General features: G+C 45.7%; 2 protein-coding genes and 2 long non-coding RNA genes across 4 annotated transcripts; all 4 read right to left on the bottom strand.

Moving 5' to 3' along the window:
* Positions 1-54,740: 54,740 nt before the first annotated feature.
* On the bottom strand, positions 54,741-98,855 carry LOC115329814 (zinc carboxypeptidase-like). The gene is made up of 12 exons (XM_040212023.3): positions 98,851-98,855; positions 98,228-98,464; positions 87,807-87,882; positions 84,665-84,801; positions 83,611-83,698; positions 82,604-82,702; positions 81,010-81,108; positions 70,202-70,312; positions 63,363-63,459; positions 62,246-62,448; positions 58,866-58,950; positions 54,741-54,970 (listed from the first exon to the last, which is right to left on the bottom strand). Exons 1-12 carry the CDS (start codon positions 98,853-98,855, stop codon positions 54,780-54,782), a joined length of 1,428 nt encoding a protein of 475 aa, XP_040067957.1. The 3' UTR covers positions 54,741-54,779.
* A 17,271-nt stretch (positions 98,856-116,126) lies between these two features.
* On the bottom strand, positions 116,127-120,349 carry LOC115316872. The gene is made up of 8 exons (XM_040212024.1): positions 120,222-120,349; positions 118,524-118,896; positions 118,276-118,440; positions 117,285-117,471; positions 116,873-117,117; positions 116,624-116,841; positions 116,366-116,514; positions 116,127-116,302 (listed from the first exon to the last, which is right to left on the bottom strand). The coding sequence occupies exons 1-8, from the start codon at positions 120,347-120,349 to the stop codon at positions 116,127-116,129; spliced, it is 1,641 nt and encodes a 546-aa protein (XP_040067958.1).
* Positions 120,350-120,370: 21 nt separating this feature from the next.
* Positions 120,371-121,048, bottom strand: LOC120841181. The gene is made up of 4 exons (XR_005715705.1): positions 120,945-121,048; positions 120,785-120,883; positions 120,579-120,698; positions 120,371-120,510 (listed from the first exon to the last, which is right to left on the bottom strand). It is a non-coding gene; the product is annotated as an uncharacterized LOC120841181 (long non-coding RNA).
* A 231-nt stretch (positions 121,049-121,279) lies between these two features.
* On the bottom strand, positions 121,280-121,757 carry LOC121046854. The gene is made up of 3 exons (XR_005798341.1): positions 121,635-121,757; positions 121,390-121,557; positions 121,280-121,317 (listed from the first exon to the last, which is right to left on the bottom strand). It is a non-coding gene; the product is annotated as an uncharacterized LOC121046854 (long non-coding RNA).
* Positions 121,758-144,179: the final 22,422 nt, after the last annotated feature.

The following is a 144,179-nucleotide window of genomic DNA, read 5'->3' as shown; positions in this document are numbered from 1 at the left end:
GAGACACCTGGTACGCGGTGACTGCCCTGATGAGTTCGCTCGACATATAAACGCGATCTAGCCGGGCGTGGCAGCAGCCTTGCCAATGAGTGTAGCTAGGACGTGATCCCTGAGACGCGTCGATCGCATCCACGAGGTCAAAGTCTCGCAGTAGTTTATCAAGTTCTGACCGGCTGGAGTCTGATTGCAAGTTGCGTGAGCAATCCTGCGTGTTTAAAACACAGTTAAAATCTCCTGCGATAATCGTCTTTACAGGACTGTCAAGATACTTCCGGAGATTGGTAAAGAAAGCCTTGCGGTCGGCCGCGTCGCAGGGGGCGTGTACTGATATTATTTCTACCGACTCCTGATACCTAATCACTTCCACCGAGCAAACCCGGCCGTTCCTATCTGTTTCCCAGTCAGGGTAGATCACAAATCCTCTGTCTTTTCTTATCAAAATTCCGCTGCCGCCACTGTGCCCGACCGCCCTTGAGTGAAAAGAGTGATAATATTTTTCGAAAAAAAAATTCATGTCATTCACATGTGTTTCGGAAGAAAGTTTGGCTTCCTGAAGACAAATTATATCGACATTTTCTTTCAAAAGCAAATTTAGAAGCCACTGTTTTCTTATTCTAGAAATTAAACTGACCGAGTTAAACGTGGCGATCTTAAGTTGCTTAATTTTGAGGGGCGTGATGTGAGGAGATAAACTGCGGAAAAATGAATACAAAAAGATCACCGCTTTGCATACGCTTCTTGGCGTCTCGGATTTTCGGCGGCGTCACTGTCTACGCTGGGTCTTGTCGCCGGCGGTCTTCAGGTGGGATACGAGGCATTGGGTTGAAGCGTCCTTTCTTGGTCAAACTACTCTTCCACTTTTGTTCTACCTTGTGTGGCCTGTCCGGAGAAGGGCTGAGAGAGAACGGGTCGAGGGTTTGCAAGGCTGGGAAATCGTCAGTCAGAGGTGCGTCGTCGGTGTCGATCTCAGTTTCTTCTTGACGCTCCTTGCTCAGCGGAGTGTCGGAGGTCTCTGCGGCTTGTTCAGTCAATTCGACAGGTGTTCCAACTGGTTCACTGACGATACCTGTCCCTTGAGCTTTGGGTTCTGGCTCAGCGTTGGACTCGGGGGGACCGGTAGCAGAACTTGACGTTCCGGAATTCTCCTGTTTGTTCGTTGGTGGAGCGGGCGGTGGTCGCTGATATTCGCTCCGAGCCGCATCCTCTGCTTCCTCCTCGTCCATCTCGAGGTCTTGCACATCATCCGTTGAACGATCCCCGGTGACGGTGGCGTACGTACGCACGCAGTCTTCAGGTGCATGCCCAACGTTGCGGCACTGCTGACACCAGGGTGCCCTGCAATCTTTCCGGATGTGTCCTCTCGATTTGCACCGCAAACACAGGGGTGCGCGTCCGGGAACCCCGACCAGGACACCTCCGCCGCAGACTTTGAGCTGGTGAGGCAGGCTATCAATGGTGACGCCCTGCTTCAGGCTAAGGCGCACCATCCTCGTGGACGACTGTATGCCCTGAAAGCCTTCCGTCCTCCAGGTTTCGCGAGTGACCTCCTGAACCTTCCCGTACCGCTCAAAAGCTCGGAAGAGAGCCTCGTCCGGAACGTGGAATGGCACCCAGTGCACTTTTAACCGGACTTCGGAGTTGTCCGGGTTAAGCACTAAGCACTTCTTTTCTTTCACAGAGAGTTCTCGTGCTTCCACTAATCTCCGTTTGGCTCTTGCGGTGTGAAGTGTCAGCATCCACAGGTGGTTCATTTGGTAGGCACCAATCGCCGCTATCTCCTTCATCACGCCAAGGCGTTCCAGTTCGGCCCTGAAGTGGTCTACCCGGTAAGGGCGACCGGTCACGTCGCAATGAAGGAAGACGGTGTTCACAGCAAACATTCCTGCTGACAGGGGTGGGAGAACAACACGATAATCGTCCGTCGAAGAAAGAACAGATAAACCGCGGCCCGAGTTGGCCGTTATCACTGCTCCGTGGGAGCCAGCCACTCTGCGTCCGAGCGGTACGAACGCCAGATGCAGAATGCGGTAACCACTCAGCCACGCGCTCGCTTTTTTTTTTTCTTCTCTTTATTGATTGGTTACGCGCTCGCTGGGCAACGCACATGGCAATATCACTCATAGATGTTACAAAACATTTCTGGGACAACAAGAAAGAGGTCGCTTTAGCTATTGGGGAGGAGATGAGACCGTGGTGCGCCAAGCGGTTAACTTTAGAACTAGATGGATGGGGACAACAAATACATTGGCTCAGCGCTCGGCTGACTTAACCGAACGCGGCGTCAGCATTCGGCTTGAGTTCGTGTTCTCCGGTGAGGGGGAGGAGGGGCTCTTTTGTTACCACTCCGGCCTGCATGAACGATGGAGCATGCGCCCTGCCCAGCTCAGCACAAAAGCCCAAGTGGGTCAAGTTTGCACCTGCTGAGGACTGATTTTGGAAGGACCCGGCACTTAACGTCACTTCACTAATTGTTGGTATATTTTATTTTCATTACACTATGCCCCGCGCTATATAAAAAAAAAAGATGACACGAACATGCCCACAAGCCCTGTGGACATGTGCACATGCCTTGCGCTGTGTAAACGCCGAGGTGTGGGGGCGACAAACGGGTCAGAGCGCTTCGCCCATAGTGACATTGCGGAATATCGCATCATGCGGCGCACCTTAGATGCATCGTTCAACTGCAATCCATATTCACTATAAACGAACTTGGGACACGGATATGAGTGAATTTATAACAAAGAGAACCCACATAATAGCCACGACAGTGGTCGCACCTTCTTCAAGTAGGTTGCGCTCAGAAAAGCACACAACGTTGGGGGACACTTTGTTGGCATTTTGAGAGGTCATCCAGCTCCTAGTTCGTTTCTTGTACTGTTCTCTGCTTATCAATGTTCAATTACAGACAGTGTTTGCGAGAGCAATAAGTGCCGGACCGACAACACAAAAAAAAACCTTGACGTTTTGCTTTAGCAGGGTCAAATATACCAAGAGCAAAACAAAATGTATACTTTTTTGTGTGTGTCCGCTTCTCATTTTCTCCTATTTGTTATTTCTCGACACTTGAGTCTACATTGTTCTCGTAGGCTTGCGCCTCAGGGTGGCATCTTTTTTCCCGTAAAACCACACCTTTGGTTTGAAGATTTTTTAGGGGGAAACTCTATAGAAGCAAAAGGCGCCTTTGAGAAGGCGAGGGGAGAACTCTCATTGTACGAACTTTGGGCTGAAATATGAATCACAGTCGGCAAAAAATTGCGATGTTTTCACGAGCACAGTTAAAGTCACCGTAGCTAATCGGAGCTAGCAACAGGATTCGGTTGCTCGAAAGAATGTTCACGTTTGCTCGTTTCGTACCGAAAAACTCGTAAAATGGCGGAATGTCAAAAATGTATTTAAGATAATGAGTACAAGATACTTGGAATTATAATTAAAATAGAGTATTAAATACTCTCCATCAAAGGTATTTGCAAGATACCAAGATACTCCAAAAAGTATTTAACATACAGTATCTTGAGTAGAGTATTTGAGATAGGCAAAGTCTGGTTTTGGGGCACATGCAGAAGAAAGCTGCTTTTTTGCACAGATTCAAAGCAAATGAGCGAACGTGTCTATTCCATCCCCACACCCCGGGCCCGACCCTATCAGCGATTGCGGAAACCCGAAACATAGCCAAAAAGGCTTTTTGGAGATTATCTCAACAGAAATAATCTTCCAAGAAAGTCGAACTGCCTGCGTCGCGGGCTGCATGACGTTCGCTCTATTGGTTCGTTTCCTGCGAAGGCCAAGCAGGCTACGAGCCCGGGTATTTTCTATTTCTCAGGCGAACATATCACACCAAGGGTATCCAGGTATCACGCCAGAGGAATGCCGAACTTGGGCAAAGGTCTGGCAAACATAAGGGCCCAACTTTGGCGCAGTTAGGTTTTTGCACCCTGGCACTCATCAGTGCCAAAGTACGGTGACCAACTATAGCCTTAATTGGGCGATCCTAGGGCATGCCAAAGTTTGGCTCTTCTCTGGTACGCCGGAGGAGTGCCAAAGTTGGTGCCATACTTGAGCCATAACTGCCATAGTAAATCCTAATCTGGGAATTCGGGGCATGCCAAGGTTTGGCGTTTCTCTGGTCCGCCAGGGGAGCGTCAAAGTTGGTGCCATGCTTCAGCCATAACTGCCAGAGCAACGCCTAATTTCGGTATTTGGGACGTGCCGAAGTTTGGCTTGTGTCTGGTCCGCCACAGGAGTGCCAATGTAGTGCCATACTTGAGCCATAACTGCCGCAGTAAATCTTAATTTGGCGATTCGGGGCATGCCATGGTTTGGCGTTTCTCTGGTCCGCCAGAGGAGCGCCAAAGTTGGTGCCATACTTCATCCATAACTGCCAGAGCAACGCCTAATTTGGGTATTTAGGATGTTCCAAAGTTTGGCTTTTCTCTGGTCCGCCAGAGGAGCGCCAAAGTTGGTGCTACACTTCAGCCATAACTGCCAGAGCAACGCTTAATTTGGTTATTTTTGACATGCCAAAGTTTGGCTTTTCTCTGGTCTGCCAGAGGAGCGCCAAAGTTGGTGCCATACTTCATCCATAACTGCCAGAGCAACGCTTAATTTGGTTATTTTTGACATGCCAAAGTTTGGCTTTTCTCTGGTCTGCCAGAGGAGCGCCAAAGTTGGTGCCATACTTCAGCCATAACTGCCAGAGCAACGCCTAATTTAGATATTTAGGATGTTCCAAAGTTTGGCTTTTCTCTGGTCCGCCAGAGGAGCGCCAAAGTTGGTGCTACACTTCAGCCATAACTGCCAGAGCAACGCTTAATTTGGTTATTTTTGACATGCCAAAGTTTGGCTTTTCTCTGGTCTGCCAGAGGAGCGCCAAAGTTGGTGCCATACTTCATCCATAACTGCCAGAGCAACGCTTAATTTGGTTATTTTTGACATGCCAAAGTTTGGCTTTTCTCTGGTCTGCCAGAGGAGCGCCAAAGTTGGTGCCATACTTCATCCATAACTGCCAGAGCAACGCCTAATTTGGGTATTTAGGATGTTCCAAAGTTTGGCTTTTCTCTGGTCCGCCAGAGGAGCGCCAAAGTTGGTGCTACACTTCAGCCATAACTGCCAGAGCAACGCTTAATTTGGTTATTTTTGACATGCCAAAGTTTGGCTTTTCTCTGGTCCGCCAGAGGAGCGCCAAAGTTGGTGCTACACTTCAGCCATAACTGCCAGAGCAACGCTTAATTTGGTTATTTTTGACATGCCAAAGTTTGGCTTTTCTCTGGTCTGCCAGAGGAGCGCCAAAGTTGGTGCCATACTTCATCTATAACTGCCAGAGCAACGCTTAATTTGGTTATTTTTGACATGCCAAAGTTTGGCTTTTCTCTGGTCTGCCAGAGGAGCGCCAAAGTTGGTGCCATACTTCATCCATAACTGCCAGAGCAACGCCTAATTTGGGTATTTAGGATGTTCCAAAGTTTGGCTTTTCTCTGGTCCGCCAGAGGAGCGCCAAAGTTGGTGCCATACTTCATCTATAACTGCCAGAGCAACGCTTAATTTGGTTATTTTTGACATGCCAAAGTTTGGCTTTTCTCTGGTCTGCCAGAGGAGCGCCAAAGTTGGTGCCATACTTCAGCCATAACTGCCAGAGCAACGCCTAATTTAGGTATTTTAGACATGCCAAAGTTTGGCTTTTCTCTGGTCCGCCAGAGGAGCGCCAAAGTTAGTGCCACACTTCAGCCGTAACTGCCAGAGCAATGCCTAATTTCGGTATTTGGGACGTGCCAAAGTTTGGCTTTTCTCTGGTCCACCACAGAAGTGCCAATATACTGCCATACTTGAGCCATAACTGCCGCAGTAAATCTTAATTTGGCGATTCGGGGCATGCCGAAGTGTGACTCTTCTCTGGCGACCCACTGAAGTGCCAAATAAGTGCCAAAAGTAGCAAAGAAAGCCAAGAGGCCTGCCCAAGTTTGGAATATCTCTGGTGTGTCACAGAAGTGCTCTTTCACGCGCCCCAGAAGAGAATTAAATTAAATAAGCGTTGGAAGCATGATGGTCAGATGTCATCACCTCCGTTCACGAGCAGCACGGATATACTTTGCAGTATCGTGACAGTACCGGCCGAAACTCGGTTCCAATATCGCTCAACTGTCCAGTTTTGCACCACCGTTTGATACCCGGCAGGTATTGCCATACAGCTGTTTTGCCCCGGCCTAGCGTTCGCGCAATATTGTCCGAATACTCTACGATTCGTCTGCTCCGTATTGACCGAACGTCGTGCAAGTACGTGTACGTTGCATATCATTTGTTGCATATCCAATCACATATACGGACAGAAAATTTTTGCGATCGCTCCCAGAAGTTTATTAAACCACTATCATTACACACAGTGTATTCTCGACATATTTACAAAGGTCACACTTCTCTGTAAGACGAAAAGCAAATTATAAAACAGAATTAACACTGTCCTCATGCCTAGCCAAACTCATCACACTAAAAACCGCGGAGATTGAGAGGAAAGCAGGACTACTATCAGAAGCGTGCTTGCAGTGTACTTACTAATAAAATAGTGATACCATGTAGTCCTTGATAGATTCATAATCCAAATCAGGCACCCACAAACACACTCGAGAAAGAAGGTTGCGCACATTCAACTGACGTCTCGTCGTCGGCGAAGAGCAGTTTTTGTCGAAGCGTGTCCAACAAACACATCACAAAAATTCCACGAACTCCGGTGAAAAAAATGCCTGTTACCGAAAAATTGGCATGGACGTATTCCGGCCGTTTACGACGAAAAAACACGGCCGCGTCTGCAACGCACGAAAGCAACAGAACACTGAAGAGCGCATTTCGAAAACCGGACCTACGTGGCCCGCTTATTTGTATAAATAGGCAAACAGCGAACACAACAGCGACAGAGATCCCATCAGCGTGACAGAGAGAGTCACGTGACAAATGTTCGTCCAAACGTTTTTGTCCTACGCGTCCTACAGTGAGAGGTCACGCGTTTCGCTCCACGCTTATGATTTGCTTCAAGCGGGTGTCGCGCTCGCTGACAGCCAGACGAAGAGAAAAATGCAGGTGGGGAGGACTTTCAAAAGGCGAGGTCGAAGGGGCATCAACAACTCAGCTAAGCTCCTTCAGCATTTTCGACGCTTTAGAGTAAAAAAAAAAAAGAAGCGAAAACAACTTATTAAAAAAAAAAAAAAAAAAACTCTGCTGTACAGTCAAAGCTACAGGGGAGAGAGTGTATCCCGATCTGTTCAACAGTAGGGTAATAAGGGACGGGGGAATCCCAGCCCTTCTCTGGAATGAAATGGAACGGAATGAAAGGAAAGGCCGCTTCTGCCGACGACCTTGTCGCCTTGCCTAGTCTGTCAGCGTTCGGCTTCCATTGTGGGCCTCAGAAAGATAATCTCCTTTCTTGAAAGCGAAATGGAAAGGTGCTTATGTTTTGCGGGCTTGTCGCCATGCGATAGGCCTAAATTATTTCTCTCCCGACTCGCTCGCAGTGGACTCCCATGGCTTTTGCGCCGGTGAAATTAGGAGCGCAGCCGGGACATTTTCTCCAGTGAATGACGATCGGGTGCTGAGAAGCAGCTCTTTCGGCGTCCATTTGATGTTCTCGGAGTCGGTCATTGAGGCATCGCCCCGTTCGCTTGATGTACCTGGCCCCGCAGGACAGGGCGATCGCGTACACTTCCTCCGCCTTCTCTTCCCCCGAGAATTCACTTTCCCCTTCTCCCAGGGAGCGGGCGGGCTTTGAGCTTGAAGCCGAAAATAAATGTTGTTGAAGCTGAAAGATTCTCCTGTCTGTATCGTCCCTTATGTGTCTCCACTTTCTAAATGTTTAAAAAGTACCAACACGCTAAAATAGTACAAGTTCCGGGATTTCATTTTAATTCCCCAAGTGTGATGCGGGAGCGGCGCCACGGAGTCCCGGTCGTTTCCGCTCTTTGTTATCGCTAGGATTTGACAGTTCTCAATCACATTAAAAGACACTTACACGAGCCAGCTCGCTTTTGCAATGCGCCACCTAATAATAATATTTGTTGAGGAGACGTGCGCACATCAGTCTCGCGCAGCGCTAGCTCGATGGCAGCACTTTCTGTAAAGGGGCATTCACACCGGGAATGTAAGCAGTCGCGCGGTGCGACTAAATCGCATAGCAAAAAAAAAAAAAAAAAATTAGATGGTCAATCTGGCGTGCACGATGAGCGAGTCCAACGTCTTCGTTGGCAAGCGGCTTCTCAAAAACTCTCGCTCCGAACGCCGTTGATTGGCTCAGCCTCTCCGCGACTAGATCGCATCGCAAAAAGTCGGGTCAGCAAAATAAGATAAAGTGGCCAGCCAAATAAAACTTGATTTCTATTTAATTAAGATGATGACCACCCGCGTACATCGAATACCTCATCAGCCGAACTCCAAGGTAGTATGCCTAGTTTTGGCACTTGTTTGGTAACTTTGGCCCGTAGCTGTTAGATGACAGCCGAATTATCGGAAAGCGAAGCCTAACTTCGTCACTTGTTTGGCAACTTTGGCCCGTAGCTGCCAGATGACAGCCAAACTATCAAAAAGTGAAGCCTAACTTTGGCGTTAGTTTGGCGATTTCGGCCAAAAATGCCAAATATCTACCGAACTACCGGGCAGTAAGCCTAAGTCTGGCATTTGTTTGGTGATTGAGGCCTAAAGATGCCAAATAACAGCCGAACTACCAGGCAGTGAAGCCTAAGTTTGGCATTTCTTTGGCGAATTAGGGCCGAAATACCCAGACTGTTGCCAAGGGAGGTGAGGTTTGGCTCTATATACTTTGGCTTCTTCGGGCTTTTCAATGCCCTAAAATCCCAGAAAAAAGCCAAGTTTTGGCCCAGAACTCGGTGCTACCTGGGATTAAGCGTCCTAAACAGGCAAAAAAACTAAAACCTTCCAAGAAAAGTTGGCGAACTCTAAATGCACAATGCAGGTGAAGAGTCACGCTGACCGGGTTTCCACAGCTCAGTCGGGTGGCAGAAATTTCTGGCTGATAGGGGTCGCTCCTTTCGAGAGATGGAGGCGGCCAGAGAGCTCTTTTTGCAAAGGTCTATTGGAACCAGTTAGGTATGTGGCTTCTAATACAGCGATTTGACCGCCAGTTTTGTTGGCCACCGCTGGATGCATTTGTCGCGAATTCCGACGCATTTTTGTTTTGTTTGTCTTTTCTACTGCTGTTATAGTTGGTGGCGACCACGCTTATCCGTGTGGGGTCATCCGGAAGGTCAAGAAAGTTCATTTGCTAACTCTTTTTGGATTTCTTTTTTCTGCTTATTCTGTCAATCTTTTTTTGCGTTCGGAAGAGATGCGTGTGTCACAGGTTTACTTACGCTTCGAAGAGTTAAGTGAGGTTAGTTTTGGTTAGGAATTATGTTTGGTAATTGTGGTAATTGTTAAGTGAACCTTGGAGTCAGTTGACTTGTCGGCTTTAGTTTGACTGGTAGACGCTTTTGACGTGTCTGGTGTTCCTCATGAAGGTTTACGTGTTAGATGATCCCTCGCTGACCCTGGCCGTGCGTCAAGGATCTTCGCGAACCGCTTAAAGGGGCCCTGCAAGCAGGTTTTTATTAATTTTTAATTTTTACCAAACCTGAGCGCACTGAACGTAGTAACTTAGTGTAACTTTTATTTTCATGAAACTCGCTTTATTTTAAAAGTTATAGGCAAATCAAAATTACAAAAAAAGCAAAAAATAACCTCCCTCATGACGTCCTTGGTTGCTTGAGCGGCCGTGAACTAGAGGAGGGGTAGTGAGCTCATCGCGAGCGCTCACGGCTACCACACTCCGTGTCAACGGCGCAAGAGGGCGCCACTAAAGCATGTTCAGCACAGGCTGTATGCAGCGGGCAGCCAGAGCGGCTCTCATTGCATTTGCTGCGTGATTAAACACTAATTCGGCATGGCACTTCATTGGCCACAAACGACAGCAAACACGGGGTAAAGATCAGTTCAGATTGGGAGCCACTTCGCGCTGCCATACCGCGAAACGGCCAAACCGCAAGACAAGCATCTCGCCGAAGGCCTTCGGAAGGCTCGGAGCCGGTCGGATCCTCCTGCCCATACGACCGCAGCGCTCCCGCGTACATCCGGCATTTTTCCGTGTCGGCGCCTGACCCCACTACTTCTTTCTAGTATGCGCCGCCTTTTCCACCGCTTGGTGGCGGGTATGTCGACGGGTCATTTCTTGTTTCCGTACTTTATAAACTGCATTTGTTTCTTTTCTCATCTAAAATAGTGAACAAAAACTACTTTTATAAGTAATTGAAACGGTTCGCGCCACTTATATTTTGTATTTCAACTAAAAAGAAGCTTTTAGCGGCTCTGAGCAGTAGTAAGCCAAGGACCAAAAACGTCACATTTTGCGCGCTTTCGGTACCGCGGGTCGCCCTCGTCGGTGGAGGAGGTTTCCGCGTCGTCCGGTTAAAATATGGCGCACTGATATTTAGTTACTCTCTCCGTGCCCGCTGGCTTGGCCGAACTTCAAGAGACGTGGAAACCGCAAAAAAGGTAGACGCTTAAATGTGATTGCAGGGCCCCTTTAAATCCGGAAGACGAGGTTAGACTGGAGGTTATTTTTGTAGCGAAAGGTTAGATAAGAGTTTATCGAACAAAGGGAAGGCAGCGCGCTGCGAGGCCAGGTCTCAGATGTTCTTCTGCTTGCTGCCTCGTGAGTGATTCTTTTTGTCTATTTAGGTAAACGGTCAGCTAGAACGAGAGGGACAAACACAGACAGGGAGAAACAGAGACATACACACCGCTGACTATCAACTAAGACTTTAGATTTCTTCTTCATCACTTCGACCCACAGATTCACACCTAAAGTAAATGAATGATCCTAAATCCTTACAGTACTCTACTAACCGGTTTGCTCAGTTCACTACTGAGCAAACCGGCGACGACTGCGTGAGCATGCCCTCCATCACGGTCAGCAAGAAAGAAAGGCAGTTTTTGCAGTGTGGCACGGCGCCGTGAAAGGGACTAGGAGGGATATGTTTCGGCAGTGGTCTGTGGGTTGGACCAAAATTAATAATTAATAATTTAATGTAATTATTTAGTTTCAATTTTAATTTCATATTATTTAATCAGTATTTTGATTTAGTAGTGTACTGTAAGGATTTAGGATCATTCATTTACTTTAGGTGTGAATCTGTGGGTCGAAGTGATGAAGAAGAAATCTAAAGTCTTAGTTGATAGTCAGCGGTGTGTATGTCTCTGTTTCTCCCTGTCTGTGTTTGTCCCTCTCGTTCTAGCTGACCGTTTACCTAAATTATGCACCAACTAACTCAACTTCAGCCAGTTATTCTTTTTGTCTGTTGTTCAGTTCCGGCCCCGGTTAACGCATTCATTGCGAGTATGCCGTAGTGTTTTTTTTTTCCTTTGCGGCGTGTGTGTGCGTGTGTGTGGGAGCCTTCGCGATCGTCTTGCCCATCGACGTGGCCGGTCTTTATCTGGACGTCGACATCCTGACAAGCTTTGGTGGCGTCTCGGCGTCAGACAGATAGGACTTTTTGTTTCTTCGTTTTCTTCGCCCCGCCGAACCTTGTTTCGCGGGTGCGGTTTCGTCGAGTTTTCGGACGTTCTACTAACTGCCTGATAGTATTGTGTTGTTGATTTTTTTTCTGATAGTGTGTTTCTTCACGGCGTTCACGCCTGAAGTTTGGCTTTTGAAAGTGTCGTGTGTCCGCACAGGTTTTGCAGCGTCCCGTTTCGGGAGTGTTTTGAGCTAGGTTTCGTTCTTGCCGTGGGCGGATAAGATTTTCCGCTTTAAGTAAACTTTTGTTTTTGTTAGCCTTTATGTGTCACCTCTTCTTTCTTCGACCACCTACCGGGCGTGGACCTACACTTTGCAACCGGTCTGAACCTAAATCTCTATTCTCTTAAAGGGATGCTGAACCGAAATCTGGATTCTCCAGAACACGCGGCAAAAGCGTGCAATGGGATGCTACAAACACGAGAACATCGCTCATACAGCGATATCTCGAACGGATGACCGTATTTTTAAACAAAAAGAGGCGCATTTGGCAGGAGTGTTGACGTCATGTTTCTCCGAGAAGGTAAGGGAACGGCCTCGCGTCTTCTCCGCGTCGCGGCCTTGAGGGAACGAAGCGAAGAGAGGAGGAAATAGGTATCTTGACGTCACGCGCCTCGTCGGCCTTGTTCAATCTCGACTTTTTTTTCCAAAAATACGGCCGTCCATTTGAGATATCCCCTTACTAGTAGTGTTGTAGGGATTGTAGCGTCCCGCCTACATCTCCAGCATTGTTTTTTGAAATCCAAATTTCGGTTCACCATCCCTTAACGTAATATTCCGTTAAGATCGGAGTTGTGGGTCTTTGTTTTAGAGCGCAGCTCTTAGGCGCCCGCTTCCGGCTTGAGCGGCGTCGCCGTCGCGTCGGCGTCGGCGTAACCGCGCGACGCATGATGGGTAAATTTCCCCGCTAACTGTAGCGGAAAATTTTTCGCGCTAAATTAAGAGGGAAATTTTTCCCCGCTAAATCTGGCGAAATATGTTCCCCGCTAACTAAACTAAGCGGAAAAAATTCCCCGCTAAATCTAGCGGAAAATTTTCCCGGCTAAATATAGCGGAAAAAATTCCCCGCTAAATATAGCGGAAAAATAACCCGCTAAATCTTGCGTCAAGCTTACCCCGCTAAATCTAGCGGAAAATTTTCCCCGCTAAATTTACCGGAAAATTTTCCCCGCTATATCTAGCGGGTTACCCGCTAGACTTAGCGGGAAATTTTTTTAGCTAAATCTAGCGGAAATGTTTTCTTAAATGGGGGCGAGCAGGAGAAGAGGAGGGGCATAGCCCCCTCTCCCGTACCTTCCCTTCCTCATTCTCAAGAGCTGCGCTTTCATTCGGCGTTACAGGGAGTTGTAAACGGCTTTCACTTTTTTATTCATATTTTCTAACACCCGCCTTCTCGATGACAGCACTGCGGGAGCTGTAGTCTTTCTGCACGAGGTTCAACGCCGCTGTGAACTTGAGCATCTCGATCACCAACCATCTCGTTCACTGCGGCTACCTCCTCTGAACTACAACTATGACGGCGTCACGCATGCGCCAACCCATTGGTGAGATCGGTCTATTGGAACATCATGGATCTTCATTTAGAACAAATTGATATTCAATAAGAACCGGTTCAGTTTCAAATTGGAAAGTTATTACCAGTTGGAATCAATCTGAACAAATCAGCTCCCTTTAGTTCCAGTTAATATCATTTGGAATTCCAATGAGATTTTTAACGGCATTTTTTTTTTTTTTGACTGGGAGGCTGATAGCCGGAGTCACTGAAGAAAGTCGAGAGGGAGTAGGGGCCCTATGTTTCGTTCTGCAGTTGCCTTTTCCCAAAAATCACGGGAACGATGATGTCGTGAATGACGTGTATTATCGGTTAGAGTTGCGGCTCTAGCCAATCAGGCCCGTCATCCTCGTGATCGTCCCTTTCGTTACCTTTGGGAAAGGATAAAAGCCAAGCCAAGGCATATGACACAGAGCGTTAAACTGAGGCAGTCGAAAGTGAACCCCTCCCCCCCCCCCCCCCCCCCCCCTTCCGAATCGTGTTAACTGCAGTAGAATTCAGGGGACGGGACAGACGCTGAACTCGCAACTAATATTAATTGCACTAGTGCATCCACTACCACACACGCACGCACGAATGAACACACACGCACGCACGCACACATGTCGCTGCTAAACGCCAATTAACTGACCTGTACAAACAAGTGATTCTGCTGCTTCGCATTCCGCCTGCCAACATGCGTTCGCGCCTCGTCGAGGTGGTTGGTGACATCAAGTAGAGGTGTCTGATACCTAGGAGAAAAGAAAATATAAGATATCTAATGACAACCTAAAAATACGAAGTCGCACTAAATATATCATGCTTTACTTTAGTGCGCAAGATCTTAGGATGAAACACAAGGTGCTCACTTACCACTTTGCGACGCTTTTCGAGCTTGCCGCTGAGCTTGTCGTTTTTTTTCTTCTTGGAGAAAAAACAAGGCAGAACTCTCCGTTTTAGTCTATAACTCGTTTAATGCTCGAAATTCGAAATAAAGATTATTCGAACTGTCGTCCCCATTCTGTTGCTATGCTGGATGGTACACCGAACCTTGCCACCCATCCACTCACGAATACCTGTGCGATGGGAGCAGCTGTACTCTGGGCAATCGGGAAGGCCTCTGGTCAACGAGTAAATCTGTAAGTACAGGTAACTATGTAGGTGTTGCCTTCTGACGGATGTAATGGGCCCACGATGTCAAGATGAATGTGATCAAAACGGTTGGTCGGTTCCAGGAAGGATTGAAAAGGTGCTAAGGTATGGCGATGAATCTTTGATTCTTGACAGCCTACACATGTCCATGTCCATTCCCTGACGTATTTATTTATGCCGTGCCAAAAGAAACGTTTAGTGACCAAGCGTTGTGTCACGCGTATGCCGGGGTATGACAATCCATGAAGTGCATCGAAGACCTGGCGGCGGAATGCCACAGTGACAACTGGACGAGGCGCTCTAGTTGATATGTCACAAAGAAGGGGATAATCACCAAGCGGGATTGTGATATTCTCAAGCTTCAACTTGTTTGAAAACTGACTAAGCAAAGGAATGGCATCACCGCTCTGCTGTGCAGAGGCTATTGCATTAAAGTCAATGGAAGTTGGAAAGGTCTTGCAATTGAAAGTAGCTGAAATGCGCGAGAGATCGTCTGCTGCTGGATCGTGGGGTTCCTTAACGTGTCGAATGTATGTTGTGAATTCAGCAATGTATGTGAGGAGACGTATTTCTCGTGGAGAAAAGTGATCGCTGGCAGATTTTAACGCAGAAGGTCAATGGTTTGTGACCCGTGTGTATGAAAAAATCTCGGCCTTCCAAAAAAATGTTTGAAGCGCTTGTTTGTCAGGTTGATAGCGAGGAGCTCACGGCCCAAAGTGCTGTAGCGGCACTCTGCAGGTTCCAGCTTCTTTGAGAAGAATGAAATGGGGTGCCAATCTGTTCCGACATAGTGCTGCAAGATGGCCCAAACAGCAGTATTAGAAGCGTCAACCATAAGATTGAGAAGGGCATTCGGCCTCGGATGGAATAGGAGAGTGGACTAGGCTAGCGTTTGTCTAGCTTGATCAAATGCTTGCGCCGTTTCAGCAGACCATTGACGCGTTGCCGAAGGTGTATGGGTGCCTTTGAGGAGGTAAGTTAATGGTTTCAGTATCTCAACGCATTTAGGAATGAAACGTCGGTAAAAATTAATAAAAACCGTGAATTCCCGAAGTCCCCGAAAGGAGGTAGGACGGGGAAAATCTTGAACAGCCTTGACTTTCTCGTCGAGAGGTCGACGTCCATGCTGCTCGAGGTGGTGACCGAGAAAATTGATTTCGATGACACCAGTTCGCACTTGGCTTTGTTAATTATGAGGCCATATTCATCAAGCCTATGGAAAAGAAGTTCGAGATTTTCCAAGTGTTCTTTAGGATCGAGGCTGTAGATGAGGACGTCATCAAGACACGCATAACAAAAGGAAAGGTCTAGAGGTACGTGGTCGACAAAATGCTGAAACGTTTGAGCTGCATTTCTTAGGTCAAATGGCATTCTGACCTATTCAAAAAGACCGAATGGGGTAGTAACGGCGGTCTCGTTGATATCAGCAGGGTGTACAGGTATCTGATGGTACGCCTTGGAAAAGATTTTAGCGCCATGAAGGGATGCCGGGAAATCTTCGATATGTGGGAGAGGTTCCAGATGTTCATTCAGTGGGCTGCACCTCGGCCTATGTGATGATGCATCGAACACGATCCGGAGTCTCGTGGTGCTGGAGCAGCTGCGTACTACTGCCTGGTGCGGCATGTAGTAAACTTGTTGAGTGTCAGCTCGAGGTGCCCCCTCGGGCACCTTTCCCGCATGCCCTGCCGTCATGTAGCTCCTGATAAATCGGCCGTACCCATTAAAAAGTTGCTCGCTGCGGGATAGTCGTTTGAGAGGCCCCTCCAGCCGTTTGTAAGCAAGGCCTATATTGTCTTGGAGGTCTTGTCCAGTTTCCTCTCACGGCGATGCAACCTCATAACGTCCGTCCTCCTTCGTGATTGTGAGTTCAAACTGGCTTTTTACAGCCTCCAGTTCCTGGTCGCTTTTCGGCTCGTCCGTAATTCTGAGACTGACGAGCTCCCAAAAGCGACGGAGTATCACCTCATTCTCGTCTTGAGCCCGCGCTCTGATCATCAGGACGCAGACCATCGTGTTTGCACTACCTGACAGGATACTGTGCAAGGAAATTGGAACCTGGAAGGTTCAACCGAAAATTGTGTCAATGGCAACCATGCTCTAATTCTCTCTGAACCGACGAACCTCGTCTCGGGTGACCTTCCAAAGCTAGTCCGATCCAAGAAGAAAACTGATGCCGTGCCGGGGCTCCATACCTTGGGTCAGTGTCATGACCGCGATGACTCCTCCGTCAGCCTCAATGCTCCTCACGAAGTCGTGGTCCACCGGCACTTGCCGGATATCGTTGCAGATGAAAGGTACCTCGATAGCCTCGAGGACACCTTCATTTCCGTCATGTTGACTACGAAGGCCCACTTGAACTAGCCTACGTCGTTGGGCGCGTGTCGATGATTCCCCGAAGGTGTTCAACTGAAGGTTCGTAGTGCCGATAACTCGGAGATTTGGCTTTCTTGAGACGTCCGTGTGTATGAAGGTCCGCTGGCTTCCTTCGTCGATGACGCCCCGAAAGTAGCTGGTTGCACGATCTACGGCAGAAGCTCGGAAAGTCTCCAGAAGCACCATCGAGTCCATCGTAACGTTGGAGTTGACGACGCTTGCGGTGTTGACATTGGTGTTAACGCTTTTCGGTGGGGTCCAGTTGGGGCCACACATTGATCTTGAATGCCTTCCTCCACAGGACGCACACTTCACCTTCCGTCTGCAGTCTTTGGCGCGGTGTCCTCTGGTTGGGCATCGGAAGCACCTCATGTCTTCTGCCAACCGCCTTTTCTTGTTTTCAAGTACGTGGTCGCCAGAGCAGGACTCAGTTTGATGTTTTGCAGATCGGCAGAAAAAGCAGCCGACTGCGTTTGCGTTCAGTACCGCTGCGGTTCCCTTAGCGAAAAGTCGTTCAAAATCAGTATACTGAAAGTATACTAATAGTGAACTTAGGGTATGTACTGAAATCGTACTAGTTTCACACTTTTATGAAACAAAATAGTATGCCTTTAGTACACCCCAAGTACATATGTAGCATACCATAAGTGCACCTCGAGTGTACTTTTAGCATACTACAAGCGCACGTTTAGTACGCTTTGTGTATGCTTTTAGTGTACTAAATGTACACTACTAGTACATATATGCGGAGTGTCCCAGATAACTTGCACCAAACTTAAAAAAAACAAAAAATTTAACGTTCTGCGGGAGTGAAACCAACTCTACACTGTTAGAAAGTCTCTTGCGAAAGTGCACGAAATTGTTTTAGTGCGCCTAGTTATTTAATTAAGAGTAACAAGCTAACTTTTGAAATCTTCGTTTAAAAGCCGAGGTGTGAAATGGAAAGTTGTAGAGCGCATTAAGAAACCCCCAATTAAACCATTTTGAACAAGGTGCACTTTGCATGCTCCTTTTCCCTAGCCTTCAAAAAAACGCCCGCGAAATACAAAAAAAAAAAATACCCCGTGACAACTCGCTTCACCAATCACGGTGTGCGAGCGCGCCGCGAATGTGCGTTCTTTGAAGGCCGGAAAAAAGCGCGAAAACGTATTATGTTTCAAACACTTTAATTGGGTGTTTCTCAATGCGCCCTGCAGCTTTACAATTGACATCTTGGCCCTTAAAAGAATATTTGAAAGGTTAGCTTATTAATCTTAGTTATTTACATAACCAGGCACATTAAACAAATCTGTGCACTTTCTCAAGATACTTGCTAACGACAGTTGATTTCACTCCTGCAGAGCCCTCCGGTGTTTTTTTTAAGTACGGTGCAAGTTATCTGGGACGCCGTGTATGTCGGGCGTTCTGAATGGAAAGAACAGTCTCAAATTGAACAGAAAAATCGGCGCCTGGATTGAAAAAGCTGACTTTTCAAAGGTGTTTCTTTGAACAGCTGTATTCCAACCTGTGAAATTTCATCTCATACAGCTCCATTCTCGTGAAATGTTAAGAAACGCCGTTGACAACTCAATTGATGATGATAATGCAGAGGCGCCGCCATCGCGAGATGCACTCTTAAAAATGAGTCAGGAAATTAACGAGGAAATCTTTGGCAGCTCTATTCCTCGTGAGAATGACGTACCGGCGTCCTCTGAAACTGTGTGAGAAAAGCCTTAAAGAAGAGGTGCACTGCATTTTTCAACTGAAAGTATGTATGTGTAGCATACAAACATTATGATCAGTGTTCTTCGCGTAATTGATAAGACAGAAATTGAAATCCTATTTATCACTTTATTCAAGTTTCCAAGCCTGCCTCACTGTACACTCTCGTTTTTGATGATGGTATGCCATTACATCCTGCGTAAAAAGAGAAGAGAAAATTACCCAATGCCACTCTATGATATAACATCACATAATTCGCACAAAGGACCACTATGTGAGGAAGGCAAGATAGTAACAACTTCATCCTGACAAAAGGGCGAAGAAAATCGGATAATATCGTTTCTGAAAACCTGATACCTGAAAGAAGCTCTAACACAGAGCAAACAAAATGATTGGCATTTTCTTAATGCCTCCTTTTCTTTTGCTGTGAACACACATACAAGTCATACGCTATTAGAATTCGTTAATAACCATCTGGGTATAGAGACTGGGGAGATAGAACGTGCACATCGCGTCGGCCAAAAGCGCGGGGTAACTGCTCGACCGATTGTAGTGCGCTTCTTAGACTACAGGAATAGACAAAACGTACTGAATAACGCCAGTAAACTGAAGCATTTAACTTCATTGAAGGTGTCTATCTCGGAGGACTTTACTGCTAGGGTTTGCTTCCACCGGAGCAAATTGTGGCACTTTAGTAAGCAGTTCAGAGAAAGAAACATTAATGTGAAACTCGTGTACGACAAACTTTATGCTGATGGCAAGCAATATTCATACTGTTCCGACAGTGACGAGATTATTTTGCTTAACAACTTCCAAACCACAAATTTGGCGACTACTTGACAACCTGATAAAACATCTAGACATGGTTGATCTCGGAGTGCTCGTGGCGAATTTTCGTAGTTTTTTACCTAAACAAGATATTTTTTTGTCAACTGTGAATGACACGGACGCAAAAATTGTTATCGGGACAGAAACGTGGCTATATCCGGAGATAAACGATGGCGAATTATTTCTTAATCAATCATTTCATCTATTTCGAAAAGACCGCACACATTCCCGTGGTGGCGGCATTCTTATCGCTATCAGCAAAATGATGGATGCTTCCCTTATATCTTTAGATAGTGAACTAGAAATTTTGTGGGTACGCTTGAGTCACCCTTCGTTGCCCATCATTGTTGGCGCCTGCTATTGCCCTCCAGGCCGAGATAGTACTTTTGTTACGAAGCTGCACGCTTGCATGGAGCAAATTTTTTCTTTATTTCCCAGTAGTACTGTTATTTTTGGCGGCGATTTTAATTACCCCGGGGTCAACTGGAAAGAGGAAGAAATAAACTCTTGGGTGGCCCATTCAGAACTGTCCAGTTTTGTTGACTTGATGAATAGCTACGGTTTAACTCAAACTGTATTGGAACCCACAAGAAATAATTCTGTTTTGGATCTTGTTTTTACCTCGAGTGCAGAAAATGTAAAATCGGTTCGTATTCTTGAGAAAATCAGCGACCATAACACAGTCCTAGTAGAAATGTCTCTGCCAGTAATAGGTAAAAAAATAACCCCTAAAACCATAAACGTCTACAGTAGAGTTAATGGAAACGCTCTAAACGAGTCCTTTGAGCTGTTTGCTTCGGAATACGAGCTGCATTTTAGCGAAAGAACAGTCGAGCGCAACTGGGAAATGCTCAAAAATGAATTTAGGCGTATAAAGTCTGATTTTGTACCTCAGATGGTTTTAAGGACGAGTGCTGATCAACCATGGTTTACAAATATCCTTAGGAAAATAAATAACAAAAAGAAACGTCTTTATGTCAAAGCAAAAATTACAAACCTTGCGTCTGACTTCACTAAGTATAATGACTGCTGTAAAGAGTTTAAAAGTAACATCAAGAAGGCAAAGGATAAATATTACAAGCAAGACCTACTTAACTTATTAATAAACAATCCCCAAAAATTTTGGAAAAGTATATGTCCGAGAAAAGATGATTCGCTTCCTAAATTGTGCAACGAACACAACGAAGTGCTAACGAACCTTGAATCAGCTACCGTCTTTAATAACTACTTTGCATCCGTATTTACCTTAGAACAATTACCTTTACCCAGTGATCAAATATGTAAACCAATTAACGTCTACTGTGAACCTATCACTTTTAACCCCTATGGCATTTTGAGTGTGATAGAAAGGCTCTCCCGAAGTTCAGGTCCTGGTGATGACGAAATCTGTCCTAAACTTCTCAAATTAACAAAGAACATATCCTGTCGCCTTTTGTGTCGCTTGTTCCAACAATCGCTCGACTTAACTTCCCTTCCCGCAGACTGGAGATTCGGGAGAGTTTTACCCATTTTTAAGACCGGCAATAAAAACGACTCATCAAATTATAGACCCATGTCACTAACTAGTGTGCCTTGCAAGATTATGGAACATGTCATCTACTCCCACATTATGAACTATATGTCAGAACATCAATTAATATGTAATAGTCAGCATGGCTTCAGGAAAGGATATTCATGCGAAACCCAACTTTTTGAGTTCGTTACTGATCTACATAACAACTTCCACTCGTCTCACCCTACTGACGCCATCTTCATTGATTTCTCAAAAGCATTCGACACGGTTCCTCACCAACGTCTCCTATATAAACTTTCAAAACTAAACATTCACCCTTCTATTATCCACTGGATCGCTCAATTCTTAAGTAACCGTAACCAGGCTGTCCACCTGGGGCAGGACAAATCACCTAGCCTTCCCGTAATATCAGGTGTTCCGCAGGGCAGCGTTTTGGGTCCGCTTTTATTTCTTATCTATATTAATGACCTTCCTCTCCATATAACATCTTCCATAAGGCTTTTCGCAGATGATTGTGTTATTTATCGTCGTATTACTAAACCTAAATAGTCTTTAATATTGCAGCAGGATTTAAATATGTTTTCACTATGGTGTAACACATGGCAGATGAAAGTTAATGTCACCAAGAGTAAAATATTAACATTCACTGGCCAACGAACGCCTTCAATACGAAATTATACATTACAAACTCTGCCTCTCGAAAAAGTGTCCAGCTACAAATATTTAGGTGTAACATTTTCAGACGACCTAACCTGGAATACCCACATTAACACTGTAGTTTCTAGTGCTTGTAAATCTCTAGGATATATCAAACGTAACCTTCACAGTACCCCGCATTGTGTTAAACTAACAGCCTATAAATTCTTTGTGAGGGCTAAATTGGACTATGCCAACTTTATTTGGTGGCCGCATCAAGCTTACCTTATTAACAAACTTGAATCAGTTCAGAATAAAGCATCTCGCTTCATATCTCATGACTACTCACGGACATCAAGCGTAACCGCACTTAAAACAAATCTAGACCTTTGCCCACTGGCCGAAAGAACTAAACTTGCTCGTCTTGTCATGTTCCACAAAATCTACTATTCCTCTTCGTCATTCCGAAACCATTACTGCCAACCTCCATCTCACATCTCCTTACGTCGTGACCACAGCCAGAAAATAAACCCTCTATTTGCGAGAACTAATAAATTTCAAAATTCCCCGCTCTCTCTAGCCATCAATAACTGGAATTCTCTTCCTGAGGCTATTGCTCTCGAAAATAATCCAGCTAAATTCCGCGATCTTTGCAAGGCACACCTCAAAAGTGTTTTTCGTTAGTCTAAATGTTTATGTCGGTAGCTAGTCATTAGTTTTTTTTTTTTTTTTTACCATGATATGCATTCTGATGCGATTTAACCCTAGCCATTTTTCGGCAAATATTACTATTTGTATTTGTTTGTGAATCTACTTTTGCTTTTGTTTGTTTTTATGTGAGTTTGTATTCTTATCCCCCCTCATGTAATGCACTTCGGTAGAAGTGCCTTTGAGGTATAATAAAATGAAATGAAATTACACATTCAGTGGTGCGGCTTAATTTACGATAAATACTTTTTTTATATAACTTCGAGCTTTTAGAGAAAAGATTCAATACAATGGGCCGGACATAAATGGTTGCTATGAACTTTACACATAAATGGTTGTTATGAACTTTACACACATTTACACATTATCTGATATCATAAAAGCACTAGAGTAGGGTAAGGCTGTACTGCATCAATTATAAATTTCTAACAAAGTAAAAGTTGGCATTTATTTAATTTATTAGTATTGGCTATTCTTTGACAAAGAATAACTGGGCGAGTTGGTACGTTGGTAGTCTTTCAACTCCATCGAATATTCAGGTCCTTTTAACATTTGTTTTTTCATGCTTTTGCTTTTTCTAACTGCTCTGCCTTTTGTAGCGGCTTTCGCCGCCACTAAAAAACGTGACATCCAAACTCACTTTATTCACAACACCAAATCGCAAACTTGGAAAGCGTGCCGCTTCGGCATACGCAAAGAGATCGTCCGTCTCTACGGCACAGGCATCAGCACGGGCAAGAAATCATGCTGCTCGCTCTTGTAACGTTTTTCACGCTCCCGCTTTATGAAACAAATCGTTGACGAGAGACTGTTGGAACCACACCTCAGAACTAGCATGACCTGTGATTGCTTGAACGGCCGTCAGACTGTACTTGAACGCTCCGCAAAAGCGTCGTCGGGCGACCGTCCTAGGGACGGCGTCCAGGACAGGCCCTCGGCTGGCCCTCGGTTCCGCCGCACGCGAATCTTTCTCACTCTGCGGAGAGAGCCATAAATTCTGAAGATACGCTCTTTTCAAATAACGAAATAAAACCGGGTAGAGCATAGTGAGAGTCAAGCATAGCTTAGCAAGCACACGGTACAAGACAAAGTTTGAAACAGCGGCGCACTTCGCAGAAACAAAAGGAACTTACTCACCTTCGCTTGCACCAGTCGGCCATGACTGTCCGCCACTTGCGACGCTGTGTCTCACAGCTCTCAGTAATCGCTTGCTATTATTGAACACGGTATTTGTCAGTAAGGTATCTAAAATATCCGCAAAAACGGCTAAAACGTAAAAAGGAAGCGATACTCGAACTCTCCGGAACTCCAACGGCGGACGAACGGAAGCCGCGGAAGCTGATTGCAATAGCGATGGTCTTGCGCAGTTTTCAAAAGTCTCTTCTTTTTGTTCTTTTTTTTTAAGACAAAACTAAGCAAATCAATATATTGATAATAATAATATCACTTTTTTATATTCCTAAAAAATTAACAAAACGTTTAGTCTATCTTAGGTTTTACCTAAACTTTCGGTTTTCTTTTTCAGTGTAAAACCGAAACTATCTCAAGCAATTTCTCCCTTGTCGCCAAGGCTATTTTGATTCATCAGCGCATGCTTGCACCGCTGGTATTTCGGCTTTTCTGGAAGGATCGGCTCTCGCGGCACATAAATAATGAGGGCAACCTCGTGTTTTGAAACAATGAGCGTGCCCGTCTTTTTTGACGAGGGAAAGACACGTTAAATTTACGTCGATTTTTTACAGTGTGGAAATCTCGATCGACGGTGTTGTTCGTTGTTGCAATTGTCAATCTCTTTTCACGTGAATTGAGATGTCAGAGTTTTGCAAGATAAATATACACCACGAAACACTTTCGGTGAAAGCCTTGAGGTTGTTACATGAAGGCGCCGATTTCTCCAGCCAATTTCAGAGCGAGCGTTCATTCATAACATCACTCCGCTTACGCGGTTCGGAAGTTGATTTGCGCTGCATGCGACCATGCAAGGTGGAGGATCTTATGTCCCCATTATTAGCCGTGGTTTCTTTTGCCTCCTGTCCTTTTGATTGTTGTGGATGCAGATATCTGAAACAGCGTATAGTTACGCTGAGACCTGCATTACAAAAACAACGGATTATCCTGCAAACGTAATTTGTCTACTAGCTTATGAGGCAGCACGCAAGTGGCGGTGCACTTTGAAAACAAAGTCATGTGCATGCATTTTCATCAGCACCATTAAACACTTGGTGCGACTGCCCTCGATCCCCCAGCTTCCGAATAGTGCTAACAGTTTTTTTTTACAGTAAATTCTTATTCTTCAATAAAGGTAACAAATACAGCTCAGGGAAAATAAAAGCTATCTTTGCAATAAAAGTAGACTGTTCAATTGATAAATATAGTAGAAATGACTAGCTAAAATAATTATTGACAAGTTAGATAACGCTACTTTCCGTGGCGTACAATGTAGCAAATTTTTCTATTTGTGCTTTTTTTAGGCGTAAGTCTATGTCGTATTTGCGACGTAAGTATGCTCTGACAGTGCCGGTCGTTTCCCCGGGGAACTTTTGGACCACGTGGTCTGCAGTGAAATGAGAAATGAAGCATCCCTTTGTCACATTACGTCAGCTATACCCGGTGATATTTTTTAATCAACTGGTTTCAGGAAAATTGGGGGCTCATGTCATGTTGATGCACTCTTCATGTGTGTCGTGCGACTCGGCGGACATTACATGGGTGAATAACCGTGGCAACATCTTTTTAAGTAATTAAAATCCGTAAATTTACTTTTTTTTTATTATTGCTGTTTTAGAGGCAGTCGTTATTGGAGCCTAACACAATCAAAACTATTCACGAAACAACAAGGGGCTTTAAGATATTTATTTATCAAATTTCGCACTTTTTCCCTCGATTCAAGAACCACGCGCGACAGGGGCGGGCAAAGTGAAGAGTGAAATTAGCAGTTTTGACATGGCATATCGGTGATGGCATATTTGTTTGTGTTAGCGAGAACTTCTCATACTGGAGTTCTATGCATTATTTAATTTTCTAGTGAAGTTACAACCCTCATAAAGTGCTGTCGCATTCAGCATGAACGAAGTTGCACTCTTTTGAAAGCGTGCCTTTGGTGGATGCTCCAGCATCATACTTCCAACGGTTCGACTGAAGGGAATACGTAAGAATAGCATCCTGCGCTCTGTCCAGTGCGCTGATTTTAATCAGGCGACGAAAGGCAGAGTTCTAGCTATGAATAACCCAAAACTTGCGCCCTTGACGCTGCTTGAGTGGTTTCACTAGCTCGTAGCGCTGGTTGCGTCTGGACTTACGCTGAAACTAAGTATAGACGCTTTTAAACATGCGCCAGATTACAGCCGCCATTGCTGACCTTCTCTTGCTTTACCGAAATGCCGAGCAACCCAAAATTTGTCACCTTTTCGCAAATTGTTTCAGTTGGGCTAGAGTTTATTCATAGCCCCTTTAAAATTGAAAATTCAACATGGTCAGTTACACTGCCAATTAAAGAAGCTAATTAGACAACGTACTGTGACGTTTATTTACTCATCTAATGTCCACCGAGCCCCACAAATATTCTGTGAAAACGGCATCGGCCTATCTATCGCGTTTTTAATTTGTTGATGTTAAAAATCGCACTATATATATATATATATATATATACCCGTTATTATAATTTGAGTACACCGACTGCAAGCACTGAAAGTAGACCTTTAGTATACTTAAGTGCACTTTCGGTATACTGATTTTGAACTACTTTTTAACGTGGGCAGTACGATTCTACTACATGTACTAGTTTTGTACGGGCGAGTATACTTTCAGTCCACCGCCATTTTTACTGGAAGTATACTTTAAGTACACTTAAAGTATACAATCAGTACAACGACCGCACTGAAAGTATACTTTTAGTATACTTCAGTGCACTTCGAGTGTACTGATTTTGAACGACTTTTCGCTAAGGGCCCCGGCGTTCGATGTAGCCCTCACGCGCTGGGGTCTGTCTCGGGTGGCGAGTCTCTGCGGCAATTCAGGCTCTCCCTACTTTCCACCTCGCTTCGCAGAAACTCTAAAATTTCAGTAAGCTCACCATCGGCTGCTTGAGATCAGAGTGAGTGGAGCTCCGTCCGCGCTGTCCCAGATGGCCGGCCGTGGTTGCTGGTTTGCCGATGGCATTCCAGCACTAGATTTCTTGGTAGAGCCCTGCGAAGGATGTCGGACATCATCGTAGAGTAGGTTGCCGATCCAACTCCTAGGCCCCTCAGTCCACGGATGTTTGCCTGGATGTGATCATACATCCTGCGCAGTTCTCTCGTATCGCTCGATGAGACAACGGTTGGCAGTGCTCTCAACCTCGCCAGGTGATCCTGTTCAATTCGTCGTTTGTCGCCGAACCGCTGCGTCAGTATTTGGATGGCGTCGTCGTAGCAGGCTTCCGTTGCCTGCACTCCGGCGATTGTAGCCGCCGCCTGTCCGGCGACGAGATTTCGCAGGCATTGGAACTTCTGGCACCTCCTGACGCTGTCGATATCGTGAATCGCGCCACTGAATTACTCCCAGAAACTCTGCCATCTGCAGACGTCGCCGTTGAAGGTTTCTACACTGTTAGCAAAAATAACACGCCGAGAGGTGCAACCCGTTGTGCCATAGCGGACACGTCAAAACGTGTTCGTTTTACACGCAGCCATGTGTGTTATTCGCCTACACATGAGGTGCCGTGTAAACTTAACACGATACACCGTGTCCGCCTTCCGCAAACACGGATGCGCGTGTTGCTCATGAAACATGGCGGCCAGCAGCCCAGAACAGGCGAGACGGGCCCAGCGAGCCGTGCGCCATTCAACCGAATTGAGAGCACGCAGGCCGCGTTTGTTTTCGTTCGACGTCTTTTATACACACTTAACAGTCTCCAATCGGCGGTCGTAGCGCCGATTGGTACGTACGTGCGTCGTCGGCGGTCGGCAGCGTCGATAGCTACGACGGAGCCGCTAGACGAAAAAACGAATGCCGAACTTACATAAACAAATAACTCGAGTAAACTATTTAGAATTGGGCGGTAACTTGCGCCACCTAGCGAGATTTCTAGCAGCCTATAAACAAAAACGAGTCTGTTAATGCGCTGCGAGCGATCACGAGAAGTCAGCAACCCTATACATCTCAGACAACACGAGTACCGCGCATACACACCACCAACATACAAACACAACAACCGACACTGCGCCCGACACTTCCCTCAGCGAAAAGTCGTTCAAAATCAGTATACTGAAAGTATACTAATAGTGAACTTGGGGTATGTACTGAAATCGTACTAGTTTCACACTTTTATGAAACAAAATAGTATAGTGTTAGTACACCCCAAGTACATGCCTAGTATGCCATAAGTGCACCTCGAGTGTACTTTTAGCATACTATTAGTGCACGTTTAGTACACTTCGTGTGTGCTTTTAGTGTACTAACAGCACACTACTAGTACATATATGCGGAGTGTCCCAGATAACTTGCACCAAACTTAAAAAAAAAGAAAAAAAAAAAAACGGAGCGTTCTGCGGGGGTGAAATTAACTTTACGCTGTTAGAAAGCCTCTTGCGAAAATGCACGAAATTGTTTTAGTGCGCCTATTTACATAATTAAGAATAACAAGCTAACGTTTGAAATCTTCGTTTAAAAGCCAAGGTGTGAAATGGAAAGTTGTAGAGCGCATTAAGAAACACCCAAATAAACCATTTTCAACAAGGTGCACTTTGCATGCTCCTTTTTTTTAGCCTTCAAAAATACGCCCGCGAAATTCAAAAAAAAATAAAAAATACCGCGTGACAACTCGCTTCTCCAATCGCGGCGTGCGAGCGAGCCGCGAATGTGCGTTCTTTGAAGGCCGGAAAAAAGAACGAAAACTTATTATGTTTCAAACACTTTAATTTGGTGTTTCTCAATGCGCCCTGCAGCTTTACAACTGACATCTTGGCCCTTAAAAGAAGATTTGAAAGGTTAGCTCATTAATCTTAGTTATTTACATAACCAGGCGCATTAAAAAAATCCGTGCACTTTCTCAAGACGCTTGCTAACGACAGTTGATTTCACTCCTGTAGAGCCCTCCGGTGTTTTAAAGGATGGCGCAGGTTATCTGGGACGCCGTGTATGTCGGGCGTTCTGAATGGAAAGAACGGTCTAAAAATGGCCAGAAAAATCGGCGCCTGCATTTAAAAAGCTGATTTTTCAAAGGTGTTTCTTTGAACGGCTGTATTCCAACCTGTGAAATTTCATGTCATATAGCTCCATTCTCGTGAAATGTTAAGAAACGCCGTTGACAACTTAATTGATCATGATAATGCAGAGGCGCCACCATAGGGAGATGCACTCTTAAAAATGAGTCAGGAAATTAACGAGGAAATCTTTGGCAGCTCTATTCCTCGTGAAAATGACGTACCGGCGTCTTCTGAAACTGTGTGAGCAAAGCCATAAAGAAGAGGTGCATTGCAGTTTTCAACTGAAAGTATGTATGTCTAGCATACAAGCATTATGATCAGTGTTCTTTGCGTAATTGATAAGACAGAAATTGAAATCCTACTTATCACTTTATTCAAGTTTCCGAGCCTGCCTCACTGTACACTCTCCTTTGTGATGATGGTATGCCATTACATCCTGCGTAAAGAGAGAAGAGAAAATTACCCTATGGCCACTCTATGATATAACACCACAAAATTCGCTCAAAAGACCACTATGTGAGGAAGGTAAAATAGTAAAACCTTCATCCTAACAAAAGGGTGAGGAAAATCGGACAATATCGTTTCTGAAAGCCTGATATATCAGACATTGCTGGTGTGCCTTCTTTGCATGCCCAGGGCTATGCAACAGGTAATAGTGTTCATTGCAGGGCGCAACATTTATTACCTCAAATCTTAGGCACCACAAAGAAAAAAAGAGAAAAGATTCAAAGTTGCAGCTTCTACATTTTAAGCACATGGATTGATGAAGGCCACAACGCAAACATCTGAGAATGGCCAACTTCAGGGCCGTGTGTGCTAACAATAAAATTGTATTTTAGAAGTTTAGTATAATATGGTATTCAATATTGGTTTCAAGATTAATTGTACTACTGTAAACGACCTAATTTTCTCGAAGGCTTAGTTTTTGCGAGTTTATCGAAATTGCTCAAAGTTGGCCATGCAAAAAAGTAACCCCATGGATACGAATACATTGAACATTACTCCTGATTGCAAAATTTTGTACCTGGAAAGTATTCTCAACACTAACACTTCATAAAATGAATGAAATATTGAGCTCGCGCAAACAAAGTCGTTTATGCCATTCAAACCTTTCAAAGCGCTCGCAGAGTCACCATTGCGATAGATTTGCTTTGTTCAGTGCGCTTCTCCGCATGTGCCAGTGCGCTGCAGAAATTAGTTCTGGATGAAATCCCAAGAATAGGGGGACATACACATTTTTTGATAAAATAGAATCTAAAAATGTTCACGTCGAATGGCTTCCCAGGAGACTTCTCGGGTCCGGATGCACTGTTACTCCGCAACAAGCAGGCTCTCTTGGGATGACAAGAAAAAACCCAGCGCCCTGAACGCTGTTCGAACCAGCACTCGGGAGAGTTGAAAAGCCTGTCAAGCGCGCGCTATCGGGACAGACCGCTTACTTACGGTGGCTTCATACCTGTCTGCGCGATGCATCATCCAGCCACCCATAATAGAGATCAGTGGGCGGACGTCACTTTTACTCTTGTAATGCAGGTCCCTTCAGGTCCCATAGGTTGCAACCTGCTAGCCCAACTGAGTCAGGCCTGCAGCCCGGCGGGAAACGTCAATTACATTTTTTTTAGATATAGACACCCACATTTTGCGTGTACCTGAAAGAAGCTCTAACACAGAGCAAACAAAATGATAGGCCTTTTTTTAATGCCTCCTTATCTTTTTCTGAGGACACTCATACAAGTCATACGCTATTACACATTCAGTGGTGCGGCTTAATTTATGATAAGCACTTTTTTATATAACTTCGAGCTTTTAGAGAAAAGATTCAATATAATGGGTCGGACATAAGTGGTTGCTATGAACTATCTTATATATTTACACATTATCTGATATCATAAAAGCACTAGAGCAGGGTAGGGCTGTACTGCATCAATTATTAATTTCTAACCAGTTAAAAGTTGGCATTTATTTAATTTATTAGTATTGGCTATTATTCTTTGACAAAGAATAACTGGGCGAGTTGGTACGTTGGTAGTTTTTCCACTCCATCGAATATTCAGGTACTTTTAACATTTTTTCATGCTTTTTCTTTTTCTAACTGCTCTGCCTTTTGTAGCGGCTTTCGCCGCCACTAAAAAACGTGACATCCAAACTCACTTTATTCACAACACACAATCGCAAACTTGGAAAGCGTGCCGCTTCGGCATACGCCAAGAGATCGTCCGTCTCTACGGCACAGGCATCAGCACGGGCAAGAAATCATGCTGCTCGCTCTTGTAACGTTTTTCTCGCTCCCGCTTCATGACACAAATCGTTGGCGAGAGACTGTTGGAACCACACATCAGAACTAGCATGACCTGTGATTGCTTGAACTGCCGTCCGACTGCACTTGAACGCTCCGCAAAAGCGTCGTCGGGCGACCGTTGTAGGGACGGCGCCCAGGACAGGCCCTCGGCTGGCCCTCGGTTCCGCCGCACGCGAATCTTTTTCACGCTGCGGAGAGAGCCATACATTTTAAAAATACGCTCTTTTCAAATAACGAAATAAAACCGGGTTGAGCATGGTGAGAGTCAAGCATAGCTTAGCAAGCATACGCTACAAGACTAAGTTTGAAACAGCGGCGCACTCCGCAGAAAAAAAAAAGAAACTTCCTCACCTTCGCTTGCACCGGGCGGCCATGACTGTCCGCCACTTGCGACGCTGCGTCTCACAGCTCTCAGTAATCGCTTGCTATTATTGAATACGGTATTCGTAAGTAAGCTATCTAAAATATCCGCTAAAACGGCTAAAACGTAAAAAGGATGCGACGTTCGAACCCTCCGGAACTCCAACGGCGGCCGAACGGAAGCTGATTGCAATAGCGATGGTCTTGCGCAGTTTTCAAAAGTCTCTTCTTTTTGTTCTTTGTTTTTTTGAAGACAAAACCAAGCAAATCAATATATTAATAAAAATAACGTCACTTTAATATATTCGTAAAAAATTAACAAAACGTTTAGTCTATTATAGGTTTTATCTAAACTTTCGGTTTTCTTTTTCAGTGTGAAACCGAAACTATCTCAAGCAATTTCTCGCTTGTCGCCAAGGCTATTTTGATTCATCAGCGCATGCTTGCACCGCTGAGATTGATTTCGGCTTTTCTGGAAGGATCGGCTCTCGCGACACATAAATAATGAGGGCAACCTCGTGTTTTGAAACAATGAGCGTGCCCGTCTTTTCTGACGAGGGAAAGACACGTTAAATTTACGTCGATTGCTTACAGTGTGGAACTCTCGATCGACGGTGTTGTTCGTTGTTGCAATTGTCAATCTCTTTTCACGTGAATTGAGATGTCTTAGAGTTTTGCAAGATAAATCTACACCATGAAACACTTTCGGTGAAAGCTTGAGGTTGTTACACGAAGGCGCCGATTTCTCCAGCAAATTTTAGAGCGAGCTTCCATTCATAACACCACTTTGTTTACGCGGTTCAGAAGTTGATTTGCGCTGCATGCGACTATGCAAGGTGCAGCATCTTGCGTCCCCATTATTGGCCGTGGTTTCCTTTGCCTCCTCTCCTTTTGCTTGCCGTGGATGCAGATATCTGAAACAGCGTATAGTGCGCTAAGGCCTGCATTGCAAAAACGCTGGATAATCCTGCAAACGTAATTTGTCTACTAGCCTATGAGGCAGCACGCAAGTGGCGGTGCACTTTGAAAACGAAGACATGTGCATGCTTTTGCATCAGCAGCATCAAACACTTGGTGCAATTGCGATCGTCTATAGCTTCCGAATATTGCTAACAGTATTTTACAGTAAACTTTTATTCTTCAATAAAGGTAACAAATACAGTTCAGAGAAAATAGAATCTATTTTGCACTAAAAGTAGACTTTTTAATTGATGAGTATAGTAGAGATGACTAGCTAAAATAATTATTGACAAGTTAGGTAGCGCTACTTTCCGTGGCGTACAATGTAGCTAATTTTTCTATTTGTGTTTTTTAAGGCGTATAGTTCATGTTGCATTTGCGACGTAAGTATGCTCTGACAGTGCCGGTCGTTCCCCCGGGAAACTTTTGGACCACGTGGTCAGCACTAAAATGAGAAATGAAGCATCCCTTTGTCACAATATGTCAGCTATACCCGGTGCTATTTTTTAATTACCAGGTTTTTAGAAAAAGGGGGCTCACTGCCACGTTGGGTCAGTCTTCATTGTGTCGTGCGACTCGGCGGACATTACATTGGTGAATAACCGTGGCAAAATTTTTACTAATTAAATAAATCCGTAAATTACCTTTTTTTACTAGTGCTGTTTTAGAGGCAGTCATTATTAAAGCCTAACCCAATCAAAACTGTTCACGAAACAGCAAGTTGCTTTGAGATACTTATTTATCAAATTTTGCACTTTCTTCCCCCAATTCAAGAACCACGCGCGGCATAGGCGGGGAAAGTGGAGATTGACTTAGCGGTTTTGACATGGCATGTCGGTTATGGCATGTTTGTTTGTGTTAGCGAGAACTTCTCATATTGGAGTTTCATGCATTATTTAATTTCCCAGTGGAGTTACAAACCTCATAAAGTGCTGTCGCATTCAGCATGAACAAACTTGCACACTTTTGACAGCGTGCCTTTGGTGGATGCTCCAGCATCACACCTCCAGCGGTGCGTCCGAAGCGACTTCGTAAGCATAACATCCTGCACTCTGTCCAGCGCGCTGTTTTTTAATCAGGCGACAAAAGGCATATTTTTATCAATGAATAACACCAAAACTCGTCGCCTTTTCGCAAATTGTTTCAGTCGGGCTAGAGTTTACTCATAGCCCCTTCAAAATTGAAAGTTCAACATGGTCAATTACACTGTAAATTAAAAAAAAAGTTAATTAGACAACGCACTGTGACGTTTATTTACTCATCTAATGTTCGCCGAGCCCCGAAAATACTCTGTGAAAACGGCATCGGCCTATCTATCGCGTTTTTAATGTGTTCATGTTAACAATCGCACTATATATATATATATGTATATATATATATATATATATATAGTGCGATTAATTATATATATATATATATATATATATATATATATATATATAATATAATAGTGCGATTAATTATATATATATATATACTATATATATATATATATATATATATATATATATATATATATATATATATATATATATATATACCCGTTACTATAATTTGAGTACGCCGACTGCAAGCACTGAAAGTAGGCCTTTAGTACACCTGAGTGCAGTTCTTGTATACTGATTTTGAACTAATTTTTAACGTGGGCACTACGATTCTTTTACATGTACTAGTTTTGTCCGGACGAGCATACTTTCAGTTCACCGCCATTTTTACTGGATGTACGCTTTAAGTACACTTAAAGTATACAATCAGTACAAAGACCGCACTGAAAGTATGCTTTTAGTATACTTGAGTACACTTCGAGTGTACTGATTTTGTCCGACTTTTCGCTAAGGGCGTCTTTCGTTCGCCAACTTGGACACTGCAATTATCTCTTTTTTGTTTTGCTTTATATTTTCATATGCATTGGATTTTATAAATTATTGGCGTTATTAAGCTGAATAATAAAGTTACGTCGTTGTTCTTCGATCAACGGCGTTGGTCGATCTGCGTAGCGGACTCGGACGATCTTCATCCGCCCCTTATAATTTTAAGGCTTAAAAAAAAAAAATTGGTTTAGAATTACGTAAATTTAGAAGCCAAGCTCGGCTGAATTTTTTTCCAATGCGCCCTAAGCTATTAGCGCCGTGTAAGCTAACCACAGGTCTCACCAATTACCATCAGCTTTGCTCCTTTAACCACTGACAGCTTCAGAACGATGCGATGCTCAGAACAGCCGACACGTTGCGTTTCTTCAACTGTCAGTAACTATAGGCCATTTTCTTTGAAAGTGCAATAAAAAAAAAAACAATAATGAAAAAGCTCCAGGTGAACGCTACAAGAACCAAGAAGCGCGAGAGCTGTTAAAATGTTTCGAGTATTCCTGTAAACCAACTTGCCTCCTCCAAGACGCTAAATTGTGCAGCCAAGGGCTCTCGCTAAATCTGCAACTTTGTTGTCAGTGTAGCATTTATGCTTTCTAGCACTGGTGACTAAGCAGACGCTGCGAGCTTGCAAAGACGGAGAGAATGGAAGCCGCTTGGGACGAATGCAGCGGTTCATGTTTGTAAACAGTAAAAGTGCGTATAATTACTGAGACTTCAATTTCTCAAGAAGAGCAGGACTTAAGGAAATGCTGAAAAGGCTTTTGAAACAAATGATTTAGAGCTAAATTTTACAGTATTTTTATCTCGTGACTCTGAATATCTCATTCATTTCCCCGCAGATGTAAGTAAACTGGATAGAAGCCCCGGAAGACAGGGACAAAGTAAAGGAGGTAGTTACAACACGGTGCGCTTCGTTATTTAATTCATATTGTCCCTGTCCTTCAGCGCTTCTGTCCAGTCATGAAACAACTATTTCAAATTAAAATTTTGATGTAATTAATCGCGAGAAAAGACGAAAAACCTCCGACCAGTCGTTACGTCATAAAGGGATCTTTCTCCCACCAAGTGCGTGTCGCTCAAATGGGCAGCGCGTGGAATTGCAAGCTTGCCAGGTATATTTCCTCTCTCTCACACCAGTCCTGACGTCTTTTTCTGACCTTTTTGAAAATAAAAAAATGGGCGTGCACAGCTTTGATAGGCGCATGAAGATGCGCGAGACTGGAGATTCTATGAAAACCCGCTTTTATAACGTGACGCTCCGGGAAGTAAGTGTTTCAGCGGCACATTAAAAATGATTTGCGCAGCGTCCGTGCACCAAATTGAAAAATGATCTTAATATTCGTGAACCTGGAGGCCAAATGAATACGATCTAAGAGTTTTTACTCAGATACAGAACCGCTTCAGTTTCCCTTCAAATAAACCAAAAAGAGCCTCAAGTTGATTTGTCCTTGAAGTATCTAACATTGATTCAACTCTAAACCTTGAAATCGGTTGGGGATGATAATCAGTGGATGCGTTTTATTTATCTGCACTACCTGTACCGGTGCAAAAAAGTGTAGGGAAGCTCACTTCCGGTATGTTTATTGAGAAAAGAACGGAAGTGCATCACCCTACATTTTTCTGCACAGGTGCAGGAGATGAGGGTAAATCGGACGGAGCTACTTTCAGTCATAAGAAATAAATCTTGGCAATGCGTTGTGCACCTCTGCGACTCCGGCTGCACGCCTACACTCTCGAAATCTCAATCATTAGGTAGCTTGTGAATCACTATACTTAAGGACAGCTTAAAAAGGGCGTGGCTTTATGAATTAATTATGTTTGTTCTTCTGGATTCGTAATTTGTTCTCCGGCAATAGCTAATCCATCAATCTTAGTGGTCGCAGCAATAAAGCTCTCGAGAATCACCACGCCTAGAGGTTCTTAAGCTGTCAATGGTGGTAGTTCCCACGACGAAAAAACATAATAATTGGCCGGAAAGATAGGATGCTGCAATGAAATTGTTTGTCTTTCAGGTTTTATTGAACATGGTCGAGCACGGTCTCAACCCCCAAGAGGCGATTGACAAACCGCGCCTGAGAATAGGATGGAGCCGCAACTTTCATCCAGAGTGAGTATTATGGCCATCACTTCCTGGCAACATGGTTTCACATTTACTCCAGTAATTAATATACCTATTTTATGTTTAAAAATCAAAAACGTTTCTACGTAGTACCGGCAGGAGGATTGCCAAGAAGTAGCAATTGTCACATTATGCGTTCTTTTCTTAATGATGGCGTTGCAATTCAACGCACAGTAGTTCCTAAAGTCACCGAGTTCTTAAGCGTGGTAAGTCCTGAACAGCTTGTTATTGGTCCGCAGTGAATAAGATTGCGACCTCTCACCTCTGAGCAAGTGATGCGGCAAAACCAACACCTGCGTTGCTGAAAGCGTGAGTTTTCTTCAGGACCAGGTAACGATGGTGTAAACCTAGTCCGTCTGTTGCGCAAGCGAAGGGATTCAAAACCCGCAGCGGGATGGCCATACCATACCCGCGTTCAACCACGGCAGCGTACAGAGTGTGCGACACGACGTAAGCGTCAGCGTCCCGTTCCGTCCACGTGCATACGGGCTCTAGGGACTCATCGGTCCTCGGAGGGGGCGGCAGCTCAGCGAGCAAGCCCGCTTGAATAGTTTGCGCCTCAAGGCAAGCTGGACATGTACAAGCCCCCTTAAATGTCTCCCGCCTCATCCCCAGCGAGGTTGTGACGCGACATAACTTATTAAATGTCTTGCTGTCACTGCCACGACCGGCCAGAGCGAAGTCGAAAAACGAATCCCATAAATCACCTCCGTAGCTTTCTAGGAACAACTCCCCATGAACGGTAAGGCGTCACTCTGTCCTTCGTTCACTGTTGGGATGACGCAAAGCAACAAGCCGTCTTGGTCCAGCAGATACGAATCGTAGTGCTCATTAACTCGCCCGCCGCCGTCCCCGGTGTCAACTGCTATTCCCGCAATTTTTCAGACGCCTGCTAACAAACTCGTCCGCCAGCGTTCCCGGTGTGAATTGCTGTTCCCGCAATTTTTCCAACACCCGCTGACAGAAACCTATCTGCCCCCTGGGCCTCGAAAAGCGCTTAATTTTTCACCGTATCACCCCAAGCCTAAATCCTAAATCTGCCTTCTCGGTTCAAATCCTAAATCCTAAACACTAATAAAACCAAATCCTAAGTCTGCAACGAGTCCTGGGTGTTTCTTCTCCTGCCCAGTGGTTATCCTAACTTCCTGCGAACATGCGGTGTCTCTTCTCTGCCTCCAAAGTCGACTTACTTACATCTAGGGATGTCGCGAACCACCCTAGTTTTGATTTCGAAAGGTTTTGATATTTGCGAAGCGCACTGAGGTTCGATTTCGAAAAATTTCGATATTTTCGTACCGACCGAGGTTCGATTTAAAAAAATTCGCAACTTTTGACCACAGCGGAGTTTCGAAATCGAAAATTTCGAAGCTTTCACGGTTTCTAAAATTTCGAATTCGAATATTTTTTACCTCAGGTTCGATAAATTCGAAGATTTCGAAATTCTTTGTAAAAAAAATTCGAAAACTTCGAACGCTTCGAATTTTTATAGACATGAAGGTCGAACAATTCGAAGATTTCGAATTTCTTTTTGCATAAAGTTCGAAAAGTTCGAAGGTTTCGATTTTTCTTTTACGCTAAATTCAAAAAAAAAAAAAAAAAAAACCTTCGAAGATTTTGAATTTTTTTCTAATCCAAGTTTTCAAAGTTCAAAGTCCGATTTTCAAGTTTTTCCACAGTTTCAGTTTCAAATAACGTTTTCATGACTCACTGGTTTTCACAAAATCAAGTTTAGAAAAGTTAGGGTGTGATATCTAGATTCTGCGAAGTTGGTCAGGCAATTAAATGAGACGACGAGTGTCCCGGTTGTGCTGGAATATTTGTCAGTGCAGAATTGTGACCGCCAGCCCCAAGGGGGGGGGGGGGGGGGGGAGGGTCTTTAACTTGCATCACGCAGTAGTGATTGCACGAACACACTGTTTTACGAGACTCATCCAGTTCGAAACGGCCAGGGGCGAGCAGGAGGTTGAGGCTCAGAAAAACCTTGAAGCGACCTGGCAAACTAGCTCGCCACCCCTTGCACGCTGGTAGTAATCCGATCCGGTGAAGTTTATAATTGCCCTGGAGGTTTATTTTCTGGGAAGGTGGAATCGCCTCGCAAAAAGCACAAAAGCCGACACAACTCGAGGTCGAGGAGTGTTCTACCATACAAGTGGCGTCGGAAGAGGAAAAACGGGGGGAAAGAGGGTAGCGGGGGGGGGGGGGGGGGGGGGGGGGGGGCTTTAGCCTCTTTTTTTTTCTTGCAGGTATTTCGGACTGTAAAAGAAAACAACACGGGGAAAGAGGGCGTGGTCGAGCTTATATTAATCTGAAATTATTTATGCATATGTATAGCTACTGTCGCTCTTCACTGCATAAAATGTTGCGTAGATGGTCATTGTTAGAAACTCGTTGTCAGAAGGCACTGCTCGTCACATGCTTAGTGGTTCGGAAGTTCAAAGCTGTCTTTTCGACCTAAACACCTGTGCCGATAGTAAAAAAAAAAAAAAGAAAAAATGCGGAAATAAAAAGCAGGAGAATAAAAAACTATCAAGAATTCGTCGAAAGTGTTCTATTCTTGCATATTCAGAGGTTCAGAACTTCGAAACAAGTTTCTTTTACCAAAATGTGTACAGGCTAAAAGAAACACGTCCCAGGAACGTGAAGCGAAAAAAAAAAAAGTTTTCTTTTAATGACGTGCTGAACTTGAACACTATTACAAATCTTCTCCCATGAGTTAATTTATTCCTTAACGTGAAAAAACAATAAATATATTATTTTGTATTCTGCAGATGGCAATGATATATACTGTCTGTGGTGTTAATTTAAATGCGATACCTCAAACAACTTAGACGAAAATAAATATCAAGTTTAGGTCATAATTGCATGCAGATACATGTTTGGACATTTCTTCGAAGCTCACGTTGAATAACAATAATCACATCTTAAGACAGCACTTACCTAGGCTATACATAGATCATTCTTAAAAAAGTATAACATATCTACCATAAATAGCTCCGGCTGCAGCGTGCTTCAAATCTGGCACAAACAATAATCGTCAAAAACCCGTCGTCCTTCCTCGCCCGTTAAGGGATTTATTTCTTTAAACCTAAGTATGCCAGAACATAGAAATAAACGAGATTGCCTCTCGTAAGGAACGCAGCACCGCGTGTAAAAGTTCGAGAAAAAAAAATTACGAATGTATCCCACTACCTGAAATCAAATGAAACCGTCCGCCGGTCTTTCGAAGTTCGACGAACGTCGAACTTTTACCCTAAAAGTTCGAAGTTCGTCGAACTTCTGACTTTTCAAAATTCGAAAGTTCGAAACTTTTCGAATTATCTTGATAAATAAGTTCGAAAGTTCAAAATTCATCGATTTTTTGGTCAGTCGAGTTCGAAAGTTCGACAAGCATCGAACCTTGCAGCGCAATAAGTTCGAAAGTTCGAAAAAGATCGACTTTTTTAGCGTAATAAGTTAGACGGTTCGAAAAGCGTCGAACTTCTTAGCTTAACAAGTTCGAAAATTCGACCTCCTTCGAATTTTACGATATAGACAATTCGAAAAATCGAAATCGTTCGAACCTTTCGAACCGCTTGATTCGATCATCGAAACTTCTATTCAAAAAAAGTTCGCGGCATCCCTACTTACATCTTACCCACGCTCCTCGCCACCACCCCTGTTGCATCACCGCCTCCCAACCACTATTCTGGGGTGCTCAAGAGAGTGCGTCCTCAAACTCGACCTTCGAGTCGTTTCGGAACTCGATTCGAGGAGGCACCTGCTAAGCACTACTGTAAGGCAAGTCGCCAATATTCCAACACACTTTGTCTCAACGGGCATCGTTAGCGTTAGTAAACAACCCGCTCAACGATTCCTTGGTACTCACTGGGGGCAAACAGAAGCAAAGACATAGTCACCGAGCCCCACGTTGGGCGTCGTTTGTGGTATTCTTTGTTGTATTCTCGCTCTATTAATAATCGCCACCCGATCGGTGTGGGCTTCGTTCGTTTCCCAGGGAGTGACGCACTGCAACGAGAAGACAGCGAAGTGGTTTACAGTACTTCCCGGTTACCCGTCCTCGAGAGCCGGCACGCCGGGCCCGCAGACCGCGGTTGTCTGGTAGGATAGCCTCACCTGTCACAACGCGTCGTTCAGAGCTCGCAGTCGGAGTCCGTGTCCAGGCCTGCGGATCGTCCTTCCCACGCCAGCGCTGCGTACGCTAGCTGTCCCGGGCTATCGTAGTTCGGGTCTTGGTGCGGAATCATTCTGGGATTGCCATGGTCCAGGCCGGTATGGCTAGGACTCTCCCTTTCATTCGGCCCTGGTCAGAACCTCGCTGTTGGGCGAGGCTGCCTGGCCCCAGCCTCGCGCAGCACTCGCAGTCTGGCGCCAGCTCGTGACTCTTCGGTCGACCGCCTGTCACGTGCCCTCCGCCCCGTTTTTCCACCCACGTTTCCCACAGACTTTAAAGCCATGTGATGCAATGTAATTCGCTGTTTTAGGAGTACGCCGAAACTGAGCACAATGTGCAGACTGTGTAGGAGAACGCAAAAATGTAATGAAACGATATCTAGGTGGACGATAAACAACAATAAGTTGTTTGTTCAAAACAACCTCTTCTTGACTTGGGCTAACACACCTACCACGAAAGCATGCCAACAAAGGTTTTACCTGCGAATAAGTTCACAGTCATTCAAAGCACACACAAGCCAACAGACAGGTTTTGCTACCTTGGGAGCTCTCGCATAAACAACAACCTCCTGCCAAAAGATCGGTCATTCTATCAGTCTTTCCTAGTCTCAGGGTGCAGCCGACTGATCTTCTTCACGCAAAGCTTGGCTGCTATGAACTAGTACAAGTCGGCGTTCTGCGATGCACTACCGGACGCTTCTACTGAATTTGGCGTTTTCATGTTTCAAACTTCACTGTACTTTAATAAAGGAGCACTGTTAGCAAAAATAACACGCCCAGACGTGTAAACCGTTGTCCCATAGCGGACACGTCGAAACGTGTTCGTTTTACACGAGGCCATCTGTGTTTTTCGTCTACACATGAGTTGCTGTGTAAACTTAACACGCTACACCGTGTCTGCCTTCCGCAAAACCGTTTCGAGCGTGTTCCTTATGAAGCATGGCGGCCAGCGGCCGAGAACAGGCGAAAGACGAGCCCAGCGAGCCGCCCGCCTTTCAGCCGAATTGAAAGCACACAGGGCGCGTTAGTTCTCGTTCGATGTCTTTTATACACAGTAAAGTCTCCAAGCGGCGGACGTAGCTACTTGCAAAGGTACGTACGTGTGTTGTCGGCGGTCGGCGGCGTCAATAGCTTCAACGAGCCGCTAGACAAAAAAAGAAAAAAACGAATGCCGAACTCACATGGATAAATAACTTGAGCAAACTATTTAGAATCGGGCGGTAACTTGCGCCACCTGTCGAGACTTCTAGCAGCCTGTTTTAAAAAGAAAGACGAGTCTGTTAACACTGGGAACGACCACGGCCACACAGCAACCCTACATACAACGCAGGCAACACAGCACACAGCTACACGGCACCGACATATACATAAACACAACAACCGACACAACGCCCGACACTTCCTACTCGATATCCATCTCTCCCCGCGGCGCATATAAGCTTGACATGTGCGGGTGAGCTCCTTGGTCACTGACCATTACAGATTTATAGAAGAATACACAAAACACGGCGCAATGGACAGCCGTGTGTTAGAACTGTTTGCATTTAAAAAGTATGGAGGAAAAATCTATAATGCTAGTCCGTTGCCATAAATAATGACATGTTAACAATAAATCTTAAACCGGTCATGAAAAAGTTCAAATTTTTGTTATTTTCTTGCTTGACCAGTGTTATGAGCAGTCCGACTAGCATGAATCAGAGAGAAAAACAAATTATTGGGATTTTGTCATTACGTATACAATAATAAATGAAAATTATCCTTGCGCAAAGCATTTTTTATATATTTTTGTGAAGGACATCCGGACATCCGCCCAACACTTCACTTCCGCTAGTTGCAGCAGTTGCAGTACGGGAGCAGACGCCTTCACTTTTGGGGCGTTTTGATGCAGTTTGTTGTCGTATGTCGTGTCGGTGTCGAGAAGAGCGGTGGGGCTTGGGAGTTTGTGATCGGTGTTATTCGTGAACACTGGTGTGGGGCGCTGATGCGTCTTTTTTTATACTGCCACCACCCCGAACTTTGAAGATACACGGGCCCGTAGCAGTGTATTATGCTGAATCGCGAGCTCCTTCTCTGTTGACGTCGCTTTCCTGGTACCACTCGTGGATACTGCAAGCGTTTAAACAGTGCGCACCGTCTCGCCTACATCCCCGGTGACGTACTCGACCTGTTGAATCTTATTGCTTCCGTCATTTTAGAGTACGCAAGGCAGTTATCTCGTTGTTCTGGTTTCGGTTATAAAAGCAAGGCAAAACGCTCGTAGTTCCCGCCCTCAGTACACGTTGGACATCTTCCACACTTTGACACCGGATAACTGAATGAACGAGGATTTACATTCACTTGCGAGGTTACTCTCGCCGCTTCCTCACCGTTGAGCAGCAGGATGAGCTGGCGACAAGCCGCGGATGAAAGGCTGGAGCATCAACAGCCCAAGCGCACTCGGTGCCGATGCGGGCGACGCGGGTTTCTGTCAACCGGGAGGCCAGCACAAACCGTGACCATTCCAGCTCTTCGTCATGACACGGTGTTGCCGAGAGCAGGGTAAAATACAGCTACACGGATCACCGAAGCAAACGACTGCTATCTCAAATCTTGGCTTGTGATTGCGCCTTTGTAGTAGATCATCTTATTCGTTTTGCTGGAGAGACGCAAACGACGGGCGTAACAAAATCGCTTGGATATTCCGGATATCTCACAAAAGCATTTACCCTGTCACCTTGCGAAAAGCGCGAAACACGGAGTCCGCACCGTCCTAAGCTTCCCGTTTTTTACCTGCTAGTAGATATGCCTACTGAAACTGAAACAGGGCAGTGCCAGAGAGAAAGAGACAAAGTTGAGAAAGCTTGCTCGCTCTCTAATTTCTCAACTCTCAAGTGATTGTACCATAATAAATGCACCAACGCGTCTTCCCAACATAAAGAAAGAGCACTACGTTTACAACATGAAAAATGGTCTCAGTGCATGCATCTGTGGGCAGGTAGAAAACCTTGCCCTTATTTATTCACGCCGCATGATTGCCGCAACAAACTCGTTGCAGGACAGAATCATACTCGAGCGGTGTGCGTCGCTATGCAAACGCAGTCCAACACAAAGCATAAAAAACGGCAGATTTAAGACAACAATCCGGAGTCCATTATTCATTTAAAACAACGTAATTTTGTTGAAAACGCCCGCTGCTTCTTACTCACGGTATGTGTCGGGATACTTCCACAGTTCGAAACGGAACGAGGGAAGATTTACTTTTAAAAACGCTCGCTGCGTCCTCCGGACCAGCTGGACCGGATCAGCTGACGACGACGGGACTGTACCCGTTGAACCTCCACCACGCAACAAACAATTTGCGCTCCGTGTTAAAAGCGTGGTTCAAACAGACCCAGAATACAAAGCACCGCACCACACACGACGAATGTTTCAGCTCTTTTTCGCATCGCCGGGTTGCACCAAACAGAACGAGATCGCCGAAGTCAACGCCGCGCTGTCGTGAACCTTGGCTTGTGGTTGCGAACTCGTAGACCCTGTGACTCCCTTCGCTTTCAAAGCACACACGACGATTACGAATGCTACTTTCCGTCTTCCAGGAACATCACAGGGGCACTTCTCCGGTCACGTCTTCACTATGTGCTCGCAAACTCCGAAGCTCTATGCGAAGCTTCTCGCGTCCCGTCAAACCAAAACAGTAGCGACGCCATGCGTACTTGCTAGATTTTCTCCGGTCAAACAAAAACAACGAAAGCCAACCGGCGCTTGCTTCCAGCGTACATCGGCGTTGCGCTTGCGCCGTGGCCAGATCGCCAGATCGCTTGCAGTTGAAGGTGGAAGCAAAAACGAAACCAACTGCAATGTCACGTGTTCACATCGAGGACACGCTTTTTATATCCATTTTAACTGCTTGGAACGAATAATTAGACCCATAACTTTATTTGTGGTGTCTAAGAAACTGTTATCAGGGCCCCTAAACTAAATACAAACATGGGCGACATGAAGAAAGCCGCATTGCCATCGACCAGAAGATGGCGGCGAGCCCGGTAAGCTTGGGTTTCGCCAACGTCCTGCGACATGGCGCAATTGCTTTTGGTGCATATCTGTCTCCGAGACATGTTTCTTTCCGCGGCATTTGTCTCGACGGTCCTTTCTAAGTGTGTCCCCAAGCATTCCGGTGCTTCGATAGCCGGCAATGCCGCGGTCGTCGCCGGGGGGATGCGTGTATGACCGAACCAAAACATGTTTTTTACAACCTCGCATGATTTCTGAACGAATTATCCGTTACTCATCGTGTAAATTTATGGTAATTTGTGTAAATGGCGTGTTTTTCACCCCAAATATTCGCCAAATACACGGGACTTGCTAACAGTGAGCTTACCAAGGCCCCCTGATTGAAACAAAAAAGAGGCGATGTTAGTGTCCCTTAACGCCCCCAGAAAACACTCCTAGAGAGTGACTTACAAAGTTTTTGTGGTTGACACAATGGGTGGCCCCTTTGTTACCCCCCCCCCCTCCCCCTTACCTTCAGGCTCGCCCAGTGGTAGCTCTTACAATAACTTTAATAAACCACGTTCAATCTCAGTCGAGCAATTGGTACCTTGGCCTCTTTTCTGGTTTAGGAATTGGCCTTAAACGAATTGCCCTATCAGACGAATTCTTCTTGTACAAATTGTCCGTCGACAAGTGGGCCTTCAACGAGTTCGCCTAATTCAACAGGACACACATATCTAAAGAAGGTACGCATCAACACCCAAACCAGTCTCCGCACCAGAGTTGGTAGATTGCATTTTGATACGCACAAGAACAACGGAGAACATGGTGAAAGTGAACAACCTTACGACCCCTAAGCAACAAAAGGAACGAGGTAAACCAACTACTAACAAAACAAAGAGCTTGAAAGACGTTTACAAATATCTGTAATGCTAAATTAGAGCGCAGGTCTTGAGGTATTTTGATTTTGTGATATACCGTGACAAAGAATTTGGGGAAGAAATATCTATATGTACATATGTATATAGACCTCGTACTCCTGTGTACATAGTACATGATGAACGCGGGTGGTATTTATACAGTGCTACGGTCGAGTCCAAATTTCGGCGGAATGACGGTTGTAGCTTTCGTGAAAGAGAAGCGTAGGGCAGTCCTTATCCGGGTGAAGAAACTTGACGGTCGGGGCCAAGTTTCAAGGACGGCGGGGTGACGGTTGTAGCTTCTTGAGAGGGGGCGGCAGGGTCACTTTGCGTCCGGGAGGACAGGGGTGACCTGGACGATAGCGTGCAATAGATGAAAGTTACACGCGCAAACTAAAGTGCTGTCTCAAAAAAAAAAGGGGGGGGGGGGGCCGGCACGGTCATTTGTGTTGTTTTCTGGGGCATGCATGAGTCAGACCTGGAAGGGAACAATGTTAAACCTAGAAATAAAAAAAGAAATACAATGAATAATCAAGACCTGTAAACAAAAGAGAAGAGTTGATGGTCCAGTTCCGGCCACAAACACAGTACCACTGTTAACAATAAAATCCAGGACCTTACAAAAAAAAGAAAAAAAGTTTTTTTTTTATCGTTGTTGCTATTTGTTTGTTAGCATTTTAATCGGCGCCAGAGTACCGGGGCTTTCATTTATTCCTTGTTTATATATATATATATATATATATATCAATTAATCATATTAAATATGACCGTGCATTCCGGTGTTTGGAAGAAACCAGACTAAAACCTGCCTTCTTGAGTGAACACCGCGACTTGAGCTGCACCAAAAGAGCCGGGAAAGGTGTCTACGAGCAGTTTTCACGTGTTTTGTGCCTGCACAGTTCGTCTGTAAACGTAAACAAGTGCCGTAAAAAAATGGAAGCCGTTTACAACTCCCTGTAACGCCGAATTGGAGCGCAGCTCTTGAGGAGGAGGAGGGAAGGGTACTGGGGGAGCAGTTGACCTCAGAAGGGATAGGGTCACGTGACCTTGGGGGTCACGTGAACTGGGAGATCATGTGAACTTGGGGGGAGGGGTCACGTGACCTGGGGGTCGCGCGACGATGACGTCATCACTGATGATGATGATGACGATGCGGATGCCGATGACGTCATTGGCATCCGCATCGCCATCGTCATCATCACTGATGACGTCATCAGTGACGTCACTGATGACGTCATCGGCATCCGCATCGTCATCGTCATTATCACTGATGACGTCATCGTCACGTAACCCCCCAGGTCACGTGACCTTCCCCCTGGGTCCTCCCGAAGGAACCCGAAGTCCTCCCGATGGAGCCCGAGGTACTCCCGAGGACCTCCCGAAGGAACCCGAGGTCCTTCCGATGTCCTTCAGAAGGAACCCGAGGTCCTTCCGAGGTCCTCCCGAAGAAACCCGAGGTCCTTCCGAGGTCCTCCCGAAGGAACCTGAGGTCCTCTCGAAGGGCCTCGGGTTCCTTCGGGAAAATTTAACCATAATGCACCGCGCGGTTACGCCGACGCCGCTCAAGCCGGAAAGGGGCGCCTAAGAGCTGCGCTCTAAAACAAAAAAAAAAAAAACAGACGTCTTTGGACCGCGATTGCTTCTGCGGGAAGCATTTTGGGTTGAATTTATGGAGACTTTGGGTGGTGAGATTTTATTTTTCAATATGAGCGTGGGAAAACTGTGAAGTCTTCCGGACCACTCGCAAACCACGTTCAGTACGTCTTCTCTTTCCAACGGCCGTGCGATCGTTCAAACCGTCGTACGCCCTTTCAAAGTCCTCTGCTTTTGCAAACAGTCGTCTGCGAATTCGACCGATAACGGCCCGGGGACCACGCGTTGACGCGATAATTGCGATCAGAAGGTGTTGCAGGCCTCACAAGACTTTTAATTTTGAAGATTCGTGGTAAGAAGGCTAGGTGTAAAGAGTGAATAAAAAAGGATGTTTATCATTGTTACCGGTGGCCAGCACCGACTTGTTACGCCCGATTCACATGGTCCGATTGTGCTTTCGATTTTTAGTGTCAACGTTGAGCATAGCAGCTACCGCCAAAGCCACTTTTGCAGTCTGGGTGACATCGCGACTGAAAGTAGCGATCAGAATATCATCACCTGGGGTTTATTCCACAGGGAATAAATCGCGGCATGTGCGAAGTTTTGCGGTCTAACGAGCCTCGTTAATATTTCCCAATCAGCTAAAGCAGTCAGACATTGCTAAGAAGACGTAGACTCAACAATTTCAAAGCGAAAAAGCGTACGGGGACTCACACCGACGCCGATCACATCGCATTTCAATCGTTTGTTTATGGGCGACGGCGGGCTTCTTGCCACACTCTATCGGACATGCGCTGCACCGGCGGCGTCCGCTAGGGGCACTCCGGTTTGTTTGTAAACATGAGGTGGTGTACTAATCCCAGGCGTGGTGGTTCCTATGCGTAAGGTAAGGAGGGAGCTTGTCCCTCCAAAAGACAGACGACCTTGCGACCAGTTTTCCGGTGAGGAACAGCCCCCTGTGCCGAGTGTTCCTATGGCCATATGGCCTAGATCCAGAACGCCGATGTGTTGTCCTGTGACAAGTTTTCCGGTGACGAGTGCGCCGGTTCCCACCAAAATTAAACAAAGGACCATTGGTAGATCCTTCGGGAATTCGCCAGCTTCGCCCTTGGGAAGCGCCATCACATTCCCGTTTGGGAACCGCCTTACGCTAACCCTTTCACTTTTTGCTTTTTCTGTTGCTTCCTTTATTTCTTGCTGCCTCGTTTTGACTTCGTTACCGGGTCAGTGTTAGAGTTTCCCAAAGGGGCACGTGTGTGGTGTTTCCTAAGGGTGAGGCTAACGCATTCCTTAAAGATCCACCAATGGGTCTTCTAATTTTTCCCGGCTTTGGGTATTTTTTTTTTTTTTTTTTGCTAGGGGCTACTTCTGCTCCTCTGTCTCGTTCGCCCTCTATGCACACTTAGCAGCGGCATCCGATGCCTGACTCTGGTTTCACTGTTCAGCGGTTCGGCCGCCCGTCTCCTTCCGTCACAATCCGTCTTCTTTTGCCGCCTACTTGGACCCGCGCTAGCACTTGGTTCCCACTCCATTTTGTAGCACAAAGCAAGGCATACGCGCTGCGCACACCTGCAAGTTCAGGCTCGCTCTGGCATCCGCGCGCGCATTGGCTTCCGCCCCGTGACGTCACGTCCCTCTCGCCTTTGTCCTTTACCACTCTCCTCCTCTCTACGCGGCGCGCCTCTGTTTCGAATCTTTGGTCCACAGATGGACGACATCAGATTTTGCTGTCATCTAAGTAATAATGGTAACGCATCAAAAATGGGCATAGATTAAGTAACGTTTCCATGCTATTGCTTAGAGAAATGGACCTGTTGCTAAAACAATTCGCGTGCCTAGCAATTACCAACGGCTCTCAATGAGCGTTTGTAAGTATCCCCTTCCCTGTGGAGCACTTCACTATTTTCCCAACTGACGACACAATTGCAACAGGGAGAGAGATGATTCGTTGATTCTCAACCCTCGAATTAGTTTTTTATATCTCGTTGTGCTCTAGGTCACTTTATTACAGGTTAATTGAACATAAACGAGCGGTGAAAAACAAGTCTGAGTGTTAAGAATTAGCGAATTATCTCTTCCTGCAGCAATTGTGTTGTTGTTGATGACGGATAGTCGCGCGAATTGTTTTATAAACATCTCCGTTTATCCAGGCAATAACATGAAAACGTTTCTTATTCCAAAATAATTTTTTTTTCTGCTAGCTGTTGGTTGACCTAAATGTTTTGTTGCTTAGTGGTCGGTCGGTTGTTCACCTTGACCATCTTATCGGTTGTTCTTGTCCGTATCAACCTGCAATATACCACCTATTTGTTGCGGACTTTGGCTATGAGTTGATGTGTACTTTGTTTGGGTACGTGTATCCTGCTTGAGCACGCTTGACGTCCTCATTGTCTCCCGTGTCTTCTTTTTGATCTGTTCGGGTTTTTTTCGTCAGCAGTGTTTGAAGATTCGTGTTGTCTTGTCTCTCCCGGCACCGTTCTACAGATATTTCATACTTCATTTCGGGAATTATTATATATTGTTAATCCTATTTTGATTAGGCGACTAAATAAAAAATCTGGTGCGTAAAATATGCAACTAAAGCAATTTATTTTTGCTTCTAAATTCAAAACAAATAATGCGGTATGAGTGCTAAGACAGCAGGAGTATATCCTGACCCAAGAAGGGCGTCTGATAGGTCGGCTCTAATTACGAAACTTTTAATTTTACAAATTCTCTTTGGAATTTGTCGCGATCTCATAGGCCAAGGAGTGATAGTAAGACGCTCGCCACGTCCTGCACTTCTTTGCTGGTCGGGGACCATGCAGTGTACTAATGTCGACGTATGGTTTGTAGGGATCATTAACGCAAGAGCAGGCTGGCCTCTTCAAGTCGAAATTGGCGGCAGTGAGAAATGGGCTCACGATGACTGCGTCCGCGAGTCTTTTCAAAAACCAGAAGTTCAGCCCACTAAGTCATGGCGCTTTTGCAGAACTTTAGATACTCAAGATACGAAAAAAGGGTCCTTAACACCATTTAACTTGGTTGCTGGTTTTGCTGCGCTTGTTTATTTTGTTTATGCTACCATTTTCAGCGTACCGGACCTGTCCCAACTCCTGCTAGATAAGGAGGCCTTAGTGTCGAATTTTCCTGCGTTACCAAACAAGATAGAGTTCACAGGCTGGACAGGAGTGCCGCGTCAGCCTTCGTCTGAAACTCGTGTTAAATTGGCGAGGACACAAATCCCAGCCGATAGCTGACGTTGCTGTCGCGTCCAATCCGTGCGGTGCCTTTCTACTATACTTTGTTTCACCTTAAGGAGACACTGAACCCCCCCCCCCCCCTTCTTTTTCCCAATTTTCTTGATAATTTTTTTGCAAGGCGATTCAATTTAGTGTCAGAAGACTACCCAATTCATATTTTGCTACAGAGTCACGTGTATTTCTAATAAAGCCAAGAGACGCAACTGCCCGAAACCAACACCGAAACCTTCGCACGGAGGTCGGAGAAATATAGAGGAGGAGTGTGTGCCGGAAGTCACGGGGCTACACCCGACCGCGCTTTTTTTTTGCCCCTTCCGTTTTTTTTTTTTTTCTTTTGCCGCGCGCAGCAGACGACATTGCAGCGTTGCGCGTCCGTTTGCCGCGCGACTGCTTTGCAGTTATGTTCCGCTCACTGTTCTGCGCTTCAAGATGAGTTAATGGTGAATGTAATAAGGTGGAGAACTAGTCAGTTGGTTGACGTTATACATGATGGGGAAAACAGCTCAGAAAGCACGGACTACGAAGAGGAACAAACACGACTGGATAATGCTGTACTCGCAACTGAAGAATTTTAATAAACATGAGTCAACGTAGTGAACGGGTAGTTTATTGACACGCTTCACGGTTGGCGAGAGTGGTCCTTTGTTTTTGTGCAATCTTTTAAGATACTGTGTATGTTTTTTCTGTCTTTGTTTCCTTTATTAAAATTCTTTAGTTGCGAGTACAGCATTGTCCTGCCGTGTTTGTTCCTCTTCGCAGTCCGTGTTTTCTGAGCTGTTTTCCCCATCATGTATAATGGTGAATGCTCTTTTTGAATGACCGTGATCGGCTCCGTAAAGAATGCCCCCAAGATGTCGCGTGAAGAGCTGCCTCACAAGTTCTGCATCCAGAAGTGGCATTGTGCGTAAGAGTCTGCACAAGTTTGCGAAAGATCAACGGGATCGGGACGATTGGGTGGCTGCAATTCCGACAGACTAGTTACGGGATCCTCGAAAAGCGGACGCTACCCGAATTATATGCTCCTTGCATTTAGAAGAAAGTAACTAGATTGAGTTCGCATGTCTCAAAAAGGGATTCCCATACCATTTAGTTCAGCGACGTTTCGTCCACAATTTTTTTTTTCAGTGATAATAGTTAAAAAGAAATGTAAATATTGTAAATGTAAATGTAAAACAGGTTGGCCACGCTTTGGATCAAACCTGGGTTCACTGCGTGTGAAGCGGAACCCTTACCACTGAGCTACTCACTTCATTTTTTTTCTTTTTTTCTTCATTGCAAACTTTTTTTTTTTTGCTTTATTACTGAGCAGCTCTACAGTTGGAAATAGTCGTTTTGACAAATCGTTTTATTCAAGACCCAATAGGGGACAGCTGCCCGAGCGCTGTCCTCGGCCACGAGAAGGGACGAGGACTCGGCGACATCTTAGTGCGAATGGGCTTGGTGGTCGGGCGTGTTATCTTTCGAAGGAACACAAATTCGGCGGTACTGCGAACGACAGTTCTGAAGCAGAGGTCCCACTCCCGTCGTCCGCTGCGATCGCCGTCCAGCCCGCAAGTCCCACGATACGCGATACGACGCCATGTTGAGAATTACGCAATAAACGCAGAGGATGCTTCCGGTTCTCTGTGCATTTTTTTTTTTTTTAAGTCAACGTTTTTGCAGTTTTTTAAAGCCGAAAAAAGTGGATTTCATCTTTCGTTCTCTTTTTAATATTGAGCGTGCGCCTTCAATGACCCACGACGTTGATGAGATCTGGTCGTTGTGGTCGAAACCTTAGAAAACGGCCCGTGACCCCGGAAAAGAAAGCGAGCGCGACTCAAACCGGCCAGTTCTCGATTGGCGGTTTTCGGCCGAAAGAAACCGAATTTCGAGCAGTAAATTCTGTTCTGGGTAGTTGGGCTCTCATATGTCATGTAGAACTAAAAATCTCGACGACCATAAGTACCCTGTCAGTGTCACTTTAAGTCCTGGCGTAGTCGACGCTACCAGCAGAGGGGATCATTCGGAGAGCGTCCAAAGCGCACCATCATGGTGTTCGTTATGATTCTATACGTGTTCGATGATCGCTGAACCAATCATAAACATCAAAGGCCCCGGAGAAAATAGAGCGAGGGTGCGGACGAACTCGTAAATATTCACCACGTTGAATTAACCTGAGCCTGGGGTAGAAGACAATCATCAAATCCTAGAAAGGACAGACAATAGACAGAACGACGTCTCGAAGCCAAAAGCTCTTCCATCGTCCTGTCTAGTTTTAGACGTCGTCTTGCCTATTTTCCGTCTTTTCTACGTATTGCCAAGTCTGAGGTTAATTCATCATGGCAGAAAAGGCTTCGTGACTGGCGCTTTTGAGGCCGACTGATTGCTCCCGTTACCTTGTAGCGGCGGCTGCGTTTGGACGCAAGCTGAAACGAAGGAGTGCATTGACAACGTTGGAGTACTGTGAAGGTGAGGCTACGCTAGCCTTGGTGATGTAGCACATAATAGTTGACGCCGACAATATTTTTTTTTAGTGTGGGAGCACTACGGTTGCTAGGCTAGCCTTAACAGTGTAGCACGAAGGAGGTGACGCCGATTTAATAAAGGTTATTATTATAATGCAATCAAATGCAAATCTGTCGTCGTGAGGTTGCACCCTACTGTCATTTTCTGATGAGCCATATTAAAAAACTGAACGTAAGGTGCATGTTAAGCCGAACCGTACAAGTACCTATCCTTGTAACGAGCTTCCGAACATTAAACCCTCTTTGTTTCAGTGACCCACTCATGGTGGAAGACGACGTCGACGCTGAATTAATCGAGGGCCTGAAGGAAAGAGGCCACGCTTTCAAGCAGGTGTCAGCGGCATCGATAGATCGGACATGGGCCACGTCCACGTCATCTCCAGGGGCAGGTGGTGGGACCCAGAGACGCGCGGATCAGATGGCCAAGGGACTGAGGATGTCGTTCTCTGGTGCGGCGCAGATCAAAGATGTGGCGGTGTCGCCCTGGCTTACTGAGAGAAAATTCGGGCGCAGTGCTCGCAAAACGATGCATAAAACGTTTTAATCTTTTCATACGTAAGCTAGCTTGAAATCGACATACTCTAGGGGATTAGAAAGTATGGAGCAGTTATCAGTGTCTAATTACATAAATTGTGCATAAAAAACATTAAGACTGCATTTTTGTTTTGTTTTATTTCGACAATTCTTGTTTTTGCCTGCAGATGTTTGGTCAAATTTTTTCCAGCCACTGGGTTCTATTCAATGAGATTTTATGGCGAAAGCTTAAGCACTGACAGCTTCAGAAATTTCGAGGCCTGACGAGCTCCAAGCAGCTTCCTATCGTTCCGCAACCAATGTGAATATATGATTTCGAAGAATAAAAATTGGGCAAGATGATTGGTACGGTCATGCTGCTTGCCTAGCTTGTCTGTCGGATTTTTTGTCGATTGTAGTACCATTGAGCAAGGTACTACTTGCTCAATGGTACTTCTGTAGTTCCATTGAGCAAGGTACTACAGAAGAGACGACAGTCAGATTCTCGGCCAACCGCAGCGTTCCACAGCTGTAACGTCACGATGTGAAGGCCAAAGGAATCGCGTAGATATGTGCGTTTGAAACAGTACAGTCGGAAAGGCAATCCAGGAACTGTAGTTAACGGTTCAAAAAGCAAACAGATTTGTATACCGGGCGATTTATTCCGTTACAATTACAGAGCGTTACATGTTCACCTTATAGGAAGCTGCCCAGATAATTTCCGAATCGAAACACACCGACAGGGGAAAGGGTGGTGGAGCCTTGCTAAGCTCGACACTACGAGTGCACCCTTGGACTGTCCAACTTATGGAGCTGTCCAAGTGAGTGGTGTACGTTGTGGGGCACGTCCTACGAAGAAGAATAGCGTACGCTATTGTTGTTTTTTTTTTTTTGCGTACGCAAAGTTTTTGTTTACTTGCTTAAAACTTGCTAATAGTGAGTTTTAGAATGGCGAAACTAAAAGCTTTGCATGGAACTCGCTAATTACCTTTTTCACGAACGGCTGACTGAAAAAGGCGAACAACCCTACTGCCGGAAGAACGATCAGTTTATTTCGCCACGAGATCGGCTTTTTGGGGCTTCAAGAATGGTGTTTAGCCAATCAGGCTCGAGAAAAAAGCAAAAGAGAAAAGAAGCCGAGATTTTCTTGCGAGTGATAAGGTCATCAAAAAATAAAAACAAAAAAAGAAGAACAAAAAATCAGCGAAATAAAGATGAACGTCGAGCGCTGCAGAAAAGGCGGCTTATTTTGTCACGGAAAATTAAAAAAAAAAAAGAAAAATGACCGACAACTTTTGAATCACACCGGGCAAAATGTTGATACTTTGGCGTTTGGTTCGGGCGGCCAGCACTATACGTAAAGGCGGAAACTGAGTATACGGCAATTCGTAGTTCATTTTCGCAATAAGAAAGACCCGTTTCTTGTTTCCGTTTTTTATTTCAAACACCTCAAACTTATTCCGATATGTTCGTTTACACTGCTCGTTCATCTGGCGTCAGGCGCAGCTAGCAAGTCTCGAGTTACACTGGACGGACGCCGACGTTCCTGCTTGCGTTGCGAACCGCCGATCTCACAATAAACTATACACTCTAAAAACTAGTCTGTGAGTTCCATTTTGTGCAAAAACACGAGCAAAGGCAATCGCGGCGAAATATAGAAGGATCTCGGTGTATGACGATTATCGGAATACAATTCGAACTAACAAATGCAATGTGCAATGTGCCGAGGGACACTGAGCGAGTGACAGGTCATTCTCGTTGCCACTGTGCACATTGCGTTCTTTTTTTTTTTTTTCTAGTCTCATATTTTGAGCTTTTTGATTTGCTGAGATCCTTCAATCATTTGCCTTGATTGGGTGTCTTTTTGTTCTTCGAGCAAATGAACTCGGCTGTGTATTATTCATGTTCAGACTTCTTGTTTTCGCGATTCGCTTTTCGACCTTTTCTCGGTTAATGCGGCTCTCTCATTGAGTGCGGAGCGACACCGAGATGTTCAATGCCCGCCACGCCGTGCGTTATTTTTTTTGTTTTCTTTATAAATTGTCAGTTACTCTAGAAAGTGTGTGCAGTGCGCCATGACGACTTGTTCAGGGGGACCCAATGGCAGCGCGGATGCCTGCCCAGGTTTCTTCGGCCGTGGGGAGGATGTACTTGGGGGGAAGAAGGAAACCCTGGGAGGAATCGGACGAGCTACTTCCTGGCTCAAGCTCGAGAGCGAAGCTCTTCGTCACTCCCGCCTTCTCGTAGGCCCAGTCCACGCTGGAACCGGTCACTGGATCTGAAAAGAGAACGTGTCTCGGTTGTGGCCGCTTACTCGGAGATAACACACTGACGCCGTCTATTGGGTACACATAGATTAATATACCCACATGTCCGCATTTTTAAGCGTGTTTCTCTTGTCAGGGGCTTCAAATAATTATGGCAATGTTGTAAAGGACCGTTCTTAAAGAGAGGCGCGTACATGTCACCAGCACGGCAAAGCCTTCGGTCTATTCGTATTAAAAATAGCGGGAAAAAAAACGAAAAAAAAAAGACGAAGAAGCACACAGGACAAGTGATACACAGATCATAGTTCTTGCGGGGCTGCCTGAAAGATGGCGCTCTTGTGCACGTCTGTTTAAAGCCCCTTGGTAAAGGCGTTTTTTTACAAGTACCGCCAACCATTGTTGTGGAAACGCGCGAGACACGTGCCACGAGCGGGTGCTCCGCCGCCATTTGCTTCCTAGGGCCGCTCATTTCAGTGCTGCGCCGCCATTCGCTTCCAAGGGCCGCTCGAGACGTGGGTCTCGTGCACTCGCGCATTTGGCGCTACTTGCACGACAAACGCAAATATATCGAGGTGCTTCACGTCTGTTCTGTCGTCGTAAGCAACCACATGTAATAGTGACGTATTAAATCGCACTCAAACGTAACGGTGTGAACGAGTCTTTACTCGTTGATTAGAGACAATTGTCTGCCCTTCATGCATGGATTTTACTTAGGGATTCACAAAAACCCCAAGAGCATCGCGAGGAAGCAGAACCACTGATTACTTTTTAGGCGTAGCAGATCTGTCACGAGCGTTATAGGGGAAGTATTTTAATGCGAAAATATCAACTGTCCCATGGAACAAGCCGACGTCATCAGCTTTGATGCCGCGCCAAACGGCACCTTAACTCCTTTCTCCAAGTGAAACCAGCTCCCAGCTATGAAACCACGTGAAAAGCCTTGCCAAACGACACATATATAGTTTCCCCGATCCCAAAGGAGCAGAGTAAAGCTGATAGATTTCGGCGTTGGGCCCATTGGCCGGCGCGCGTCGACGAGCCTCCCATTGGCCGCTGCGTGTCAGTTTCAACGAGCGGCACCCCATGGCGCTGCGTGTCCGCGAGACAGCGGCTCGACCGCTCCACGCCCAAGGTCAGCGCGCCGAGGACTGAGCGCGCGCTTGACCTTTGACGCACGTACGCACGTACGCCGCAGACGAAAGAAGGGAGGTGGAAGAACGGCCTGGGCATGCTTTCGCATTCACAAGTCATAAGAAGTGCGTAGGTGTACCTCGAGCCTTTTTTTTTTATTGCATTTCTGTTGACCAACGATCGTGCGGTGCGACTAACATCAACACGAGCAAGGGAGGTTCATGCAGGGTTGCCGTATAGAATATCGCTTTGGAATAAAATGTTCCCAGGCTGCACACAGTATTGCGCCGATTTTGGCGTCAAGTTGGAAAGATTGTGCCGGTACCATTTTGATCCAGCCGATATCTGTGAAGTATCAGATAGCGGTAGCGCCGACGCCATCCTGACATACTGTACCCGTAGAGTGAACAACTCAGAACCAAATTTGAAAAAAAAGCAAAATAGAATTTGCTTACTTTTATCCCAAGGAAGACAGACAAAGGAACGAGAGGGAGCTTACCTGCACTATCTATCCCTTTCAACCCCACAATTGTTAAGCCTCCCCACGATATTTTGTGTCTTTGTATGGCTGTAAGCGAGCTGGACAGCTGCTTTAAGCAAATTAGAAGCGTGGCGCGAAACATGTGACCGATCTCCGTAGAACAAAATCGCTTGGACGAAAGTTTGTCACGTGACTCGCTCTGACGCGCTGGTGGGATCATTGGGGCCGTAGCCTGCGGCGCTTGCCAAGTTATGGGCATCGGGGTATGGGGTTACGTAGGTCCGGTTTCCGAAATGCGCTCTTCCGTGCTCTCTTGGTTTCGTGCGTTGCAGACTCGGCCGTGGTTTTTCGTCAAAAACGCCTGGAATACGTCCAAGCCAACTTTTCGGTAATGGCCGTTTTCTACGTCGGAGTGCGTGGAATTCTCGTGCTGTGTTTGTTGGACGCCCTTCGAGAAAGAACTGCTCATTTGGCGACAGCGAAGCTTTCGTTGAATGTGGGAGACCTTCTTCTTTCTCGACTTTGTGTCTGCGTTGCTCTGTGCTGCCCCAGTCGGATTATGCATCTATCACAAATTACATCATATCGCTGCTTATTTCTAAGTGCACTGCAAGCGTGCTTCTAATAGTAGTCCTGCTTTTGTTTCAATATGTAGTCTTAGTAGATCGTTTTTGGAGCCATCAAACGATATACTAAACCTCTCTAACCTCCACGACCATTCGTGTTTTGTTTATCATTTTGCTCGGCATATTAACGGTGTAATACTTTTTTAATAAAGAACGAGCTGTGTGAAATTATAGTGGTTTAGTTGTCTTCTGTGAAATATCGCAAACAATTTCGTTTGTCTATGTATGCTCCCAAGGCGCGCCCTATATCTGGAATTAACGTGCGAGTCAATACTGCCGATATTGCCGATACAAGGCGAGCGCATAGGCAATATCCGGCCGATACAGAGCAGATGTTTATGCGATATCTGGCCGATGCCTGGCCGACAGTCGGACGTAGGTAGTACTCGCACGATATGTTGCCGATACTGGGCCGGTGGCAGCACGGCGGGACGCCATTACCTGCCGTATGTCGGGACGTGGTGCGAAACCGCACTTTCGGCCGATATTGGAGCCGGTTTTTTTCCGGTATTGCCATGACACTGCCCAAGTATCGCTGTGCTGCTTAACTGGTACTTGGGGAATGTGGCGAAGTGGAGAATTTATATATTCTTTCCGCTTTTGTTTCTCAACCGTCAGTGTAATGAGGTTCAGTCTAGCACGCTGTCGTCTTTCTTCCGGGAGTACCATGTCCCATTTTTGCCTTTTTCGATCAATGCACCGCTCTACGTTATTTAAATTCTGACATTTACTTAGTTTTTTCACATTTTCACCCCCTTCCTTCTCTTCCATTGAATCGTCGTCCTTAAACTATCCAAACTTCCTTTTTTGTGGATCTCCAATTTTTCGGAGGGGGAGACTAAGCGGAATTTCTGCCCAATAAAAATTGAGGACGCACGTTGGCTTTTTTAAATTTATTAAACCAAAACATAAATATAAAGTGTATGAGTAGAAAAAGTATGTCGCAGCAAAGGCTTTCCCCAAGACAAAAACCAGTATTGCGCCGTATTACAGCCGACAGACTATTTTGGTTGCCACGATGAGCTTCTATTGGCTGCTTCAATATCGGGCGACTTGCCAAAATAAAAGCCTTTTGCGGGATCGCCTCATCATAAGTCATACTGTGGTAATGTCTTTTCTTTTATCTCGGTAAGTTTGCTTTGTGTCACACGTCTGCGATCCGAGCACTATCACCCCTAAACCATTCCTGCCCACGGCAAGGCCTCCGTCGTAGTCCAGGGGCGCCCCCTAATTCTTCACAGTGCACTAGGGCACAATCTATGTCCTCCCAGGCAATTGCAGCTATACTCGTATGCACCTCAATAACCGCAGAAATAGAGTCCGGGTTCTTATGAAATATTACTCATTTCCCCAGAATGTTGAATTAAGCTTCATGTATTTGCATCTTAGATTAGCATAACGTTATTTTATCAAGACGCACACGTTTCAAACCGCAAAGGCATTGTTTCGTCCTTCGACAAGCGAATCCCCCCCCCCCCCCCTTTTTCCCGGAAAACACTGCGCGTAGCAACGCAAAAATAATGCGCAAATTTTTTTTCCTCGTTGTAGAGACGAGTATAGAGGGCGATGCCTCCGCATGATGCCATAGTTAGGGTATAGGCAAACACGCTGTAGGTGTGGGGGATTTATTAGATCACGCTCTATATCAGGACGCCTTAATTTACTCACAGATGATTTTGTTAATAGGGCCGACAGTGTAATTCGTGCCCGACACTTTGCGGATGGCGTCGGCACCCCTCTTCGAAATAGTAAGCTGAAACAGAAAGAAAAAAAGAAACAAGTCAACGCAATTAGTTTCGTTGTATTATTGAGGCTTCAAACTGCACAAAGCACTTCACCCTATGGATTTCAAAAACTAAGTTCAGGAAACGTTCATCTAGAGAGGCAGGCCGCCACCAGTTCCCCTCTTGTGGAAAGCTAGCAAAGCCGGCACTGGCCGAGTTGGACTTCCCCTTCAAGACGGTGTGCTTGCCGTGGAGCACACTTTTTGCTATTGGCTGATATGTCTGTAACCTCCTTTTGAACATCTGCCGAAGTAACCAACGTCAATCGGTCATCGTCTTCCTCTTTCTCCAACATCGAACGAATTGCTGCGAACACACAAACCGGCCATAGTCGTACTGGGCGGCGGAGAAAAGCTCACCGGAGAAAAGCTCACCGGAGAAAAGCTCACCGGAGATAAGCTCACCGGAGAAAAGCTCACCGTAAAACCGGCCGATGCGGAGAAAAGCTCACCGATATTTTTTTAGCTTAACTTGATTCTGCGTAAAACGTGGCAATTTCACACAATTTGCATTCGTCACTTCATTAAAAATATGTCCTCGTTTTTGTAATATTATTGAGGTTCATTGGGCATATTTACTAATTCCTCAGAAATTAGTAATCACGCATTCTGTAAATTAATAAAGCCGCAAGTATAAAATCAGAACAATGTACACCGGTAAAAAAGGCAACAATTTATTGACAGCTGAGGGTGCGCCGTCGGTAGCTCTGTCAAATAAAGAGGTTTGTTTTTTTGCGAGCTAATATGAATAGCGGTGTGTGAATCGCTTGAGATCCAAATATTGTGTACTGCCTAACAGATAAGTAGGTGTTTGTTGTTGTAATCAGTGTCCGCTACGCTGTTTTCTTTCTGTTAATTTCACTAACAAAACTTTAGTTGCGAGAACAGCTTCGTCGTGTCGTGTTTGTCGTCGTCACTCCGTCGTCGTCGTTTGAGCGGTTTGCATCATGTATAACGTCTACCAACTCGCCCAATTCGCTACCTACCTCACAACTCACGAAAAACAACGGAGACAGTGTGCACCTCTGAAGGTCATGGGTGGCGCACCGTAGAAGGACACTATCACACAAAGGGAACGTGTGGACACACCAGCACGAACGGTTAGAAAGCGTGCATGTCCGTGGAAGAAAGAAGCCTCGATATTCTATTGACTGTTTTATCCTGTTTCCAAATGTTAACAAAAGCTTCAAAGAGAATTTCAGGCACCGCGGTGTTGCGCGTGCACTTTCGGATTTTCGGCATTTACACCTTTGAGTTTTAGGTTTTAGGCAGGCATCATTCCGTTTTTTTTTTTTTTTTTACTTTTTCCTGTTCTTCAAGTTCATAGAGATTTTAGTTAGGCTTTCGTTGCCTAGAGAGTCAGCCGCAAAAAACACTGGCCCGCAATTATTAATTTGGGAGCAATATACCCATTAAGCTGAACAAATATTACAAAAGAGGACATTTTATTTTTTACAAAGGTGACGAATTTTAATGATAATAAATTGATATATGTTACGCACGATCCAACAGCCTCCATATAAAAAGAAGAAAAAATATCGGTGAGCTTTTCTGCGCAGACGCTCAATGGCCGGTGAGCTTTTCTCCGCATCCGCCGGTTTTGCGGTGAACTTTTCTCCGGTGAGCTTATCTCCGGTGAGCTTTTCTCCGGTGAGCTTTTCTCCGGTGAGCTTTTCTCCGGGATTCAGTCGTACTAACGGCAACCGGCGTAGTACTTACAAGATACTGTGCTGTTTTAGACGCGCTGATTGTTCCGCGTTTTCTACATTGGGGCTACCGTTGTAAATAAAACAAGCTTCAAGTTGGGCAATATCGCGACACAAATGTATCGCGATAGTATTTCAGAAATAATTTTAGTATTTATATTTCTGTATCGCGAAAAACAATTTCATTCATTAATTGTATTGCAGTGTCGGAACACATTTTTGGTCAATTCGGTGTATCGCGATACTTTCCCTGGCCAATGTATCTCGCTGCAACGTTCGAGAAATCAGTGACACCCAAGCGAAAGCTAAAGAAACGGTTTTGTCTCTTCTTTTTTTCCTCGGAAAAGACAGTAAATGGGACATACGAAGCATTGTTATCAAGCAGACCAAGATTTTTATTTGAAAAATACGGCCCCGACATTGGTGACTCCCCCAAATGTCTTCCTGGATGCTTCAGTTGGGCAATAACTTTGTGGAATCAAAACGTTGAGGTCACAGTCTATACCAGATTAACAACTGTTCATTGAGTTCCCAGCACCATTGACTAAAGCGAGCGTAAAGTTTCCTTCTTCAAATAATAAGATATAAAAAAAAGAAACAACATAAAAAACAGAAGTTCATTTCAAGGCGACGTCTTGAAGTCACTCCAGAAAAGGTACCGACATGGGACTATACTCCGTTCACCTCTGAGCTAACAGTGCGGTTCAAGGTACGCGCCGGTTGGAGCGGTCATACGTCTTTTTTTCTCCAGGTGATCACGCTCCCTCACACACCCATGCTCTCGGCGTCCTGTCACGCTACATCACGCGACTACGTCTTGCCACGTTTGGTCACGGTGCCAAGTCGTGGTGTTACGTAATACCGTGCCACCACGTGATCTTGTTTCGTAGCTCAATTTAGCGGGGAAATTGACTTTTTGTCAAGTAGTGGCGTTACGTGCTTCCATCACATCACGTAATGTGAATTTTATCAGTTAATTTTGCGGTGACATACACGGACAAACCGACACATTTCTGGTACTTAGCGAAACCGTTAGAAAGCATTGTATGCTTTATAACTAAAATTCCGTGTTCACGGGATTTTTTTGTTGTTGCTGATTTCTGGGTGTAGATTAGTTGCTTTTTGGTGCCAACTTTTGACGTCGTAAAATTTAAAAAAAATCTGGGTTTATCGGTGTTTTTTTTTAAAGAAAATGGGACACGGACACGAGATTCCCCAACCTACAAGCCTCGTGTGGGTAACCCAAATATTGGGAAAACGTTTCGGCCCTGATAAGAAAAAAAAATACAACAGTACATTAGGCTTGCGTCGCTAAGATAGCCTCACGGGCAGTTAGGTGTGGGCATTGTTCTGGATAAACAAAAGCAGAGCTACCAATAAAAACACTTTCCCACGAAGCTTGTGTTTTTTATATTAAAAAACAACTCCAAATCGGTTTTGATTTTCCCCAAATCGAATAAACAAGGTTTGGGGGTTTAACTTTCGGGGTTTATCGCCATTTACAGGAAAGAGCGGCACCCTATCATTACCGATATGCGTCGCGTTCCGGATCCACTCACCAGCTCCTGGTAGTTGGTGGCGTTCTTGGTCGTGTACGAGTAGGGAAACATCCACAAGAGGCTGTAGCTGTGCAGGCCGAAGTAGAACGAGACGCGATCCTGAGCAGCCAGCACGGCATCCCTCAAGGCACGGGTTTCCGGCTCCGAGAAGGGACTGTCGCCGCAGTAAATCTCCGAACACGTGTCGTTGCTGGTTCCGACTCCTGTGCGAAAGGTTTATTTGTATTTAATATCGCTTTTTTTTTTCGTCGTTGCCATGGTTGAGCGGATTTCCTGTTCCAAGGCGACAATTCGTAAAAGCTTGTGGGGTAAGTCAAAGGGACAATTTCGGTGCTACGACTGGCGCGTTCTCATGTGCGTCACATCGCCTGTTTTACGGGGAGAGAGGAGGGAGGGAAGGAGGGGGGGGGGGGGGGGCGAGGTTTAGGTAAACACGCCTTCACTTGATTCCCCAAAATATCAGCGAAACAGTGCACCCACTTACGAGGTCTGGTTCGTTGATTTTTAAAGGAGTTTGTTCTCAATGCACTTTTACCTGCCGTTAATACAAAAGTATTTCCTTATTATTCTTAGACAGAAACAAGTAAAGATATAGGTGTATTGAATAAAAAATCATACCTCATTTACTGACGAGTGTTATTATAAAGGTGCTATGAAACCAGTTATTACCCTGTCAACATTGTCTTTTATTGTAGTTGACCACAGTTTGCGTTCCATGATAATTCTACAGACCCAAATTGTTTTTAAGCGCTCTCGACTTTGGCTGCACAAATATTTCTTTATTCGCAGCATCTTCCAATGGTTCCCTCTTCCAAATATCTAATTACGATTTTGTCGTTGCATTAAAGCGGATAGCGCACGTACATTATTCGTAACATCTTGAAAAGCCGAGACTCATGCAGGAATAAAAATGTACACAACGCCACACATAGGTTCCTTTTTTCCCAAAGTCTCGGGTATTCAAGACGCTGGAAGTTCATCGGCTCGCCTCTCCGTTATTTCGAAATGTTTTGGTCCCTTTCTTTACTTCGTCAAACGGAACAAAGAGAGGAAAGGGAGATATTCCTGAGACGACCTTCTCGCCGTCGTAAATTAGGGATCCCCGAGCAACACTCACCGCAAAACGGACCCACGTCGAAGTTCCGGTTAGCATCTGCTCCCCGACAGCCCCCGGAGACCTTGCTCACCGACCGCGTTTTTCTCCATAGCCGATCCTGAAACGTTGGCGACAAAAAAACGTCACGTAGGATAGAGTGTTCAAAAGACAGCCATCATTCTATAGCCGCTTTCACGCTGCTGATACTGCGAGACAGGTTATAACGAAGCCAACGGGAATCGGAAATTCCTTCGATGTATCAGCTATATCGTTATAACCGACATCGGTTATAACCAAGTGCAAAAGGGAATGGGAAATCGTGATCGCTTCGCTGTAGCCACAATTTCGTTATAACCGACTTCGTTATAACCGGTTTCGATAGTACATCATACAAACGACAGTCTGCAGACAGTGTCTCTGACGAGTTTCTTCTTTGTTTCGAGTGTGCTGCCAGATTAGCCATACAAAGACTCTCTGCAGACGCATTCGAAGGAAACGTGCTTCGAATGCACTTGAGGAGCGTCGGCAGATAATTCTGTCATCATGTCTGCATCATCTTTTGTGTGATGTGTAAGCAGAAGGACTCCGGCTTTCGCTGCGGTCTGATCGCGGCTCTAAAATTCTTGGACGATTACCTTCCCGTAAAGCAGTTGGGAGAGCCAATCGCTGAAATCTACGGCAACAGCTTGGCCACTTCCTAAACCAGAGATACAATGAGCTAAAAAAGGGAAGCCTGGCCGCGCTCTGAATGGCGAAAGAACGCGAAACGCCAAGATCTGCGTCACAGTGCAGACTTCTGTGTACATTTAAACCGGTTTTCAGCGTCGCCAGCCACCGAGTTCTCTTCGAATATTATATCGCCTTTCGAGCAGTGCGCTCAAAAGTTGACGCTTACTGTCGCACATTGTGCGACAGTAAGCGTTTTATATTTCTTAGAATGCATGGTGGCGAGTGGACAGACTATGTGAAAACGGGTTGATCGAGCATCGCATTCGGTGTTGTCTCACCTGAGACTCAATAAAAGTTCCGACACCGCGCTGCAGTTTCCCTATTTTATTCTACCTGCTGGGTCGTCTTTACGATAGTTCCATTTCTCGTTTTTGTTATCGGCAGATAAGCCATGGCTTCTCCCGGTAGTTTAGTTTACATCCTTTAGATTCCTCACAAAGAAATCGAAGTGCGTGTATATGTTAAAAGAATTTTATTCTCGGGGAAATATCCTTCGATGATTTGTAATATTATAATCATTTGATTCGAACCATTACTTAAGAAACGCTTTAAAAATCACGCCAAAACCCCACCGCTTTGCGACGACGGGTGCAAGGAGGAGAGCTGACGTCACTAGACGACATGCTGCACTCTAAAACAAGTCTGTGTCTTCACTTTCCATGACAGAGACTGCGAATCATAGCGATTTATAGAAGAATCCCAGCGAATTACGGGGCTCACAGCACGACCAGATCTGAAGAATGCGATGTGTCCGAGGAGAACGAGCAAGTACTGGTTGTCCGCGGGCACATAGCACTTTTTTTTTCTATACGTATTTTGAGCATCGCCATTCCTTATGATACGTATACTGTTCGCCGTGATTCGTTGTCTCGTATTCCGCGGTAGGGTTAACCTACAGCCTTTATTAGAGTGTGGGGCACACAGTTCGCGAATACCACCAATAGTAACTGGACGATTAAAAAATATGGGAGTGCGGTGGCGCATAACGTTTAAGTTTCTTCCTTGGCGATTCATTCTTGGGCGTTCTTCTAAACCAATACGATGATTTCATTGGCTAAGCGAAAATAAGAATATGCTCGGGCGCACCACACCCTGCGCTTTTGAAGCCGCCAGTAAATATAAACGAAAGATTATCGTAGTTTAGGCTTATTCGCCAATTATCTATAGTTATATTATTTCGTATAGGAGCAAACGCGAACGCAGTGTACCTGTCGCTAGCGTTCCGTGTTCTGCTTTTGCATGCGTGTCGTCGCCATGCGCAAAAACAAGATGCTGTGTGGGCTCCGCGCGCGCACCGCGCAATGTGGCGCACGCAACGGTAGCGAAAATGCAGTGTGCTTCCGTTCGCTCGTATGAGCAATACCATAGCCTCCTATATACTCACAAAGCCTGGCAGTTCGATGACTTAGCCATGCAGTGCCCGGTCGTACATTTGGAGCACGATGTTCTGCACGATAGCACAGAGCATTTCTCAAAGAGTCTGGTATACAGCGCACAGCTGTTGCAGCGGCGAGGACCGAAACATGTTTTTCAAACCCGACGAGAAAAGAAGCGGTTGCCCGAGGAACGAAACAAGCACGAGCGGACATTCCATCGCTCGGGACAAGTGTGATTCGGCGTTTTGCCACAGCAGGGTGCCCGTTACATGGCAATTGTCAGCCGCTCTACCTTTTCACTTTCGGCGGCCGAGTCTCGTGGCGATCTGCCAGGCTTTGTGAGTATAGAGGAGGCTATGGCAATGCTAACACACCCTTGTGGAGAATTTCGTTATACCGTACGCTGCGGATTTCGAGCACGCAGTAGATGCGTGCTTAGCCCACGCTTCAAAGGGACGACATAAGCTCCCGTCAGAGATGCTAAGCGCTACCGTACGGCCTACTAAACGTCTCCAATGATGTTACGTAAAAAAAGTTCACGGTTCCTCGCAATGTCCTGTGAATGAAGTATGGCGCCATCCTTGAGGACAGACCACTACACGGAATCACGCTGCACACGGACATTTTTTTAATGAATTTAGCGCGAACACTTCTTCGCTAAACGTCACTATGTCACATGACGTCAAGTGGCACCACGATGTCACTTGCTGGGGTGCATGACGTCACGATCCAAAACTATCCTTCGCAAAACGCATTCGTTGATATCCTGGAAAGCCTCGCCAATATCGGATATCGATGTAAAATGAGCGGAGAGCCTTCGCCTTGGCCTCCACGTGCCCGATGCCCAGGCCCATGTTCCCCACCGGTGTGAACATTCGTTGACTTCATTATTTAAAGAGGCACGTTTTAATTATAACCTGAGTATGCCTCTATTGCGGCAGAGGCCAATGGCCAACCCTAAAGTTAACTAAACAGGATGGCAGTGTAGCAACGTTTATCGCTGAGCACGTCAGTCAGACTCTGCAGCTGGGAATGTCCTTCACCGAGCAAACTCAATAGGCTCGTTGGTTGAGCCTCCTGAAACCGCGTACAGACCGAATGTAAACTGGGAGGTTGCCATCACGGGAAGGCACATAATTCATTGCCAATTTCTAGCATTATAAGCAGAGACAACAAGAAAGAGATGAATCACAGATGTACCAGCTCTTCCCTAAGCACAACACTGCCGTTCCTTCCAGCGCGTCAGTAGAACGACTCTTCAGCGCCGCCTGAGATGCATTCTCAAGGAAGTGGGGAAACATAACTCATGAAAACGTGTAGAGACAACTTAAGTGCTACGACTACTGAAAGTGGTTTACATGGTCGTCTAAGTAACGAGAAAGTGAACTCGTTATTTTAGGTAAAGTGACTCGTTACGGTTGACAATCAGTAACGAGTAACGTATATTAGTTACTCTTTGAGCGAGTAACGTGTAACAGAATTCAGTTACTTTTTTTGAGCAACGCGTACATTTCTGTGTTCAGCAAACATGTGTTGGTGAATGGATATCCGTTGCGCCCTTTATAACAGACGGTAGCTTGCGCCACCTAAAGTCACTCGATCTTAGGAAAGTCGCACCATTACCTTCCCTGCCTACTAGCCGGACACAAAAAGACACTAACATACTTGAAACAAAACCTCGCAAGGTGACTGGCTGACTAGTCTCAGTTGCCATGGCAATCGCCATTTCGGTACTGTAAGCGTTCCTCGCCAATATAAGCGTCTTTGGCGCTATGCATGCAATCCACTTATCAGTCATGCTTATCTCCACAGATCTCTTGCAATGGTAGTGTTGGTCTTGCGTAAATAAAAATAGGTAACTTATTTTTCAATGCCGCCAAGCACCGACGCCTTATATGGTGGTGCTGCCAAGATGCCCTCTTTTTCACCAGTGCGTGGACAAAAAAAAAATCTCCGTATTCAAGAAAAAATAGTAATACTACTACTACTACTGCAACTAATAATAATATCAACAATATTAATAATGATGATGATTATGATTATGCTTTTTTCCCATTTTAAAGAAATGGTCGAGCGGAAGGGAAAAAGCTTCAATACCAAACTTGACGAGACCTGAGCCCCATCGGCAGTGGTACAAATCATATTTCTGCAGGTAGTACAGAATACACACAAAAACAGACTATCACAGCATTGAAACTAAGAACATTAATTAAGTATGAAATTCACAATATGTGTTCAAACATTCAAGAAAAAGAGTGCGGCTGTTCAACAGAAAGTAACCCAAGGTTTATATTTCTCTCTATACAGCTGTTGAGGAAGGTGGGGAATATATTTAACAATTGGGTGTTCATTATTGAATTCGTATTTAAAGCCTTAAAATATTCATTGTGGCCGGTGACGTAAATGATATTATATCGTTCTAATGAAGCTAATTCTGTTAAAATTTGAGTTGTATTTGTTGTTGACTTTGTTTTTGATAGTGACGCAGAGTCTATAATCATGGAAGTTATACATCTTTATTGTTTTCAAATTATTGAACATGGTCTCAGTGTGACTACCACTGCGGGCATGAGTACCACTAAGCTTTTTGTTTCCTTCTGAAAAAGTTGAATTTTACCAAATTGGTTTCCGTGGTTGCACCCCAGAGAAGGCTGCAATGACTTAAGTGAGAAAAAGAACGCCATTATAAGTCCCTATATAACAGCAATTGGAAAAGTTGAGCTGTGGCGGTGCGTCAAACCAACACACCTGAAAGTTTGAAATCAATCAATTCATATGACTGTCCCGTGACATTATTAAGAGAAAACAAAAACCACACCGCGCGTTTCCATATTATTCGAATTTCTATGGGCCTTCAAGTATAAAAAAAAATCGTCTGGTCTTACAAACTTGTTTATTTTTAGGACAAAATATAATAATAATAATAATAATAATAAGGTTTATTTTCCGTCAAAACACAAATGACGGAGGGAGACCGAGGAAAAAAGCTGCATCATGCAGCTTGACGGGCCCTCGGCCCCCCCTCCTTACACATGGCAGCAGTGGCACAAGTAATCCAAAAAGAAAACCAAGAGAAAAGATAACAATTTCAGAGATAAGAACAGGACAATATTACAAAAAAGGTGCGACTATATAAGAGGCAAACATAATCAAAGCACATGCAAGCAAAGCATTATACAATTCAGCAAAAATTTAGTTTATGAAACATGACAACTAAGCAATCACATTTGGAAAAGAAAAAAATGCTCGGAGATTTTTTACAGATGTTGTCGGAAGGTCAATGTTGTGAGTAGCAAGAAAATTAAGCAGTCGAGGTAGTGCATACTTTAACATTTGTTCACCGTAGTTAGTTTTGCAAATAGGGAGCGTCCAAATTTCCGTGTTTCGAGTAGGATATGTTGCTACTCTTAGCGAGAGAGACGCCAATTCACTAACGGCATGAAGATTTGTTTGTACTTCGGATTTATAGGTCATGCATAAACGATATTTATATAATCTATTTACAGGCATCAAATTTAAACGTTTAAAGAGAGGTTCGCTAGGGTGATCGTATGACACGTTACAAATACTTCGCAATATTTTCTTTTGTATCACAAGTATTTTGTTTAAATTTGTATTCGTAGTAGTACCCCAGACTAAGAAGGAATAATGAATGTGGGAGAGAAACAATGCATTATAAATAATTAATTTTACATTTGTGGGCAGAATATGGCGATGACGATACATTAAGCCTGCGACTCGTGACAATTTTACCGAAATATAATTTACGTGTTCATCCCAACTCATTCGATCCGTGAATATAACGCCAAGTGTCATAAAACTAGATACAATCTCTATTTTGGTTCCATTTAAAGCAATATCAGTAGTTATATAATCATTCTTACTTTTTGGGCGAAATAAAATTGCTTTTGTTTTGTTATCATTTATTTTTAAAGCATTACATTGACTCCAAGTAGCGAGGTCTTTCAACGTTTGATTTGCCTTTATTGCTAGTTCCTGACAGCAGTTACCGGTAAAAAATAAACTTGTATCATCAGCGTAAATTACGAATTTAACACTTTTATTAATATTGACAATATCGTTAACATATAAATTAAAAAGGAAGGGACCTAATATGCTTCCTTGTGGAACGCCAGATAGAATGGGTTTAATGTCAGATGAATAACCATTTATATGAACGTACTGTTTACGATGTGCAAGATAAGATGTTATGAGAGTTGATGCATGTCCACGAAATCCATACATTTGTAATTTTTTTAGTAGCAGACTGTGATTTAAGTGATCGAATGCTTTGCTGAAATCAATAAAAATACCAAGAGTCATTTTTTTTTCTTCAAAGCTTTTCAAGATGTATTCTTTTTGCTCCAGGAGTGCCAATTCTGTGGAACGGTGTTTGCGTAACCCAAACTGTGATGGAGAGATTAAACCGTGTTTATCTGCGAAATGTACCATACGCGAAAGTAGAATTTTTTCGAGGCCTTTTGAAAACACTGATAAAATTGAGATTGGCCTGTAGTTACCTATATCATTCTTGTCACCTTTTTTATAGAGAACGCTAACTTTCGCAATCTGCATTTTTTGGCGAAATACCCCCAAAAAATGGTCGACTCACCAAGAATAGAGAAAACAAGGAGAAAATGCCCATTCCATGGTCCAAAATGGCGACCACACGGGAAGCTTGAACCTACTTTCGAAAGTATCCAGTGACATTAGCTTTACCTAGCCTAATCGAGTGAATACAACGGCAATACTTACGATAGTATGGGTGTAAGCGTATCCGTCAGGGTTGACCACCGGGTGTATTCTCCACTCGTACTCGTCCACAAGGCGTTTGATTGTTTCATCTTTCTTGTACATGGTCGCTAGCTGTAAGAAGCAAGCGTGATATAAGAAACTTTTTTTTTAAATGCGATATAACTTAATGAGCAGCCACACCATAAGATTGCTTCCGCGCTAAATTTAACGCGAAATTTGAATGTGTGCACCATTGGCACAGTGTTACATGACGTCACGTGACACTTTGGCGTCATCTGGCGTTGCGACTTCACCAGATGTGACGTCACATGAAACTGTGACATCATATTGTGACGTCATGTGACGCTGTGTCGGGTGAGATCTTTTCAGTCCACGCAAAATAGTGCGGAGGACGACCCCATGACCTTCATCAAAGTTGAATAAACTACCTATAAACAAACAATGCACGAACCAAACTATCTGACAGACAAACGAACAATTGAAAGCTGGTTCGTTTACGGGTATAACAGCGCGAACAAGGACACAGGACAAAGACGATGTACACAGACGGAGCGCTGACTGACAACTGTTTATTTTTAAAGAAATACCTAACGGCGTAGTCACACCAAACAATTACAGCACGACACATGACCGTTCATATGATCGTCACAAGTTAAATCGTGTCAAAAATGCCAACTCACAGTCATAAAGATCTATCGAAGGCGCGCTGACACACCTGTCTTTGAACTCGGAAGTGTCAAAAACTTCAGTTATCTTTCTAGTTCGTTGGTGAGTGTGTCTTCCCGGGACCGTCGTATCTTTCAAAACCGGAGAGCAACCACATCTGTCGCAGTGAACCGCCAGATTCCCTGACGGAGATGCCCTCATCGAACACGCGTGTTCACGTAATCTATCATTATGCAGCGACCGGTCTGGCCGATGTAAACTTTTTTACAAGTCAGGGGAATGCCGTAGACCCCTCCCACGCAAGGGAAAAGCTTGTTATTATGCTGTTTATTACATGCGGCTTGACAACCGATCTCCTCTCCACCCTGGCACATAAACGTCCCTGTTTGATCGGTGCTGAGAAAAGGACAGGAACATCGTGGCGTTGCGCTACTTTCTTTAACCTGTGCGCAACCTTATGGATATAAGGCACCACCGCCCGGTTTCTGCGTGAACTTCCTACCAGAACTACCTTCGTAATTCTCACCCTCCTCAAGAGGCACTCGGCCACACCTACCAGGAGATTGTCGGGATAGCCACTCTCCAAAAGTTTGTTAACCTGGCCACGAAAACTCATCATTACTTGGTGAGGACATGACCTGACGAGCGACCCCCAAAGATTACTGGATTACAAAGGTCTCTTGGCGTGCCAGGCTAACAAACTGTTAGCCTGGCATGCCCTAAGACCCCTCCTCAAGAGCCGAGTGTCTCTTGAGGAGGGTGAGAAATCAGGAGTTAGTTCTGGCCCTTCTGGGTAGGAAGTCTACGCAAAAGCGGGTGGTGGTGCCCTATATTTATAAGGTGCGCATATGTTAAAGAAAGTAGCGCAACGCCACGATGTTCCTTTCGTTTTCTCAGCACCGGCCAAGCTGGACGTTTATGTGCGAGGGTGGAGAGGGAATCGGTTGTCAGTGCCACATGTGATAAGCAGCATAAAAAATTGGATCTCTGATCCTCGCTGTGAAGGTGGTTGGTTAGCGAAGCTGTGGTATCACCTGGAACGATTGCCTACTGCACTATACGAAATGCCGCTGCGGGTCGTAGCACGCCGCCGCTAGTCATATTGCCGTTTCTTTTCTCTTTGCCACTCCTATGGTATTCACGCTGCTCCTCGGGAGTCCTAATTATGCGTGGACTATTCATCGCGGTGTTGCAGCAACAATGAAATCAGTTGCTATACTCCGTTTCATCTTACGTTTAAGCGCAGCGGATGTTACGAGCCATCGGAGCCAATCGGAGGCCGTGTGAGTGTCACGTGCCTTAGAAAGGGGGCACAGCGACGCGCGGAAAGCGTATCACGGGCCACATCCACAAAATGGGATTGGCTAAGATAGCTCGAAGCATCCGCTGTGTCTGGACGTAGGGTGAAACAGGTTACAGGCGGGTTCTTCTTTTATAAATGAAAGGCTAGTGACGTCACTCCCCACGTCGCAAGCTGCCGTCGCCGCGGCAACTTGGCAACAGTAATCTTCACCGGGAACGTATGCGGTGAGCGCTACGTGCTTCGCATTATTTTGAACGCTTGTCTTGTGCTTATTCTTTATTAGAACGAATGTTGTGATGTATTTTGTATGCGTGGTGTTAGTACTTTTCGCTTCAACCTTCTGACGTCATTTTTTCCGTGAGAACGCCGACCCCCCCCCCCCCCCCAAAAAAAAAAAAAAAAAGAAACACGCGGGTAGAAGGAAGGGGCTTCGCATTGTTCGCAGGCGCCGTTATTACTCATTATGCGGTTTGAATTTCACACGAGGGCTTCGAACGGTTTCAAACCCTTTCGAAGCAACTGCAAACCTAATCTTTACCGGAGCGCGTGGGAGGGTGTTACTATTGCTCACACGCGCCTTATCATCCCTCATGTAATTTTGATGCTTATTTTGTAGTTTCGTTGTGGGTTTTCTTTATTGAAACGGATACTGAGCTCTATGCTGTATGCCTGATATCAAAGGAGATATGCTGTTTGGCCTTCAGTTGTTCGCCGGGAGTTTTTTGCTTCCAACGCCAACGACAAGAAAATTTTCTTGGCAGGTAGAGGTATACAACTTCGCTGTAAAACAAGTTTGTCTCTTGCGGGGGGGGGGGGGGGGGGGGGGGTTTGAAAGATACCACGGTCCTGGGAAGACACACTCACCAACGAACTAGGGAGATAACTGAGGCCTTTTACATTTCCAAGTTCAAGGACAACTGTGTCAGCGCGCCTTCGATGGATCTTTATGATTGTGAGTTGGCATTTTTTGAGGGTCTTTAACTTGTGACGATCATGTGACGGTCATGTGTCGTGATGTAATTTTGTTTGGTGTGACCACGCCGTTGGGCGTTTCTTTCAAAATAAACAGTTGACAGTCAGCGCTCAGTCGGTGTGCATCTTCTCTGTCCTGTGTCTTGTTCGCATGTTTTACCCGTAAACATGCTTCACCAACTAGCCCAAATTTCAACAGTAGTGCAAGGCTGGTTCACAAACGACTTCTTGGGATCTTTCACGACGAGCGAACGTACTGGCGGCGCCATGTATAAGGTGTCACTGGTACTGTATTTGATTATTTATATGTTTAAGCTTTATTTGTAAATATTACTGCCTGGGTAAAATATACGACAGAAAGTACAGTCAAAAATAGAAACAGTAAAAAGATAATCTCAGGTTAGTAAAATTTCCACAGCGGTAATAAAATGTTAAACACGTGCTAAGATTACAATATCGTTCTCTAGCTCATTCTATTGTTCAACTGTCCGAGGAAAGAAAAAAATACCTAAAACAGTAATTAAGCTTAAACCTGTATTCGTTTAACGCTCCAGTATTGTTTAGGCGTCGGGACCCTGTCGATAATGGTTCTAAGTAGCTAGCGCTTTCGACTTGAATAGTGCCGTTAAGAATATACTACAGTACTTCTAATCTACCAATTTTTGCTCTTGTTTGCAACGGCTGAAGCTGCGCCCTGAGAAGCAGTTGTGCAGATGAGGTTCCTGTACGAAAATTAATGAAAATAAACCTAGCAGGCAGTTTCTGAATAATTTCAAGCATGAGAGTACCATTTTGCGTGTAAGGCTGCAACAATGAGTTGGTGTATTTTTACACAGGTCTAACAAACCTTTATAGGCAATAGGTTTATTATCTGAATCAACAAATTTTAGTTTCCTTCTCAACGCAAACGAAGTGCTTCTCGCTTTATAAACAGTCGCTTCGAAGTGCTGGGTCCAGTTGAGTTTACTCCAAAAACAAATATTAAATATATGTATTCCTGGACTCGTCTAAGAGATTGTCTTTCAAGTAAGCCATTAATTAGATCGACTCTCTTTTACATGAGACTGTCAGGATGGCTATCTTATCAAACCTTAGCTTCATCTGCCACGTTTTAGGGCAATTCAATAATGCCCCCTAGACTTCCTGAAGCTGAAGGTTGTTGTGGTTTCTTATTTCGTTATATATAATACAATAATCTGCAAAAACTCTTAGTGGAACATTTATGTTAAATGATATGCCGTTAATAAAAACCAGAACCAAATGTGGCCATTGCACTGAGCCCTGGAATACTCCCTGAATAACGGGTAGTTTATCACAGTAAATTTTATTGCAGGTGAACGTATTGGCTTCTGAATGTTAAATAAAAAGTTATACCATTTGAAATATGTGAGTTTTTGAGAATGTTGGAAATATTTGAAAGCCATTTTGAATGTTCCACGCTGTCAAACGCTTTAGAAAAGTAAAAGTGGATTACGTGATACTGCACCCATTCATTAATTCTTTCAGCTGAGTCATGTGTAAATTCAATGATCTGGGCTGTGGTCGATAGTAATTTTTTAAAACCGTGCTGATTTCTATAAATGAGGTTATGTTTGTCTAAGTGACATAAAATATGCGCAAAGATTATGTGCTCTAACAATATGTTATACTAGTTAAAGAAATAGGCCTGAATTTGGACGCTGTATTCCAATCCCCGTCCTGATGTACCCGAACCATTTTGGCTGTTCTCCATTCATCTGGTAAAACGGCATGCTCAAGAAAAATAGTGAAGAGAACCTATAAACATTTTGACACCCATTCTACGTATCATTTCAAAAAGGTGTTCGATATTGTATACGACCCAACACAAAAGCCAAAATGTGTGAACGTGCGTTAACTGAGCAGCAAAGAATCCAAAATTTTATTGCGTTGCATTCCTTTTGGCAACAATCAGCGAGAAAGCGTAATTCTTTTTTTAGGCGCAATAAAAATAGCTTTTTAAATGTATAAAATATTTCTACGTTGTGGCGATTCCCCTGCCGACATCTAAGGGAACTACCTAATTTTATGCGTTACACAAACCAGTAAAACCTAAACGAAAAATAGAAACAAAACTGGGACATGTGTATTGTAAAAGTACCTGAGCGTTTACTTTTTTTTTTGCAGAGCACTCGGTGGGTTAATCAATCCGATCTACCGAGTATTAGAGACTGTCAAAAGACCGAATTGGGGAGTTTCACGTTCCAAATTATCAGAAGTCACTCCTGACATGCCCCAGCAAAAAGGACTCGCGAATAATTTCCATCACTGGAGATACTTTACGCCGAACCATGGGTGGCCCGGCACCTTGTGCACAGAAGCCCCCGTAAAAATTGGGACTCCTCGACCGCCATTCGAAGACGCGAACTGGGCACCCATATGCCAGCGCTTTACTTCGGAGCCGGCATCTCGTGAAAGCCAGCGCATGGGAAACCCTGAGCAGCTTATTATCCCTCAGCAGCCAATAGGAATGCGGCGTCGGCCAATGTGAACGCCAAGGAACCAGTCACGAAGCACGAAGAGTTAATTTAACAACCCACGCCCTCTTTATCTTAAAATTGCAATGATCATAGCGCTCGCCGCAGAGATTACACTTTACAAAAGGTCTCTGATTTCACGTTCTTGTAAAACGCAAAAACAACCAATCACAGTGCAAAAAAAAAGTAAGATTCCAGCATATTACAAGGCTAAGTGTATGATTAGTCAATAAATTGTGATGTGGACAGGGAAAATGATTATGACCGTTTCACTCGCACATGAATATTTGTTTCCGTTTAATTTTGCTTTGAATTTTGTTATACGCAGGGGTACATCTATGTTTCGCTATGACTAAATTTGTTTTGTGTCCTCCGGAAAAATAAATTCGCAGATTTGTTTTTAATGTACTCTTTCATAGCACCTGCGCGGGCGCATGATACGCCAAAGCGTTTTGGGCCCCACGGTCGTTAAAAGAGATTTGCGTGCGCGCAAGTGCATCTGGGGCCGCGTATGGAGGCAGTCTGTGCGGTCTGGCCTGAAGGTTTTAGTTGCCCTCCCTCAACAGATTATTTTCAAGATCTCATCGAGCAACGATGAAGGTTGTAATTTTTTGGGTTGATGAAAATTGGCGACGACTACCTCGCCGGGGGGAAAATGCGGGGGTGCGTTTCTCTTTTTTATTTTTATTTTGTATTTACCTGATCCCCCAAAGGTCAGCCTGTTGGTTCACTCTCCCGGCCCGGTGATAGTTGCAGGGATGTAGAGGGGAAGAAATTGGGTATTTAAGGGGGGGGGGGGGGGGGGGGGAGGAATGCATTTTGGGGGTCTGGCAAGGTGGCGCAAGTTAACGCCCGTTACAAAGGGCACAGCCAATATTCATCCATCCATCTAAGGCACAAAGCTTTCGATTAGATCCGAGTCCGAACCGAACGCTGACAGAGTCCTCGTGTGAAATGCAGGCCAGAGTATTCGCCACAAACATTTTCCGACTCGGATAATTGACGCAGCATGTACTATATGGCGGGCACGTTTGAATTAAAAAAAAAGTACGTTCAACTTTATTTTCCTTTTCTCCCAAGCAGATATTATGGCCGCTGCTGCGTGGCAGTAATCCCAAATCGACCATTGATAAAAAAAAAGAAAAGAAATAGCAGAAACACGCTGGTATGTCCTCGTAATAACTTAAAAAAAGCGGGAAGTTCTGTTGTTGTGGCTGTTTGTTTTTATTGTCGTTTTTAAGAAGACTATCCAACTTAATTGTTTGTTTCCAACAGAAAGAAATTTACCAATGCCTGTTTACAACCACCGTTGCATTAGCCGTGGCATACACTTATCTGGTCCACGGCTAATGCTCGGGCGCTCAAAAACAAAGTCTCGGGCCGTTATTATTTTTTTTGTCGCTTTAAAAGTTTCATTTCACTTTTTTTTTAACGTCGGTATGCGCTGGTAGGTTCATGTATCTTTTTATGGCCAATGGCCCCTTTTAGATTACTACTACGTAGCAGCTGCAATTCGTGATTGAAATTTCAGCTATATCTCTAAAACAGCACGCACTTCGTTCACAACGGCGCACCATATCCATGTCTAGTGATAGAAGTGTAATAAATTTCGGAGAGCAATCAAATACAATTCCGTTGGTTCGTGTATGCGATTGATATATCACGTTTTAATGGCCACCTTTATGGGATATTGCGCGGAGTAAGAAGTAATCTGAAAATACAAAAATTTCAGATGATTTGCGTTCTGTGAAACCCAGTTCATTAGAGACCTCGGGATCATTACGATCTTTCATCAAAAAAAGTACACAAGTTATAATTTGGTAAGTCTGGCCTATATACGGTGCCAGAAGTTTAATTACTGCTTAGTGGTAATTTATGACTATTCTTCTAAACTACTTTCATTGAACATGCGATGTCCAGGCGCTGTTGGACATCCGCAAGGCGTTGATGTTCAAGAAATTTGCGGATGATTACGACGCAAGTAACCTAAAATACAAAATGATGGTAAAAATATTGCAACAAGAAATGTCGCGCCTGATCAACCAAAGGTCACCTTATTGGATTCTTCCACTTTAATTTTCAAATCCTTTTTTTTTTCGATGCGCGTTTTAAGTTTGTTTTGGGCCGCACTCTGCCGAATAATCTGAACATATGGCACTTCACACTTCTTGATGCAAGCGCCAGAGCACGAAATGGATTTCACCATAATCTTGATAGCTTCTGACCTCACAGCCATTAGGGTTTTTCCTTTTTTTTAACTTGCAAAAACAGTTTTTTATTACTTTTCTTTTCAGTTCAGTTCGGAAGAAAGTACGATTTTCAACAACGTTTCCCGAGAACTAGCCTGTCATGCAGCTCGATACAGACCGCAGTAACGAAACAGATCAGACGCAAATGCAACTCACGGCCTATACCCGGGCCGATCCTTTCAGTATACTCGCACGATATCGCGCCAATACCTAGGCGACAGTCCAGTCCGTTCAGTACTCCCACGATATCGCATTGATACTAGGCCTGCGGCGAAACGACGGTACGCCAATGCCTGCCGGATATCCGGTCGTGGCGCACAGCGGACATTAGGCCGATATTGAAAATAATTTTCGGACAGCACCTGCACGACAGTGGCCCAGCATCGCCTTACTGACGGCCTGCACATGACGTCATCGCAACACGCCAGCCGTAAATCGTACTTCTTTCAAGCCGAGATAATCAAGTTCGGTGGTGCGAAGTGTGCGCTGCAGAAGGCACCACGCAAAGCCACCCCAAAAGGCCTCTGATGTGATGTCACTTCCAGCCAGGTGTAAATCCACATAGTGAAACTCCCGAGTCTCACTAAAAAATACTGTCGCATACGTGATGAAAAAACCCGGGCAAGGGGATGGTTCGGAAGTCCTGCAATGCTATTTATCGAAAGGATGCTTAACAATGATAGATGCTTCAGCCTCTGCACAATTTCTGACGTCAATCCCTGCTTTACCCGTGCTGATTTCAGCCCCAAATGTAGAGGCGTTCGCGATGAAAGACAAAATCACGCGTGCGAGGCTCAAAACCACCGGGCCGGCCGGTTGAGCGATCATCTTTTGGGTGTTTGATAACAAGTTCGTGGCATAAATGATGACAGCCTCTTTTTGTTTTATTTTACCGAACACTACCGCTATCTGCGTTGACTCAGCAATCGTTTGCCAATCAAGTGGGAAGTAACAGCCGTAATCGAACAGCCACTGAAATTCCGCTCATTCACACAACACGACGACCGAGTGTTCTATGAAATGCGTCTCGGACGCATCGGAACGCAAGCAGAGTGGCACGCCGATCAAGGGGCCACGCATAAAACGCGTAGAGAACGCGTAAAGAGGGGGCAGCCATACTCAAGCCATCATCCGTTAAGGTTGGAGGAAACAAATGCAAGTGGGCGGCGTTGGGGGGGCATACAAACGCTCGAGGTGCGCAACAAGCAGACAAACTTGCACACCATATAGCCTCTATGATAACTCAGCCTTTTTTTCTTTAGATAGGACTGGTGGCCTTCGGAGGCACGTGCTCGCGTAGGCTTTTGTCATATCGTTCGCATATGTATACACGATCTTTACTCTGCTTCGTATAACAATGCTTTTTTTTATAGGGCGTGTATAGAGAAGTTCAGTAATCGCCGTTTGAGCGCTGCCATCTTTGTCGACTGGCTGTGGAAGGTGCTCTGAGCATGCGCAGTAGCTACCTTGCGCGAGATATGAGACACCGCGCATGTGTCCACAGCCGAATCACTCAGCATTTTTCGCCTGGGTGATAACCGCTGGTATGGTCTATAGCATTAACGCTTCTCTCCACGCAGCCAGTTGTGAAGCTGTCCATGCCTTCGACGACTCCACGAACTCACCCAAGTTCTGCGGAGGGACGGGGTTAGGGCACATCATCTGCTCGTTTAGGTCAACGTTTCAAATTCAGGGATACCCCGGATTCGTGGCATGTGTCTCTTCTCGGATAGGCCTTAAGCCGGGGTCACGCTGCTCATGCCTCGTACGAAAACGTCTGGAAACACGAGTCACCGCAATATCCGTGGTTCGAATGCCGCGTGTCAAATGTTTCCTTGGACTCATTGCCATGCTGCATTCGAGGCACGGATCTCGCGGTGACTCGCGTCCGAATCTTTATGCTGACTGCCTTTCCTATGATGAATGGGCAGCGTGACCCCGGCTTTAAAACTGGTTCAGAGATTTCCCTTTCCGTATGACGGACTGCGTCGGAACCGCTTGTGATCGCTTACGACGAGAAGACACACACTAGCGCCATCTATCAGGTAGCCCTGACCAACTTCTGACAAGTGTGCATTTTACGCATAACCCTTACAACTCGCGCAAGACGTGAACATTTAATTCTGACATACAGCGGCATCTCGGCGTCTCACCATGCATGTCTGTCTGCGTCTGTCCCCGTGCGCTAAGAAAGAACATCGAAGAACTAAGGACAATTAAAATCACCTGGCGAACAGAGCCAACAGAGACCTTCAGATTCCCATAAAAACGCCGTATAATTCACATTGATTGCTTTTTCTTAAGGTTTATATTAACTTGGGCAACTGCAGGAAAACACAACTGTATCGTGACCTAAAACTACCCGGTTGCGCTCGCCAGGGCCGCTACTCGAAACTTGAAAGCTACAGGCCTTTAGTACAGTGCGTCAATTTGATGTCACAAATATTGCAAAATCTTCAGTCTAGTTATACGCTGACAACAAGTGTTCCAGGGATACCGGATAGATGGCGCCAGTGTCGAACGCAAATGTTCGAGCCAGCCTTAAAGCCGCGATCACACCTCAAATTTATCGTGCAAAACACGGTCTGCATACACTGTCTGAGTCGTGTGTCTTCCTTGCATCACGGTACGCATTGGCCATACAAAATGTACGGTAAATTGCTAGGCAGTTGTGTTCCATGTGTGGAACTTTCTAGCATCACAAGCGTTTGCCCATACTTTGAGATTCACGTATGCAGCACTATTGCCTCGACACTTGTTCCTAGAATGAAGCGCTACTACCGCTACTCGGGCCGATAATCCAGACCTTCTCCAAGAGCATTCCGTACTCTCGAGCTCCTCTCCCTCAGAGCGCGCAGGTGGTCGAGCTCCTCCTCGCCTACCCCTCTGGTCACGTGACCTCCCCCAGTCGTTAACCAATCAGCATCCAGCTTCGCGGCCACGCTTATCAGGCTTCACAAAATGCGGAGCCACTTAGCCAAAAAACGTTTCACGTTTTAAAAACTATCCGCACGCATGCTTCGCAAAATGCTTGCGGCGTCTGCTTCCGGAGACAATGCTGTCAGCGCGTCTACAGTGAACAAGGTTTTTTGTGTTTTGTTTTTATGATGCATGAAAGCTTACCTGATCAATGATGTAGAGACAGGTGGCGTGGGCCACCCACTCTCTCGCGTGAATGCCGCACTCGAAAAATATGATGGGCCTGTTCGTCCCTTTGGTGATCTGGTGAGGCGAAAGGAATGAAGATTGTAAGACGGGATCAGGGCGCGACCTCCCACGTAGCCTCTCTTCTACGTAACAGTAGAACGCGAACACACATTCACAAATGGCGGTGAATGAAGATCCTCAATACTGAAAGTACAGAAGCATCAACTTTCCTCGTAGCCAAATCGCCAAACATCCTCACCCTGGAATATTTTTCTGTCCCCTCCCGGCACGCGACGCCGTTTTCGAGCGCTTCGGGAGGACGAAGAGACGAGTGCTGGTGTCAACGTTCGACATAAACCCGTATTGTTTTTAATTGGCGGTATCAATTTTCTTGAGCGGCTTCATAGCCGACTTGTACAACTTAAGGAAACAGCTAATGTACATGTGACTGACTATAAAGAAAAGTAATCGGGGTTTTCTTGGCCCTACGGCGAAACCTCTGTGTTTTTTCCTGTAGTCTTTGATACGTGCTTTAGCTGTTTAATATGTTATATCCCACTGGCATCAAAACTCTTGTAAAGGTTGAGGCCTTCAGTAAGACGTCAGCGTGCTGCACGTCGGACTGAAGTTTTGGCGTGTCGTATATGTGACTAGGGGTGTAATGGCTAGACCCGTTTTTGTTTTAGAGTGTCGTCGGAAGCTTACAAAATCGGTGCACCCATAGAATAAGGTTTGCTTCGGGTGAGGCAGCACTCGTTCGGGTGCCATGGTAAGCAATCTGGCTGCCTTCTCTTCATAGTGGCTATCCAAGCTTTTCTCCTTAGGTCACACAGCTTGGCCAACCGAAATCTAAAGTACAATACTTAGTTTCATTTTAGTACAGTGACAGCCGACGGTGCGAGCTGATATGACCAATCAAACAGCGTCAAAACCGCACCGTCGTGCACGTGTTCGTCATGTTTTTCGGTGTGTTCTATTATTGCCGAACCAATCATAAATAAAAAAGGCCCTGTGACTTGCGCTTTTGACGCTGCTCAATTTTTCCCATTACCTCGCAGCGTCGGCTGGGTGTCGACTTAAGCTGCAAATATGTGGCGTTCTCTATCCTGTAAAATTAATTGTTGTAGCCTTTGTCGATGCAGTTCGCTGGCATTATGAGAAACGAGGCGACCTACAAGGCTTAGTTTGTTTCTCCAGTAGCCTATTAGTACAATGTAGGCCCAAGAACGACCGCACGCTTGGTTGATCTCAGTTCAATGGGGAGCGATAGTACCGTTTCGCGCATGCGCAGCAGATTTTTTCGGAAAAGCTATATTCAAGTCGAGCATCCGCCGAACGGTGACAGAGCACTCGTGACCAATCCGCGCGACACGCGTTTCCTTTGTCCGCGACGTTTTTTTTTTTTTCTTTTTTTTTTATGAGTTGCTGCAGGGCCACGCTCAAAAATGGCCTCGTGTGCCTAGAAGGGAACGTGGGGACTTCCATGGAGAGGAAGAACCGGCCTGTGGAGAGGAGGTTCTCGACACTTATCGTAACAGGAAAAATTTGCACGTAACATGTTCATACTCACGTGGACTCCGATAATGTCTCGTCCCTCGTAGGACTTGCCGATGGGGGAGTACTGCACGTGATCGTATTCCACGCCGTAGGATTTCAGAGCGCTTTCGAACTATGGGAAAAATGAAATGGTTCTTTAATTGACGACTAATACCTTGTTTAGCTCCTTCGTTGAATTAAAGCGATTGAGTAAAAAAGTGATGCATGAGTGTCCAACAAAATATCGATGACCTCTCCAACTATATTTCGCACTACCCTGCAGAACCCGTTATCCCATTAGTGCTTAGTTAATGCTTTAGAGTTCTAGTGTGTAGTAAAAGATGGTCATTGGCAACTCACACACCTTATGAATGGCGCCTGTTAGTTCCTAGAAGGCGAAATAAACGGGGATAGATTTTTCAGGTTTTCACGTGCGCCTACGCGCTGACGCTAGTCATTGTGCTAGAATTAACTTATTTGCTTACAAACAGAGTGCTGTCAGGGAAGGACCACATCACGGGTGACGGAAGTGTTGACGGATGTTAAAAAATTTAGCATGTTAATTTTTAAAAGTTGCGGAGCGGAACGCGACAAATATTATTTTATCGCACTCACATTTTCCGGCAAAAGTGAATGATACAGGGACACGCCGACCAGAACCACGCGTAAGAGCAGTATCAAGGCCAGCACTGCCTGCCCCCGTCTCCGCCGCCATCCCCGCTCCTCTGGTTGTTCGTTCGTCCGCGAGAGGGCGAGCAGAGGTCTAGAGTTGCGAACAGTGTTTCGTATTTCGTATTTACAAAAAAAAAAAAAAACGCGATCTAGGTATTTGCATGTAGAAAAACTGCTCGGATGAATCCAGGTTAGGGTCTGCAGTTACGTCAAATACTGGCCATTTTACATCGTTAATATTAAGTTTACATTAAAAGTCTTCGCTAAAAAGTCACTCCCCTAAGTCACTAGGTGCCCTCAGTCTCGCGACAAAAGTCTCATCGTTACTCAATTTCTGGTTTAAACCGAGAAAAGTAAACGCTGCACTACCTCTGCGTTCGTCAGGTAGCGCCGGAATCGGAGTGGAGTGCTGGAGTAGGTGGTGGATCGAGCCCCGTCTCTTTCCTCGTCGATGAGCCTGCAAAAGAAGCACAACGTTTTGTGATTCGATGGTCCGGTTCAACCCGTACACTGCGAAGGTTTGGTGTTAGCATCACATTGGGCCGTACCATCACGCTGTTTACAAACTAAGGGGCCTTCACCCACGCCAGGTGTTGGCACATGTACAGAAACTAAATTCTCGTGAAATAAAGTGTCTGAGCATGCGCAGTGTCAAAAGCAGCGTCACCGGAGTGGCGTGACGTCAGAGAGTGGCGTTAGTGTCAACTCAAGCCACAAAATCAGCTACGCTTCAGAGCAAGGAGGTAGGGAGCTTCGAAAAGCATCATGACGCCACCACAGCTGAAGCCGGAGGAGACTTCCATTTTGGAGGGACACTCTTCCTCCCATGACCAAAACCAAAAGACGGTATTGGACAAAAATGAGAGCTGATTGAAAGCCAACAGCTGTTTTGGGCAATCTTGGGGGCTTTCCCACCGACCATGATCTCTACTTCCGGCAACGCTTCGTCTGCTTCATTTACAGGGGTTGTGGTGCCGTAAGAACGCCGAGCTCTGGTTGGCTCTGATTGCAAAAGAGTCACAGCAAAAGGGTGAGTTAAGCTAGTTGGTTAATGTTAGGGAAAGAAAAGCGCGGGAAACTGGGACAGGTAAGGAAGACGAGAACACAAGTCACCTTCTGTTGTCGTCTTCTTCACTCTGTCTCAATCTTGGAGTACGAAGGATAGTCGGTCGGCCTTAAACGAGGCTGCGTTCAGGTTTACCCTCTATCCTTCAATCAGAGTTAATCAGAGCTCGGAGTTCCGACGTTACCACAACCCCTGCAAAAGAAGCGGAGGAACTTGCACTCTGCATAGGATTGCGATAATTAGCTCAACAAAGTAGAAGAGAACCATTAAGAAAGCAAGCAGTGTGAACACCAGAAACCGCGCCCAGCGTTTTTTATGCTGTCAAATAAACTTATAAACATATAATCAGAAGCTTACTCCTGGACGTTCTGAACCTCAGTCTTGGCGGTCATTCCCGCTTCAGACATTTTCTTGGTGAACATGGAAAGTTGTTCAGGTGCTACTTTGACGACGGCCTTAGATCCGGCTACTCCCGCTTCAGTCCAGAAGTCGATCTGCAATTCAATGAGATAATAAATAAATTAGATGTCGTTCAGAACCTTATATGGCCTTACGCGATTGGAAAAAAAACTGCATAAAGACATCTTCGGGTTTTTTTATAACTGCAAAAATAAAGCTCGCATCTCCGAATGGCCATTCTCCGCCCAGCTGTAGCGTTAGTGGCTCCGAACCAGATGCCAAACTTTTCCAACTAACCGTTATCTCATTAAAACGCTAAGAGTGATTTTGTGAAACTTTCAACGCGAAAACGAGCCCAGTTTGCGACCGCTTTTTGTAACTGAAGCCAAAATGCTCCTTATGTGCTACATGCTGAGTCGGCCTGCCTTTTTCCCAATGAAGATTTCAGAAAATCCCTTAGACCGTTTGAATCATATATCGGGTATTTCTGACACTTTCGCATCTGCTTCGGCCCACTAGCGCTACATTTTGGCAGAGAATGAGCGTTCGGCGATGCGTGGTTTATCTTTCCCTCGAAAAAAAAGAAGAAAAAGAAAATCATGAGCCATTCCACTCTGCGAAGGTGGATGACCAGCGAAGCTGTTTAGCACACGACGCAGACGTGACACAGAATTTCGAACAAGGGTACGAACACGTTTATTGTCTTGATCGGCGGTCATCGTGACGAAAGGTAAGCCGACACCTGTCGAGGACTATCGCTGCCCCGAGGAGCTGGAGGAAACTGGACACGCGCGACGGGACCGCCACTTGGCGGAAGGAAAGCAAACTAGGCACGCAAGCGCTTGGAACGACGACCAAGATAAGGCGGTTCACTTCCCTCCTCTTTATCCTTCCCGCTAATTTTCCCGATGAATTTAGCGGGAAAAGAAAGTTTTTGTTGACGCATACGAAAAATCAAGGGAACCCTAGCCATAAACAGCTTAGCTGTAAAAAATAGTGCAAATTATTTTTTGGACACCTTGTATATCAAGTTCCGAGGAGCTTCTAGTTGATAAGGCACTGCAACGGTTGCCAAACCCCGGCTAGACGTGGTGCTTTCTGCAACCACCGACAGCTTAAAGTCGGGGTCACAGTGCTTATACATCATGCCAAAGGCAGTCTGCATACAGGTTCGAAAGCGATTCAGAGCGAGATCCGAGCTTTGATTGCCGCATGGCAATGAGTTTAAGGAAGAAACTTGGCACGCGGCATTCAAACCACGTGCCAGGTTTGCAGACTGTCTTCTTCTATTATGTATGAGCAGTGCGACCCTGGCTTCAGAGACACAGGGCGTGGCAGGGCATGGCACTCCGCAGCCAGTCAGATTGCTGAATTTGCCAATAAAGAGGCGAAAGAACCAATCACGAAGCAAGAAGTGGTTACCTAAAATAAACCACGCTTTGCGTTCCTTACGCTGTCAGGGGCTATATGCGGAGAGCAAGTCGACTGCTTCTTGCGCAGAAGTTGCGGTCATCTCAGAACGACGTCCAGCTCTGAATGGCTTTGATCGGAAGGATTGTTGGTGGACGTCAATCCTAAATCCCTCGATGTCTATCTACCCACCATTTTGTTTTTCGATCAGCCAACGAGAGCTTGGCGTTTTGACATTATCGCAACCCCTGTGCAAGAGGCGGGCGAATTTGCACTCCGCAGAGAAGACTGCGAGTGGGGTTGGAAAAACTGATTATTTTCAAACCATGGTGTCGGTGACTATAGATGCCTCGACCTCTAAGGTATTATGCGCGAATAAATAAAAAAAAAACTGAATAGTTCCAACGGTCACTTGACTAATTATTACATCAAATAATGTGTTCTTTATTCATAAAAATCAATAAACGAAAAATTGTTGAATTAAAGTAATAAATAATCAATTATAAAATAAATGAATCAATTAACGACTACAAAAATTACGGCAAATTGCAAAGCAATTGTGCTGCATATGTGAAACATTGTAGCATCACGCGATAATACGTCACGTGACGTCCATTTCCGCATACATTTAGCGAAGAAAGTGAACTTGTGTGTGAGTCACGTGACACGAAGTGATGTGACGTCATCTTTTCCGCTAAATTTGCGGAAACTAAATTGGCGTTGAGGTCTCGCGAGGTCAATTTTCCGGCTAAATCTAGCGGGGAAACCGAACCTGTTTATAGGTCACGTGACACGAAGTCATTTGATGTCATATTCACAGCTAAATTTAACGGTGAATCTGAAGAGGTGTTAAGGTCCCATCTCGTAAATTCTTCAGCTAAATCTAGCGGGGACACTGAAGTCATGTGACGTCACAGGCCACGGCTTCACGAAATCCCGAGCAGCTAGCGAAATAACGTTTCACGTTAATACATAAACAAATCAATAAAAACAAGCAGTTTTAATTTGGTCGGTCAGACCTATACGCAAATGTGTAAACCAGCCTCTATGGCGCATTCTGCACGTTGATTCTGGTTTGGTACCCACGCGAGAGTCATTCTCCGACAAAGCCATATATTGAGGCGATATGTGCAGTCCAGCTGGTCGGTGCACGAGCGGAATGAATAAAGGAGCACAAAAAAGACGCAGGGGCAGGTGGAAGAGAGGCACACACGACAAAGCGCAGAATCAGCGCTGTGTTTTTGTGCGTCTTCCACTCCGAGTGCCCTTTCTGCACTCTTCTAGGTATTCCCGAAAATGAATTCCAGGCAGACGACATTATATTCAAGTATGGATTTCACACCGAATGGTCGTAGTGTTTTACAGGTGGTAGTTGATCGTTATGAGATGGCGTGAGGGCACCCCGTCACTTGTCTAAACTGCAACCCCACATATGCAAGAAATTTTCTTTTTTAACGTTTTATGTTGAATGGCTATTTTTCTAATTACGTGCGATTGGTTTGTATATCAAAGGGCTGCGGCTACGCCTGCACATCTATTGGTGGCGGTAAAGGTTGTTCCTTTTATTTCTCACATAGAGCAGGCTTTGCACGAGCCAGGTGCTACGTAGGAAATGAAACCTTGCCATTGAAGGCTCTCCGCTCGAAAGGGCCGCAATTACTGTGAAACCTCTACCGCGTAAAATACTTACGCCCATTTCGTTCTGGAGTCCGAACAGCACATCTACTTGGTCACTAGTCTCGGGAACAACGGATAAGATGCTGTGCCTGCGGGCAAAGAATAAAATAAATATCAAACAATGGCTGTCTAGATTTACGTCTGCAAGAAAATGGTTGTATAGCTGAGAGAAGCGTTGATCGGTGAATGTAACTTGCGTAGATTACTTTGGTATTTCTTCTACCCATGGCCGTCGTACCGTCCGCGGAAAGGAATGCTGATCAGCCTTTTTGGAAGTTCCGAATTGTCGGTGGAGAGACCTGCCATCGGTATAACTCCAGGGCAGTGACCAGAGGGCGCCTCAAACGACTCCTAGTCAGCGCGACTGGTGGCTAAAAGGGGCCACTTTGGATAGGCCGTGCCACTGATCGATTCGGCACGACGCACGAGCGCTCCGTCCCAATTCGGTAGGGCACTCGTTCGTTCGAGCTCGAGGTCGCTTCCAGCGATTACGGCCGCAGAGCGTCTCAGTTTTGCGAACGCATAAGAAGTTGATACCTGTCAAACCAAACATTACTGCCCGGTTGGTATTAGGGAAAAAAAAGAGGGGGGGGGGATGGCGTTTTGCACTGCACGCTTTCAAATAGACGCATTTACTTTCGGAAATGGTGTCGACCGCTGGGTGTGCAGGCTTCACGTCTTCTCCATAAAGGCTCTGTTATACTCCGACGTAACGCGTGCGCGCGTGCGAGCGCGTCACAGCGACGTCACGTCGGCGAAAACCCGACGCTCTATACTCCGGCGTCGTGGCGTAACCGACGCGACCGGCGGCGTTCGACGCAGCCTGACCGCCTCGACGCCAAAATGGAGCATGCCGTATTCCGCGCCGGCCGCACCGGCGACGCCGGACCAGGATGCATCACGCGCTGGCTCCCGGCAGGCGTCGCGCGGGAAGCGCGGCGAACGTGACTGAATACGTGACTAAAATGCGAGCAATAGCAGACGACGGGAGCCTCCATGACGGGAGCACTACTGCGTGTGGCGCCATGTTTGAAGAATCCGACTCGGTCGTGGAGAAGCTCATCGAGGGAATTCGTCCTCACCCGTGTGTCTACGACACGAGGAAGCTTGAGTACCGTAGACCGTGCGCTTGTCAAAGATGTACGGTATGTACATTGACCGCCTACGCTTGCGGCGCAGGAGGTGCACCAACAGTGCAAGCGCGAGTTTTCGTCGGGCAAGGTACGTCCACGCCATAGCTCGAACTTGGCGCTCAAGAAGCGCGAGAATTCTCGTCTGCTATTCGAAATGAAAAGGAACCGGAAATGGCGCACCCTTGCAGGAAGCGCGCCCTCGTAGCCAGATTCTGCGCATGCGCCGCGCTGGCGACCCACCGACCCGCGCCGCGGGAGTCGCCAGGGCCGCCGGAGTATAGACCGTTCCATTAGGGTCATAGCAGAGAGGGTAAAAAAGAAAAAAAATGCACTCCCCCTCTCCCCCGCAAGCCGTCCGCTCCGCGGAGTGGGCTGTAGCTAGCGTCCGGCTGGCGTGCAAACTCTGTTTAAAATCGCGTCATTTTGGAACTTTCAAGCGCAGATGCGCAGATTTTGGTATGCCAGTTATCGTGTAAAACTGTGCTAGATAAAAAGACTCACAGGGTCCAATTGCACTGTTACCTGCGTGCAAATAAAAAACAAAAATAGGGAAAACTGTGTCAGGTTGGCCGGTCTCTTTGGCAAAAAGAAAATCTGGTTGCTGTACCTTTTTTACTATACAAAAGTTCGTACTGGTGTAGGCCTTTAGCGACCATGAGTGGAAGTTTGAAATAATAAATAAAAACGTGCTCTCCTGCCGCAATACACGCAGTAGTTGAGGGTACTACTGCCGGCTGACTCAACTGCTATTTAAGTAACGGAAAAAAGATATGCTAGTTTATCATTTAGCAAAATAGAACAACATAGAGCTATAGGCTGATTTTGGAGCAGCCACAACTATTCTAAGAACGCGAACCACTTCACAACGGCAACCACGAGCGAGAGTTAGGTGTTCGGTAGAGCCCGCCGATACAGCCCAAAGATGGAGAACGGCAACCTCCCGGTTTGTCGTCTGCTAGCGGAGTCGGCGGCGTGCCCTCTCTCTCGTTTTACCCCGCCGAACCCGCTGAACTTCCCGGATGTGTGGAGAGGGTGCTGCGGTCGAACAAAATGGTGCCGCCCAGAAAGCGCTAAATGGAATGGTCTATAGAGAGGTCGAATTTTCGACGCGCGCGGTGTGAATGACATGACGCGGCCGACTTCGGCCAGCGTTCGCTTGCGCGCGCGTTACGTCGGAGTATAACAGAGCCTTAAGGTTCCCTACTTTTCCTGCTTTGGGAAAAGGACTCACCCAGCGGCCACGACACGACAATATTTTTCTAAACCTTTTTGAGAAAAATGGAGAACTTGTATTTGAATAAGATTCGGACCTGTCGTCAGGGCTCCCTCTGTCGCTTCCCTGAGCTCGGTTCAAGAGGCTCATTGTCCGCCAGGCCATTGCCTACTCCCGTATATTGCCGGCGGGGGGAGGGGGGGGGGAGCATTTTTATGAGGGCTATAGTTCTCCGGTGTCTACACTTGGTTACGCGCACCAAAATGTCAGTCGCGACTATTTTTGCAAGCGGCGAGCGAGGTCAGTTACTGTCATTCCCGCAGTAATGCAGTAGAGGCACACAGATGTGTGCTTTGATTGCGTTCAATTATACGTTGAGTAGGCGGCGTATAAGAAAATGGTCTTGTTTCCGTTTGGTGTTCGGGCGTAAAGTTATACTCTTGTAGAAGCCCCAAACGGGACCATAGGCGTACACCTCTGGCCGACTATGCCAAGAGGCTAAAATCTATTTGTGTTTGTGTTCTTGTCTGTACATATTACTCCCCCTGGAAAAAAAGGCGAACATAAAAATCAATCTAACAGATAATGGGCGGGTTACGATTTCCTGTTTGTTTAGCGGCGGCAAAAACTGAAGGCGCCACCGAGATCGTTGGAGGTGCAAATTAGAGCCTAACGCACGATAGCTGTGGCCCTTGCTTGGATGATGATGATGATGAGGATGCGGCTTGTTCCCTTTGAAACGGGCGAGCGCGAACTAAGTTCGTGCCCAAGCCTGGGAGCGAGGAGGTCTTAATGCCCCCTGAGGTGGATCTTATTCCACCAATCTTCAAGTCTTCCTTTAGTGGCCACTACAAGCCTGTGCCGGCGCTAGAAGGCCCATCTATCTGCGTAGCTGCAGAGCTTTGTGCATCAGAGTATTCTGCTTGTTTGCTCCCGATTTCAGTAATTGTGAAGCCGAACGCCTCAGCGAGCATTAAGGGGCTCTGCAGGCGTGGGCACCGGGACGGCTGAAGTACCGCACAATCTAGCACAACGTGCTCCACCGTTTCATCGTAGCCTCCGCAAACCCCACATGCGCTCGAAGTCACCGTAGCATCAAACCGGCGTCTGTAAACTAGTGTCCGGAGGGCCCCGGCGCGCGCCTCAGACAACAAGCGGCTGGTCAGGCTGTTGTCGTACAGCAGTGCTTCCGATGCGATGGTTGTTTTGTGGTTCAGGTACACTTGGAGCGTCGACTTTGTTTTTGCGTCTCGGAGCCATTGTTGGGCCTCGTTGTCACGGACTTTCTTCTTAAACTCTGGCGCCCATTCCCTTTCTGATGACGCTTCAACGGGGTCAGAAAAAAAGCCATACTTGTGCTCAACTTGACGAAGGCGCTTCTGCCAGCGTGTCCGCAGCCCCGTCAGGTGAGTGTACATAAACAACCTCATGGCCCACCTGCAGCTGTCCATATGGCGAAGACGCCCGTAGTAGATAATTTTGCTGGTTGCCTCCAGAGCCTCAAAGGAGGACCAGCCCAGCTCTCCCCGAACTGCCTCGTTGGCGACCCCCCCGTGGCAGCCCAATGCCTGGCGTCCAATCTCTCTCTGTCGGCGTTCCATATGGGCTCGGACATCACCGGGAACGCATACTACGGCATTTGCAAATGTCAGTCCAGGTAATGCTACCGCTTTCCAGAGCTCCCGATTGCAGCTCCAAAGGCTTCGCTTACGGAGAATGTTGGCTCCTCGTGTGGCTGCGTGGCGAAGATAAGTGTGGTGGTCTTGTAGGTAATCTGCTGCATTTGACTGTGTGATGCCCAAGTACTTATATGAGTCGAGTATTGGCACATCGCATCCGCCGAGGCGAAGGCTGCCGAGTGTTGGCTCGAGGGAGCCTGAAAACACAACCGCCGCTGACTTGCCCGCGTTGAATCTCAAGCCGAGCTCCACAGCCTCATGAGTGCATATGTCAAGAAGTTCTTGCATTTCAGACAGTCATGCCGCAGTCAGTACCACATCGTCTGCATAAGTTAGTCCCGGCAGAACCCAGTTGACGGTCTCGCCATGCTCCAGGTGAGTTAGAGAAAAGCCCAGCCCTGATCGGATGAGCTGCCTCTCTAGAGTGGTCACGTAGAGCATACATAAGAGCGGAGATATTGGGCATCCTTGCCGCAAGTTCCTCGTCACCAGCACCTCCTCAGACGTACCCTCACCGAGTTGGGTTCTAACCGTGTTACCATCGTAAAGACGGTAGATGAGCGCTGTCCACTCCGGTCGCATGTTAAGATCCTGCAGTTGACGAACGAGCCGGGCATGTGGGACGCTATCGTAGTCCTTCACGATGTCTGGAAAGCAACATATAAGATTCGTTTTTTTCCCTTCGGGCCACCTCAATACATTGTGTAAGAGTATACAGGTGATCTTCCAATCGGCGCCCCCGTCGGAAGCCTCCTTGGAGTTCCGTCAGTAAACCCTCTTCCTCCGCCCATGCGGTCATGTGCTCCTTCATGATGTAAGCGAAAGTCCTATACACCGTACTTGTTACGGTCAGGGGTCGGTAGTGTCGAAGATAATGACGATCACATCCTTTTTTAGGAATCAGTACGACCCGACCACCCCTCCAGTCTCGAGGAATCCCTTCTGTCCCAGACAGAATGTTCTCGAAGATGTCCGCCAGCTGATCTTTGGACTCCCTCCCCAACGCCTTAGGCACACCTGCCGAAATCTTGTCTAAGCCTTGGGCGGTGTGGTTCTTAATATGCGCCAGTGCGCGTATAAGGGACACCCTCCCGATTGTTACACAGGTAGCGTCATCCGGCGTCAAGGCCGTACCTTCCGTCGGGCTTAAATCCTGTAGCGGCGCCGCTTCCGGAGGTGAGAACACCTCTACCAAACGATCTGTAAGACATTTTCCCAGTCGCTCTGTTGGCTGCCCTGTGTCTTCGTCCAGGATAGTGAGGCACTTCTCTCTTCCGTTGAGAGTTCCTAGGTACCTCAAGAACTTCCTAGGTGGATCTCTTCCGCTTGCACTGATTTCTCTCATTGTGACCATAACAGCCTGAGCCATTTTCTCTTGAACAAGTTGCTTTGCGGCTTGCTTCTGGAGTTGGTACGCATGACACTTTAAAGGAACTTGGTCACTGTGGCCACCAAGAAGGACCGTGCGGTGCTCCCTGTTCAGCTCTTGTCGCAATCTGATAGCGGCTTGTACTTCAGCGTCCCACCATCGCTTTGTTTGTCGTCGTCCACCTCGTTCTTTTGTAGAATGCTGCTTGATGAGGCCCTTTAATTCGTACACATATTCTGCGTATCCAGACGCACCCACCTTCTTGCTGCTGTTCTCGAACCCCTCCACAACTTTCTCAGCTGCCGCTGGGGACAGCCGGAAACCGCCTGTCCAAGGGGGCTTTTGTTTTCTTAGTTGTCGTGTTGCCTTTGAGAACTGTAACCTTATTTGGTTGTGGTCGCTCCCAACACTGTGGTCACCAGCGTCATCGATGTCTGCGTGGACAAGGTGGCGGGCCAGCTTCTGTGAAATCAAGGCATAGTCAATGCAAGTTTTGCTTCCACGGGCACTCCACGTATATTGCCCTTCACATGAGGCTGTAAGGTTGACCATCTCCAGAGCGTTATATTCGGCCATCTGCATCATCATTCGTCCATTCTCGTCCTCCAGTCCATCCAGTTCATGCAGGTGTCCGTTGATGTCCGCCATAATAAGAACCTCTCTTGTAGCAGCATGGGCCTTGGCATCGGTTGTAACACAAGCCATTAAACGCTGGTTCTCTTCTCTGCGCGCAGTTCCTACCGACAGGTACACTATGCAAACAGCTACAGGGATACATATTATCTCCTCTGTCACCCAAATATGGTCCCAGCACTCTCGTGGCTCCTTCTGCCATACTGATGTATTGCGCCACACCACGCCCACTCGTCCACCTCGGCGCTGACCTTCCACACGACTGTGTCCAGCCCAACACCAATTTTCGTTGGTTGGACCTTCTTCTAGATCACGTAGGTGCGTCTCGGCTACTCCAAAAAGTATCATTTTTTCGTCTTCCAACTGGCTGAACAACTCTTCCCATTTCTGCTGCCGTCTGGCGCCTTGGAGATTGAGAAATCCTACCACCTCTGTCGGTCGTCTGCTGCGTCTACGTCGCCCTCGTCTTTTTTTTTTTTAATACAACTGATTTTAAATTTGTGCCCGCTTACTCCTGACCCCCCTCACTGAAAGCGCTTTTAAACCCCGTGCCGTTGACAGTGGTAGCCCAGCTGCTGGTTCACCATCTAGGTCACGATTGCACGCTGATCGCGGAGGGGGAGGGGAGGCACCACATGTGTATACAACTGGGCCACATGTGCTGTCTTTGGGGAGGTCCAAGGTCCCGAGGAAGGCACCGGGAGTCCCCTGCTTGAATCTGTCTGGCGCTGAGAGTGGAGTGGGGGCATCTCGGGAGAGCCATCCGAACGCTGCAAGATTGTTGTGTGCGGCCTGTGTGGACCTCAGTGGTTATAACCCTGGAACTCCAGTCGCCGGTGGCAGGTGTATGTTCGAGTCTACGTAACGAACTTGCTGCTCGAGCCCGGGTGTCGGAGTGTAGTTTACCACAGCAGGATAAGGCAGCTGTTGTCTCACCTCCGCGTCTTTGAGGTGTGGAAAGGAATTGTCTGTTACAGTGTTCCCGTAGGGCCGCACTTGCGGGAAACTTTGTTGGGGCCTTTTTTTGTATGGATGAGCCCTGGAATCTGGCCGACAGGAATGTCTTGATGGCTTGAGCAGGCGAAATGCAGTCGTCCGGTGGCTCTTTCGGTGAGCATCGTTGAAGCCAAAAGGAGGTTTCGTCCTCCGTCCTTCGCGGTTCCATTCGTAGCGCCGCTCCAAGTTTTCTGGCGCTTTCCACGATTGGCTTGCTGTTCTTCCAACGCCTCCCCGTACATTGCCTTCTAAAAAACGCCTTGCCACTTGTGCCAGTTGTTGGGACACCACACAAGCACCCATTTCTCCGTAGTGCACGTCACCTTTGTCCAGAGTGTTAGGAGAAAGGTTATGTTTTTTTTTTTTTTTTTTTTTTGGCGTACTTCAAACATAGCATGCCGCCTCTGTATTTTCTTCACAATTTTTGTTTGAATATTTCTTTGACTGCCCTTCGCTGTCTTTGTCGTCTTCAACTCAGTTATTTGAGGTATGTGGCCTTCAAGTACGGTACACGCTGACTGGTTCTCTCGCATGTTAGTCCTTTGGTAGTGTTTATCATCTTCTGTTAATAGAGTAATTTTTCAATTGTGTTGTTTGCGATAAAAAGTCAAGACAAAATGACACTAAGATAATTTCTTGTACTGTCTCTCTTTCCTTAAAGGGATACTACAACGAAATTTCGGTGCTCATTTTTTGGTCTATATGTGTTCAAAAAAGCACCATCAAATCGAACATACCAATATCTTGTTAAAAAAGTCACGAAAAGGAATTTTAAAACGAATTAAACGATTAGCAAAGAGCACCTGGTGGATGTCGCTAACGCCTCGCTTGTAATGCCCGTCTAGCAACCTTGGCAGCTAGTGACGGAGGTTGTCTCGTTTCCGGCCACGACAAGGGAAGAGGGGCAGGAGGAACTCCCCTCTTCCCGAGAATGCCTTTTGTGTGTCACAGAAGTCGCTATTCTCCCCCTACAAGATTATAGAAGATTAACCCGTCACTCAAAATTTGTTCAAAAGCAGCCGCTTCGGTGCCTGGAACGACTAGGCCATCCTCTCGACGTCAGCCTCGCCGTAGCTTTGCTCGTCTTGAGACGACCTACGTCACGATTGCGTTGGATGTCACGTGGTCTCCGCTGGGCCTTCTCCGAGCGCTTGCCAGAGTGGGCCGTTTATAACGAAAAATACAGCCACCAGGCTCAAAATACAAGCGTGCGATTGTCATTTACGGATATTGTAGATCATATTCAACCTATTCTTGAACACGGCGGGAATATTTCGAATTTCGTTGAAGTATCCCTTTAACGCGGCTTCTGATGACCACATTTATAACACCTATCCTTAAAGCTGGTCCATCATCAAATCCTACCAACTATAGACCAATATCCCTCACTAGTGTGCCTTGTAAACTCATGGAACACGTCATATACACGCACCTTCTCGCTCACTTCGATCAATTCAACTTTTTGTTTCCAAACCAACATGGCTTTAGGAAACATCACTCATGTGTCACCCAGCTATTCAAGTTCATTACTGACCTTCATGTCAACACTCATGACAATCACCAGACCGATATCATATTCATCGACTTTGCCAAAGCTTTTGATACTGTCCCACATAGTCGCCTCCTCCTAAAGCTATCACGACTCCGCATCGAACCGTGCATTCTTAACTGGATCGCTTCCTTCCTTTCTAATAGAACTCAGTCCGTAAAAATAAACGCTTCTCTTTCTTATCAATGTTCAGTATCGTCTGGTGTACCGCAGGGGAGCGTTCTTGGGCCTCTTTTGTTTTTAATATATGTAAATGACCTTCCTTCTTCATTAACGTCCACCATTAGGCTTTTCGCTGATGATTGTGTCATATACAGAAAGATATCCGATACATCCGATCATTTAATATTGCAAAATGACCTTGACAGGATCCGAACTTGGTGCACCGACTGGCTCATGAATATAATGTCTCAAAAAGTAAATACATCAACATTTCCACATCGCCAAGTAGATCGTCTACCCAGTATTTCCTTCAAGGACGCAACATTGACAGGGTGTCCGTTTACAAGTACCTTGGTGTCCACTTTTCAGAAACGTTAAACTGGTCTTACCAGGTAGATTGCATAGTAGCAAGTGCTCATAAAACCCTCGGCTTCTTGAAAAGAAATATATCTCTCGCACCTCCATCCACTAAATTGCTTGCCTACAATTCGCTGATACTTCCAAAACTAGAATACGCTAGCGCTGTCTAGAATCCTCATCAGGCATACCTTGTTGATAGACTGGAGTCCGTCCAGAATAAGGCAGCCCGATTTATTACCTCTGACTATTCATCATTTACTAGCGTCACGTCACTAAAAAACAACCTTGGTCTACATTCTCTTGAGAAACGTCGACGGCTGTCACGACTATGTCTTTTTCATACTATTTTCAATAGCGCATCAACTTTTAGGCAAACCTACTGCAAACCGCCCTCCTATATATCACCCAGAACGGATCACCAACTCAAGATTCAGCCGCCCAAATCACGCACACTATTATTTTCCTCATCGCCTGTTGTCATGTGCATTAGAGATTGGAATGATATGCCATACGAAGTTGTATCGGAGACTAACCTAGCAGCATATAAATTAAAATGTGAACAGTACATTGGAATGAGCAGTTAGTAAGCGGTCTCTACCTTGATATTTGTTTGCCTTGCACGCTGTTGTATATTTTTGCATTTTCATCTTGATTTTTTTTTTTTGCGTTAAGTTTTGTTTACACTCATTCAATTATGTCGCGATATATGAAATTGCAATGTTATATCATGTATGTGTTCTTTTTCCTGCTCTTTTGTCTGCACGCCTTCCCCAGTGCATTTTTGTGCGTGTTATTTTAAGATGTAAATAGTATATACGCGAAAACACTGTTTTGAAGTTCTAATTGTATATTATGAATTTCCCCCCTCATGTAATGCGCTCGCAAGTCGAGTGCCTTTGAGGTAATAAAATGAAATGAAATGAAATGAAATTTGTAGTATTTTTTGTGCAGATCACGACAAGTTGAACGCACCTTTCCTTTCTTTACGACTGGGAGAGAAGTTTCCTTTTTGTTTGCTGCAGGATATACACGGGCGGCCAAAGTCTAAGGCAGGGTTATGATCCGGGGACCGAACCGATATTTCGCACGCATGACTGAACTGGGTCCAAACCGGAACAAAGTAAAAGCTACTAAACTCGAACCCCAACTCAACGGGAATGATGAATGTTTCGACACTCTGTTCTTTTAGGCCCTGAGCAACAAAAATAAAATTACAAAGAATAGTTACAGTAAAAAAAGCTAATAACTGCCCGCGGTATAACTAATTATTTAGCCGCATCTAGGTGATGTTAAGCTCTTCTATTGTTCCGTACGAGTCGCTTCTAGAGCAGCACACTTACCCGGTGTAGTCCACTTTTTTGTCAACATTGGTGACTGGGACCGCTGTGGTCGATCCTACGCCGCACGAACCTATCACCAAGATCAAGAGCCAATTCATGGCGAACCTTCCCGTTTCCCACTGCACGGCGGCTCTCGCACAAATTTCAGTAAGGGGAAGCAGATGCAGTGGGCCTTCGCACTTGTGTCTAGGATTTGTCCCCGGAGCAGCCGTAGTGTAGACACTGCCCTTTTTGTGTCTCCGGGAATGAAGTTACAAGTCAAACGATAAATGGTGGGTGATACGCTCTGAGTCTATACGCCCGTATGACGCACTGGCAGTACCGGTGGGAAAAAAAAGTACACGAGTGCATGCTTTTGTTCGGTAAAGCGAGCGTGTCGTAATTATCCTCCTCCAAATAGAAAGAATATGAAAAAGAACGAAGGACGTTCACAGACACTGTTTCTGGGTGGTTGTCTGTAAAGGTCCCGCGTGTCTTCATTCTTTCCATTTTAAGTACTTTTGTTGTTCATTTTTTTAAGCTATATGCTGATGCACTCGTCATATTAACGGAGCGGTGTACAGCAAGTGTCATCTGTTGAAAAAGCTGCAGGTAGACCAAACCATTTGCAGAACGTCAGGTACCTCATGACCTCATACACTCGATTTTGAGCGGCAACGTGGCGTTGTACAGGTCCTCGTTTATCGCTCGAAATCGTATTAACTAAAAAGTAAACACATAACAGAACATTTTGAGCCTAACTTTTAACAACTGACAAACCAGGTGCACGAAAGAGATTGAATGTTGTTTTCAAAACTGTTTCAGAAAAGAGATCGGTGCGTACGCATGCGGCACTGAGCCCGCCTACACACACATTTGATTCAGCTGCAAACATTAAAAGGAAAGTATCTGTAAACGAGGATTCCCCTACGCCACTTCGTCCACTGTCCTAAAAAGGCGTTTGTTTTTATCCTTCCAAACATGTTCGCGAGCGTGCATGTAAACGAAAAACAAAAACAAAAGGCAAAAAAAAACAAAAAAAAAACATAAAAGGCTTATGTAAATGTTAGTTTTCGCAAGCGTGGTCAGAGATCAACGTTGTTTCAGAGGACTTGGCTGTGGAAGTGGTGCGCTCTGCAGCCGCCTTGAAAATCGCCAGTGTTGAAATGCTGAGACATGGACCTTTTAGAGTCGAATGGACATAAAGTATGTACTATAGACAGTCTTTCTTGTCAGTCGCCGTAGTAACTTACAGCTGAAGAAAAGCAGGGATAGCAAGTCACCTCGCAGCCAATGAGAATGCTGCATTGGCAGATAAGAACGCGAACCACAAAGCGAGAAACGTGAGCATTATAGGCCCTGCACTTTTTAAGGTATCAGTGGCTATGGGAAGTCTACACACGCGGCCATCAGCCCGAGATAGGGGTACAGCAATTTATCGTCTGTCATGAACAACAGTTCGACGACGGAGCCATAGAGTGCCCGGTCGCGGATTTGGAGCTCGAGGATCTGGTAGCACAGAGCATCAAAGAGCCATTTATCGGAGAACCTGGACGCAGAGCTTTTGAAGCGGCGAGGACCCCAACACACTTGTTCGCTCGGGAAAAGTGTGTTTCGGCGTCTCGCCGCAGCGGGGCGCCCGCCCTTGGCTCTCCTCTCATCCGCTGTCCACCACTCTACCTTTACCATTTCGGCGGCCGCTTCTTGTGGCGATCTGCCAAGCTTTGTCAGTATACAGGAGGCTATAGATATAGCTAAACATTCGGTAGAAGCTTCACCTCCAGTACGCGCTCAGTGCTTTCCGCAGGGCAGGACTTCGGCTGAGCGTGCGCCTATGTGTTATCAAAGGCAGAAAGCTCGCAATGGAGGCGGGTCATCTAATCAATTCATAGCCTGTCCCTGACGATAGTTCTGGTTGATAAGTAATATTTTTTTCTTATTTCATTTCTTTTCGTTTATTGGTACCCTCGACGACCAAAGGCATTACAGAGGGGGTGGGATCATACCGTAGGACTTAAATATACACTGAAATCACGAATCAAGTTCTAGTAGTGCGGATACAGCTTTTTTAAGTTAACAGGACTGCAATGGATGTGGAAAGGTGATTCCTTCTCCTCGCGTGTGCTTTCGTGTTGGAGTTCTCACAGAAAATAAGACTTCGGAAGATTGAAGCGAACAGTACAAACACCACGCATACAACATACAGCACAACATTCATTTCAATAAAGAATAGACAGAAAACAAGCATCCTAATCATATAATGAATGATAAGGAGCTCCTGAAAGCAATGCGAAGCTCGTAGCGCTCACCGCATACGTTCCCGGTGAAGATTACTGTTGCTCAAGCTGCCGCGGCGACGGCAGCTTGCGACGTGGGGAGTAACGTCACTAGCCTTTCATATATAAAAGAAGAACCCGAATATAGCCCGTTTCATCTTACCTCCGTACGCAGCGGATGCTACGAGCTATCTTAGCCAATTCCATTTTGTGGACGTGGCCTGTGATACGCTTTCCGCGCATCGCTGTGCCCCCTCTCTAAGGTCAGGTGACACTCACACGGCCTCCGATTGGCTCCAATGGCTCGTAACATCCGCTGCGCTTAAACGTCAGATGAAACGGAGTGTAGCAACTGATCTCATTGTTGCTGCAGCACCGCGATGATTAGGCCACGCATAGTTAGGACTCTCGAGGAGCAGCGTGAATACTAGGAGCGGCAAAATGGAAAGGGAACAACAATACGACCAGCGGAGGCGTGCTGCAACCGGCGGCGGCATTTCGTATAGTGCAGTAGGCAATAGTTGCAGGTGACAGCTTCGCTGACCGCCCACCTCTACAGCGTGAATTGAAGCCGCAACGTTTTTTTTTCTGCGGTTACGTTTGCTGCAATTCGCTTAGTCTTTTTTTTTTTTTTGTAATGAATTGCAAGTTTTTTGTTATACGCTCTCAAAAAAGCTAAAATTATTGAGTTGAGTTTTTTTTACGTAAAAAATCGCTCGGTCTGCACGTACGCCATTCGTCTATGTTGCACCGACGTTGGACACTTTTTGATTCTTTAACAACTACAAAAATTGCCAAGATACCAGAAGGATTAGAATGTCAAAGCACTCAGCGACGTTTTGAGTGCCTAGCTGTCGAGAGTGCCTCGTTTCCTGTGTACGGGTTGTTACGATCCGGGTTTGCTCCGCCATAGACGACTGTGTTCTGCCGTTCTGTAGTGGCGTCATCTAGCCACGACAACGCACCCCCCCCCCCCCCTTTCAGAGTTTACCCGCGTGTGCTTCTAAAAAAAAAAAAAAAAAACGTACTACGAACAGAAGGCTATCTAATCTGTCATATTTTTTTTTCTAGATTGGGTTTTGTTTCTAGATTGGGGCTTTTACTAGTCTAGCATGTGACTATTTACTTATTCTTTTTATCTCTCTTTCTTTCTCTGTTTCTCTCTCGCTTTCTGTGTGACGAGCTTGAATACATTTATCCATTCTTGATTTCGTAATAAAAAGGTAAAAAAAAGTGACTGTAAATAGCGCAAGTCATGTACCACTCTAATCGCATGCGATGAGGCCCAGACGTTCGCTGTGCCTCCGCTAAGTGTAACCAAAACGTCTCGCTCCGTTACAAAAAATTGAGCTTCGTAAATTTTTTTAATTTTTTCGAAGCACCAGGAGGATCTTTTCGGAAGCGTGTGCCTTGTGCCCAAGAAGGTTTTCAAAACGGCGGTACACGGTTGCGCTTCTTTCGCGGTCACCACCAAAGCTGGCGTCCAAATATGATGCAGAAATTTGCTCCCGTGTCCAGCTGGTACTTTACGGACGTGCCTTCACTCTCGATCGTGTCTTGAAAGCGACCTTCTCGAGATGCTGCGTCTACTGGAAACGCCTATATACAATAGTGCTCGTCTTCGCTAGCCACCAGGAGACGAAGGTATTTCTTTTTGCGTTTTTCCCTCATTTTCACTTAAACGTTAATGCAGACTGTCGCAAAATGGTAACGCTTTCCGCATCTCTTAAAAGTTTCGCCGAACTCCGGGCATGCGGCGCTGCGATGTTTTATGTATTCGTACTTCAATGTTTTTAATGTAATTTTTCTACTACTTTTGGGATGCAGTAATTGATTACTGTAATCAGTTACATCTTTTAGCAAAGTGTTTGTAATTGTAATCGGTTAATTTTTTACTTTTTTTAAATAACAAGTACTCGACTAGTGTAGAAGCGGTTTTGTGGATACTTTCCATTTTACCTTTGTTTCTTTCTTGACCTTCCTATTTTTTTTTATGATATAAAGATACGGGTGCTCCTCCTCTCCTTTGATCAGGGGGACAAAGTACTCGCTCGTTTAAAGCGCAGCTCTTAGGCGGCTTATCCGCGTGTAACAGCGTCGGCGTAACCGCGCGCGTTGCATTAATTATGGGACGTCAAAGACATATGCACAAATTCAACTTCCAGCTACATTTAGCGAAGAAACTGAATTGGTGTGTAGGCCTGTGACGTCCCAGAGTGCAACACTGCGCAGTCGGTTTCCCCGCTAAATTTAGCCGTAAAACTTGCGTCACAAGACCTGGACACAAATTCAGTTTCCCCGCTAAATGAAACGAGGAATTGAATTGGTGTGGAGGACACGTCACGCCAGTTTTCCCGCTAGATCTAGCATACAAACTGAATCTGTTCATAGGTGACGTGACACGGAGTCACTTGGCGTCATTTTCTTTGTTAAAGGGCAACTCCGCTTTATTTTTGGTTTTGAAAAAACAATGCAGTCCTCTTCAGTATCGCCTAGGAAGACCACACGTGAAATCTTACAACGCAGTTCTGTCTAAATGTTTCTTAAACGGTCCGGCAAACTTTCCAACTCGCCAAGTTGCCGAAATCGGCTGACTTCAGCGGGCGAATTCAGGCGCAACCAACAGCGCAGTCAAGGCAACGGCATGGGCGGAGCCAACATTGAGCTAAACGCCATCTACATGACCCCCTTTTGCTTGTTTTCACTTCTCCGGGCGAGCGTAGCGCATGACGTCAGCAACGTTGCCTCTCGGCGCTCAGCAGTGTCCACGTGATTGGCGTAACGCGCCTGCGCAGCGCGTTTCTTGGGAGCCGTCCGGCCGCCCGCCGTGGTCCCGCCGTTACCGCCGTCTTCCGCGTCACAACCGTCGTCGTCGTCTCACCGATTGTGATTATTGTCTCTCGGAGTTTCGTCCACACTACGGACACCACGTGCGCGCACACTTATGCCGCAGTTGTACAGACGTCGTCGAATGCCGTAGACACCAAAACGTGGCGAAGAGTGTGGTGCAGACGACACTCGCGCCTGCCACACGCCCGCCCCAATCCCGCCCGTCGTTGGGCCGAGGATCACGTGACATCTCGTACCACGTGATGGCCATGTACTTGGCGACCCGAGGCCAATGTTGCCGGGCGGAGCCGAAGTTTCGGTTTCGATTTCCGCTCGTGTTTAAAATCAGATTTAAAAATGTATATCCCATTTTTCGCGAAGCAAACGACGTAGTGTGTTTTACTAGGGCTTTTTAATTCGAAATCAATCATTATCCCGAAATCTCCGGAATTGAGCGGAGTTGCCCTTTAAATTTAGCGCCGAAACTGAATTGTTGCTGAGGTCACGTGGCGTCGATTTTTCAGCTAAATTCAATGGGGAAAGTGTGGGAAGAGGCGAAGGTGTGGAGGAAGAGGAGGGGAGGGTACAGAGAAGGAGGAAAGGGTACAGAAGAAGAGGAAAGGGAGGGTATGGTAGATGAGAAGGGGAGGATACGGAGTGTTACATTTGGGACCGGGACGCATTTCTGGCAAGGCACCTTATTGCGAGGTCCAACACGACCAGCTGCTGTCTGGCACATCAAATCGGGGCTCAATATATACAGATTGGATACACCGGACGCAGGCGCACAACACTCTGGCGTCAGACATAAAAGTGCACACTTCATGGCGTGCTGTTATCAGATACACGCAGATACGACACTCTCTCCCCAACTAATAGTGAAAACACTATAGAAAAATGATCAGACCGGAAACGATCAGGAGGTCGCCTCTCTCTTGTGCTCCTCCGTATGACACTTTTATACGGTCCGTATGACACTTGTGCTCCTCCGTATGACATTTTCCACAGGGGCGCCGCCATCTTGAATTGTCGTCACTTCCAGTATGGGCGACGACAAAATAGTAAAACATTTCAACCTGTAACCAGTAAAAAAATGGAGGGGAGCCAAAACGAGAATGTGTGACGGTTAGACTTATATCCCAAATGTCTTCTATTGGCGTGGCGGCGGCAAAGTAATGTTTTCGCCCATACTGGAAGTGACGACAATTCAAGATGGCGGCGCCCTTGTGGAAAAGGTCTATACTCCGCGACAACTTTTCTTGGCAATGCAGTGGAAGGTACGTCACGCGTCCCCTCTCCCATTTTGAGTGTACGCAGGCTCTCCTCCTCTCCCCGGAAATGGGGGAGGAGGAAAGCCTGCGTAGGCTAGAAATGGGAGAGGGGACGCGGGACGTACCTTCCACTGCATTGCCAAGAAAAGTTGTCGCGGAGTATAGTATTTTCTTAACTGGTAGGCACCCTACTCGGGTGGCGTTCTGGCTGTGCAGGTAGACCACCGCTGCGGTTTCTAGCAGCAGGTGTGGTGACTATGTCTGCGGCATACGGCATGTCTAACTCGGGACTGTCCTCCGGCTGCTCCGAACTTTTCATGGACGATCGTCGCAAGTGATCAGCATGCACAAACTTTACTTTGTTTCCGAGGACAACCAAGTATGTGGATGTCGACTTCACGTTAGTCACTTTACAGGGCAAACATTTCACCACATCACCCCGCAAAGAACGTACAAATATACAATCACCCAGCCCAAAAGATCTCGTCTCAGATCTTCGCTCATCGGCACATATTTTTACTCTCTTAGTTTTCTCGATCATTGTACTTTTTTATATTCGGTCGTAGCAACGATAAGCGAGCTCGCAGTTTTCGCCTTAGGAATAAATTTGCGGGTGTCTTTCCCGTGAACGTGTGCGGTGTTGAGCAATATGAAAACACCAAATTATCAATTCTATGTTGTAGTGCCCTAGTATTGCCTCTCTCTTTGTCGTCGAGCAACTGTTTCAGGAGTGTTGTCTTTTTTGTTTGTACAGCACGTTCTGCCGCCCGTTGGATCGCGGGTGATAAGGCGGCATGAGCTTGCGCTTGACTTCGTTCGCTTTCAAAAAATCTTGAGATTTTGCGGCTCGGAGCTACGGACCGTTATCAGCCACTACTTCCAATGGCAACCCATGCGATTCAAACAAATAACAGACAATTTCAATTGTCTTGCATGCGGTCGTCGAGTGCATTATCTTGACTTCCAACCACTTGGAGAAAGTATCGATCGCCACGAGAAACGACCAGTTTTGATCCAGTCATATAACTGCATATTCTCAGGTAGTATCATTCCTAAAAAAACTTACGATAGCTGTTCGGCTAACATAGAAGAAGGGCGAGAAAAATAAATACATTAATTAGAGAACAGCGTGTATACTCTCGGTAGTTAATTATTTAAATCAATAAGCTCCTTCGACGATTTATTCCGAAACATAATAAATTGATTGACACGCAGTATGGTTTCAGAGAAGAAATGGGAATTTCAGATCTGCTGAAGGATTTGTTTATGTATATGAATACCTTGGCTGTACAAAATATGTGTCAGCTGTTTTTATAGATTTTACAAGGGCTTTTGAAACGATAAATACTCTATTTTATTAGATCGATTGTACAATATAGGGATTCGGGGAAAAAACATGACATTTTACAAAATCATCTTCTAGACAGATATCATACTTCATCGCGCCGCCCTCCACAACCGGAAGTCGTCCACGTCGTGCGCCTCAAGCCGTACTACGATCGATAGGACTGTGAATTGTGTTTTGTAATACGCTCGATAGGATCGTGTTGCACAAGTCGACGTAGTTTGCAATTATTTTTATTTGTTTTGCTGTTTTTGTTTCCCGGCACGTCACATCGAGACGATGCGTTTTTAGAGGGGGGAGTAATGCCACGCGCGTTGGCGAGCAAGCGCGTGCGTGGTCGAGTGGTTACCGCGCTTGGCTGTCGCGCGGAAGGTGTAGGTTCGATTCCTGTAAGCGGACTGTCCTTTAATTTATTCTTTCAACTTGGCCTTCTCGTAAGGTCGAGAAAATTCTCGTCTTATCAAGTTCCGAATGTTCTACGCACCGAAAGTTCTACACCGAAAGATTCAGAAATCTACGAGGGTACATAAAGGATTCCGCAAGGCGGCGTTCGACTCTGCTGTCACGCCGACTTCGACGCCAGCGACGCTCTCCTTTTATCTGTTTCATTTTTATTTTTGGGCACAAGTTCGCCCCATTAAACGTTCAGTTTTCGTTTCATTTTTTATCGCCTCATCAATTGTCATTCATGACAATATTAGATGGGCGATCGGGCTCTTATCTTCAGCTTTGAGTTGATTCTTCAGATTCAAACAGGTGAAACATCTGTAGTAAACAGTGTCCGGATTGCTCGGGTTGATTTAAAACTCATGAACAACGATTCTCACAGCTGATGCTTTTAACATGAACGACAGGCCACCTGGAGCGATGCCTAGACGGCACAAATATCGGTGTTCGGTGTTGGTGCGATGGCTTGACGGCACAATTATCGGTGCCTTGCTTCATGACGTCGAGGAACTTGCTCTTTGATTGACAAAAAGTATTTAGAAAAACCAAATACTTTGACCAATTTCTGCTTCTAAATTTTGGACGAATTCACAAACTCCTCTTGACTGAAACAAATCTCTGGACAAAAACTTTCAATTCTCTCGTAGGCAACTGTTGAAGTATATCTCCTTTGAACGCGAGATCGTTCATCCATTTCAGTTGTAAACAATACCGCCATGCGGTGTACGAAATAAACCTAGAGGGCGAATCAGTCACTACGCTTATTCGGCGACCAACTAGAAAAAAAGCAATTACTTGAACTGAAATGAGATTGGGCGGCGCGGTCGAACTGCGTGCTTAACCCTATTTCGCGGCATAAGGGTCAACAATGGAACCCTGCTGGACATTGTTGGCCGAAGTACACTGAAGAATAAAACAAGACATATGAAATTGACGGCTATCCAAAATTCGTGTTTCAGTCACAGTGTTTATCTAGGGCAGAAAAGTAAATGCAACAACCCCCCCCCCCCCCCCCCCGCAAGACAAAAATACAAAAATTGCTTCATCTACGGTGTTTATCTATAGTGCAGTTACCTAGATATACGCTTTCCCCCAAATCGCTTTATCTAGAATCTTTCTGAAGGGGAGGTGACCTAGGTACAACTTCCCCAAAATGGTTCAACAATTGTTCTGTTGATTTCAATAGAAAATAGAACCTTCGCCTAGAATGGCCAGCTTACAAAAAATCTCTTGCAAAATAAAATAAAAACAGGATAGAAACGTATGCCCTTGTATTTAACAAAACATTAAATTTGTGCATAACTCATTATACATGAAATACAAGCAGAATCTGTGTTGGTGCTTGAGGAAAACACACTTCAATCATATAATTTTGGCCTCCGAAATAGAAAAATTACTGAAAATATTTTTCAATTTGGAACACGGAGTCTCTATAAAATTTTCTTGGAAAGTTGAGCTGACGACTTTCCTTTTCTTAGCGTGACGTCGAACATCGAAACACCGTAAAACCATGTATTTTCGAGGGCCCAGGTTTTCACGATTAGGCGAGGCGGACACACTTGGGGCTACTACATTTCGCGTATTGTAGAGAGCCGAATTTGCGGATCTTGATGACTTTCTCAGATCCATCGAGCAATTTGTTCAGTTTTGAGTGATATCGCATTGACCGTGTCAAATCATTCACCGTGATATCATGGCCAATGAGAAACTACATTCATTATCTCCGCGGCAACCTCGTTCAACGATAGATGTTTTGACTGAATGGACGCTTAGACTCGAGGGATGTTCTGTCTCGGATGGATGTTCTGACTCGGACGGATGCTTTGCCTTTCATGGTTGGTCTGAGTCTGTGGATCGCTCGACTCTATGAATGTTTTGACAGGGATGGATGTTTTGACTCGTTGGACGTCTTCATTCGAGCGATGTTTTGACGCGGATGGATGTTTTGACACTATGGATATTCTGACTCTAGTGGGATGTAAACTAGGGAATGTTTAGACTGGAAGTGTGTTCTGACCCGTTGGATGTTTTGATCAGAAGCGCGCTAAAGGTAGCACTCGTTCAAGAGGTAAAATGCTGGGGTTTTGTTAAAGGGCAACTCCGCTCGATTTCGGAAATTTTGAGATAGTGGGTGATATAAACGTGAAAAATGCTCCAAAACAACCCTAGAGCGTTTGTCTCGTGAAAACCAAATATTTTTCGTGCGATCTTGTCATTTACCATAATCGCAAACCGAAACCGAAACCTGGGCGCAGCCGGGCAACATTGTAGCCTCGACGTCAGGTGTATACGCACCCACGTGGGATACAAGGAATCACGTGATCTACCATGCTGACACGCTGACATGTGCCGCACAAACGTCCGTAGCGTCGTCGAAGCATCACCCGTCGTTCCTTTTCCCCGGCTCCTACTACAAAAGGCAAGTTTTTGCGCAGGTATACTTTGTAGGAATTTGTAGAAGCTGAAGACGAGAATATGTTGTGATGAGTCTGAGAAAGGAAAGAGTGTAGCAACGTTTATGGAAACTGATTTGTTGTGCTCATTTTTTGCTTGAGCAAAGACGTGGTGAGTTCGTTCGTAAGTTCGTTCGTTTCTGCTAAAAGAAACGATAAATAGTTCGCTGCATTCATCAAAGCTAACTACTTCGTTGGAGCGTTTCGTGAAAAAAATCTGGCCTCTTCATCGTGTAAGCTGACAATGACGAAAGATCGCGGTCGCAAGCTATCGCGTTTAGCTTGAAAAAGTGTTGCACTATAAGTCGCTCCCATGTCAAACTGCGATGTCATCCGGCAGCCAGTCGATTTTCTCGTTCTCGCGAAGCGGCTAAGAACTGAGAGAGCGGAATGTCTGACAGACGGTTTAGACTTTCAAAGGAGCCTTCGCTATGCTTTTGCAATGCCCGATACAGCGCGCGTTTATGATATACAACAGTCTGCGTACGTACTGCGGGGTGCAATAGGTAAGGTAACAAATTGGTATATGTGCTTTAATTTTGTTAGCAGATTGTTCAGATACCGTCGCCGCACAAGTAACGGATTAGCTTGTAAGCAATTGTAAAAATGCCCCCCCCCCAAAAAAAAAAAAAAGAATGGCTCGCAAACATCAGGGACTCGACGTGTCAATTAGAACCTTGCCTCGAATATGTATTTTACTGGTCACATTCTCGCATAAAAATTGTTACCAGCACTCCCAGCAGCATGCAGAATTATGGCACATACTAGAAACGACTGTTTTTGCGAATTTCTCAATTTGGAAAATTTATCACGCGACTAAACTACCCATGCTATTGAATACAGATGAATCCACCAAATTAGTAAAATATTGCGCCCACCAAATATTTTTATGTCGTAATTTTGCGAAATGTCGTGCCCACCAAGGTTTTTTCCTGCTTACCTGGCATCATGTTAGCACCATTTTAGAAAACTTCTAGTACCCCATTGAGGCTGCCACCAGACATGTGGTACATTTAATAATAACTTGCCAGGCATGCATGATAAATTAAATCTGTACCTCTTCAATCAGCCTTCATGTCCAATTAAGATGCTTTACTTCCAGCATCCATGTCCGACGACGACAGCCTGCCGCCTGAAGTGGATTTTGGAGTTATGAGGCAAGGGGCCATATACGTCCCAGATCCTTATGCCTACGACCCTCCCTTGCCAGCAAGGGAACAACGAGAAAGGAACGAGAGCGAGGAGTCACAAGTCCAGTGAAGTTCATTATTGAATCTGGACGCTTGTTTATGTCAATATTTCATTGCAAGTGATATGTCTAAAAATCGGGGAGAACAGGCAGAGGCATATGCTACAAATACTGTTTTAATTGTCCATACATATTACATACACCAATATTCATGATCGATAGACATACCAAAGCAAACATCTGAAATAGTTTAGTAAATACAGGGCTGAAACACAAAGGATGCTAAAAATATAATGTTTCGTTACTGTACACTCTTCCAGATGCACCTGTGAAAACTGTCCCCTACAAGAAGGGCAATGCTGCCGCGATGTTCCACGTGTCGCACGGAACTGCTTAGGTCGCTGCATCACTGGAGACGAGCTGTTTGGGCTCGTCTGCTTGGACGAGAGTCTACTCGATATAGCCTACGAGAAGCTGAAAATCTATGAGCCGGCATACTTGGAGCCAGCGGCTAGGGATCGGAACAAGTAAGACCAGCTGTTTAAAACAGATGTTTGAGGCACCACAAATTCAATTTGATATAGCCTGTAATGTGTAGGTAGTAGGACACAATCAGTGTTTAGTTAGGATAACGCACACCAGCTTGGGGTCATGTGGAGTACGCCACTGTGCATCTGATTCTGACAGAAAGCGCAGTATGCAAATATTTCCACAAAGAAAGTGGCATGTCTCGGGTGCTCTATTTGTGTGTTCGTGTGAGCATGAAATTCGCGTGATTATGTGGGTTTGGTTTAATAACTACAACCAGGACATGCTGCCCGCGAGCCAGGAGAGTGCCTAGTGTCTCAAAAGACAAAGAACAACACTGCTCACTGCCACAACGAAAGTGATCAACAAGATCGGCACCCTGCTGACCTCAGACCAAACTAAAATATGCGAGCTGGAAGAAAAGCTTGATATTCTTCTAAAAGAGGCTTACCTAAGGGAGATTGACAGAGAAATTGAGCCGTCAATCAAAGATGAAGCATTAGAAGAGGAAGTGAGTGGCATGGAATGGTATGTGGAACTCATGAGCGTAGCCGAAGGGCGGGTGAAGCGGAAGCTCAGGGAGCACAAAACAAGGAGCAATACAACATCTGGTTCTTCGACACCTGGCAGCAACTCAGGACAGCCCTCATTTAACCATACCTTGACGACAGGCTTCTGAAATTGGAGATCGCGAAATTCGGAGGAGGCATTCGCATATGGCCTGACTTCTGGGGTGAATTCAACACAACGATCCATCAGAACGAGTCTCTTTCCGGCATTGCGAAATATAAGCACATAAAAAGCTACCTCATTGGTAGGACTGCCGTAGCGATCGAGAAACTCCAACTGACAACCAAAAACTACAAGGTTGCCCTCGACCTTCTTACCCAAAGATTCGGCCAAACGGACCTAATTGTCAAGGATCATGTCGCAGTCGATGGCTGTCCGAGCGGTTCACGACTCCAGAAACATTGAGAGGCTGAACGTTTCTGGGCGTTCACAGCCTCAAAAAAGTTCACAGCCTCGAGGCCGAAGAGAGAATGTATGGAGTGCTGCTCCTAACGCTGTTGCGTAAAACAATACTAGCCGATGTGGGCCTGGAGTACAGCCATAGGGTAAACGCGCATTCAACATACCTGGAGGATGAGCTGCGAGGTTTTTGAGAAATGAGGTGGAATGCCGTGAAAGGATGCCACCGGTAACTGAGGGCATGTATCCGCTGGCGGAGCGACATCGACAGTGCAGAAACCTCGAGTTGCAACGGCGGCGGCGCTTACCACAACAACCGATGCAGACAATACATACGTGTTTCGTCGCATGGACAATCACGGCCCGGACGCCTACACTTCTGGGATGTCGCTGGGAGTCTGAAGAGACGTCCTGCACCGAGAAAACCGCCGTTTCTCTGCTAGCCTGCTAGGAGCTATAGTCATCGCGAGGCGTGAGCCGGAAAAGACGACGATGATGAAAAGGAAGGGGCGCTCGAGACAGATGATTAAATGGCTGATTCTAAACGGACGCTGGTTGAGTACAGTGAAGAAGGCTGGCCGACACGGAATGGGGTTCAAACCGACTGCAGGGATTACTGGCCTCATAGGTCAGAAATAGCTTTGCAAGACGGTCTCCTCATGAGAGGATCCCGCATTATTATTCCTCAGTCAATGCGCAGTGACATCCTACATAGACTTCACGAAGGACACCAAGGCATTACCAAGTGTAGGGCGCGTGCCCGACAGTCTGTATGGTGGCCTGGACTTTCCCGTCAAGTGGAAGATGTGGTACGCACATGCACACAGTGCATCCAAGAAACACACAACCGACACGAACCACTGCTTCCATCAAAGTTTCCAGATCGACCATGGCAAAAAGTCGCAATGGATCTGTTTTACTTGGAAGGAAAAGACTACCTCCTCGTCACCGACTACTTTTCAAGGTTTCCAGAGATTGCACTTCTCAACAGTCTGACGGTGACTACAATAATAACTCACTTGAAGTCTTTCTTTGCAAGACATGGAACACCTGAAGTAGTCTTTAGTGATAACGGACCACAATTCCGAAAAATACAAGGGTCAGAGTTCCAGAAGTTCGCCGAAACTTGGAGTTTTGAACACAGAACATCCAGCCCACGTTACCCCCAAAGTAATGGCTTCGTGGAAGTTGCTGTTGGCATTATCAAACATAGATTGAAGAGAACTGGGGACAGCTACGTCGCGTTACAAGCCTACTGCTCGACACCGTTGGGTAACGGCTTCAGTCCAGCAGAGTTGTTAATGGGACGGAGATTGCGTACTTCTCTACCAACGGCTGACTCCCTTCTTCAGCCAAGTCAGGTAGATAAAGAAGCCCTCAATCTTTGGGAAGAACGTAGGATCATGAATCAGAAGCGTAACTATGACCGACAACACGGTGTCCGCCGGCTTCAACCTTTGATGCCTGAGGATAGAGTGTGGATAACCGATCGACGCGAAACTGGAATAGTGCAGTCGTCGGTGGACACTCCAAGGTCCTACTCCGTCAACACACAGGATGGGAACCTCAGTCGGAACCGATTTCATCTCGTCCCGATTCCGACAGTGCCCAATTCACCTGACCTTCCACCGCGAGATGCGATTGCGGAAGGAACACCAGAGCCGACCTATGGGACCCCACATTCCGATCACGTTGTGACCCGAAGTGGCCGAGTAGTCAAACCCATAGTACGCTTTAGCCCTTAGCTAAAAGGGGGAGATGTGCTAGCCTGCTAGGAGCTATAGTCATTGCGAGGCGTGAGCCGGAAAAGACGACGATGAAGAAAAGGAAGGGGCGCTCGAGACAGATGATTAAATATCTGATTCTAAACGGACGCTGGTTGAGTCCTGAGTTCCTGAGGCCCTGACAACACAGTTTCCATTTCACGAAAAGAAGGCACTTATCACGAGAATGCAGAGGCACTAGATGACTGAGCTGTGTACGGTGTGGTGGATGACACGTCACTGTTATGTGCAATCCCAATGTGACACTACGCAGTACACAAGCAGAAAGGAGCGCAACCATCATGGTGGTGAAGGAGGTGGCGGAAGGAGCAGTTTTGCAGTCCGTCATCGCTCAGAATCCAAGACAACACAATCGGAGCAAGCAAGAACCAGGTGTTCCTGCAAATGGAATATGTGTGGGCCGAAGGTCGTCAGGGGCGCACGCTCCTCAGACATTTTTTTGAATGGTGGCAATCGGCGCACGTTTGTCGGATTTGACATAGCTGAGAGGCTGCAACTCTCCGTGCTGGGTGAAGAGGACCTCAGGATTTTCACCTTCGACGGAAACGCAACAGCCAATCAAGTGATGTGCCGCCAAGTGGAGCTTTGGCTAGAAGTCGGCTTGACAGGAGAGAAGTCCGGGTGGAGGCTCCTAAAATGCCCTGCATCTGCGCTGACCTTGTGATGGCCCCCTCAGATGTTGTGACGACGCAGATGAAGATGGAGGGCAAGAACATCATTGACATCTTACCTGGCAAAGCCGTCGAGGATGACATTGGACTTCTGGTCAGGGCCGATCACTACCGGGATGTCGTCACCAGAAGCGTGATGTGCCGAGCCACAAACTGATGGCAGTGGATACGGTATTCAAATGGACCCCGCAGGGCCAGGTCGGAACAACCAAGTCTACGACAATCTTCGTCGGCCACGAGCGTGATGGGGGTCATCGTGAGGGAGGAGACCGACAAAAAAATATCCGCTCAGCTCAGATTTGTTTGGGCACTGGGGCACCTTGGAATCTAAGAACAGCAAACGACAACCTCTCACTATGAAGCCATACTTCAGCATCAGAAACAAAATCATCAAGTACGAAGTGTCGCTTCAAACGGCCGAGGAACTTACAACCTAGATATGCGGTAAGGCATCTTAGATAGCGAACCACTTGCCTGCTACAGTGAGCAGATAGTCAAGGATCATTATGCCTGCATCGGAGACTATGTAAAAAAGAGCTATGCCGAACTAGGTAAAAAAGGAAACGGCTCTGCAAGCAGTCGAGCCTACTACATGCCGCACCCATGTGGTCGTACGTCATGAAAGCAGAACGACCTGATTGAGGGTTGTATTTGACGCATTGTCGAGCGCTGGAGGTCGTTTCTCAATGAACACAGTTCTGGAAAGCGGGCAGAATTCGAATTTGGAGCTGATCGACCTGCTCATCAAGTTCCGCACTCAGAACATCGGGATCATCACGGACATTCAGAAAGCCTTCCTGCAAGTGTTTCTCTCGAACAACGATCGAAGTGTGGTGCAGTTCGTATACGGTGTGAGAGAATGCCGATATGCGGGGAAGAGCTTCAACCAATTGTGTCATATCAGGCGATGCGCGTGTCCTTCAGCATGACGTCGAGCCCCTTTCTCCTATCTGCAACATTACAGCATCATCTCAAAAACGTGCTAGAGCAGTTCACAAAGACGGCAGACGCCATACGGAGCCAACTGTACATTGATGACCCCGTCACTGGTGTTGATAGTGGACAGGAGGCGAGGGGCTCTATGAAGAGGCAGCGAAAATCTTGAATCAAGCCGGAATATGCGACCTGCAAGTGAATGTCGAATGGCCTCGAACTGGTAGATTTGTTAGAAGATGGAGAGACCCAACACACCGATGCCGACCTTGGACATTCAGGACTCGGAAAGGTCCTGGGAGTGGCCTGGAATCCTCAGACATACCAGTTTGAGTACATGATAAGCTCTCTCATCGATTTCTTGTCATCAAGACTGGACAGCTAGAGGTCCATGCTTTTAGTGTTGGCGAGAATCTTTGATCCGTTTGGATTTGTGTGGCTCCTACAACAGCAACCGTCAAGATAATGTTTCAGGGATTGCGGGAGCTCGGAGTCAATTGAGATGACCCCCAGCCGGAGTCTCTGCAGGCTGTGTGGGAGCACTGGTGCACGGAGCTTCTCTGCATTGGAGACGTGTTTGTCCCCGGAGTGATCACCCGAGATTTTAAAAGCGACAAGACGAAGTCCAAAAGCCTAAAGCGCCGTGCCATACATGGCAACAAAGACTCAGTCGGGGAAAGTGAACACAAGCTTGTTCATGTCCAAATCCGGGGTTGCCCCTCTTAAATACCTTTTGCTGCTCCGACTCAAGATGATGGAAGCCGTAATTGGTGCGCACCTATCCCACAAATCACGAGAGCTCTACACCTGAAAAGTGCTTCCACGCGGCTCTGGAAGGACTCCACAGTACCAACGTACTGGGTCAAGGGGGCAGCAAACCGACGGAAGCCCTTTGTGGCAAACTGAGTTGCCGAAGTGCAGCAACTGACAGACCCCAAAGATACAAGTTGTGGGGAAAATAAACTAGTCTTGCTCGTTGTTATTGAAATGAAAGGGTGCTGGTTCGCGAGTGTCTCAACTTGATAGTTCAGGTAAAGCAAGTTTTACCGAAATGCTACATGGCATGTACCTTTTTCAGAAAATATAGGTTCACGGCCTACAAGGAGTTTGTATGGTGGATTTGGGGCAGGCTGGGCCGTCGCCGACGTGTCAGGCTCCCATGCTGTGTGGTCGGAAGGATCAGGGAACAGTTTCCGTCGGCCACATACACAGGGTTCCAATACTGCTAAATCGAGAACCTGGACCTGTGGGCCAGGACGGCGGCTTCCTTGTTCGGCCTCTGGGAAACGCTGCACAGAGGCCTCCCTCGTGAGCGGGGAACGTAGGTGGCCTGGGCCTCCTGGTAGGTACGGACTCCCTCTGCCAGTTCCAGGAAGCAGCCGAACAGCTTCTGGGTGTAGTCTAGGTCAAGAATGATAAGAATTAAGTCACATACATTGTGTCAATAAAAACGTTTGCATTTACCGTAGGACGCAGGCTCCATTTTTCGGTTGACGACCCACTCGCCTTTCCTCGCCTTAGGGAATTTCAGGACAAAGCAGTCCTTGCCATCCTTGGTTGTGGCCTGCTTTCGGTCCGAGTTGGCGTTGTAATGAAGGACAGCAATGGCAGTCCTGTGAAGGCCACGCAAAATAGGCAGAATATGTCCTTAGCATATTTCACCATTCTACAAACATAAAAGGGAACCTCGTTGCCCTAGAATACTTCAAAATCTCAACCTACCGTGCCTCCATGCCCTCCAGACTGAAGTGGCTCGACTTCGGGGTAAATCGTAGCAGCAGGCTGTGAAAGGACTCGAGCCGGTACGTCTGGCCATCTCCAGACAGCTTAGGGATGTCCTTCAGCAGCTGTCGTGACATTACCACCTTTTCGAGGGCGTCGTACGGCTCAGTTCCTGCAGTTAGAAACAGCACCAGGTTAAATGGTAAGGATGATGCACACTGTAAATTCCCTGGTATATGTCAACATTACCCTTATGAAGACACAGCGTTCTTCAACGATTGGGGCATGCGTGCAAGCAGGGTAGAGCGGGTCGGGATGCTGGTGCACATTGTCCACATGGCGCATCAAGGACATCCACTTGGCCAGCACCAGTGCACCATTGTCATCACTGGTTTGGGCACACCAGTAAACGTGTGCCCGGACAGTCTTGACCCACTTGTTTAGCAGGCTGTTGCGCTTTGTTTTCCCCGCGAGGGCCAGCTTGCTCCCGATGCCTTAAAATTAGAAAAGGTGTGTGCATGGCAAGCAGAGTAACAATGCATTTTGAATGACAATATACATATATGTTCAACAGACTAAAACAAATGGCAGCACCAAGCTAGCTAAAAACTAAGTTCAGCATCACTTGTACTACGTAATCCGTTTGGTAAGGTAATGTTACCTTTGGCAACATGCCATGCATCGAAACGGTGCTTGGTGTTGGGGTAGTTGCTCTTCATCAGGGCGTTCACCCCAAAGTGGCGGTCCGTGACGAGCACATGCGGGCAGAACCCCCAGCCCTGGAGATGGTCGAAGGAACGTTTGAGGCCCTCGGTTTCCATGTTGTTGCTGGACTTGACTTCTGTTGACTGATGTAAAAAGAAAAGGTAACAAAATATAGAACACTTGTTCATTTAAAAGCTGAGTTTAATTTATCTATATTTATGAACTGTGACCTCGGAAGGTCTGATGTCTTGGGATGACAAGTAAACGACGGATTTGACATAAAATGAATCCTATAGAGATGGCCAACTATACCCAATTGAGTGAATTTACAAATCTTGCTATATAAAATGTTCTTTCGTTAATCTCGGGTTAAAAATACTGAATCGCGCATGCTGAATGCAGATTGTAAGGGCATCTTTGCCTAACATATTATAATCTTGCATAACAGTCTGTTTAATTTTGAAATTTTTCTACAATGTAGATATACACATTCACAAATTTTCCATTTATTTTCAAATACAGCCGGCACGCGTGCACCATCCCGCTTTGATGTATGCTTTTCTTCCAAGCACGTAATTGCGATATTTATACTTTTCCAAGTCTTTATTGCGGCAGGTTACCCCGTTGAGTGCGCTTCTTACCGAGCACAGATGCAATGCAGAGAAGCGTTACTTGCGGAGCGCGCTTCCGCGGGCATTGCTAGTGCACTGATGCTCGGTAAGAAGTGCACTCAACGGAGCTAACCCGCCGCAATCAAGACTTCGAAAAACGCGAATAGTCCAGTTCATGTCGAAGCGAATATCGTATCTTTCGAAACTACTATTCAAATATTCGCACAACTCTACATAAACAATACCCAAACAAATATTCTACTTAGTTATAAACGAAAGGTAACAAGATAAATAACTCAATTGAAGTAGGCAATTTTCTACTTAGCCAGTTCTTACCTGGATAACCTCGAAGTGTAGGATTTTGTTGATGTTTGTTTCCAGCAGCGTGTACGTGCCATACTTCGCCGAGTAGCCGGGAGAATCGGCACGGCCGTCGCCTGCCAGGTGAAGCTTGCTGCCACGCATCGCTGTAAGGAGGGTGGTCTTCTCTTCTTTCCATACCTTTGAAATACAGAAATATAACATCAATCTCAACACAAAGAGATACATGTTTGACCAACAATTCTCTAGGCAGGTGTACTCACCTTTGCAGCGGCAGGGAACACCAGACAGCCTTGAATCAGGAAGAGTTGGCTCTTTTGAAGAACGGCAACACCTACAGAGCTCAGGAGACGAATAACTCGTGTAGGACTGGCCCCAGAGAATGTAATGGCGGCGGGTAGGAGAAGATTCATCAATGCCTTCCCATTAATCCTCGGCTGGCTTTCCCAGACAGTCTTGTGGCCCCTTACACACACAGTCACGGCATGCAGCAAGGTCCCCCGTTCCTTCAAACTTGTATGTGTAGGAGCCAAGCATTCCCTACAGACCGAAAACAACTGTAGGAGCATTGAAGCGCAGACGATGAACTTCCTTTCTTTCACGGGGTTGGTGGTCGTGGCAGAGGTGCTGCACTCTCTGCAAAACAAAACAAGCAGTGCATTTAAAACTTGCTTCAGAAGCTGTGTTTTTTCCATTTCCTCTACGCTTTCACTCGTTGTTAGGTCAGGGGCTCCGGAACCAGGGGGGCAGTTGCCCCACAGGTTCTACACCACAGGGGGCATGCCCCCACCCTAAAAGCTGTTCCGACCCCCCCCCCCCTCTCACCACCCGTAAGGCTGTTGAAGCAGGCTGCACTCCATAGATGACGAGGTGCCACAAGCTAATCAGTAGTTGGTGACATGTATTCTTTCTTTGGAAGCCTTGTTAATCCGTTCGTTTGAAGTTGTCATTCATTGTTTGAACAATATGTGCGTTCTCACTAATCAATCTCCAAAGATTCTATCAGACTGCAGCCTTCAGTTTTCTGCACTGTGCTTCGTCAGTTGCTGTTGATATACCGGGTGATTCAAGGAGACGGCAGGTTCTTTAAATCGACCGGAAAATTCGGTTTCCTAACCTATCGCGCTACGACTTTGTGGAGCGTTGCCCACAGATGGTGCATTGTATTTGTGAAATTTGCAAAGAGCGAACTTACCTGAGGAAAAAGTAAAGAAAGAAAAAGGCTGGAAACGTAGCGACGCCACCGGTCTTCAAACAACACGGCGCCGTTTCGCACGGGACACAAGAGATGGCGCAAACGGTCGCGACGCCAACTGCCGCCAACGAACGAGCAGACGACGCCGAGAGCCGGCATATTTAGCACACAAGGAACTGCAGTGCAGTTCCCTGTTGTTACCGCACCTGTTTTTGTTTTTGCGACTGTCGCCGCCCGCGGAACGCGCGCCGCTTTTGAGTCGAAAAGATTGTCTGCTAAAGAGGCCGGCTCTCGGCGCCGTACGCTCGTTCGTTGCGTCATCTCTTGTGTCCTGTGCGAAACGGCACCGTGTTGTTTGAAGACCGGTGGCGTCGCTGCGTTTCCATAGGAGCTAAGCCTTTTTCTTTCTTTACTTTTTCCTCAGGTAAGTTCGCTCTTCGCAAATTTTACAAAAAAAATGCACCATCTGTGGGCAACGCTGCACAAAGTCGTAGCGCGATAGGTTAGGAAACCGAATTTTCCGGTCGATTTAAAGAGCCTGCCGTCTCCTTGAATCACCCGGTATATATATAAAGAGAGAGAGAGAGAGGTGAACTATACGATGCAACATAAGCCCCCGGATGTTGCCCCCACGCATCAGATATACTTCTGAAGCCCCTGTGTTAGGTGATCATTTAGGACTTAACACTCGAAATCCAGAACATCAAAGCTATATCCTATTTGTAGCATAAAATTATGGTTTCGAGAAGGTACAGTGAGCACATACGCATCAGGTCCTTCATCATCCGAGGTCACGGAGTCGTTCCAGGGACTAGTGTCTGGAGAATCCAGTTCCTCATCTGAGTCGATCGAATCATTTGGCCGATAGCTGGTGTCCAGGGCATCGCTGTACATGTCCTCAGAGTTGCTCTCCTCATCGCTCATGTCCACAGGATCGGTGTCGGGCTGCGAAGTCTGAGGAGTGCCGTCCAAGTCCAAAGAGCTGGGGACTGTGCCACTAATAGGCGTAGAGCACCGCTGAAGTGGCTGCTCGTGTTGTGCGAAGGTTGCTTCTGCTACACAGTAGGAATAAGCATAGAGACAGTTATTCATTGTTTTGTTCCAATTTCGTGTAAGTGCTCACCCTGAGTTCCTTCTGCTGCTTGTAGATGTCCTGGGGCACCGGTCTCATCTCCCAGGGGACTTGGGCCTGCCACCTCCGAAACGGACTCGTCCTCGGGACGAAGACAGCTGTGCAATGCATCTGCAACAAAAGTGCATTGCAAATGAAATTCAGTTATGATCTCTTCTCTCCAATGTAAGCCTATGTAAAGACACTGCATCACATACCGGAGGATGTGGTCGACGCCTGAATTTCAACCGATGTTTGCGAAGGTTTTTCTGTTTGTATGCCTTTGCTGACATACCAAGACTTTGGCGTCTGTGTACCTGGAACATGAAAATCGTGATATTTAGGATACATTCTTCAAAATTCTTACTGTGCAGGCACCTTTTATTAGCCTTTTTGAACATGTCTGGCTCCATGTACTGCATGTGGGTGGCCGGATGACATACACGCACGTAAGTTCACTCGAGCTTGCAACCTGCGACGCCACTGAAGTGGCTCGGTTCCTTTCCTGTAAGAGTGGTGCACCAAGTGATAGCATCTGGAGGCACACCAAACACAGCACGTAACAATGTAGGCAGAAATACATACTGGGAGTGGGCATTCTGCTCTAGCTGGATCCACTCGGACGACAGAAGGTCCACTATGCAACGCCTCGTGGGCTCCGTCTTTTTCGGAGGCATCACTGGGCGACGCATCCAAATGCAGTTTCCCTTGCTGTGGATAACGTGCTGTTCTTCCATGTGCGGTCCCTTTCCTGTAAGAGTGGTGAACCAAGTGATAGCAGGCACACCAAACAGCACGTTACAATGTAGGTCAAAATACATACTGAGATTGGGCATTCTGCACTAGCTGGATCCACTTGGATGACAGAAGGTCCAGTATGTGATGCCTCATGGTCTCGGTCTTTTTCGGAGGCATCATTGGGCGACACATCCAAATGCAGAGTTTCCCTTGCCGTGGCCAATGTGCTGCTCTTGCATGCTCGGTCTCTTTCCTGTAAGAGTGGTGCACCAAGTGATAGCATCTGCAGGCACACCAAACACCACTAACAATGGAGGCCAAAATACATACTGGGATTGGGCATTCTACACCAAGTGGATCCAGGTGGAGGCTAGCAGGTTCACTTTGCGACGACAGCGCTTCTGGGCCTCTGTCAGAGGCGTCGTCCAGTGTAGTGCCTGCCAGCAAACCATCATGTGCCAAGATTGTGCTGCTGAGTTGCCCAGCTGTATCTTGGTCTCCACTCTGTGAACGCAATCAAACAATATTTAGTACTCTTCATTTGGCCATGAAACTCAAAATCCTATAAAAGCCTGCTTTATAGGAAGTGCAGAAGCAGTTCAAATAAACTTCAACATAGGCAGTACTAATTCATTTTCTGTGTGAACTTTTTAGCCATAAAACTATTGAGAATTCCTGTAGATCCCTTATTTGATAAAAGAAATTTCGTAAAACTGGATCTTGAAAACCATATTTTGTTTGGTTTCAAGTGCGGAGTTATTTTTGTTGTTTTCATGACTCAAATGTACCTCAAGAGAACACGAGGCAAAAGCGATTGTTTGCTCAACAGATTAGCCTTGGGCCTGTTGCCTCATGTACTACAGTGGTATTGCTGGTATAACCTACCCACTTTAGTTTCCTTACATTTAAAAACAATCAGTTTTAGCAAAACTTGGCCGTTTTAGTTTCTCCATATAGCTCATCTTGAAACTCCACAGCTGTTTCACAAGAGGATATTCACTGTGTTTCCTGATTATAGCGCGCATGGTTTTTATAGAACAGGTAAAAACGCATGCCAGACGGTGCGGTTTCAGCGGAAGTGCGAGCGAAGCCAGAGATGAAAAGCGAGCTGCGCTTCCAATCTTGCCGGCAATGCGCGCAGTGCGGCGATGCGCGCAGTCATCTCTCGCACTCTGCTGAAACGATGCAACGTGTTGGCGCTTTCGAGAGCACTGAGTACGCACTAAGTAACCGACGAATGTACGTACTCGGGTCCGACGACGTTTCACGCATGAGCTGTCTTCGGAAGGTGCTCTGCCAGGGAAGATGGACGGCACGGCGTCTGTCTTCAACTTCGCGTACTTTGTCGAGAAGCCAGTGACCGCTAATAAACGTAAATCTCGCTCATAGCACTCCGGCAAGAAATGGTCGGAGCAGATTAATAACCGGGCCGTCGGCGACAGGGGCTTCTCACAACCCGATCGGTGCACGGCGTCCGTCCACAGTTTCCGACGTTCAGTGTCGGCAGGAAGCGAATGGAAAATAACTCCCGGGCTGCTCAGCTGGCAGCGAGAACAGGCGGCGACACAACATCGCGTGCCCCTGCCTTTCCGCCCTTTACCGGCCATCACACCTAGGCGCCAGGCATCGGAGACAGTCAAAACCGCACACACCACGGCGCAAACTGTAAAAAGGCACGCGGCTCTCTGTTCTCTGCCTGCCCGCCTGCCTGCGCCGAGCCAGAGGAGCCAGAGCGAGCCAGTGGGCCGAAGCCAGAGCCGAGGCAGCGCAGCGCGCCGGTAGCGCCGGTAGCGGCGGCAGCGCTCCTTAGAAAAGAAAATACCAAGAAAACAAAACGTATGTAACAGACGTCAGCAACGGAAACGGAAATGCATTGTTTGCTGCGCAGCACGTCGCCTGCTAAATTAGCGGATTTTGGTGTCTTCGGGCATCATAGTCTTTGTTGGCCGGTTTCACGGTCTTTTAGATTGTATTACTTTCTAATACTTGACATGCGGTCTCTCTAGATGATAATAAAGAGAGTTGCATTGTTTTCTCACAGGAGAAAATGAAGTGGAGTTTCCCTTTAAGAGATGGATAAATAGCCTGGGCGCGTTATCGCACCGGTAGCCTTGCTCTTGGTGCACGAGTGCTAACTTTAATACACTGCTGCTCTTCTCCGGCGTTCGAATTCTCTCTAAAAATTAATGATTTAGTGGTTTTCGATGAGGTTTAGCAAGTTTATAATTCGTACAATATGCAAACTTTTACTAATTAAAGATGTAATGAACAAATTATACTTAATTCGCCGACTGATTGTTACACTTAGCCCCCATACTATGTCTTCTGACCGTATACCTTACCTGCACAAACCTTAAAAGTGTAGCTTTCGTGACTTTTTTTAAAGAAATATGTTACGCTTAAAAAAACACCCCGCTTATAAGAGACAGCTTAACAAAGTAGCTTAAAAAAGTAATTCCGCGTTCACCAGGGGACACAAATAGTTTCGCATAAGTAAAAAGAATATTGATTTACAAAAAAAAAACGGTGTCCTGAATTGGTAAATTATGATGGTACCTCAAAAAAGAAATAGGGATCATTATAATGATTCTTAAACGCGGCCTATTTCGTTTTTATCTCTCCCACTATCGTTTTTCGGAAATATTTTCTAGCTTGGTCCAGAAAAGTGACTGGCACGCATAATTCAATTCTAACATTAGAATAATTGGACAGACACGATTCCGCAGAACGGGATGGTTTCAAGGGTCGCGGTAAGCTACTGCAATTATATCTAGATCGTACGAGGAGATATTGGCGGAGAACGCTGCATACATTGATACCTTGAGAGATATCGTCAGTGGCAGGTTTCGAGGACGAGCTCCTCCCACCTGTTTCAACTTTAGCAGAGCGACCGCTGGAGGTGGAGCGAACTCCTCCCCAGTGTTCGCTCTGCTAAAGTGCAGAGGTTTGAAAGGAACTTTCCCTGAACTCTGAACCTGTCACTAACAATAGGTGTCGAGAAGAACGGAATCAAGGAGAGGACAAGAACGGTAGGAAGGTCCTCCGATTGTAACGCCTTCAGCTTGGGATATTCGTACTTTCAACAGGTGTTTGTTGCACCTAAGCCTTGCACGCACACCCAAACCACGGGGTAGGGGATTGAACCCCGTGCTGGAGAAAGGGGCATTCGAAAGACACGCCCTGCCGTTCTAATCCTGTGAAGTACTCTAGAGTATTTCACTGGATTAGAACGACAGGGCGTGTCTTTCGAATACCCCGCCTCCTGCACGCGGGAATATGCAAACTCGGACGCCCGAATGGAACTGGATAGGCACGAGGCTTCACTGTTCTGCGAAACAATGCGTTATTTCGACGCAAAGATCGTCCGTACGAACAGATGGTTACATAGTGCAACGAAAAACAATTCCACGAGTTTGAGAAATGGGCACTAAACGACTTTCTGTAGTAGTCTATTTATGGTCATAACAAAATAATTGGGCTTTAAGCATTCTAAACAACCAAACGTTACATTCATGCGTGGACGATTTCTCTATTAAAGTCCTTATTAAAAGATCGACGCCAGATGGCGCAACCGGAAGAAGTGCTAGCCGTTTGTGACAGCGCCGTCTGGTGTCTGCGCTAGCTTCGAAAGTGTTAATCTTTCTAAACGAATGTTAATGGAAAACTCGGCCATGTACGAATGTAATGCGTTTGTTGTTTAGGATGGTTAGGCCCCATAGCTTGAGTTATGACCATAAATAGATTATCTCAGGAAGCGGTGCAGTTTCCCTTTAAGAGCAACCAAAGGTAATAATGACCACGGGTCTAACTAATAAAATAGTCACGGGACGCAAGAAATTATTCCGTTACAATCATTCGCTACTAAGCTGTCAGTGCCGTGGAACCTGCGTGCTGGTTGGATCCTATACAATCGTATATCTTTCCCCACGTGAACCCGCTCCCGCACTTATAGCCGATTCACACGACGGACTGATCCGCGGACGGATTGATCACGTGATGACATGTCCGCGGTTCATCCGTCTCCCAAGCGCATCCACACGAGGGAGACGACGAGCAGACGCCAGCGAGGACAGACCGATCCTGTTCAACACCCCACAGTGCCGCGAAACTCCAACATCGCACCGTGGCACCGTTGTCCAAGAGAGAAATCGACGTTCGCTACCGTGATTAAGAATTGTACGCCGCTGTTACGCAGATTTCGAGACAAAACACCGGGGCAGGCTTCGCACCAAGCGCCACTAACTTCACTAACCCACAGCATGACAGTGACACAGGCATGGTCCTGCTCGAGAAAGCTTCGGCGTAGACGCGACGAAGATCTGGGCTCGTGGAGGGACGTTTGGAGGTGCCTTCACGCACTCCGCGCTCGTGCACAACACTCAAGCACACCACAGCCACAAGAGAGGTCTTGTTCGGTGAAATCCTGATTGGGCGTGCAAGAATTACCGCGGCGTGCTAGACGAGTTTTGACGGGAGCTTCATGACACGGACCCCGAGGAGTACCGAAGCCTGCGTCACGTCAGCCAGACAAGTTTCTGGAGTTTCTTTCACTCGTGGAACCAAGAATCGCGCGTCAAAATGAACCAACGAGCGCACAAAACGAAACGATGCGCCATTTTTGTTTTGAACGCCCAGAAGCAAAAAACCAAAAAAACAATTTACCGTTGCCAGACTAAACACGTTCCAGGTCAAGCTCCCGCCAAACGTCCGCGAGTGCAAAAGGCACTCGACTTTATCAGTCCGCGCCTCCGCGGACGAGGCGCGGATCGCAGGAATCGGTGACGTACCGGTCACGTGGTACACGGTCCGCGGACGAAAATTGCGATTCGGTCCGTCGTGTGAATCGGCTATTACCGACGCCCAGAGAACGGGGCCAGGTGATAAAAAGGAAGCGGCTAATTGGCCCAGTGAGCAAGTAGCTCCCACTGCACTGTCAGCTTAGGGGTGAAAGCTGTATATACTTCGTTTCGTCTTAAGTCCAGACGCAGGCAACGCTACGAGCTAATGGGACATCCAGATGCGTCGAAAGAGCAAGTCACTTCACATTTTCTCCTTGATTGGTTCAGCGATGTTAGAACTGGAACAAAATCATGACAAACACACTAATTGTCTGCTCTTGGCGCCTTCTGATTGGCCCCGTCAGCTTGTAACGCCGGCCACGTCTGAACTTAAGAGAAGATGGGGCTCGAAAAACGGCAGTACGTGGCCAAAAGTATGATTTAAAGTTTTCAATTGTAATAATACTTTCAACGCTTGATATTCTATGTACAAATATAACGAGGAACCGCTATAATCCCGACATTAGTCAAATCCGTATTGAAGAATTCCCGGCGATCCAGAAAGGCGTAAATTTCAGTCATTTGCTTTTTGTGCGCGGTTTCAATCTGTGAGGTTGGCCGCTATCGCATTTAGTTTGCGAAGTGCTAGCCGTTTCCTCTCCATCGCATTTTTTGTGGCTTCAATTTTTCACTGAAATTCATTAACTAATTTTTTTTCCTTCTACGAAAGAATGTCATTACACCTCTCTGGTAATATTGAGAGTCTAGATTGTAGGAAAGGTTTATCTGAAACCATGGAAGGCCCCCGAGGATATTGGCCGCAAGTGCGCATGGATTAAATTTTCGTTTGACAAGGAGGAGAGCAGACAGAGCGGGCGGGATATTGGCAGACGACCTACGCGTTCGTCACCTGGCCGCATTTCGTATTGCAATTGCGACCCAAAAAACCAGGTGATCCTGATCGAGCAGCGGAAAACTTTCGAGAATACAGGTTCTCAATTAATATTCGAACGCATTTGTTTCTTTCTGTACTTTTGGCGCATTTTCGCAATTTGCCCACAAGCACTTTTATATTTAATGCTTTTTTGTCCCACTTAAATATGACATGGATAGAATTCTAGATATCTGGGATGCATTTATTGAGGTTTGGGTAGACTGTATATCGTTTATATTTAAGAAAAAATCCATAAACTTCTCTTATCCCTTTAAAATTAGCATTTTTCCGATTTTTCAGTTTTTTTCAAAATTAAATACGTCTCGCAGTCATTAGTTTTGTTGTTCACATCACATCAGTGGTTTTACAAAAGCAAACACCGTATTTTACTAGGCTTCTTTAAGTGTGTTCCCATGTTCCACGCATGTGCAACCACATGTCTTTTTCTACAAAGGCATTGCACCGAGACAAAAAAAAAAGACAACTTGTTTGGCCTAGCATATAGATATATAAAATGAGATCAAGCCTTATGAATCGAGGAAATTTGATTTAGTTATCGTTAATAACAGAAGAAAGGTTTTCCTCTGGATACGGTGAGAGGCACACTTGAGATGGATTAACGCAGCTCCTCAGCCGAAGAGCCATCGTCGGGGAGGCCCACCGCTGCCAACATATTATGCCACACTGCCAAACATACTACACTGATGGGAAGCCGCGATCCACTCTACTGCTGCATTCACACTGGTCTTTGCATCGCCATCGCGTAGCGGATCTGCTTGCTTTTGTAATCTAACGCGCGTGAATTTTTATTGCATCATTAAAGGCAACTCCGGTCCATAATTTCGATTTTGGGATCACGACTATTTTTAGCGCAGTCAGCGTTCCTGAATTACAAGGTGTTCGTTTCTCCTCGGTATTGCGCGTAGTTTTAAAGATATCGACGCCTCAAAGTTTTGTTTGGGGCGCGGTTGACAAAACCGAAACAAGCCGCTCGAGGCCCCGGCAACACTGGAAATCAGCCGCTATGTGGACGTGACGTCATAGTCGTTCTCTGTTAACGAGTACGTGGTCCAAGCGGCATCTATCTCTGTTGAGCCAGCCGTTTAAAGGTAAAAGGAAAGCTGCTTCCATTTTAATTCTGCATGCGTGGTAGATATCCAGCATATGTCGCAAGAGTTAGTGTGTATACTAAAAAGCTAGCGACTGGCAAGCCAGTGAACTCCTTCGGTGCCGGTGTAGGACGCCGATCTCACTAACCCTCCGCTTCGACTATGGTAGTGGTTATGGCGTACGCAAAAATCAATACCGTAGTCATTTACTTCTAGCAAAGCGGTACATGAAGGCACCCTATTTATTTCGCTAAAACGGCGGAAGTTACTTTCTGCGGAAAAATGCCCAGATTGTTTGTTGTTGTTTGTATGAGCGGTGGAACGCGCGCGCGGCAGGCGTTGATTAACTGTACCCAGGGGCCGTCTCCGTGCTTGCGCTCGTCAGTACTCGTGTCTAGGCCTAAATTTTCATCGTGGCTCTGTGAATGGAGCGGCATTGCTCTACACTGCGCTGCCAGTGACGCACAGTACTCGGGAGGCCGTCGCCGTGCGTGCGCTTGTCCGTACTCGCCTTCGCGTTGGGGGTCAGTCCCAGACACGAAGCTTTGGTGCTTTCCAGCGCGGGCCGCGGCGTCCGAACACGTGTGTGCTCGGCTGTATACGTTTGTTTTGTCGTTTTTTTTTCTCCAGGCGCGTAAAAGCGAATTTGTAATCTATGACATTGTAATTTACCACATAAGTTCGTCTAGGTGGCAGATCTAATTTGTGAAAATAAAAAAAAAACGCTTGCCGCAATCAAAAGTTACAAAACAAAACACAAACAAAAAAAATCTCGTGATTGGAGCTATTTAGTGATTGCAGTCTACCATGCCCACCATTCCCCATTATACGGAGCCTGAATTCTCCATCTACAGCACTTTACTTGACAATGACTGCTTTATTGATCTGGATACCTTTATCATGTTTACTTTTTGGGTACGACTTCCCACTTATAATGCGAAGTTCACTGCTATCTTGACTGCTTGTTTTAACTTACATCTTCACTGTGGTTTGGCTGGTATCATCCTTTTCATTAATTTCATGCAGGACGTGTATCGACAACCCACAAATGTTGATTTTATACCTCTGCCTTCTTTCTTTATATGGGATAAATAAAGTATTTGATTTTGAATCCCCGCATCAAGGTCATGTGCCAATTTCTAAACTGAACAAACTTCTTTTTTCCTTTTTTTTCAGCAGACACGTCGTTCAGTGAGGACACCGAAGACGACGATAGCGGAGTTTTAACCCATGTGCCATGTGCATATGGGTTAAAACTGCCACCTGCTGACGAACTTCGCAAAGAGACTGCTTCCGCCTGACACCCCGATACGCGCAAGTGCGCACCGAGTTGCTCGCTAAAACGAGCCTTGGTGTCCTCACAAGCAGATAAACAAAAGGCTATACCGAAGCTACACGGGCTGCAGATAAAGGCAACGGGTAAACACGGCAATAACCAGTTGAAGTACCTGCGGTAGCGTCTCAAAGAAGCGCACTTTACGCTGCTCGACCGCGCAACGGGTAAGCCCGTCCGGACCGGAAAAAAAAAAAAAAGGAGAACGACCATGACGTCACGGTTCAAGGTTGCTTTAGGGATCGGTGATCCGCTGGCGGCTCGCTAAGGAGCGGCTGCTCGCAGCGAGTCCTATTTTTATTAACGTCGTCCACTTGACGTCCACTTGACGTAATACTTTGGCTGGGTCGTATTTTGTGTCACTAAAACGATATCAGTAATTTATTTCCTCTTGAACTTTGACCGCAGTTTCCCTTTAAGTAACCGCGACCGCAGCCACTTTGCGAATGTGTTTCAGCCCCCAGTGTCAATGTGGCGAAAACAGATATAACAAATGCAATTATCAATGTCTGAGCGGGAATTCTGCAGGTTGGCTGTTTCCAAAGCAACCTTGTTCATCGACGTCATGTTCGTAGTACCACATCTGTCGCCGTGTTTTTCTCCTGAGTTTGCAGTCATGGCAGCCGGCGATTTCTGCTTGTTGTGTTATGTTTTAGCGGCCGTAGTTTGCAAGTGCTCCTAGCAATCGCGCACGAAGGTAATTTATTGGCTCCCTCCTCGCTCACACGCTTCATGATGCCGAAGGTGGTATTCACTGGCCGCCGGTATGTTCCGTTCCAGCTCAACACGATCTTACGATTAGCTTCAACGGCGCATCTGCAACGTGCGTTGTGCACCACCAAGTTAGTACTAAGTAGCTATTTTAGAACCTAAACGGGCTCGTTCTAAGACCGCGTTTTTGGTGGGGAGCCATGCATTGCGGCCTCCAACTGTATGAATGTGTCTTTACATTTGCTACAGATGTCTGATACCTACAAAGTAAAGCAATAAAACAACCGCAGTATCTTACGTGAATGACCGGACCTGCTCTTACGTCATCGGCCAGTTGTCTGTTTTGCTGTACCGCGGCAGAAAATTAGCGTCACAGGATGGCCGTGCAGGTGATCACGAGTGTTGCCGTCATGCTAGAACCGGTAGTAATTCGGTCTCGCCATGGACCCAGATACAAAGCTTTGAGATAAGATATCTACGAAACTAGACAAGGCATTAAGAAAAAAAAATCTTACAAATGTGGGAAACTTTTTTTTTTTTAAAGGCACTCAAAACCCTAAAACCGAGTGAATGTACTGAAGTTACTCTTTAAGGCCAGTTCACACATCACCGATTGCTTACGTTACGTTACGTTGAGAAAGCTTAGATTGCCTCACTTCGAAAGTCACCGAGAGCTTTTGTGCTTTTTATGAAGCGTGACAACCAAATCAAGAGTATGCTTGAAAGCGACATTCCTGGCACGTATATTACGGTAACTTATACGTAACGTAAGAAAACGCGAGTAAACCCTCTCGTGTGAAGGGCAAAAAAGCAAAAAAGAATCTTGAAAAAAAAAAAAAAACGAGTAAGAGGAGAATTTTAAAGTATTTTTTTCCCGTGAATCTGAATATTGCGTCGTTTTCTCCAAAGATGTCACTCAACACGAAAAGACGAAAAACATACGACCAGTGGTGAGGTCATAACATTATCTTTCTTCCGCCACGCACGCGCCGGTCATGTGGGCAGCGCATGCAATTACTAGCTTGCCAGGCCTATTTCCCCGCACAGTGGCAACGTCTATTTCTTAGTTTTTTTATTGTTTTTTTTAATTATCAAGAGTGCGCGTGCATAGCTTTGGTAGGCACTGGAGACGCGCGAGAGCGGAGATACCGAAAAATCATTTTATGGCGGAAAGCTCCTGGAAGGACGGACTTCAGCGGTACTATGAAAATGACTTCCTGCGGCCTCCCTGCAACAAATTTTACAATAATTTCGATAATCGTGATCCAGGCCGAATGAGGACTATTCAAGTGTTTTTACTCATATAGGGAACAGCTTCAGATTTCGTTTAGACGATGGTTCACGCGACATCGTTTTTTTAGCGTGTCGAACACCCCGATAACGATACTATGCATGCGCGAGGGAGGCGGTGGCGGAGTATCGGGTATCGTTATCGCAGTCATGGGAGCGATCTACTAAAACTCTCTATTATCTTAACTGGTCTCACTGCTTCGTACGAAGCACGGAGGGACCGGTGACTTGCGGTGGTACCTTGACATAAGCTTCGCAACGTGAGGAAATGGTGCTGTCTTACGAAGCCTTAAGTCGAAACTGATTATGCCAAACCTCAACAGAACAGCTTCACAGGACTAAACAACCTCGACAGCCGCGTAACCACGAAATGTGTAGGCCCGGTCAAGTTATAACCTGTAAACGATCTTGAGCGAAAACACAAAAAAAACGGCAACCGTTGCCGGGATCAAACACCTGTCACCGGCGTAGAAGCCAATTGCGCTGCTGATTAAGCTTCTGGCCCATCACGCAGGAACGGGAAGAGCAGAAGCAGGTGGTGTGAGAAAGCGCGCGGAGTGGAGCGGGGTTTAGAGGGCAAGAAACAGAGGAGCAGAAACAGGTTGTGTAGAAAGATCGCGCGGGACGAGGAGGAGTGAGAAGGGCAGAATATCCGCGCTTCCCCTTTATTGGTTACCCAGAATATCCAGCACTAAGGCTTTGCATCCAGGTTGTGTCGAAGGGAAGCGCGCGCAGCGTCAGAAAGAGAGATTGGTGTGGCGTAATATTTGTTTCCATACAAAACCGTGTTTTACGTACCAGCTGATCTAAGAGCACCACTCACCCAGGCACCGAGTGTCTTAAGTGTCATCCTGCTTTTGGCACCCACCCGAGCTAAGAGCAACGTTGTGATTGCCAGCGGAGTGCATGTGTATGTTCCTTGTGTGTCTCTCTCTCTGTCTTGTATATTTCTTCCTTCGTTCAGCTGGCATATCCCACAAGCAGTAAGAGCAACACCTACCCTATAATGCGCTCGCATTCGAATTTAAACGTGTTTGGCCAAACGACCATGCATGCAACCAAATTGTTTCTGTCTTTTTGTCATGGAAAGCTGATGTTCACTTAGAGTATAAACTGATTTGTGAGGCACTCGCAGCGAGACATAAAATAAAGGGAAATGGGGGCATAACTGGAGGACATAGCCAACAGATATGAAAAAAAGTCATAATTTAGCAACATATTTAAAATAGCGGAAATCCCAATAAATCATGGGCTCGATTGGGTCCTACAATGTACAATAAAATATTGTTATCTCCACATATTTTGTGCACACACATTCCATAGTTTTTATTTATAAAAAATTATCTCTTCCGTACCTAATTTATGTAAACTAGCTCTTGTAAGAGGGTTTTTATTTTGTATATTTTTATAAATACGTAGCAACTGAATAAAATATATCGCAACCTTTTTGGCACTAAACAGGTGTCCTGAAGAAAAAAGTACGTTACAGATACTTAGTGTACAGTGTGACAATTAACTTTTTTGAGGTACATCGCTCTTTCTGTATTTTGACCCGGAGCTATTTTGTGTCGTGTCGGTGACCGTCGTATTTGTCTTGTACGCCACTGTGCTGTGTTATGACAAATATAGAATGTTTTTAATGAAATATGAGCTTTCGCTCTGCAGGCAAAAGCAGTACTGCCTCACCCGTCTTGGCGCATCCGCGCGAAGTTCGCATTGTTTATTGGGAAGCGACGGCTCAGAGTCTAGTGCGGGGGAGCTAGGCTTGAACTCGAAACATTTTACTCCGGGTACTTGTCGTTGGGCGGAACGAATGATTAGTTATGGCTAAGGAACTTCCTCCATTCCCTCTTATTTTTGGCCATTTACTCTTTTATGGGCGTCGGCAGGGGGCTGCAAAAAATACACTTGAAACACCCAAATCGGATGTAACTCTTAACGACTTGCGATGACTCACTACGCGCGTCCGCTGCAGTCTCACTTCATTTCCGGTTGGAATCTCCGCCTTTGTTGTTGCATTTTGTATTCTGCTCAAGGCTTTAATTTTCCAGAAAATAGCCTGAAGCAGAATTTGTTTTCTGAATTCTAACAAATGAGAGATGACTTTCTGAGAACGGGTACGAAATTTCGTATAGGAATTTGAAATATAAAGCGAACAATAAACAATGTGACTATGTAGATTTTCGATAATTAATTTTCTAATTAACATTTACTCTCTGCCTGACGCTCATAGTGGTGAGCATGGTCTTTTCCCGAAGGAACCAGTTTTGCATTTTGTTTTTCTTTTTTTAACCATTTTTTTGTTTTTGTAAAGAAACACCCTATAAATTAACATAACAAGATATGCTAGCTTAGAAAACAACTTCGACGTTCATGGAGGGTACAAAATAGCCTAGCTTAAGCTGAAAAATGATTCGTAGAACAATTAAGTTATACAAATTGCACCGATCCTTGACGCTATATTAATGCCGCGCGCGCAGCTGGCCAAGTAGGCAGCGCGCGCGTGGCCTAAAGGTTATCGTACCTGTTTCTCACGCGAAAAGGCAGGGTTCGATTCCTGGAAGCGACGTGTCTTTTGCTTGTCCCTGCAACTTAGTGTTCTGGTAATTTCGAGATTCCTTGTGCTTGTTCGAGGTCCGAATGTTCTATGCGTCCAACTTTCTGCGCCAATTATTTCAGAAGCCCACTCGTGTACATAAGGGAGTTTCCGTAGAGAACAGAGTCAGTCTCACCCCAGCGTTACGATCCTGCGGTTACGCCGCCATCGACGCCCGCGACGCTCTGCCGTTATCTTGCGTTTCCTTGTTGTTTTGGGCACAAGTTCGCCTCATTATACGTTTAGTTTACTCAGTTATCGTCGCTTCATCGATTGTCATTCGTGACAATATGAACCTCATCTCGATTCGATCATGTAATGAGACAGCACGCATATATTTATGTCCAATTTAAGATATCTGATGTTTCAAAATTCCTTATGTAATATTAAATCCATCCACCGTTTGACGGAAATATTTTCCTCAGCGCTGAGTATGACAGTTATGCGATGAACTGCTGTAATTACATTGCGATCGAAGATACAGAAGCCCGTCACACGTTGGTACAGCGGTAGACATGAATTTCAACGATCCTAGTGCCATAGCGGATAAACGCCGCAAAGATATCGGACAAAACAACCGGTTCCGCGCACAAGTGCGTTCTTTCGTTGCAAAGACTATCCACAGAAAACAATTGTTTGAAAGTCTGTGCAAAAGTATAACATCGTTACTTGCTTCAGAAGGACGAAAGATAATCTTTCGGTTACCGAATATACCTCTCACGAACCGGCAGAAATGCTGTCATTACTACGAGTGATAATTTTCCTGCTTCTGGTCTTGGAGGAACCAACATCTACGCTGAGTTTGAAGTCGGAACACAATCGGAGTGGCCTCAAGACCATCGCAGACATACCTAAGGAATTCATCCTTTCTTTTGAGTCGGGGAACAACTTCATGGACGTCTTCGTGCCCACAGATTGCATCAAGGAAAACACTGCGCTGTTCAAGTCGTTCCTGGACTCCCGAGCGAAACTCGTCACGTTGTGGACTGATGGCAAAATGCACTTAAGACTTTGCGAGGACAAAACCTGCCACGCATTTAGAAAGTCGTTTTTTCAGATAGTTTACTTTATATGCGGCCAATACCATATTGATAATCTACTTCAAAGCCTCCAAACTGTATATTCCATGTCTGCTTTTGTCGTGGCGGAAGACGCGAAAAATCGATGGGAAGATTATCGAGAGGCTTTTACGTTTCCATTTTGGCCACCGTACCCCAAAGTCAGCGGTAGATACGTAATGAGTTTCGACAACGGCAGTCTCTTCTTGACTAGCGAGTTCGAAAGAAGGTTAATTGAACACCAGACTCTTGCGAGGGGCATTTTGTTAGAACGGCAACGGACGCTGAATGGGAGTTTCATACACCTCGAATGTTCAAACATCTACGCCTGCGAGCATCCAAGCTTTAACGTTACATTAAATATCTTAATGCACCGGAACGCTTCGGTTAGCGTTGATCGTTACATTCACAATAATGAGCAGTTTTCTAGCACATTAATATGTAGTTTAGACAATCATGCAGATAGAGACACGGAGAGTTTATTAGACGCGCTTCATCATTTCGGATCGGCAGGCTTTTCATTTTATGTACGCAAGCGTGACCCCGTTCCCAAGCAGGCAATATTTATCTTGCCATTTTGTTGGGAGGTATGGGTAGCACTTCTCGCGTCTTGTCTGTTACTCGTCTTGACGTATGCCTTAATTGCGAAGGTTATGCTGAAAGAGGAAGTGAATATTTTCCACTTCATATTTCCCATGCTGGCAGCGTTCTTTCAGCAAAGCGCTCAGCTCCACAGAAGTCTCCTGAGCACGTCTCTGTCCAGCTTATTGTATGGCATAATGGCCTTAATGTTTCTCGTTATGTCAACAGCATTCAAAGGCCGCCTCACTTCGCTTTTAAACGACCTACCTCTCAAAGGAGAAGCCACTCAGTTCGTGTCGTTTGAGAATCTTGTTGAAACAGGACATCGGCTCTGTTTCCTTGAAGATCCGGGCATCCTTGGTGCATGTGGACCATTAAATATCTTTAACGAAAATGGCCCAATCCGGGGAGAATATCAATGCTACCAAACTTCAAACTCGAAATTACGTAGTCCTCGCTCGATTAAAATTTCAGCTGACGGAAGGGACACTTTCTTCACCTACAACTCGCGAACAGGTCCCAGCGAGGCTTTGAGGCGGGAACTTCTCGGAAGAGGCTACGTCTAGACCGAAGGCACCGTGTTTTCGTACCCCGTAGGACCGGAAATGAGGTCATCTTCGGTATACCGACAGGACTTTGATAAAACATTGAGTCGGGCGATTGAGGCGGGCCTATACGAAAGGTATGCTGCCCTTGCGGAGTACAAAAGCGGGTACTTTCACGAGGGAAGTTCAAAGCATGCCGAAGAACTTGTTTTGAGCTTTAGTGATCTGAGACCTTTTTTTTATGGCTTGGTTTTTGGGTATGTCCCTCTCAGTTCTTGTGTTGATCGGTGAGGCGACTTTATCTTGTATGAAACGTCGCAATCGTTTATATTTTACGAGGAGAAGTCGGAATCAATCTTCAAAGCACGGGATCCGAATCATACGTGTTACAACAAGAAATCGCGGTCGCGTTTATACAAGGAACTGAAGATAATCTCTAACATGGTTGAACGAGATTAGGCTTATACTTTTATACAACATTTAAGTTTATTGTTTGAAAAATTTTAGCATTAACAGGGTAATTTTTATTTTTTTTACCAATATATATGTATAATTTTTATATGTAATTTTGCATTCATACTTGTAACTCGTGATTTATGGTTCATGTGTATATATGGAATGTTCCCCCATAATTTAATAATTTGTATTTTAAAACTCCAATGTGTCTTAGATAATGCGGAGAATAATTTTTCTGCTTAGAATCATGAACGTCGATTTGCTGTGTGTTTTCCAATTTTGTGACGGCTATTTTTGCAGTATTTGTATACCAAATATTATCCTTTTTTAGTCAAAGCTTATGTTGAATTATATTAGACTAGCAACCTTCCTTCGTTTTCCAATCAAAGCGTATCTTCAATTACAATATACTACGTACTGAGCCACTCACTGCGAAACGCATATCTCATCAAACCGGAGAGGAAGAACTGATAGGATATATTCAGCGACGTTTGAAAACGTACTTTGCTCCCCAATACACAGAGAGTTGTAATCAATGATACTTGAAGGTCTATCGGTTTCTCTACTTTTTTATTAAAAAAAATAGTCACGTCCAAGTACGTATGAGCCATAATCTCATTTCGAATGGAATTATTTCTCGCTGTCGTACTTTAATTTATGTGGTTGAGCACTCGTGGAAGCTTCTAGCAAAATATTTCACAATCGAATAGACCGTACTTCGCAATAAACCTTTGGCCATTGTAGAAGTGGCGTCAAAAGAGGAGCGTTAAATGAGTCTGAAATAATGTACATATTTTCTTAACTTAATGATTTTCTTCATAATCTTGTTTTCCCCAGAACCCATTTTTTAATTTAACTTGTAAGGTATTGTACAAATTGTTAGAATTCAAGTGTCTGAAACACATACACACACACACACAAACACACACACACACACACATATATATATATATATATATATATAACTGAGAAGAGAAAACCCTTGGTGAAAACAGCAACGACGGAATAAATCGTCCGTTGTTGCTTTTTTCACCAAGGGTTTTCTCTTCTCAGTTTTATACCCTCGCCTTCGGCCTCCCGCCACCCATGCCCGTTTATATATATCTATATATATATATATATATATATATATGAATGTACAAATCATAAATAGGTGTGAAACATGTGTCTTAATAAATGTGTCTCTGTGCGATATATATGTCATGCTTGTTTCATGCCTTTATTCACTCATATCAGATTTTGACTCTTTTTATGTTAACAAACTCTAATTTCTCCGAGTCAATCTGGGGTTTCGACCCTTCTCCTTAATTCTTGTCTTGAGTTTACAACTATGTTCATAGTCTTTTTTATCTTATACAATTCAGGCCTCCTGGATCAAATATATCGATATGTACTTATTCGCCCTAGTGTCCACGACTGATTGACGACTTCAGAACTGAGTTTCAATCTGCATTTCGAATAATTCACTCTAAAGAACGTTTGAGGGGAGAAGAGGGGTACCCCAGCGAAGGGCAGGGGGGGGGGGGGGGGGGGAGGCCACTTCTCCTCCCCTCATGATCTAATCAGTAAACGTCCTGTTAAGGAGTAAAATGAGGGCTGCTGCTTTGACAGCCGTGATGGGGAAGGGTGAATAGCTAATTAGGGTAAAGGAAGAAGAGTCAGGTGAGTTCAGAAAGGTTTGCAGAGCGCACGTGGCTCTGCGAGAAATAGTTTTCTCTCCTTTGAAAATGTTCATTGCTTGATTTCGTTCATTCGCTATATTTATGGGGGTCTTGCTTCCCGGGGCAGTTCCTGTAGGGACTTTTTCCCGATGTTTGTCGGTGCCCTGTCGGTCCCGTATTCGCGTTGGATGGATGGATGGATGAATCCGGCTGAGCCCTTTGGATCGGGCGGTAGCTTACGCCACCTAGCCATTTTGTTTTACCATTTGAGCTTAGAATATTTAAATGTGAATGTCTCCAGCTGGACGCTCGCCCTCCCGCGGCGGAAACGGGAAGCGTTCTAGTGAGGGTCCCCAGATCCTCCTGCTCAGCGGCCACGGCGGAACTGCTCGCGATCATGGCTCGCGATATGTCATTTCCGAATGCAAACAACACTCTTCACTGTCCCAACGTAGTGCTGCAGCCGATATGGGACTGTACCTTACTGAAGAGTTTCAGTGTTGCGCGTAGAAGCAAACGCAAGCGGTGTGCGTTTGCGTTCGAGTTGCGTGCCCCACGTTGTGCGTGCGCCTCATCGCCATGCGCCATTCAATATTGCAATTTTGGGCTCCGCGCACACGCAATGTGGAACGCACCAAAGCTAACGCAAACACACAGCGCTTGCGTTCGCTCGTATACACAATACCAAAATTCACTACTGTTTCACCGGCTTCCAACGCCAACCAAACACGCGCTCCAGTGAGCAGACGTGCAAGCAGGTAGGCGTTCCTTCGAACTGGAACGGCTGAGATCGTCAAAACGAAGGAGCGTAAACATAAAAGTAGCTAAATGTTATGATAAAATAGGGAAGCAAAAAAAAATTGTTTTTTGTTTTTTTTTACTTTTGGGCATTTGGTCTGGAAGGATATATTGGCGGAGATTTTGGACATTTTGCCGGCTGTCAAAAGTCGGGACTTTGATAGCAAAATATACTTCACGCACAATTAATGTAATTCTACATGGATTTCTCACTGTAGCTATAATGTTTTAATTGATTTTAGACAATTTTGATTTTATTACTTAGTAATTAAAATGCTGCAATTGGCACGAGTGATGATAATTAGCACACTTTTGCTTGTCATATGTGTTCGCGCGTTTGAAATTAGATCATAAGCAACAAATTCTATTAGAGCTTGAAATATTACGTATTAAAATATCTAAATTTAAATATTATTATTGTTAATACAAATCGCGGCAATGTATGCCCCCAAGTAACGCCAAGATCAATTAAATACGCCAATTAACCATAATAGACTTTCAGAAAGGTATAATTTAGTTTTCTTTTTAGCATATGAAACACTCTGACATCGTTATCAAGATAGACAAACAGTCAAACACTGGATGTAATATGAAGTCCTATGCGTCGCGCGTTGCTATAAAAACACACACACACTTGAGCTGTCTGACTCGGATTCCGTCTTTGGGTTGTTGCAGTGAGAACAGTGTGTATTAATTATACATTTTGTTGACATATTGTAAAATTTGAGATTATTCTCTTATTCTTGTGCGGGGAATAATGTTAAACCAATCAATCATCTAAATACGTAAAAACCCCTTAAAAAGCCCGCAGTTCATTATTTCCTATGACGATTATCTGAGCGAGAAAAGGCAGCGAGAACGCAAAAAATATCAGCACAGATATTTTCAACAACTACAAATATCAGCCTGGATCGAACGTGTATGTCACAAAATAAGGTTTCCGCGAACAACTTCTTTAACTAAGTAATTACGATGTGAGACACATCTTGAGTTATGAAAGAATCCAAAATTAAGAACTATATAGAAAAATTAAATCCAAAATTCAGTCCTGTTTTGGTTTCGCCCCAGAATAAAAAAGCGCATTCTTGCATAAATATGACGCTAAACACCGTTCTTGTTTTCAGGGTAAAGAGGTAATCTGCGCTCATAACATTCTAGCTTCCTCGTATTACCAGAAATTATTTGTCTCGCTCAGTGAAGCCAGTACACTAGACAGGCTCAACAGTGGCGCGTATCTCCGACCGTCACAATAACCGCCATTTTAGAAAATGAGTGGCGCCACCTATAGTTAGTTGGAGTCGCGAATAAGGTGCATGCAGCTAGCCGGCACCCTGCAAGTTCCTCAGAGGATGGTCTGGGCCGAGAACTCCCGGCGACGTGTACATGTAAAACCGAGCACGCCATACCGAGGTGACGGCGGTCCACTTTTGAAATGCAGACTTGGAACTAATCCGTTGCAGGAAACGAAATTACAAGTAACCATTTTCACTTGTAGTAATTTTGTAATGAATCTATTACTTTTCTCGAATCCAGTGAATTATGAAATTTAATTACTTCCTCAGTAACGGGCTACCACCTGTTAATTGTTACATATTTTGTTTGTTGTTTATTAAAAAAAAAAAAAAAAAAAACCTTTGTCTTAAGATTTCGGAAAAAATAAAAAGTTATGTTTTTTTTTTTCTATCGCGTCACCGGGGGTAAGGGGGGAAAGGTTCATAGGTGGGGAGGGGGGAAGCAGAAGAGGAAGTTAACTCTTCTATCACCTACACTCTAAACGAAGCCCGTGCGTTTACTTTCCCGCACAACACTCGGATAGTCAATCACCGCAACTTATGAACGCAGCTCAGCGAATGGCGATGCCAAAACATATGTTTAGACTAAAAAAGGCAGCCTGAGTTGTGACATTAAGCAATGAAAAACGTCACGCTTGCATTACTTATGTCACAACTCAGACTGCGTTTTTAAAGCGCAGCTCTAAGGAGCCCATTTCCAGCTTGAGCGGCGTCGGCGTCGCCGTCGGTGTAACCGCGAGGCCACGTGACCTCCCCGAAGTCACGTGACCCCTCGAGGTCACGTGACCACTCCCCCGAGGACACGTGACCCCCTCCCCCGAGGACAGGTGTCCCCCTCCCCCTCCCAGAGGAGATAGAAGAATGAGGGGAGGGGGAGGAGAAGGAGGAGGAGGAGGGGCATACCCTCCTCCCAGTACTCTTCCCTCCTCCTCCTCAAGAGCTGCGCTGTAATTCGGCGTTACAGAGTGTTGAAAACGGCTTTTACTTTTTGGTTCTAAACATATGTGTCGGCATCGTCATTCGCTGAGCTGCCTTCGTAAGTTTCGGTGATTGGCTCTCCGAGTTTTGTACGGGGAAGCAGACGCACGGGCCTTCTTCAGAGTGTAGCACGAAATCAAGAGAGCCACGAAACTGAGTAAAAAAAAAAGCGTTAATTTTCACAGGAAACAGGACAGGTACAAGGATACTCCAGCGATTTCTTTAAGGTCGTTGATTCGCATCAAAATTAGCTCAATACACTGATAGACACGGCTGTACCAGTCCCTCAAGTATAATGTGAAATCAAACAGAATTTTCGTCTTTCGATTTATTGTGTTTCTCAAATCAAGAGCCTCTACCAGGAATGCTGAAGTTTGACGACTGAAATGGTACAAAGTGTACTGTAAACTACGTTCTCAATGAATTAGAAGATTTTTCGTGTGGGAAAAACGCTTGGAAGTTCATTCAATGAGAAGCAGGAAAAAACGCTCGACACACTCTATAAATCTACCTGCACGACCTGCAAGTCTGTGCCATTTATGACGTCATACCACTGGTGAGTTCGCGGTAATCTGAATAATGGTTTCAACGCCAGCTTTATTTACTATTTTCTCAGCAGCTATTTGAATTTCAAGGCAATAATAGCATGCCGTGATAACTAAAAACCGCGCATTCAGAATATGCGATTTATGGGGGAGCTGTCGAAACGCCCGCAGTACCCCTTTAAACAACACCTTGGCCGCCTACACGATCCCAGCGCGCAGCGGTTCGCTCGCTCTTTCGAAGGAAGAAGAAACCTCCAATGCCTTCAGCGCTGGATTCGTTGAGGGGTCACGGAAGAATAGAAGAGTACTGACGCATAGAAATGTCACACGGCACTAATCTTCCAAAACTGAAACTGTAAGTAGGGTGGGCGGTGTCTGCTGTTTTTCTCCCGCAAAGATAATTACCGGAAAGGTCTTGCGATCCAGTCTCAGCCCGAGCACATATCCCAGAACTGCAAGGATGTGAATAAAGACATAAGCAACACCGCGAGATCATGCTCAAAGTCAAAGTGATAGGCTTCTTTTTAACCTTTTTTTTTTTTCAATATAATAACAGCAGTCGCCTCACTTGAGTATGCATTTTTGAAAGTTTGGCCTCAGAAGGTTAGGACGGCAGTGATTACAATTAATTAGATTACCCGTATTCGATTACATCTTGGAGTAATATTTTAATCATTGGACTACATTTATTAGTGAGCAACCACAACAGTAATCTATTTACTTTTAGAAGTGCTAAAACTACTCGTAACCGTCCTTTTTTTCTACGTGATGATTGAAAACCTAAGAGTGTGGTTTGAAGAACAGAAAATCGTGAAGTAGAAAGAAAGAGGGACAGACAACGTCTCTGAGACGTTGTCTGACCCTCTTTCTTTCTACTTCACGATTTTCTGCTCTTCAAACCGCAGTCTCAGGTTTTCAATCATCATGTATAACTTACACCAGCTCGTCTGCACTTTAACCGTTTTTTTTTTTCTCTTCTGTTTCTGCTGGCGCTCCTTGTTCGTATAATCTTCCTACCAAGGAATCGTTGAACCGTATCTCCAGAAGCAGGACTATTTACGAATATTAGTCTATTAAGAACATAAATGGTTTATAATTCTGAAATTCTGATTCAGTAATCCGTGGTACAAAACACCGTTTTCACACCAAGAGAAGGTTCGGTTCTTTTTAAAAATTGAAGCAATCTGAGTACTAACGAATACTTTTTTTTTAGTTACAGCGAATTACTTTTCGTTACTTTTCGAATATTATAACTCAAACTGTTAAAGTAAGGGTAATTGTAATTCTAATTCACTACTTTTTACGAGTAAAGTGTTGAAGAGTGGGCGTCAGCCTTTTCTTTTTCTGGTTGTTTGCGTCTTGAGCGGTGGATAAAACGGGATCGCTCTGAGTTAAGAATGAACGGCCTTCCGAAAAAAAAGACCAGATGCAGTCCAGTTAAAAGAATTACTGAAGAATACCAATGCCTTATGATATTTATTTGGGTTATTTTTAAGGCTGGGCAATTGATCGATTAACCTTCCGATTATTCAATTAAGGCTTTAATCGCGATCAAATTTTTTAACCGGTTAATCGGTTTTTAATTGGTACTGATAAAGAAGTCAACTGGACGCACGCATACCTCTATCCTGGACGACCTGCCCGAACTAAGGGTGACTCATGCCCCGCCCCGCCCCCCCCCCCCCCCTCCCCCCCTCCCGCGCACCGCGAAACTTCACCTGTTGGGGATCTATTACACATCCTGCCCAGGCAAGACAAACAAGCAGAAAAACTAGCTGCGAAGCTAACAAAGCCATGGCTACTTGTTCCAGTATTCGACCCACAAAAATGGACGAGTTCACGAATATGAAAGGCAATCTCGCTGGAAAGTTTGGATTTAAAGTAAACTCCAGCGGTGAAGTTTTTAACTCGAAGGATGTCCACTGCATCATCTGCAAAAAGCCGTTCTCATACAGTGGAAGCGTAAGTTCGCTTCAGTATCACCTATGAGCTGAGCACCCATGTACGCCGCTGCAGCATGCACCATCCGCCAAAACGCAGACAACAATCAACGCCTTCTGATCGAGGTCCCTTTCTCTGGAAAAAAAGAAAGCATCGCCCAAGCCCTAACTTCTTGCCTTCATGTCGGAGAATGTGGAAAAACGTCTTTGTCTTCGGAGCTGGAGCAAAAATATGTGAGTCTTTGAATCGTTGAACTACACGTATCCTA

Source organism: Ixodes scapularis, unplaced genomic scaffold (genome assembly GCF_016920785.2).
Source record: "Ixodes scapularis isolate PalLabHiFi unplaced genomic scaffold, ASM1692078v2 PGA_scaffold1__304_contigs__length_218370807, whole genome shotgun sequence".
Lineage (NCBI taxonomy): Eukaryota > Metazoa > Arthropoda > Arachnida > Ixodida > Ixodidae > Ixodes > Ixodes scapularis.
This window is presented reverse-complemented; position numbering and strand designations above follow the sequence as displayed.

Coding starts and splice junctions, on each gene's coding strand:
- LOC115329814 (XM_040212023.3), bottom strand. Junction 87,883..98,227: donor AAAAAAGTGGACTACACCGG/GTAAGTGTGCTG, acceptor CTTTGCCCGCAG/GCACAGCATCTTATCCGTTG. Junction 84,802..87,806: donor GACTCCAGAACGAAATGGGC/GTAAGTATTTTA, acceptor ATTGAATTGCAG/ATCGACTTCTGGACTGAAGC.
- LOC115316872 (XM_040212024.1), bottom strand. CDS start 120,349: ATGTACAGCGATGCCCTGGACACCAGCTATCGGCCAAATGATTCGATC. Junction 117,118..117,284: donor TGCATGGCATGTTGCCAAAG/GTAACATTACCT, acceptor TCTAATTTTAAG/GCATCGGGAGCAAGCTGGCC. Junction 116,303..116,365: donor AATGGAGCCTGCGTCCTACG/GTAAATGCAAAC, acceptor TTCTTGACCTAG/ACTACACCCAGAAGCTGTTC.